At 34.9% G+C, this 121,432-nt stretch overlaps 2 protein-coding genes across 7 annotated transcripts; both read left to right on the top strand.

The window, feature by feature from the left end:
- Positions 1-1,103: 1,103 nt before the first annotated feature.
- Positions 1,104-30,960, top strand: pcmtd1 (protein-L-isoaspartate (D-aspartate) O-methyltransferase domain containing 1). 6 transcript variants are annotated; one of them, XM_015353684.2, is made up of 8 exons: positions 1,104-1,308; positions 1,826-1,893; positions 13,832-13,975; positions 19,323-19,786; positions 24,258-24,360; positions 25,280-25,451; positions 26,398-26,521; positions 28,102-30,960. In XM_015353684.2, exons 4-8 carry the CDS (start codon positions 19,480-19,482, stop codon positions 28,470-28,472), a joined length of 1,077 nt encoding a protein of 358 aa, XP_015209170.1. In that variant the 5' UTR covers positions 1,104-1,308; positions 1,826-1,893; positions 13,832-13,975; positions 19,323-19,479; the 3' UTR covers positions 28,473-30,960. The 6 variants fall into 6 exon arrangements, with proteins under 6 accessions (XP_015209170.1, XP_015209167.1, XP_015209169.1 ...); XM_015353681.2 differs by having other exon boundaries at positions 13,832-14,047; XM_015353683.2 differs by lacking the exon at positions 1,826-1,893 and having other exon boundaries at positions 13,832-14,047.
- Positions 30,961-39,822: 8,862 nt separating this feature from the next.
- Positions 39,823-104,484, top strand: LOC102697626 (peroxidasin homolog). The gene is made up of 23 exons (XM_015353391.2): positions 39,823-40,033; positions 61,161-61,232; positions 66,105-66,176; positions 66,632-66,703; positions 68,365-68,436; positions 69,741-69,812; positions 70,169-70,338; positions 74,061-74,178; positions 80,194-80,363; positions 81,597-81,869; positions 83,512-83,628; positions 87,215-87,373; positions 88,479-88,591; positions 90,033-90,189; positions 91,348-91,456; positions 91,915-92,072; positions 92,404-93,907; positions 95,642-95,776; positions 97,734-97,942; positions 100,979-101,102; positions 101,213-101,345; positions 103,547-103,660; positions 103,782-104,484. Exons 1-23 carry the CDS (start codon positions 39,867-39,869, stop codon positions 103,914-103,916), a joined length of 4,425 nt encoding a protein of 1,474 aa, XP_015208877.2. The 5' UTR covers positions 39,823-39,866; the 3' UTR covers positions 103,917-104,484.
- The last annotated feature ends 16,948 nt before the right edge of the window (positions 104,485-121,432 follow it).

Raw genomic sequence — 121,432 nt, 5'->3', positions numbered from 1 at the left:
TAAAAAAGAACTGTTTTGGGAGCAGTTTATACCTGCATGTACTTCTCATAATATATTAGAGATGCTCTGGGTGTTTGGTAAATCAAAATCTTTGCTGTTTTGGAATCAAAATGATTTTTTATTATAACTCAGCAAATATGTCAAAGTCAGAACTAAACTAGTAAAACTGGAACACTGGACACCTCCTCCCTGCCTTGACTTTCCAAGCTGAATCTCTAATTTCGTAAAGTGCAACTTCTCAGACATTACTGAGTCCATCCTTCAGTGTTCCAAAAATAGGAAGAGGTCCCATGATCTGGACTGTAGAGAGGATGTACTGTAGCAGAGGCTAAAGTTTAATTAAACTGTCAGTGGACTGCCTGGGACTATTTCTTGACCATGTCTTGGATAATTGAGTCTCAATTACAAATGTGGCCTAATACAACATGATAGATGTCTAACACAAACCAAGCATTTGAAAACAAAACGACGTGGAGGTCTGCCACAAGGTGTTGCGTGGCAGGATGACAATGCATTCAATGCTCTGATAGCACGCTGTAATGTTGTTTATTTCATATTATGAAGGCCTGTATGTTGTGTACAATATCATGCCTTAATCCCCAAATACAGGTTTCTTCTAATTCTTTGATCATTTTTATTGAGGCATTACCATGAAGAAGTATTGAAATAAATCAGGTTGTCAGGAACATACAATTTTAACTCAAAAAACATGAATGTAAGGCAATAAAAACGAAGTTATCAAAAACTATGTTTCAAAATTGTATTTTTGTTATAGAAAATATATCTTATTAGCTAAGTTCCACTCCATACGAACCACACATTTGTTTTTCATTTGGTATTTCGTTTTTTGAGAAACTTGAATAAATGAACTGCGCTAATTAGCTGGGAAATTCTGTGAAGTGCGTACTTCAGGAGTCAAGTCATCTTTTATGGCACCTAATAATCTCTGCCTACACCCTTTTTCCGTGGTCTGAAAGACGGGAAGGCGAGCAGAAAACCTTTTATCCCTTCAGGATATCACAAGTTTGTATGAAGTTTCACACACTTGTTTTGTTTAAAGGACCCTGCATGTTTAAAGCCCCAGTTTGCTCTGCAGCTCCATTTGCTGGTGACCACGTGACTTTATGTTTACATCCTCACAGCTGTTTCTTCGGCGTCTGGAAGGCAGAACTAAACCGAACTCTTTTTTAATATATACGTGCAATTCACAAAATTATTAATTTTAGTACGTTGACAAAATCTTTTTCCGATTTTGTCATCAGCTTTTAACACTCTTGCTTGTCGACTAACTGCAACGAAAGAGAATAGGTGAGTGATTTGTTTGAAATTACTGATGTCGACATTTTGTTGTTTTTGAAACAAAGTACTCTACCTCGTTATCCGGCATGCAGGATATCCACAATACGAGACGTGTCGTTCGAGTTTAATAAATAGATTGCTTCTTCGATTACATTGAGATTTGACTTGGTGGTGCATGAATTGTAGGAACCTCTGCTGCTTTTATCACTGTGGCGTTAGTAATATCTGCAGTTTGAGTAACAAGCAGCAGTTTAAATGCATACTGCCCCTGTCGTTTGCATCGCCATTAAGTTCCTTTATTTGGAAATCTTTTCACATGCATCTCTCAGAGCAAAAACAAATTTAAAAGTTTAAAATATAGACATGTCATGAATTTGTTGCTTTAATGCCACGATGGTATTTGTAAAGATACTTTAAAAATACAGTAGAGTTTATGTTTAAAACAATGCACGTACAGGCCTTACTCTGTAAAGATAATTATAGCTATCATAATTAACCCTGTATATTTTATCATATTTTTTAACAGGCATCCAGGCCTTTAAAGTGTTTGCGTGGCCTTTCCAGACACACTAACGTTTGAGTGCGTAATACAAGGTAATACGTATGTCTAATGCACAGTTTTTGTAATGACCAGTCCTGCAAATTAGTTGTTTCTGGTGGTTTGTATCACTTTGTCGCAGTAATCTAACAACGCACTAAAGTGTAGCTTATAAAAGGCAAATGCATGAGAGCACCTAAGTAGATTACTAAAGATCGATATAAAAATACGGAAACTTAATGCAGCTGTAGCAAGTTGCCATTTTAAAGTTTTTATTTTATTTTGTTTTCACGTTAGACGGTGAAGTGCAGTCGTATTGTAAGGCAGTTGCACCGCACATTGTCTTTTATTTTATTTGTGCATTCCATGTATTATTTCAGTAACTCGGTGTTGTGGGCGCCGCTGTGAAAATAACAGTAAAAATCAGATGCCTGGCGGAGATCCTTTGTTGCTACCGTGATGGCGTCAGTGGAAAGTTTTCGCACAGTGTTGCTGTAAGGGATCATTTGTCAATTAGAACCGAAGAACGAAAGCTTTGAAATCGAGAGAATGGTATGGTTTTAAAGATAAAATTGTCTTCGTCAATTAATTTAAAAATAGGAATGTAGAATATTTAAATTGGGCGTTTAAGAAAAAAAGGCGTGTGGTTCTAGCTTCTTTTCTAAAGGTTGAACTTTATAGCCGGTCCCTTGCTTGGAAAGACGTTGGTATTATCGCTGCACTTGGAGGTTAAAACGGAACAAAAACTAGGCCAAATCTGGCAAATATCCCAGTGTGTGTTGAAAAAAATAAAACTCTGGTAGAAACCGTGGTTTTAACGAAAGCAAACATTTACCATCAAAATAATTCACTTGATAAAATCAAATAAGAGGGTTGTGTCACGGGAGAAAGGCAATCTTATTACATTCAGTAATGCAGTAATTTAATTTCTCTGTGCAGCTTCTAAAAATGTGTCTTAATGAGCTCTGCAGTTGAAAATGTGGTCATGGTTCACTGTTACTGCTAACAATAATAACGTTTTTCCCTCTCGTTTATTATCACACTTTTATCAAAGTTTAAATATTCTATATTGATTATCTAAAAAGGCCATTTAGTATGGAACATTTCTTTGTAATATCTTGTTTTCAAATCTTTATATGTACTATATATCAGCATAATGCATGTTATTGTAATTGTGTATCTTAAATGTTAGTGGCATTTACCATACTGATGTCCTTTATAAACAACGTTAATATTTTGTACTCTAACGACAGCACATTTGATATTTTAGGATTGTGGTTTTGCTTTCAAACACTGTAAGGGCTGGTAATGGGGAGTTGCTCAGTAGATTCTCTTAATAATTTTTTAAAATAAAAAATGTCCTTTGTCCTTGCTGGAACTGCTGTACTATCTTTTCAGTGATGTCTGTTGGAGTTATAATTTTTTTGCTGTTACATTAAGACATGAATTGAAAGTGTTAGTGCTAATTGTATCCACATCAACTTCTGTGATGCTAAGAAATGTATAGACCTAATTAAAAGTTCTGTGATGGCTATAAAGTTGCCATTATTATCACAGACATGGAGACAAAGTAAAACTTAATTGTTGAAGCTCACAGCATATATTTTAACTCTTTACACAAAGCCCCAAGTAGTGTTCATACTATTAAACCAACATTGCTTGCCATTTATATCAAAAAGAAACCAAAATTGTCATTTAAAAATCTTCCTATTGATCATTAAAAACCTGATTTTAACAACCAAATGTGAACTTTGTAAAAGTTGTAGTGGCGATGTTCTTCTCATAACTTAAATTTTCATAACATCTATAAAAGGCTATTTTTTGTACTGAAATATATAGATCTATAAGGAATGATTATATTAAACTGGCTAAATGTTGAGCCAAAGTTCAGTAGAAGGTCATAGTTTTTTGTGATATTTCTGGATAAAGAAGGAACTAGACTGGAAAGAGTGCTACAACATAAGCCTAAAACCTTTGAGCAGCAAATTTGCAGCAACCTGTTGGTAAACTTGAAAACAACAACAGTAATATGTAAATAGAAACCCAAATAAGAACAACTAAATTTAGTATTTTTGTTAAATATTTAGCCTACTTTCACTGTAATTTTTTCCAGATTATGTTTCTTTAAGCCAGGTGCAGAAAACTACTATCGGAGAGATAAGATAAAACACTTTAGTGGCCATATACAATACAATATACAATGTATTAGGAATTGGTCTTTTTTCACATACCCCAGCTTGCTCTCATGAGACTCACAGAGAAGCTTGGGGTCAGAGCGCAGGGTCAGGCATTTCTATGGGGCCCCTGGAGCAGTTGGGGTTAAAGGATATTTTAAATAATTACCTTATTGTATGTCCAGTGTGTAGTTTTTGTCCCTTTATTATTTAATCGCTCGTCATGAAATATATAGTTGGAACTGGGCAGGTATGGTATTGCCTTTTCATGCAACAAGAAACAACGGCTAAAACTCCTATGCTTGCAGTGTTGACTGAGACTTGTGGCTGAGAGATTTTTTTTTTTGTCTTCTGGTTTGATATCTGAAGGTTAGATTGGCTAGTCTACATTGTCCGGTTCAGGGGGGCTTTAAAGGAAATAGAGACTATAGAACTATAGGGAATTGTTCTAAATTTGTCCAGTTGTCTCCTGTCATCCTTGATATTTTTAATGTTTGGATTATCCGATGTTCTTCTAAATTCACTATGGGATATCGTGTGTCTGAGACTGACATTCTGGTTTTCATTGAAGGATTGTTTTCCTCACCTGCTGGAAATGACTAGTGTCTAGCAGTAACCTAGAATTTGTGTGATGTGGAAAGAAATGTCTCAGCTTTGGAATTGTAAATTGTAATTTGAATCACAGACTTAACAATATAAACCTTACTGAGCTAACAAAACTGCTATATACTGTATGTTAAACTCAACTTCTTTAAGAAGCTTTTGCTTTCAATTACAGAACAGCAACTTTTTTACAGCCCACTTTTCTAACATGCGTGAAAAATCAGTAAGGTGTGTATTACTGCTTTTGTTGATTTTAATTTTAATCTTGTATTTATTCATTTGTTTTCATAAGCTTTTGTTAATATGTTATGTCTATAAACTAATGGTCATCGTGGTGATAAAAGCTTGAAAATTGTATGACTGCATTCTGTACAGTGTAAACTTTGCATTTCTATATTTGTTTAAACAAGAGTGTTGGAATACATTTACAAAATGTGAGTAGAGTTAATTTTGAATATACTGTGTATAGAAAGTAATACCTGTAAGCAACTGATGCAAGGCAGGATACACCCTGAACGGAATGCCACTCCATCGTAAGTCACATACAGATGCAGACACACACGTTAACACAAGGGCCAGCTTAACCTACCAGCATGATTTTGGACTGTGGGAGGAAGTCGGAGGAAACCCACATGAACACGGGAAGAACATACAAGCTCAATGCAGATAGCTACCCAGGACCCCAGTGCTGAGAGACCGCAATGCTAACCACTAAAAACAAGTGCTGAAAAAAACAAACAAATGGTATATATTTTAAACTTGAATAAAATGCAATAAAAACCTACTTATACTACCTGTAAATGCTCTGATCATTTCAATAGTGATTTGTAGATGTATAGTAATGTATTGGTTATGCACAAAAAAATCACACTAGTTACTTAGCTATATGTCTTTTACAACTGAGCAATTTGGGCACCATCATTATTGATCTAACCTGTAGGGAGGTACTCTTCAAAAGTGCTGACTATTAAATTAGCAACAGATGAAAACTCTGCAAGTGTATGACTTCTCCATGTTGCGGTCTCATAGAGAGAAGGCTGTGTATTTAAAATGGGAATTATGGAATATTAAAGTTTGAATTAAAATATAAGAACTCCCCACATAAGACCAGTATAGCAATGGTTCATGTACATTATATTCAGAAGTATATTGAATGCATGTAGGAAGTCCATTCAATACCAAACTTTACATCAAAAACAGAACTGCTGTGCACATATTTCCACCTTTATTCCACTGACACACGTTCCTTTTCACTTTCTTGTAGATAGGAGGTGTGCTGAGATAGTAATCTTGTAATGAATAATATTATCTTTATGGGTAGGTAGTACCACAAAATTGTAATATCTTAAAACGTAAGATCTAACCACTGAGGTATTTTAATCCTAATCACTTGCTTTGTTTTTTATGCACAAAATGTACATCTATTAGTGATGTTTTGCTTTCTTTAAGCATAAAAAGTAACAAATATTAGCAGCATGATCGCATTGTAATGTGCTCGATTTCTGAAACTAAATCTGGACATGGGATGGCACTGGGGTGGAAAACCTGGTTGTGGCTGTAAGTAGTATTTGTAGACCTCTAGACTGGGTCTTTCTTCTGGACCTAAATGTCCAAAAAAATCTCTGTCTCTTTATAGTGACTGAAGATACTGAGTTGTTGTAGGTGCCATCCCTTGGGTGAGATGTTAACCAGAGGTCCTGACTACTTAGTCCGAAAGATTCCATCGTGCAGAAATGTAGAGTAGGTGTTTTAATTCTTGTGTCCTGACTGAATTACATTCTGTGCTTGTACAATCTATCCTTCTTAAAGCTTTGTCTTAATTAACCTGGTGCTGCATTTTCTCACTTCTCCAACTGATGTGCTGTGTAGTGGGATTGCCTGGCACATAATGACTGCTGTGAATAGCCCATGTGTGCACTACATTTTAGCAGTGAATGAAGTGTCCTCTCTTATATATAAAGCCTTTTGAAACAATTATGGATGAACAGCTCTGTACAAATGCAAATAATTATTTTGAAGACTTTTTTTTCCAAGCTCCACCCTTCAGCACATTTCTTGTGGTATGAAGAGGTGTCTACTAAGTGTCTGACCACTATTCATTAGATGAGTACTATGTAGTAATGCTTATGGTCTTTATTTAGTCTTAAATAGAATATCTATTATTATTTCAATAAAATGAGAGTGGTTGTCAGAATTTATAGCTGGGAAATAGTTCACTGCAGTTTAAATAACACCCTTCTTCACTGTTAAATATAGGAAAAAGGAAATGCAGTGAAAGGTAGTTGTTAAATGCCCTGACTCAACTGTTCACTTAAAGCTGACAGCAGTGGTTCAGAACATTAACTCCACCATGTCTGTTTTAAATGTTTGTAAAATTATTAACGTCAAATAACATTTTTAAATGTTAGTAGTTCAGGTGGGTAGCTGCGTCAGCATGCGTAGGCTGCAAAGGAACAAGTAATAGGTTTATTCCATGCTGAAAAAAAGAAGAAAGAGAACACAACGTTTCGGCCGTGGAGCCACACCTGAAGAAGGCTCCACGGCCGAAACGTTGTGTTCTCTTTCTTCTTTTTTTCAGCATGGAGTAAACCTATTACTTGTTCCTTTTTAAATGTTAATCGAAAATGATTATGTATGATCATTATATCTGCTCTGTAATGTTCCTTTTTCACATATTTAATATTTAGTAAAATAAAATCAACTTGTTAGCAGTATTGTGGTCTTTTCACAAGAACTGCTGGAGGCAGTTCTTTAAAACTAGGTCAACACTGCTTACTAGTCTGTGGATTAATGACGTACTGTAGCCTGTATTTACAGATGTGTATTCCTGAACAACAGAAAGGTTACAAAAGAAAGAAGTCCTTTTGCTTGTGTATTAATACCTGTCCTTATTTTAAAATTCATTTGAAATGTGTCCTGGTTCTTATTTTTGTTTATCTTAACAACCTAAATTATTAAGATGCCTACTATTATTTGATGAAGTTTTGATAGTTGATACATTTGTTTGATGTTCAAATTTCACATGTGGAATTGTTTTACATCTTTTTCAGTCATAGTGTGAAAGTGTAAGGATTAAAAAAAAACAAGCTGTGTAATATTTTGCAACTCCACTTTCTTGAAGATAATGCTTGCCGTTGAGCTGAAAACTCACTTTCAGTCAAGAAAAAAAAAAGATGATTGTTTAGTTTAGGTGATCTTAAATAGTCATTTTTTTGTTTTAGTGGATACCTTTTTTTTTTTACAAAGGTTCTAGTCCATCTGTAGGTTTGCCTGATTTAGAAATCATGCAAAGCTGCAGTTGGACTAGAACCTTTGTAAAGAAAATAAGGAAAATAGAAAGCAGCAGTATTTCATGAGCTTCTACTATTTTGGGCTTCAGTGCCCTTTGTGTTATTATTTTAGAATTGTGTAGCACCTCCTTGTTATATAGTGTTGTTAATAATGTAAGACCCTTAGAGGTTTTACACTGGTTATTTTAATAACAAGAAACATGATTTAGCGCCAATATTTCCACTGTGCAAAAATCAATATTTAGATTCCTTTTGTAGGATTGAAATAATAATTTCTGTCAGTAGGTTTTCATTGGCAGATGCTGTGCAGAACATTTGACATGCAATAAAATGTAAGTTCTTTGAATGGCGTTTGTACCTTTAAAGCTGACATTACAAAAAATGTCTCCCTTCAAGAAATTTGATTTTATGTTATAATATAGAACCAACCTGTGTTTCTTATCATGAGTCTGTGAGCCCCAGAACAGCTTTTTTTCACCCCAAACTTGTTTGACTCTGAAGTACCAATGAAATTCTCCACACAATGATGTTTTTTAGCTGTCATGCACCACTCAGTGTACAATGACAGAAATATGCAGACTGTAATAGAGGATGTTAATGATACTGCTGTGACCAATGTAAAAATAGTAACAGTAATTCAAGTTCCATTATACTGACCGTGAACACTTCATTTTGGTGTCCTAAAATAGGAACCAGAGACAACTCATCAGTTTGTTTGCTGAAGCACTGTGACAGCATGGAAAAGTGGAAGAAGTCCATTCTAGCCATTTTGCTGTAGTTCTGTATTTCTGATTACCCGGAGAATTAGGAAAATTGCTGAAAAACAAACAATACAAAATATAATACAACAAAGGACATAAAATACAAAATTGACATTGCCATGACAATGAAGTGGAAAGCAATTTTTCCTCTTAGTGGAAAAATATATACTGTAATCGGTCAAATTGCAAATGTAAATTTCTTCAAACACCTGATAAAATAAGGAGAAAGGACCTCATATCATGGAAAACAATTATGGATCGGATATTGTCTTGCCTATACATTTAAAATAGCATTTATTAGATGAATAGTTAAACCAAAGGGTCTGACTTGAGAACTGGCTCCTAGAGTCTGAATTACTGTGTTGAATTGGATTGAATTCTGTAGCTTGCAATGGCCAACAGTTTAGAACATTTATTTTAAGTAAACGGTTTGTATGTATGCTTTGGATTGTTGTCATGCTGGAATGCCCATTTTCAGCCAAGCTTAAATTTATTGGCAGAAGGAACCAGGACTCTGGCCTAAATGTCCTGGTATGTGATGGAGTTCTTGGTGATTCACCCTATCTTAATAATAAACCCTTAGATGCAAAACAACCCCCAAAAATGACACCCTCTTCCATATTTCACAGTGACTGTGCATCTTGTTTTGATATATGCTTTTCCTTTTATATGCTCAACATAATGTTGATGAGCATTTTCAAAAACCTATCATTTATCACTTGATCTGAGGGTAAGATATAATTCAACTGTCTTTCAGTTTACAATTGATTTGGCAAATGTAAGTTGCTTCTATTTGTTTCTTCTTTACTGTCTGGCTATGAATGCCATATTCATGCAGGTTATGTTGAACCTTTATAGTAGTTATAGTAGTTTTCAACACTTTATATCTTGAATATGAGATATGGCATATCACAATCTCTGGGATCATGGGACCAGTTTAAATTATTATTAGTAGGTGTGTGGTCACAGTAATAAGAAATTATGTCAGTATATTAATTGGCATTCTTAATTAATTAATAAGTGAAATTGTATAATTACTATATTAATTAGGTTTAGTTTAATAAGTGCATTACAATTAAACTAGTCTAATTTTATTGGATTGATACGAGATGATTGCTTTAGCCTAGTTTGTTAATTTATTTTTCTGCATTTTTAGTAAGACCTATCCGATTTATTTAGTTTTTAAATAGTTTTATAGGTTGTTGTTTATAAAGTCACCTACTGCAGTTTAAATATTCAGACACTCTTAACCTTATGCATGGATCAGAGACCTGTTCCTGTTTTTTAAAACTGCTCTGTCATAAAAACAGGTGTTACAGATGACCTCATATGGTTTTCATTGTCCAAGATGCCGCAATTTACAGTGTAATCGAGGGCGAAGGCTTCAGACAAGTTAATCCAAATTTTGGAACTCTCATACCTAATTTCTGTATTAGAAAGCATCTTAAATTATATTTCACACAAAGGCAGAGTGGTGAAGATCAGAATGTTAGAACTGGCCAGTTTAACAAAGGATATGTGAAAATCAAGTGGAAGAATATATGACAGAAATGTGCCAGAGGTCAAGAGACTTGAAACATAAGAAACTGCCTGAAAAGCACATAGCATCTAATATTGGTGAGAAGTTGAGATGTAGTCAATCCCTGTAGGCTCCCTGGCAAAAAAAAAAAACAACAAATGGTGGTTATTGACAGTGTAGCAACCATGGTGTTTACATTGAACTCTTAAAAAATTAAGTCATGGGTAAATATATGGTTTCAGGTGTGCTGGACATACAATGCAACTTAGTGTTAATTTGTAAATACTCAAGGATCTCTTGTAATGTTGCTGCTACTTTTAAAAAGTATAAAATGAATAGTGCTCTTAAAGTGAAACAAAACCAGCAGAATGTAATTGCATTAGTTCAACATTCAGTTGATGCATCTTTATTTCTTGGTCCATTCTTCAAGATACGTGGATTTAGGGTGAATTTTTGTAATCACTTTGAAGCTTTGTTTTGTTCCATTGACCAAACATCTGCTGTGAGTGTTTTGATGATGTGAGTTATAGATTTTGAATTTCAAGAGTCTGCTTTAAAGGTGGCCCATGGGCCAAGGCTGACATCATCACCTCAATTGAGTTGATACTAAAATTTTCCCTGCTGCTGTCTTGTCCTGAAATACTGTAGCTTCTGTGAACAGTGTTGTGCAACAGAAAGATAGTAATCTAGCTATGGCAGAAGGTCAGTATCACTTAATAATTCTGTGGACTCCCACAGGATAGTGCCCTGGCACCAGTATTGTTCAAAGTATTTGCAAGCAAAGTGCCCACCACAAATACTGCACCTAAACCCAGTCTATTGTTTCTGCATTTCATCTGCAAATCACAATGTACTCGGCTTCTGAGCAGCAACCTTTTGTGGAGAAAAAGTGCAAAATGACCTTGTAGCTAAAGTGTTGAAATGATGTTGGATGGCTCCCTATCTTATCAGTAGCACCTCAGAAAGGCTGCTTAAAACACACTAAAAATAATCTGTGAGTTTATGTGCTTGGATTATGGTGTTTTACCTGCTGTTGTTTACACTTCTGCCACTATTTTGGTCATCTCAGCAGCTGAATAACCATCTCTGGGCCTCAAATTGGGACACCATAATCATTTATCCCCAACTTTGGTCAGCAATGATAAAAGTTTTTCAGACTATCTACAAGTGGTACTTCAAAACTTCTTCTGGTTGCAATCGTAATGGCATTTTACCTAAATACACATTTGATGGTGGCATCCAATAGTTACACTTTTCCAGAAGGGCATTGGATTGATTAGGGAATTTAACACTATAATTATGATACATTTCTGGTTTGAAAATCATATAAAATAAGAAGAATGAATCAAAATGACACCAAAACACTTAATCAATGTCTATAATTAGTATGATTTTTCCAGTACCATTTGTGTAATTGTGTGATGTTCTGCATGTAATCAGTAGTGTGTCCAAAGTATATTCATGTTCAATTAAAATATTTTTTTGCCCAAGCATTATTTTTACTACACAAAACTAAGGATAAACTAGCATAGATGAACAAAAATGGGTGCTGCAGAATTAGTAATACTGGGAATTGGATTATCGATTCTTGGTTTTTGTGAAATGCACAGAATTAAAAGGCTGAACTTCATTGTTATCCATTAACAATTAACCAAATTGAGGGATATCTTCACTGTATAAAGTGCCACTGCCTGAGACAGATGTGGAGGTGCAGATAAAGGTAGTGAGTGGCCTCCAGATGAAGGTTTTTTTGCTTGCTTGGCTTTGGCTCATGTCATTTAATTCTAAGGTCTGTAGCTATAATTTCTGCTAAAATATTTGGATGAGTTGTTAATCCTAGTATTGCAGGCCCCTCCTCCAAAGTGTGAATTTACTACTATTTATATATTTTTTTCATTTTGTAAGTGGACCTTATTCTATTTAGAGTCTGTATTGAACGTGCTACAAATTAAGTTCTTTAAATATACCAGAAATTAGTTGTACAGAAATATATATCCTATGTGATTTGATTAATCTCAGAAATAGTATGCTAGTGCTATTTCTAACATGCTAAGAAGATTTTTTTATGTGTCCTGAGCATTGTATTTACCAGAATAGTTTAATTTAATTTACCGAGTGATATGAAACATAGAAATGTATTATTCTTTAACACCTATTGAAAATATTGTAGTGATTTCATCTGCATTGACATATCTGCAGTAAAAAAATCTAGTTTTGGTAGATATTTGTCAATCATATTTCAGCCTAATATTATTTCATTTAATTAAACATCCTTTAAGTTTTTGTACAATACTCCTGAAACATTAACACTTATCAAGACATTGTGGCAGTGCTTATGAAGTAAAATCTCAGTGTTAGCACAAATAATATTTGAGAAAAATTAAGATTTGTTAAACCAAGTAATGCCGAAGCAATGCATCAAATTTCATTAAACTTTGTACCATTTTTAACAAGTTTACATGAAAACCAGAAGATGTATGGTGATCCAGGGCCATGTTTGTGAAAAGGTGGCTGAAAGATCTTCCATCGTTATCCGGATTAGGCTCAGCCTTGCTTGGTGTCTAAGATCTGACATAATCAGGTTGTATATCTTTAACATCCTTGAATAGGAAAACATTAAAGACCAATGGACTTTATTGGAATCGCATGAATAATGTGGGTATAATCATATCTTTTACACCACACCAGTCCATTTCTAAATAAGACTGAGACAACGTAAAAGTTTATAAACAAGAGATGGACATTTGGTAGATCATTTAGTAGCTAATTAATCTAGGCACCTCTTCCAGCCATCTGTGAAAGAAGCCAGGGTAACAGCTTCAATAACAGGGTTAGGAAGCTTATTCCAGGGTCTTACAAAACTAAATTAACCAGAGTGAAATGAGCATTGTAGTTGGGTTAACAGTGAGCTGAAAGCAAAAGGCACATTTTTAGAGCTTGCTCATCTTAAGGAGATTGAAGTAATCAGTTATAGTGTATGTTTCAGGGAAAACAGAAATCAACAAATGAAAACAAGATGATTGAAATGTAAAGAAATGTCCAATTGGGATGGGTCAACTTTCAGGAGATTTATGTAAAATCCTGGACGTTTGCCTGAAATTTGCAAAAATCCAGAAATGGGGAAATAGGAATTGATCCACATTGCACAAAAGAAATTCTGAAATGCATCTAAAAAAATTGGAAATTTCATACTTTCTGTTCTGCTCCTCTCCTTAGCCAAGGTTTTTGAGTAATCAGGTGCTCATTGACACCATTTCTTCTTTGAAACAAGGTTTATTCGTAAAAAACTCTACTGAATTATCTATCACCTATATAAATTTGCTCTGAAGATCTTTACATCATGCTTGGCTTCAGTCTTCAATCATTGCATTCCCAACAGTGTGCATTTTCACAAACCTGCCTCAGCATGTTACATACAGCACAGATGTGAAGAAGGACTTCATTTTGTCAATATGAATAGATTGTATAAGCTGCAACGTCTTTTTTTCTGCTAACTGACAATTTAGTAAGTAAATATGTGTAAATTGAAACTTTTCTGTCATTTCTGTATTTCCGTTACTGTATATGGTTGTTTTTCACCACAAAATATTTGCCTTTTTAATAGAAAACACATTTGTGAAAGTTATTATCCTATTTTCTTATTATAGATTTCATCTTTGACAGAACATCTGGAAATAGCTGCCTCCTGTAAAGAGATGTGGTCCACACAGCAAATACTACTCCTTGGATTTCCATGATGAGGAACATGCTTGTGAAAGAATAGACTCGGATTAAGCTGAGTGTTCAGTGAGGTGATACTTAAGTCTTACTCATTTCAGATTTACTAGAGAACAGGGAAATTTGACAACAAAGGACTTTATCAGGTATGATGTGTAATTAACTGTTATTGTATTTTATACAGTTAAAAAATAAGTTCAGGTGGCACTTGAAGAAGGCTCCTCAGCTGAAACGTGTTTTCTTTCTTCTCTTTTCAGCATGGAATAAACCTATTACTTATTCTAATTTAAAAAATAATACTTGCAAATTAATTTTTACACATGTAAAAAGTGCAGGTGAGACATGTTTATGGGTTGAGCAAGTCATAATTTAATGCTTGTTTCAAGGAGTATTATTTTCTTGATGTTACTGACAACCTTTGGCAATAGCTTTTCTTCTGGGAAGGATTACTTTCTATTAATGTTTTTTTTTCCCTGTATCACAGCATACCATGGGTATATAAATAACAAAAACATTGCACCTTGTGACAAACCTTTTAAACAATTTCCCTTAAACCTTAATGTCATACTTTTAGCCTTATTTGAACATTTGAAAGCTATAGTTACTTGTGTCTTTCAGAAATTGTATATTCAAATACTCTGGTTGTTGAGGATTGTATATATAGAGGTATAGTGAGGTATACCTAGCTAGAGGTATAGTGATTGCCACCCTTAATTACAATTTAAAGCAACAGTATCCATTTTCACAAAATGAATTATTTTAGTGCTTTGTGCTGTATAGTATTTTCATGTTGGAAGCAAACATTTAGCTCATTACTGGTTTTGATTATTAACATTGGTGATCTGAGTTAATGAATGGATATAGAATTGAAATAAGACATGTATTTACATAGGAGCTTAATCAGTATCCTTATTCTTACATACAAAGAAGGTGTGCAAAGAAAATAATACAATTTGTTCAATTGGTACAGCAAAATATCTTTTCAGGATATAACAGTTTGCATCCCTCTTGGGATGTTAATGCTTTTGCGTAATGTCGTGCAGAGTCATTTCTCATTATCAGTTTTGTTTTCTTTTCACATGGTTACTAAAGTGCAGTGAAGGTCAAAGGAAACTTTTTCTATACTGTTTTTCCCATTATGGTGATTCCCAATGATTGTTTTAATCAGGCAAATGTCACATTTTGAAATGGTTTGAAAATATCGAATGTACATTTTTCGTACTTTAGATAATGCAGACAATTTGCAGGAACAAAATACTAAACAAACACCTTTTTTTTCATTTTTGTGATTTTTACCTTACTTTTAGTAGCAGAATCTATTCGTTTTCTAATGAAAATGTTTGAAAATGCAAATTGAACAACAGAAAAGCATGCACCTGGCAAGGGAATATTGACAGCTGCAAAACCTACCGACGAGCTGGTAGCTCTTTTTTCTTAGTGCACAGTAGTGGTACAGTAGATCCTATTTGTGACATACTGTTACAACATTCTCTATGATGTTATTAAAACCAAGAGGTCTTAAGCAGTATTGCCTGTGTACTTTCGTTGTCTGAATTTCTTGTTCTTTCTGGTCATCTCTTAATGTGCACAAATTCACAAAGTCATTCACATTCAGAACTGACATGCTGGCTGAAAGCAGGCATACAGGAATAATCTAGGTGAGACTGGAAATCGGTATTTCTACATCAGTTTTTGTCCAGACATTTTCAGGTGAGCTACGGTATTTAGCTTTTTGCCAGAATATGAAGCACCTTTAGTAGGTATGACACAACTTGGTTTGGTTATGCTAATTAATATTCCTTTAGTTAGATGTGTTGTAAATTGCATCCACATGTATTTAAGATATCTGAATAACCTTTTACACTATTTCCTTCACGGTCTCGACTTACAAATGATTAAACATTTACCTGAATTGCATGCTTTTTATAAAGGACATTTTCACTGTCCCTTGTCTAAGGTGGACTTGTAGCCGTAACGGCTATGGACATATAACACTGTAAAATGAATTAGGGTAAATTTGTTGGTTTTGATATGATTATAAATGTAATCAATCAATGTAAGCTGTAACATTTTTTAAAATACATTTTTATTTAAAAATGTGTAGAAAATATATATAAATATACACACAGTAAGCTCAGAATTCCAAAATACGTTTGTTGTCCAGTGTTGTTGAATTCAAATGATTTCAGATGTTTTTGTGTGCTGTTTCCTTTGGCCTTATCTGTGCTCAGTAAATAGCAGGGATATTATAGAAATAAATACATAGATCTCCATTTCACAATTATTGATGCTTCCAGATCCACTATTTAATTACTTATCTGCATATTTAATTTGCTACGGTTAAATAAATGGAGTAATTATTTTTCATTAGAAAGCTGTTACTCTGTTCTAGTAGTCTCCAAAGTATCATCCTTTTTATAGCCGTGCGTAATGACTGGTGGGAAAATTGATTTCCTTTTAATCCAAGTAAATGGGTTTTCTGCATACGGGATCCCAAAGCTGGGGTTACATTTGGGAAGTGAATGTCGTTCCACAACCAACAATGCTGTCGAGTTATATGAGATAAAGAGAAAAGGAGAAATACTATAGCATTGAAAGAAATCAAAAATAGATCAAGTAATATACAGTATTCCTCTTCATATTTTTTAATCAGTCCCCATATGCAGATTATTTTCTAAGAATTAGACTTGCATCCAAGCTAAGCACCCAGCTGTGAAAATGATGAACTCAACTAAAAGACACTTGAACCTTTTTCACATGGGCAAACTATAGTTCAGAGGTGTCTCTGAAGTGGTGTGGTATCCTGTGTGAATTTCCTGTATCAGTATAGAACTGATATTTTGTCAGAGCTCTGAAGGACCTTACAAGGTGTATCCGCGAGTGCCCAAACCTATTACAACTGTATGAATTGCTGTGCTGGTTCTGAAATGCTACAATAATTTTGATTTAAACTGAAGTATACTGTATGCTTGTGCACAAGAAGGAAAAAAGTACCCGTGCTGTATGTTTTGACCTTACTATCAGTGTTCCTTCCAAATGTGAAAAAAAATCCAATAAGAAAAATGGCAGAAAAAGACAACAACTGATATGACCAAGAAGTTCTGAATTATTCATTTTCAAGTTAGATTAGCAGTGATACTGCTTCTGAAATGATTGAAACTTGATTTCTGGTGGAAAGATTTTCTGTGATATGTTTGTGTAGAAAGGTTGTAAAACTGCCATAGCAGCATAAATATACTGAGTGATTTTTCTAAATGTTTGAGGTCTCTCAAATAACAAAAAAAAATAATCTTAAAATAAGTTACAGGACTCACCTCCAGTTTGCATTATATTTGTTGCACTGTTTAGACATTTTAGACAGGTGGATGCTGCACACTGGTGGTGGTGGAGGGGAGTCCCCATTACCTGTAAAGTGCTTTGAGTGGAGTGTCCAGAAAAGCGCTATATAAGCGTAAGCAATTATTATTATTTTCATATTTGGCTATCAGATTGCTCTGTTTGCTGTTAAATGTAGCACCTTATTCTAGTTCTGATATTATCTAGGTCTGTCCTTTGTATCTTCTCGTTCTCCACGGCACCGTTTGAGTGCAGCCAGTTGTTTTGGGAACTGTAATTAGATTGGATGAAATGGAAGTAAAATCTACACATGAACTTTCAAAGACCTTCTACTGCCCTGTGAAATATTGTTTACACACTTTTGCACACATTGTATATATGATCGCATTGTAAATCATATAATTTTATTAGTGTAAGAAAAAGATGTGTAAATATTATGGAGCAATATCACAAGAGAATAGAAAAATTGAGTGGTGCATTACTGAAGATACGAGCTAATTTGTTCTTTATAGGAACTATTGCATTTTTCAAGACTGTAATTTGCAGACCAAATGAGATGGTGCTGCATTATCTGCACTTTACAGGTATATTTTTGGCATTGGGTTATGAATGCTACAGAAATTTCTTAAATGAAGCTGTGATGCATTTAATATCAGCTTTGTAAAGTAGATGAATTTAGGTTTGATTCTAGCATTGCCAAAAAACACTTTGAGATAAATAAGAAACCTTGGTAACCAATGTTGTCATTTAACATGGTTTAGGAATGTCCCAAGCTCACCTTTCTTTCATCTGCCTCAGTATAGACTCTGGCTGTCTTATGATGAAATATTTCTGATTGCAAATTATTCAAGATTACCCAACTGTAACTCCTTTCTTTGTGCCTTCGGGTGGAATCTCCCAAACAAGTATTTCCATGCCAGGTATATTAATGTCCTAGAGTTTTGCAGCACAACAAATTATTATATACTGGGAAGATGTCCATGAAGTTCATGGTACACACTTTTGAAATATTATCTTTTCTGATTCTGTGGCACACCGTGGACCTTTCCACGGCACACCGGTATGTTGTGGCACACAAGGTGCTAAATAAGATTCAAGTATGCTCATAGAACTTTATCATGTTAGCTAAAAGGTCTTCACTTCAACACAGGATTCCCCTGAAATTTAGAATGAACTTTAAGGTTTTACTTCACACATATTAGGGCACAGAATGATTTAGTTCCAGAATATTTTAAGGATTTAGTGCATAAGTTTACTCCAACTCTTGAATTTAACTAAGTCATTTGCCTGAACCTTTTTTCATCTTTACTTCTGTTATGTATTGTGTGTGTACTCTTGTAAAGCTCTTTTAGTTTCTTGAAAAGTCATGAAAAATAAACAAAATAAAAAAACATTTTAACCTCTGCTGTAAGTAAGCATCACAATGGATACATTGTACTATAAACAATGAACTGTTGTGTTGGTGAACAGGTTTAACAGGAAATTCCTTAAGGCTCTGCAACCAGTTTCCTGTTCTTAAAGGAAGTTTCATAAACTATCATGCTGATAAGAAAGTGTTAAAACTGTTACATATATTTTTTTATATGACCACTTATAAAGTCTGTTTACCCATAGTTCCATAGTTCAAACTGTGGCTTTAAGAGTATATGCCTTTATCTATTTTTTTGGTTTAATAAAAACTAGAATATTAACATTTTTCTGTGAGTAAGAGCCTTTTAGGTCTTATCCTTGTGACCCTGAACTTGGCATAGGCCCACGTAGGTCACAGCACAATAATCCTGAATCCTTGAAATGCTCCTTGAGGGCTTTACTGTTTATTTTACAATGTCTGTAACTTCTAGTTCAAAATTTAAGATATCATTCTCCCAAATATAGTCATAAATAAATATAAATAAATGACTGTCATAAGAGTCAATGGATATTCTTGTGGAAAGCCTTATCCAGACATTAACAGTATCAGCAATGTTTATGCCCTCCACACACATTTAGTGTTGCAGAGGCTTTGTAATGATCTGCTGCCTTAGCATTTTGCAGCTTAACATGAAATGTATTACTTCTTGCTTTTTTTCTCTCCCTATATTTCAGATCTACACTTGCTGTGATGATCTGATAAACTGCTTAAAGAGTACCAACACATCACTTAAGTGGCCTCTCCATGTGGCAGCGTTGCTTGTTGTAGTGAAAGAGAAGATCAAAAGTTGCTGAAAGTTTGAAGGCCAGAGAGCTCTCTCCTTCACCAGCCATGGGAGGAGCTGTGAGTGCTGGAGAGGATAATGATGACTTGATTGACAATCTTAAAGAGGCTCAGTATATACGCACTGAGAAGGTGGAACAAGCCTTTCGAGCCATCGACAGAGGTGATTACTACCTAGAGGGTTACAGAGAGAACGCCTACAAGGACCTGGCCTGGAAGCATGGAAATATTCACTTGTCAGCACCATGCATTTACTCTGAGGTGATGGAAGCACTGAAACTTCAACAGGGATTGTCTTTCCTTAACCTAGGAAGTGGAACAGGATACTTGAGTACTATGGTGGGCTTAATTATAGGTAATGTCAAATCTCTTCTTTATTGCTAAATATGATCAGATTGTCTTTTGCAACCCATGTGCCTACTCAGCCTAGTTTCTTCTTGACACTTTTCTAATTAATAAAAGAATAATTCATTGCATTTGTGTAGTGCATTTCATCCCACTACATCCCCAAACATCTCACATATAGAAGTGGACCCTCTTCACCCACCACTGAAGTTTTCTGTTGGTACATAGCAGCCAGTATACACTAACAGACCTGCTATAAAGCATATAGGTTGAGAAGAAATTACTTGTTCAGTTGATTTAAGGGAGAAATTATGAGTAGGTCAGATTGTGTATTCCTACATTGGATTTCGGCACATTGCACAGTGGGGCTAATACCCCTATACTTACAGTATGAACAGTGCTATGGGATCTTTAATGACAAGGTAATCAGAACATTGGTTTAATGTCTTAATTGAAGGATGGTATCTTTTACAGCATTGAATCCTCTGTAGTCATATTTGGTGACAGTACTGGGCTATTGGTTTGGTAAGACCAACAGCCTGATTTTCTGTAAAGGTTTCCCATCCCGGAAAAGACAAGGCACAGTCACAGAAGCTTAGTTTCTGAGATTTAGTGAGATCAGACTACTGTGTGTTAAGAGGTAGTTCAAGAAGGTGGCTGCATCAGCATGCGTAGAATGCAAAGGAACAAGTAACTTTAAGGTTACAGTTGTACTATAAAATTAAGCCATAAAATCTGATGGTTAGTTTAGGATTAGATATTATGATGAATCTAAGGTTTGGTACAATTTCAAAACATTGTGATTTAGCCAAATGTTCAGAAGATGGTCTGATGGACTTTGAGTCATTAACCACGATAATTGTAATGAAACAGATGCTTGTGTTTAAAATAAATTGAATATAGGCCTTATGGGCTTGTAAAAAGGACTATAACTCATAAAAGTAAACATTCTTAAATCAATAAAGGCGTATTCCATAAATGTACTCAGTGTTTTAGCAGCCCTCAATAACCAAGGAGTAATGTTGTAATGCATATTAAAAACAGTCGCAGTTGAAAGCATTAAAGCAGTTAAAAGAACAGGAAAGCTGTGAGTTCTATATTTTCTTAATTGTTCTTTTGAAGATTTATAAGTTAGCTTTATAATAAAACTACCTGTACAATGCCCCATTAATGCGTACTATTAAAATATGAAGGCTTATTTCATATTCTGATCATTTAAAAATATATTTAGCAATTCTCCGATGTTAATAGGTTTTGTACGAAATATATCTTTCTGTTTACAGACAGTTACCACCATCTGACAGTAACTGTAGAATGAAATGTTCTAAAAATAAATTGGAAATGTTGTTTCGAAATAAGTACTTAAATGGCAAATAAAAATGCACTGAAGAACTAAAGAACACATAAAGAATGCAATGTTTATCTCATAATGGTGGAGAAATGAATAAGTGAAGGATAAAATCAAAAGAAATGTTGGTTTACCAAAAAGTGGTACTTGAGCAATTATTAACCAAATAATGTGCGATTGTTTTTTCAGCTCTTTACTCAAAATGTGATCTGTTTTGAAAAAAAAATTGAAAGATTTTAATTTGTAATGTTTATTCGCCTTTTGTTCTGTGCTTGAAATTAATATGTGTACATGATATTATTTTGTTTAACGGGAAAGGAAACTTGACATGCTAAAAAATGTTATTCACCACATTTGTCTTGTTTAATAAGTCCTTTAGGAGCCAAGCTTTAATTTCAGTATGTGAATTGTTGATGCACAGTGCCTCTCTGTGGCAATAAATCAACTTTGTACACACAGTTATGTATAGGATACAGGTTGTTTTGTCAATTAATATAAGATAAGGAAATTATTATTTTATAATAAATTAATAATATATATTATACAAGTTACTGGCTATATCAGTCTGATCGGTATATAGCTAATATCATCATACCTGCAACCATCTTTAGTCTATGGTGACTTGCAGATTCAACTAAATAGTTTTCTTAGGGCTTAAGGGGAGGCAACTGTGTGTGAATCTTACCATTGTCCCATAAAATGTACATGGTTTCATAAGCATTTTCTTAAATCTCATGTGAAAATGTGAATTTTCCATGGAAATATGGAGGTTGTTTTTTGGGCCATTTGCACAATCCTTTGGTCCATGTTGACAGTTTCCTTAAGAAAAATATTTCACTTGTTATTACACACCTGTAAGTCAAGGTATACTGTATAGCACATTGAGCACAGAAACATGATTGCTGTAGTCCAATGGAGAGAAAATATTAATTATTGTTGATATGAAATCTGTCAGTGTTGTAACTAACATTAATTAAAATTTCAGAAATATGATTCTTAAATAACTGCAATAACCTTTCTTTATTATCAATATTAAATGAATGAGAAAATACAAAAATGTATACTAATCACTTAATGACAGGAATTGGATTCTCTCTAAGCACTGAAGTAAGGCTAAGTGTTGTGGTAGACAAGAATATCTATATTCATCTATACTAGCAGATGTGGCCAAATGCCAAATAAGTGTCTGTATTCCATTTGTCATCATGAAATGTAGCATCAGAGAATTCGAATGCTTCATACCATGTATTCACTCTATTAGGGAAAAAAAGATTTATGCAAGACTTTTAGCCATATAAAATATAAATTGACTAAATACTCATGTGCTTTGGGTGCCATCTGCCTTGTATCCTACTAATCTTTATTTTTGTTTTATACACTTAATTTTTTAACAATTTAAACCTGTTCCTTTGTACATGTTGTCTGAGACCAGAACTGTTATATTCTTGGGTATTGCTTGTTTCCTTGTCTAGAGTTTATCAGTAAATCATTGTTTTACAGTATTGTCACTCATCAAATTTGAGCAATAGAATATTAAAACTGCTGGAAATGTCCTACAGCTGCCTGTACTAACAAGCAAGTGTATGCACTAGTTATTACTTGTACAAGATTAGCAAAGTTCTAAAATATGCAATAACATTCACGTTCTTCAAAAAATCCAGAACAAAGCAACTTAGTCCTTCAACAAAATCACAGATATAAATTTTGCTTATATTGTTTATCAGTTCAACTGGGGTCAGAGGTGATTAGTTCATTTTGTTTTTTTTCCATTTTGGTCATTTTATCAGTGGCAGTTATGAAAGTGCCTCGGACTGTTAAAAAATTAATAAAAGCCAATGTTGTTCTATGGCTTAAAGAACGTAAAAAGCAAAGACTATTTTTGAATTTGATTCCCAGATGGGTTGGTATTAATTGAAACTCAAGCAAACAATTCTACTCATGTAGTACCGCACTAGCTTGGAACAGACTTAAATATCAAAGAACGAGCGTGAGTATATTTAACAGCTGCTTTCACACTATGCAGATGATAGATTTATAAGGCACCAGTAAAGATTGTATGTAGTGCAGAATTAAAGTCCCATACTTTCTGAAGTATCTTTATGGGAACCCAATCCAACATGGAACCTCATCAGTTTGACATGTTTTTACCTACCGTAACTGCTTTTCACAAATTTTATTTCCCAAAGCTTATTTTAAAAACAAGAGACACAGCTTGTTTGAAAAGAAAAGGCATTTTCTGGGTGAAGCTAAATTATATGGAGTAAATAAGATGTCTCTGGCTTGAACACACATTTTATTTTGCTGTTCTTGTAATGTTCACAGTACATGCTGTAAGTGTGATTCAGCATGTATATGCATTCAGGAGTCTTGGCTGCTTTATGTGATTTATGTAATATAAGTGTTATACATGTTTTGTTTGTCACAGGTTTTTCTGAATACCAGACGTAACAGCTGTTTACTTTTTAGAAATCAAAGAAATTGCTTTTCAGTAATTCTGTTGAAAACTTTTATTTGGAAACAAATGTGAAACCCATTAAAATGAATTTAGAGGTAGCAGTAGCTTTTGGGCTGGTGATTGAACAAAAATTAATCTTAACATAGGTAACAAAGTTAAGTTATTTGTCAACATGATATAAACCCAGTAGGTACAGTCAGTTTCATGCCACTGTGACAAATTTTACTTGTTTTGTTCTTGCACAAAAAAATTAAAAATGCTTTATTTTGCAAGAGGTTCCAAACTTTCAATATTTCAATTAAGTTTCAAACTTTCAATTAAGTTTCAATATTTAAATTCATGAACCTGTTTTGCAGGTTTTCAAAATGATAAAATAACTGTATTAACTAAAGTCAGAATGAACTTACTGTGAATTGTTGTGCTTTAAAATGTATTAAGCCTGTGTATAGGCTTAAAAGTATTTTAAGTGTAAAGATACTTTAGATTTGTAAAATGATCATTTTATTTCTGATCCACTAACCTGTACATTATCAAAGCTGTGGGGAGCAAATGTCTTTGCATTTAACAAGATGATCATGCATATCCGTTTACATTACTAAATGTAATGGGATATCAGATAGAAAACTGTTTTTGTGTGATAGGTTTTACAGTCCAGCTTTAATTTCCTTCTTATTTCAGGTCCATTTGGTGTTAATCATGGTGTTGAGCTGCATACTGATGTTGTGGAATATGCCAAGGAAAAACTGGATGACTTTATTAAGAATAGCGATAGCTTTGATAAGTAAGTACAGTATAAAGCTATGCTGTTCTGTGCTGTTTGTCCATTGGTCTTATTGGTCTGTAAACTTATTCTGCACAGGTTTTGGAAAAAACTGGCCTGCACCCATAAGCTTTACAACTGATTTTTTATTTCTGATTTGTGGACAAAGTTTGAGATGGCTGGTGGCACTAACATCTTGCAAAGACCCTTCTTTATGTAAAGTGTTGTAGGAGTATGGAATAAACTATCGAAAATGTTTTTAAAGCCAGTGGATCAATGAGCTGTAAATTACCTAAAAGGCTCAATGGGCTAAGTCTCATTTGTAACATTTCTTATTTTTTTATGATAAGTACTAATATCACTTCAATTACTTTCATGAATTAGATTAAAAGAAAAAATATTATTTGTTTAGATTATATGACACAAATGTATTTACCAAACAGGGTTAAAAAGTGAGCACAAAGAATCTTTCTAATATTTTGACAGTGATGGTGTATATCAGTCCTAGTCATTATTCTGCAGACACATAAACATACTGAAGAAATCACATTAGCTTGATGAGCTTTATTTTTTTTTTCAAAAGTAAATAAAGCCAATATCCCCCCATTCCAGTATATACAACCTCAATTTTGTATTTTCTTGGCATTCTGTCAAACTAAGTAGCATATCTGTATCTATTTTTGCCCATTTAGTCATGTGAATCATATGTTTTGCTGGCTGCAATGTTTTTTAATACTAATACAAAGCTGTTTATGGCAAAATGAAGACTTGCAGTTATTTCAAGTCAACTATTCACTATGTTACTTATAATGCTGCTAACAGGTCTCATGTGATTCCAAAGTCTTTACTTTTTATCATTTTTTATTTTAGGAACAAAATATTTTTATGTTGCACCAATTATCTCATAAATAGTTTTTTAAAATCTTTTTGTTTATTGCAGATTTGAGTTTTGCGAACCCAGCTTTGTAGTTGGGAATTGCTTAGAAATTTCTTCAGACAGTCATCAGTACGACCGTATCTACTGTGGAGCAGGAGTACAGAAGGATCATGAGAACTACATGAAAATCTTACTTAAAGTTGGTGGCATTCTTGTCATGCCAATAGAGGATCAGGTGAATTTATTTGGCTGTCAGATACTATATCATCATGTTTAAACTTGTTTTTAGTCCACTTTCTTTTCTTTTAGTTTAGTGGATTAACACCAAATTCAGATTTGTGGAATAATCTGCATTTTTGCTTTTAAAGTTACACAGCTATTTCAAACACTATATATCTTGATAATTTCACAGTATCCCAAAGATTGTATAAGATTGTATAAAACAATTATCTTAATATTGGAAAAACACAAGCCTGTAATATTTCGTATGGAAAATATCATCAAACTGCTAATGAAGCCATTTGTCATTGAGAAATTATTTCAAAATAGATGTAGAATAAATACATTTTATGTTTTTATTTTAAGAATTAGCTATTCTTTTTTATTATCCTTTCTCCTTATTTGGCATTACTAGTACTTAATCATTGAGTTTTGATGTAACTATGCTTGTACATGAACAACTAAAAAAGATGATTGTATACGGATCCTTTGAGTTGTGCACCTGTCCAACTATCAACCTCTTAGAGATAGCGGGTAGACAGGTGTATCTATCATTAATAATACAGCAAACATGTAGGATCAAGGCCAGAATACAGGGGTTTCTGTTGAATGGAAATTAAGGATAACTTTGGCTACCTAGGCATGGAAATGTTTAATCTCGAATCTGTACTCTTCTACACATTTCTTGCCACCCAACTTCAGGGACTTCTGACATTCTTTATATAAATTGGCTGCCTCATGGAGGAGTGATTATCTTTCACAGTTTGCATTTGTAATATCAAAAATAAATCAGGCATATGACAATAAAATGCCATTTTTGTTTTTCTCTTATCTCGATTTTGAGTTATTAATCAAATCAACAGATTTCCATGGACATTTATATAAAAGAATACTTCTATTGGTTGTAGAAGCTATTGGAAAAGGAAATGTATGTCACAGCCATTTTTCCCTCTTTTTAACAGCTGACTCAGATAACAAGGACAGGTCAGAGCACATGGGAAAGCAAAAATATCCTTGCTGTATCATTTGCACCTCTTGTTCAGCCAAACAGAACAGATGGAAACAAGCCAGAGACTGTAAAGCTACGTAAGTTTCTAGTGCATTTTATCCCTGGAGTAAAACTGCTTTTTATTCCATTTGCAGATCGAGGTGAAACAAGCTTGATGTGCTTTATGTTCCTCAGACCAAACCCATACACTAATTTCCATTTTTAGTAAGATACATGTTTGTCATTGCATCTCTCCTAGGCACTCTTTTAGTTATTACTAATTGGTTCTTGTAATAGTTATTTTATTTATTGTTTTGTTTTGATTTTTCAACTTGCTTTCATTGTGAGCAAAGGGTTTGAAAAGGGGGGTATTCTTTAGCCTATTTTTACCAGCTGTTTGAAACTGATTAGGTTATAACTCTTAAGATGTTGTTGATCAGGTCTCACCAATTGGATTTAGTTTTCTCATACAGTACGTGACCAAATACAGTAATTTTATATTTATGGATAAATATACAGAACATGTATATAATATGTTTGAAGCAAAAATAATCTTATTAATGATCAACACTATTCATTTAAAGCAATACTATTCACTGTGTAGTACTTCTGTTAATTATGTATTGCAGAAGTACAGAGTGTAGCCAACATAATGTAAACAACAAGCAATACTAAATATGTATTAACTAATCAGAGATTGTGTGACCTTCTCCCTTCAGAACCTTCATTACTTATTGGAATACTGTTACGCAAGTTTATGAACTGTTTCTAGTTGGGCATTTTTCAACAAGGAGGCCTCCAGTTCTTTGGGAGATAAAGGTGGTGGAAATCTACTCTGCACTCTGTGTTTCAGACCTTCGTATAAAGGTTCACTAAAGTTTATATCTCATGATAGGGGAGGCCATGAAAGGTGTTTGACTTCATCCTGGCGTTCATGAAATCATTCTTGAATCTTTTTAGCAGTGTGTATGGGGGCATTATTATCTTGGAATATGGGAAACAACATCTTCATTATAGAGTGCGCAAGGTCCCCAAAGATGACTTTGTATTCCTTGGCTGTAAGCTCCTTAAAATTGAAATGAATTAAATTAATACGTGAAAACATTGTTTGAAATAAAGGGTGCTAGTATATTTTCATGTACCTGTACACAAGTAACCAACTTGAGAAGAATAAGGAGCTGGACATAGGAAAATACAAAGTTTTCAAATATCTGATTAAAAGATAACAACATGCAAATGATTTACAAACTCTTTGCAGGCGCACAAAGAGAGCCATCTTGTGTCCATTTCATGCATTTTTGGTGACTATGAAAAGACCCCTGTACATTGTCTCCATTGTTTACTGTGGGACTTTTACTTTGTACAAAGTGTAGTTTTTAGTGATTGTATTTGTATTTAGGGCCTTCTTCATAGAGGTTTGTAAACTTAATGCTCTGAAAATGTAAAGGCAAATTAAATTCCCTGGTTAAGTGACAAAGCAAAGATGATTTATTGAGATATGCAGCCATTACTAGACTTGTTAAACAGTCAGTATTGTGACACACAATTGAAGCTTTTTTTATGTCTGACCACTCAAAAACATTACTAATAGCGTTTGTCTTGGAAATCGGATTGCCAGACTGAAATAAAATATTTGTGTGCATCATTAAACACTAAAAGTTCCCTTTGTGTCTTTCAGCCCCAGTCTCTGTAAGAAACCTGCAGGATTTGTCTCGCATTTACATTCGCCGCACGCTTAGAAACTTGATTAATGAGGAGATGCAGGCCAAAGGCACACCCCAGAAAATGCCCCAGAAACGCAAAAGAAGACGGTGCCGCAGGCATCGGATCAATACATATGTTTTTGTGGGAAACCAGCTCATCCCTCAACCTGTAGAGAGTGAAGAAGATGAAAGAATGGAGGAAGATAATAAAGAAGAGGAAGAAAAAGATAGCAATGAGGGCTTGAAGCAAGAAGAACCTCCCCAGAATATTCTCAGAGAAAAAATCATGACTTTGCCTTTACCTGAATCACTAAAAGCATATTTGACATATTATAGAGAAAAATAACTCACTGCACTGACATTCATTCTGAAAAGCTGTAACACCTGCTGAGACTCTTTACTTTTTTTTCCTTGAAAATGTAGCATTGTTTTGATTTACCATGTAGGAGAAGCTGTTAAGATGGAAAGGTGCCACAAATTAAGTCACTGTCAATAATGTGCTGAGTATTAAGACTGGATTGATTTGGAAGAGTATTGAAAATCCTGTGTTTACTAGTGAACATGAGAAAAAAAAAACTGTTTCAGTACCGTTTCATCAAAATAGAGTCCTCCAGGTCCTGTGGACATAGAATTTTCAATGTTTCACATATGTATTAGAAATAAGGATAAAAATGCATTTTGCCGATTTCAGACGGCTAAAACAAATTATTGTTGTTATAAACAAGCTTCAAATAATAGTATGTACCCACAAGGGTTTAGCACAAACATTTAGATGCTTTAAATAAAGTTTTTCTCAAGATTTCCAAAGCTTGTATGGAAAACCTTAAAAATGATTAAATATACTTTTGCAGACATTTTGCTATCATTTAAGTAATCAATCTTGAATACATAAGGTGTTACAATTATTTGAGTTTTTGCCTTTGATAAAATATGTAGATTTGTCTTGGCATATTGTGGAAATGCACTTTACTTCAGTTTTTGTTGGTTATGAGAACAGAACTATATCTACTTTTAAAGTAAATTTCAGAACAATGTTTTGGAGTAACAACCACAGTTAAATTGATCTTTTCCCTTCGATTTATAAAATTGGTTACTGTGGAACTCTGGGACCTTCATAGAAACAAGTTGGACTTTCCTAAATTTTGTAAAAACATTTTACTCTGTCTTTTTACTTGATGGAGTTTATATGTCAGTTGCACTTTCCTGAGTTTATTAGACTTTGCTGACTGGCGAAGTTTTGGGAAAGACAATGACAGGGGAGGGGTATTATGATAAAGATTATGTTAATATTTAGTATTATGTGTGGAGTAAATGAAAAACGATTTGCTTAGGTGATCATTTGATGTGCAGGGATGCTTTTACATTCCTTAAGTGCTTAAAAAGACAGATTAGGTGTAGTGAATGACCATGTTTTATTTGTATACAAAAGATTTTAGTCTACTTCTAGATACATGGCAATGCAGTGCTCCTTGATCACAACCAGCATTTTCTTGTGTTTTCATGTGTAGTTCACTTGTTGTTTTTTCCTGATGTAGCTGAATATATACATGTAGGTTCTCTTTTTTTTTTACTTCATGTAAAAAAAACATGAAAAAAAGAGATCTGTAAGGGAGGTGAGTAAAATAAAAGGCATGTTGTTAGACTGTGGGAGTTTCAACCTTGATAATATCCATTTGGCTCCAGCTACTGTAATGCCAGCAATGATCTTAAAAATGTTCTCCATTGCAGTGGATTATGGAAGCTGTAGATTTGTTTATTGTATTATGTTGAGAGTCATTACCTCCCGTTATCACTGTATGCTGAAGAGGCCTTTCATTTTTAGTAGCAATAGCATACATAAAAAGCATTGGGATGTAGTTTCTTGGACACTAAATGTAATTAATATTGCTTTGTAAATCCTGTATACTTGGAGGAAACTGATTTCCAGCAATTGACTGATGGCCATCTACAGGTATACACTGAAGTGATATAGTAAATACTCCAGATTGATAAGCAAACATAGAAGCCAAATATATAACTTTTGAACGTACATATACGTCCCCTTAAATGTCAAATATTTTGGCACTGGATTCACATTAGAAATTTAACATGTACACACTATTTAAAGAGTTTAATACTTTTGACAGTTAAAATTAATGTCTTTTTTGTACAGAAAGCTTTTAAACAATGGTTTCAGCACTCTTGATCTTTGGGCCATTGATATGAAAGGTACAAGAAGCAATAGATGTATTTTCATAGGTACATGTGTAACTTTTTTGATCATTGAAATATTACAGTATGGTGTTCATTTGTGTGAAGAATATGGATTCCTTAACATTGTTACAAATTATAAATTAATTCTTATGTGGATTCCTTGGTTTAAAGAACATTGATCAGCTTAATCCTTCAGCAGATGATAAATGGGGAACATTTTTAAATAAAAGTTATAGACATTCATGTGTCCCTGTGTCATTTTATCATAGCATCTACTGTTTCAGTAACGGTGGTACTTTATTAGTGTATTCACTTTAGGCAACAATAATAATTTAGTTCTTAGGTGGGCTTTAAATGTGATATATCTTTAGTTTATGGTCTTTTAAAATGTCCTTTTGATTATATTTACTAAATTCACAACTGATAGTACTACATGGTATCACCTGTTAGTGCCATTTAATTCCAAAAATAAAATCCCTCAAAATAATGTACTTTTTTTAAAGATACTCATACTGTTCATACAAGCAGCGATCTTTGCAAATGATTTGTTCAAGGTTGAAACCAAAAGTTATTGCAAGAAGAAGATATAGCAGGAATTTTATATATTATAATGCACATTAATAATAAAATTATTAAAAGTGTTTTATGAGAGTTTTTTCTTGGTCATTTAGAATAAGGATTCTTCCACAAAACTTATTTCTCTGTAAAATGAGGTTGGAAACCACTTAGTAAGGCTGGATATTTTGTCAACTTACAAGTTTTTCAACATTCCTAGGTGAAATGGCAACAGCAGAGTGCACATCGTACTCATTAATTCTTCAAAACTGGTTATCCTAGTTCTAAGGATAACAACTGAAAGATTCTAACGAGGCAGTAGTTGTCCTTTGTTATTCCTTAGTATACCAACGAGGATAAAGATTAGAAAGAGGAGCCAAGCAATTGCCTGTGAAATGTTTACTATATATTGTGGTTTAGGGAGATGTATATTTGCTTGGAGGAAATATTATTTACAATTGCGAAAACGTGCAAAACTAATGAACAAACAACTTGAAACAATCTTTTCCAAACCTACTCCACTACAAATCAGAGACAAGTCAATGTAAGACAACTATAATTTGATAATGTGTGAATATAATGTGTTTCTTTTTTAGTTATGCTTCTCCTTTAGAGCATAGTGTTAGAGAAACGGTCATTAGATCTGCTCCTTTTCATACCACACATTACCACAAGGGGGAAGTAGAGTTAAACTCAAATTTCTGTTCATTAAGTGCAAAGAAATAACAAGAAAGAGGTTCCCAACCCCCTGTCGTCCTTGATAGGCCACATTCCTACAGCTTTTTTAAGGTCTGTATGAACAGAAGCTACTGTAGGGATATAAAATCTACTTAACTACTCAAATTAAATCAATGATTAGTTGGATTAAGAATTGTGCTGAAATGCAAACCTGCAAGTCTCCCAGACGGGATTCGGAAACTCCTGTGATCATGATTCTAATGACTGCTGCTGTTCACTTCACTTCGATTTATTGGAATTAATGGTTTGCTTAATTAGACACTAGGGGCAGCATGGCATAGTGGGTATGTCTTTGGGCTCATAAGTGACAGGTTCTGTGCTCAAAACCCCATTGTACTACCTGCTGTTGTACCCTTGAGAAAGGTACTTTATTGCAGAAATGTTTTTCTTTTACTGCCCTCATTCAGGGAGGAGTCACATGCTCTGATCACCTAAACTCTACCTCCGTGATAAACTGTCCTGATTGTGTGGCTCTGATATGGATTTTACCACTTTTTAATTATCTATCATTTGCTTCGCTAAAAGATACAGTTGTAAGTTATTTATAGGATAGAACCAAACTCATTATTATCTTTTTCCTATTACTATTATTTTTACTCTTACAAAACCGCACTTATTCAGGGGCTAGTAGCTTATCAGATATCCAAGATCACTCAATTCATGAAATATCTGAGAGAGTCTGCATCAAACAAGTTTGTCCAAAATTCCATTACCCGCTGTAAAAAGAAAAGCATCTTATTTTCAATTCAAATAGCACCTGCAACTAGGTTTCATGTGTCTCTGGGTCCTTATTTCATTCTTGGATGTTGAAATAATCCGAGGTCTGACAGCCTCAATGACTTCAATTCTCAATATGTAGGCACTAGGCCTTCAGTACAAGGTGTAGATTAGGAACTGGTTAAGGGATAGAAATCAGAGGGTAAAGGTAAAGTGGCTGTTTTGATTGTGGTGATAATAATTAGTGGAATACGAGAAGGATCTTGTGATGGAGCAAGCTGGGACTTTGTTGAAGCCTCTTCCTTCTCTGCAGTAAATTGGATACACCTGCCTTGATTGGCTGATTGAATGGAATTCATCTGAGTGGCCCTGTGTGTAATTGAGACATGCTTCAGGTGTAGCAGCAGTTATTACAACAGCAGTCAGGTGCAGAGGATGAGAGCTGTGTCTAAGCTCCTGCAGTTCAGGGAGGGAGAGTGTGGTACTGGATTCCTGAATTTTAGAGCTTTTATATGGTACAGGACTTGAATAAACATTCCTGTCCTTTAACATCAGCAGCCAGATGGCAGTCCTTACCAGTATTAGGTTTGAAGAGTTAGAGAGAGAAAATGAAGACTTGCAAGGATTTTTGTTGTACGGATTGGTTTTAGAAAAGAAAGATGGTTCCACAGAGAGTTTAGTAGTTTATTGTAGTGTGTAATGTATTCCTGGATTTAGTTTGATTTCTCTGTAGTCTTTTTAGTGCAGTGGATTAGTAGTGTTTATATTTGGAAACTGGGTGCCAGGGGGTAAGATGTGCCTTGGAAGAAGCAGGGAAAGTGTATCTCTGAGTGTGTGGAAGACTGACCATGGAAGGGTGACCCTGACTGAGAGTGTCTGAGGTCTTAGAGTAGGGATGAGACAGGATTCTTCCAGGTAAAGGGAAGACTGGGCATGGATGGGAGAGCCTGGTTGAGTGTGCCAGGGTTTCCAGGGAATGAAAGCTTATTTTGGTGAGGAAGAGAAGAGAATTCAGGAGTTTTTCAAGATTCAGTCTTTTCCAGTTCTCTGTGGAATAGAGGACTGAAGAGTGGGCTTCTCTGAAAGGGGGCCTACTGGTACACCCTAGGAGCCTGGAGAGGTTCCTCAAGCCAACAATGACAGATCACTGAAACATGCACTCCTAAAGTGAATGATTGGTACTGTATTTGGACCCATAAACTTCCTAAATTATATGAGTTATCTAGATTCCTGTATAGTTTGTAAACTAGTCAAGATCACAGCTAAAACCAAAACAGGAGGATTGCCAGATTACAAAAACAATATGGCTGCCCTGGAAAACAAGGTACATTCTGACGTGTTTAAAATAATGTATTGAACAGAGGTCTCTGAGGAAACCTGATTATGCAAGTATACAAATTTCTCAAAGGTATTGACAAAGTTCATCCAATGTCATTTTTTTTTTAGGAGCAGTGAAACACAGACTAAAGGACCCAAGTGGAAGCTATATACAGTAGAAGTGCATTTAAAACTGAGAGCAGGAGGCAATCTTTTTCATAAATATTTGTAAGAGTATGGAAATAACTAATCAGTATTTATCCAAGGATAAGATCCTTAGATCAAATAAACTGGCAACCATAATAATAATATTAATTGCTTACACTTATATAGCGCTTTTCTGGACACTCCACTCAAAGCACTTAATAATAATTGCTTACACTTGAGGTTAGATGGATCAAGAGGTCTACTGCTGTATTTTGGACATATTCTAATATTAAATTTTACCCATACTGTACAAGTAGCTCATTCTTTAAATTCTGTGAATGTCCATTGTTTCTGAATTTGTGTAAACAATCCTTTTATCTGACTACCTCGTGTAAGGCAGTCACAATGGCCAAAATCAAGGTGGTAAAACTTTGTACAAATCTTTAATTCAAGCAAACAAAGACAAGAGCAATTCTAAGTCTAATCATTGTCAGTCCTCTTACAACATCAATATTCAACATCAATATCGACCAGGTCATTCGTAGTAATCATTACCCAAGCCTTCTTAAGCCTGGCACTTAAGAAATGGGCCCCAGGGTAGGATAAATAAAACAGTACTGTACATCAAAGGGGTGGAGGAGAATTTCAGTGGCAAGAGGAAGAGAACATAAACGCTCAAAACCTGTGCCAGTAAATTGAACACTAAAGGTCAATTGCAACAAACTTCCAGAGTAAATACACAGATGTGTACTACTGTACGTTGCGGATTAGTTACTACGGTACTTTCTGGAGATCATCTCCAGCTCTGAGTTGGCTGAGTTCAGCTGAGTTTGTGCTCAATCCGGTTTCCAGGGCTCATCGTTGTCGTTGTATTAATTAGCATGAACTTCAGGGGACTGTGCATCAGAACATTTCAATTCATCTGATTAGTAGGTTAATACGTAGGCCACTTTAATATACAATTATTATTTTGTCTGTTTCTTGTTGTCCTTTTAAGCATCCTCCACTGTCTCCACAACATTCTTGATAAGCTCAATGAAATAAAGTTTCTGAGCCAATGTGTAGTTCTGAACACGAAGAGCCATGGTTGCACTTCTTTCTTACAAGCAAAATTGATTTATAGGCTATATACTAACGATATGTTCTAGTCAGCTGTGATCTTACACTTAATATTGTTTGCAAAGCTTTATCACTATAAGATATTTGAAGTATGAATTATAAAAAAATAGTTGGTCATCATGAATGAGTTTTGCAAGCTGCTTGTGCAGCAAATAATTTCTGATCAATGCAATATTTTAAAACTATTATTAAAGTGCTTCTAAATGACAGATATAATAAATAACTAGCTTTATTACTCTGGTCTTGGTAACAGTCCTGACCATTTGCCCTCCACAGTCTGCTCAGCCAGCAGCCAAAGGTAATGAGTGGGCAATTGGAACAAATTACAATGTTCCACAACAAGTGTTCTCGTTGCTTTCTTTTATAAAGTTATTACACCACATTGACAGAGTTACTCAAAATCTGCAAAGATGCTGGGCTACTACGATAGAGTTTTATGTGCTCGAAGAGCGCAGTCTGCCCAAATTATATCCAGATGATATCGCAATTTGTATCCATTCATTGCATTTAGCGAACGGGAGTTTAAAATGCGGTACAGGATTTCAAAGAACGGTGTCAGAAGACGAATTAACACACTGAAGCTTCAACTGCGATCTCAGGGAAGAACATCCTTTGGACCCCACACACCAAGTTTTATTAACTCTGCCTTTGTTTTTCCACTGGATCTTTTTTTTGTTGTGGTGGGGATATTAAAAAAGTACACCAGAGCACCGTTTGCTGCACAGTTCACAGAGTCACTGCAGCCATTGCATCCCTACATTGCTATGCCAACGGGGTATCTGCACTTCTCTTTTCACTAAAACTGGAATCCCAGGAGTTGTTGGTGCACATACTGTATTCCCATTCGCTTTCACAGGCAAAGGAAAGATCCCATTTACATCAACAGACGTGGGTATACTTCGATTGTCAGATGGTATGTGACCATAACCTGAGCTTTCTCAACCTCATAGAAGGATGGGCTGGCAGTTCACGTGATGCTCGGATTTTTGACAGCAGTCGTCTGAAATCAGATTTTGAGGAAGGATTGTATTGTGGACTTCTCGTGAGTGACCGTGGTTATCCTTTATGACAGTATTTTCTAACACCTGTGCACAATCCTACAGCATTACAAGAGCTGCGCAGTAACAGGAGTCATAAAAATGCAAGAAGCCACATTGAACGAGCTTTGGGAATTTTAAAACGACGCTTTGCTTGTCTGTCATTTGGTTTGCGTACCAGTCCATCAAGAGCCAGCACCATCATGGTAGCATGTGCAGCCCTACACAACCTTGCGATTGACTGGGAAGAGCCGCCTCTTCCATCTCCAAGGCATCCAGCACACTCTGGCTGTTTCAACACAGTCATTACTGGACCATAGCCACAGAGAAGAGACAGTGTTCCGAAGATCTATCATAAATAATCACTTTTAAGATGCCGAGTTTTTTTCTTTAACGTATGCTTGCATTTGCCTACAGATATTATTCTCTGTACCACCCATTTCCTCATTATCCCTGCTTTCCTCTGACAACCACAAATATGGAGACCCATCACAATACAATATTGAACAAATCTATTCAGTTGACTCCCAGATTTTATAGAACACATTAAAGGCTCACGCTCCATTTATAACTATTTGCTTAAGTGCTGTTCTCTTCCCTCCCTAGGATATCATAGTGATGATATTATTTCCACTATATTTGGGTGCCTTCTAATACGATCCAGCGTTATTCCAAGTACGGTACTAAGTTGCTTAAATCATTTGAAGAGGTTTGAGGTTTAAGTTAGTCAGCTACTTTAGTCACCTCTAGAGGGAAGCAGCTGTTACTTTGTGTTTGTTGCAATTGAGAAAAGGTTTAGTACGGTGGTACGGACTAAGCAAAGTGGCAAAGTTCTCTGCAATTGGTCTTAAGGTGGAGCATAAGTTTAGACCGCAGCTGCGTACTAAGCACGGGTTGAACTCCTGTTAGTATGCTACTTTCAGTTTCGTTGCAATTGACCCTAAGGCTCTAGAGCTTAAGAAAGGGACTTGTCTAATAATTGGGGATATGCTAACTTATGGAATCCACAGGATAGAGACATATCTCATTATTTAGTGGTGCCACAGTTTGGAATACGGAAAAAAGTCTCCATTCATTTATTCTGATCATTAGATTTTGTAAGATATTACCTTTTTTCCCCCTGTAAAATGTATCTGTTCTGGGTGTTGTTCTGTTTTTCTTGTAATCCTGAAGTGTAATGTTGTGTATCAGTACAATCTATTTTGAATAAATGTTCTACCTGTTTAAGTTTGCTGCATGGTTATGACTTCATTTCCAATCGGGCCAAAAAAAAAACAAGAAAGTAACTCTGGTTTTTTACCTTTCTTATGTTCTAATGTTCATATTTGTAGGTTTTTTAACATTTAATTATAATATTTCCTTACACTAATGTTGCGCTTTTCTGGACAGTCCACTCAAAGTGCTTTACAGGTAATGGGGACTCCTCTCCAACACCACCAGTGTGCAGCCCCACCTGGATGATGCGACGGCAGCCATATGGCGCCAGAACACTCACCACACATCAGCTATCAGTGGGGAGGAGAACAGAGTGATGAAGGCACTTCATAGATGGGATTATAAGAAGGGCATGATTAGTAACAGCCAATGGGAAATTTGGCTAGGATGCCACAATTCCCCTACTCTTTTCAAGAAACTCTCTGGGATTTTTATTGACCACAGAGAGTCAGGACCTCAGTTTTACATCTCATCTGAAGGATGGCACCTAGTGTCCCCATCACTATACTGGGGCATTAGGACCCATACAGACTGCAGGGTGAGTTCCCCCTACTGGACCCACTAGCACCTCTTCCAGCAGCAACCTTAGTACTGACCAGGCTGACTAAAGCTAAGTGGGTTGCCATTTGTGAGTTGCAGGGTGATACTGCTTTTCTGGTCAATATTGAATATGTGTTTGTGACAGACCTTTAATACCAGGTCAGCTCTTTCCAGGATATCAATATTTTCTTTTAAATACTGTATATTGAAAAAAACATATTCTATATTTTCACAATATATCAAAATATGTTGTACACCTTTTCATTATCTTTTACTAATTTTCTAGAAGAAGACAATGAAGAGCAAAAATGTTTAAATATTTGCATCATTTTCCTAGGTAGTTTTTCAAATTCTTTATAAGCAATTTGATATTTACTGTACAATGTACAATGCATTTTCTGCAACCTGCACATAGCACTTGACTGTATTACATTTTATTTACCAGTCCTGAATTGTGCCAAATATGTCGTTACAGATTATGCTATCATCCTGCTATTATATCACTTAGAAATGAAACAATTGTATCAGCAGAAATAGTGTCTAGATTATTGATATTAATGTCAGAGTGAAGAGCGATCCCTCTCATGCTCCAGTACAGTAATTATTTCACTCAGTGTGAGGTTTCCCCTCTTATCAATCACTACTCCCTTTTTCTGACCATAACTCAATTCTTAAGCCACACGCCTACATTTTGGGTTGCCATACTGCTCATTTTAGTACATATTTGTATGCGCAAACTGAATATGACTACCCTAAAATTGTAAGTATTAAACAAACGCTCCCCTTTCGACTTCGGCGACCATACTGTAGGTTGGAGACGAGACGACTTTCAGGGTCACTGACAGTTCTACAGTACATGCCCTTTTCATTCATTCATGCTAGTCACAGACCAGGTAACGCTAGGAAGATAGAGAGCTACTGTAGCATTCTCTGGCTCTCTGGTGGGGATTGAGGAAGAGCGGAGGTCGCTTTCCGGTTTTATATCGGGAAAACGGCAGGAAAGGGTAAGCGTGGGGTAAAAGGAGAGAGAGAGGTCGTGGGGAAAGTCCAACGAAGAAGGGAGTGGATAGTTATAATATCTTTCTCATACAGTATATAATATCACTGTTATTCAGTGGAACAAGTAATAGGTTTATTCCATGCTGAAAAAAAGAGAAGAAAGAGAACACAACGTTTCGGCCGTGGAGCCTTCTTCAGATGTGAGCATGATTTAGAATTATAATGTGATGCTTTTGCTCCTGTTAATGTGTCGAAAAACATTAAATAAATAAAAACACAGTCTTATTATGTTCCTCAATGTTTCTCTGATGCTTGTAAATATCACCCTTGTCATTCCAGACTGTGGATACTTTTTTATATTTTTATATTCTGTTTTTGTTGTTGTTTATAATTGTCACTTGCTGTGGGTATATAGTAAATTAATTAAAACAATCATTTCCATTTGCCTTCTTCGGTGATATTACTAACACTAACGAAGAGAAATCCAAAACATAATTTCTGCATAATACTATAAGTATCACTGTAGTCTTTTGAAATCAGGAAACTACGTATACTTTTTCTAAGTATGGTGCTGTAAGTGGACATCAACTTACAAATTCTTGTTCCCCTATTTGTCTTATTCACTGTATCTTACCAGACTTTCTGAGCTTTTGTTCTCCTACGCTACTACAGTGTAGGAAGCCTTTGCTGTGTCTGTGATGTTGTCTTAAAGTGGATTTTGCTTTATTTTTACATAGCTACAGGTGTAATTCTGTTTCAATATTACAATCATGCCAATCCGTGTAAAAATGTAAAACTAAAAAAAAAATCTGGCTGGAGTTTCTTTTAAATAGAATAGTGCAATACTAGCCTGTGTGTATTTTAATTTTATTTCAGAAAGAAATCACCTGCCAGTCTGAGCCTAGTTCTAGTGTGAGTCTCCCATTGCTAATCTCCACTTTGTCCTATACAATTTTAACAGTTCCATGCACCACCTTAAAGTAATAGCGGAGACCTATCAGGGGCATTGCGCGTCGCTGGGGTTTCGGGAGACTGTTATGTAATGTGATCCTCCTGTCTGTATTGGGTGGTACTTATTTTCTTGGCTCAAGCTTTCAGAAAAGTTACACTTATGTTCAGTGGAGCTCCAGGACGCTGCCAGGGCGCATAACACAACGAAGAAGATGGAACGAAAACGACTTCGGTTTTCGTGTATTTTTCTGTCTCTCGCGTTCTCTTTCCCCCTGTCCTCGACCTGTCCTAGTCGGTGTCTTTGTGTCAGAACCACAGTGCGTTGCATGCACTTGATGCTGGACCACATCCCCAAAGTATCACCACAGACTACTATCCTGTAAGTGCTAAACTTTTTTTGTGCGACTTACTTTACATACATTGTAAAGTAGTGGATAGAGCAGATTTTAATTGACCGTATATATAAATATTACCTTTAAGGTGATGAATACGACCAGCTGTTATTTAATTCGCATACAGGTATGTAATAACATCATTGTGAGGGACGAACGTTGCTGACAGAAAAGCTTCTTTTGAGTGAGGCGTGATACTTGTATCTCGGTCTTATTTCAAGACGTTTTTATAATGGATCAGAAAGGACCTTGATTTTTAAGACGTTTAAAAAAACAATAGAAACACTCGAAATGTTTATGGAGCTGGAAGATCTTATTGTCAGATTTCTAAAGTTAATTAATGCGGGTCTTTGTGTAGGTCGAATGAAATAACCGCCTTCTAAATTTATAATGATCAGAGGTATTATAATAACACTTGCACTGAGCAGACTTGCTGTAGATAAAATAACGCAACAGATTTTATAGGTTGTGCAGTGAATAAAGGTAGATGACATTTTGTATTAGCAAACAAAAATGGTAATCTATTTGCAACACGAATTGCCGAAAAATTCTTACATTTCCTTGTTCTGAAACGTTTTTACAAAGCCTTTAATTTTGCGTTCCCTTAGTACACAGACATATGTAAGACTTTAATGCCTATATAACAAAGTACACCGACCTATCTTGGTAAATGGGTAAACAGATACCGGTCATGTACAGTAATTAGCATATCGGTATAGAAGAGCTGCAGGCCAGAGAAAACATCTGTCTGTAGACAGCTATGCTCCAGTCAAAAACTTTACAAGAACTGATGTGTTTTAAATAAGGAAGCACAGCTGTCTAACGTAGTGTTCTCATAATTCTGCAATGCAACTTATTGGAGTTTATTATTTATTGCACTTTTAATATTTAGTTTGTTTTAAGCAACACAAATAACAAATATTCTTTTGATTGCTGAACATCCACAACTGATGCCCCTCTCAAAGCTACAGAGAAGGACAAGTGTACAGTAGATTTGTTTCCTGATTGAGTGACATGAGTTGTTTCTGGGCAGGGGTGCCGCTGATTGTTGTGTTTGCAGTTTCTTTGTGTGTTGTGGTTTAATTGCTGGGTTTGCTGGTTTCTTTGCACTATTCAGAGGCACAATAGGATGATCGGTTAAATTGTACATTGCAATACATTCTTGAGTTACAGTGCTACAGTACTGACCCTGCTACAGCATAAGGTTAAGGTGAAGAAGACGTCCATTTCCCGAACACACTGAACAGAATAATATATAGTAGAGAAGAGGAAACCCAAGCTCTGTGTCCACAAGAACATCTCTTAACAATGTGGGAGGCAAAGGAAAAATAACAAGATATACACTACTGCTCGTAGTGTGCATTGTTTTCCATTGCTTTTGGATTTTTTTCTCAGTTTTGCATTTACTGTATTGTTTCTCATCTTTATGTTAGTACTGTATATGCAAAAGGTATCAGCAAAGAGTTTTGATGCACAGAGACAGTTTCCCCATTACAAATTCTGTTTAAAAGTGGCACCTGCTGATTTCATTAGAATTTGTTTCCCACTCTAAATGTATAATGGTTGGTGTCAGTGGGGGAATAGTTCTTGATTTTCCAGACGTACCAAAAGATGTTACATCTTGGGTGAAACATCTTCACTAAACATCCTTTTCAGACCCTGTTTAATATCTAATTTCAGTCAAGTCTTGTATTTGTGATTCTTTCAGCTTTGGGATCAAGTATTACATGTAATGAATTAGTCTTTGATTTCTAGATGACTTAAGTAGGTTCCATGAATCTTAAATAATCTGTCACCATAATCCAATCGTTCCAATGGTTCCTCCAGGGTGAAAGTGTAAAGGAAGCTTTAGGGTTATTTTAACAATACAAACATAACCACACATTCAAAACAGATTTGAAAATAACTTTTATTATTTCACAGTAAAAAAAGACATGTTCGACCTGCAAAGTCTTCTTCAGATCCTCTTCTTCAAAAGTACTTTTCTAGTTCTTGCACTTGAAACATATTAATGGAGTAAAGCAACAAGAAGAGGTTAATTCCTCCCTGAAAAATAATAAAAAAAAATTCAGCTCTGCAAGGTGAAGGGGTGAATAAGGAAGACAAAGAAAATGTGAAAATGAGCAATGGGAGATGAAAAAGTGGTCAAAGACATGGAAATCTCAGTGACGAACTCCAGAGAAAAGGTGGAATGTACAAATCAGCAAATGATTGGATGGATTTAGAAAGAAATTAGTCAGTCAATCGTACACACTGTAGCTGGCAGAAGGTACAAAGATAGTTTTGTCTTCTGGTGCATCTTTGAATCTCTTTGAACAAACACAGAAAGATCAGTGTAATCATGGGCAGGAATATTGGTATGTCCTGCACAAAATAAAAGTTACTAAAGGGCTAGTTTGAATGCACACCTGTCCTTTATTTTGTTGTGATTCATTAAAGTCTGCCCTCTCCTGAGTACAGTACCTTTTGAAAGTTGTAAGTCAGACTGTTTCAGCTTGGGATATTGTATCACCTTGCTCTCTATTCTGATTTTCTTACTGCCTTTATTTTGCCATCCTGTTCTTGTTTACCTTTTATAAATGGTGCTTTAATACCTATACTTAATAGAATATAATGCAGTATTTTATAGTGTTTTATTTTCTTATCAGATAATGATTAATATAGAAACTAGAAACTTGTATTGATTAGCTCAAGAGCTGTGCTCACATGGGCATGACAGGTTAGTGGTGGTAATTTAAAATACTGAGGAATCTGATTATCCTTCCACTAAAATTTTGAGTATTTGAATATTTGACCTCTGATGGGAAGAACAGCTCTTCAACATATTAACTACAATCAGCCTTCTTATAGTATAGTCATTTTATTTTTGAAGGTTTAAAATTTAATTCAATATTATTAAGATAGGCCTAATAAATCTAGAAATTAATAAGGACGTCTTCTGGTTGAGTTAAAATTTGCATAACTTTTATAGTATCTGTGAGATACCAGTTCTGCAGACTAATATAACATTTATTAGTAAAGCATTTTGACTGTATTTTATTTTTTTTCTGAGCAATAGGGTTTTTCAGTAAGATTAAACAAGACAGACTTTTACCTCAGATTTGCTTTTGGTGATTTCTTGCTGTGGCCTTATACATATACATATACATATCAGCTATGGTCTTGCATGAAGATTTCAGCATGATTGACAGTGACTGCTCAATTAGGAGAAGCTAAATCTGGAACTAAGAGTAACTGCAAATTCAGTGGTGGTATTCATGTTTCACCAAATTGACTGGTATTACAGGCTTCTGTTACTTAAGTAGTGTCACATCCATTAGTCTAACAAAAGTACTATGCAGTACTATATGTAGTAATTATCTAGCAATTTTCCCACTTATTGTTACATTATAAAACCAGAGCTGCATTCAAGCATCAGAACATTCTACAAAAATGAAAAATAACATGCCATGATAAAGGAAAATAGCATTATGTAATGTGTGTTTCTGGAAGACTGACATTTCTGTACAGGTTTTTAACTAAACATAGGTGTCTTTTTGAAGTCATTGATCTTGTAGCTAAAGATAATAACATATACAGTATGAACACATCTATCATGTTATCTTTATTACAATCTTTAATTTATTTAATGGTTTTTCCATTTATAAATGAAAAATAACCATTTTGTAACAATCATTTTGTAAATAGTCTGTATTCACTGTGATTGAAATTCAGATTCTTTTTCCATTTTCAGTCTGTTTGAGCTGAACGAAACCTTTAGATGTACTGTATGTATTCATCATGCAAAGAATAAGCATTTACCTGTTCCTTTGCATTCTATGTGTGGTGATGCAGTTTCTGTACTTCTTAACTTCTTAAAATTATGTATATGTTTTCTAAAATATGTACTGTATACAGCAGGGTAATTTTGAACTTTTTAGAAACAAACATCTGTCATATTGGAGGCTGTCGGAAGTTGTTCTTCCATAAAGCACCAAATGTGTAACATACCCCTGACCTCTAGAAACAAATGAGACCACTTGAATTCTACAGCTGTTTAGAAAAACACAAATTCTTAATAAAGACAACAAGTAAGAACACATCAAGGTCATATTCTTTGATGCATTTGGTTCTTCCTGGAAGAGCTACTGTTTTGTATCCAAAATAACAGACATATGTTAACATTTTACTTTTAAACTACAGTACATTACAATTTGTCCTCTGGATTTCAGATTTTTGGAGAAAACAATCAAATGGTACTAAATCATTAGGAAATCCCAGTAAATAAAGTTATTTAAGATTAAATTGAGAGGTGTACCTGATCTTTTTTAAAGACTTCACATCTATTTTTCTGTGCATATTTTAATGGACAAGAAGTAGCTTGAACATAAGGAAATGGGTATGAGAATATTTGTTGCTGGTTGAAAGCTATGCACTAGTAACATCAACTCCAAGACTTGTTAATTACCTAAAAGGACAGTTATCAGAACTTTTATTGAGTTATAGTGGAATATAATAAATGTAAAAAGACAAATCCTTTCAATTAGTCTGAAAGAACTGATAGTGTTCTATTCATGCCCTCTATTTTGTCAGATCACCAGTGGTTAATTGACTTGGTTCACTGCCATTACCCTTGGACCAGCACGGGAGGGATGAGGGCTGTGCAGTCACTATTAGAATCATCACTATGTGAGAAGAGTAATCTGCTTCTTGAACACACTGTGAGCCCCACACAGCGCATTTAGACTTAGCATTTTAGGAGGGCTTTAGTGCTTTCTGGCACCACCACAGGTTCATAGACATCTGGCAAAATGAGGATACCCAGCGTGAGTCATCCCCACCCAAGCCCTTGGCACTCATGCCCAGACTCAAAATGGCAATATCTAAAGAGCTCAGTATACACTCAGAATGATTACCTTTATTGCTTGAACCTCTCTGGTACCCTCTGATCCTGATTCTTTACCATGCACAACGGAATATACTAAACATAGTGTTGGTGTGATTGCATATACTTGTGAGGCAGTGAGGAGGAGAACACTTCTTTTTCTATCACTGCACCAAAGATATGTTAAAAAGCCACCTGATTCTGTTAGAGACTTTTTGAGAGCAGACAAAACAGGATAGCTTATAAACACCAACTTGTATGAGTCAGATGGAAATGAGACTTGACAGGTCAGAAATGACCTATGATCCAGAGCACGCCTTACAGGAACTTCAGGAACTCCAAACATCTTTCAGAAGCATGTCAATGTTTTCCTTTGGGCTATAACATTCAGGAGGCTGCACTGGCAGTAGAAACAAGCTTCAGTCAAGGCTGCATGTTGTTCTGTATAAATGACAATACAGCTTCAAGTACTCAAAAGTTTAGAAGGAGGTCAATTACATACAGTAGTACACTCAGAATATTTATTAATGCATTTTACTTTGAGTGATTTTTAATATGAGTTTAAAAAGCTTTGCTCGTTAACAAAAACCTAAAATGAATAGTTGTGTTTTAAACATTCATATAGAGTCTTGGATATCTTAGAATAATTAGGGAAAGCATATGTTCAAAATCATTATAAAATGTTGTTGTGTGTCTTGTATTGTCTTGGAATGAGATCTAGCAGTGAAGACAGAAAAGAAAACAAAGACCCAACAGCTTTCAGGCAATCTACCGCTCTCAGATTTTTAAATTGATTTTAGTGACTATTTTTAAGTGCAAATCTGCTGTCTCTTAAGAACAGTTTATTTGTATCCCCTTTATATAGAGGAGCAGCTTGTTTTGGGTATTTATGAACTGTTGTATCATTTAGTTTGGTCTGTGACATTAACTCTGCAGAAAAGACCCAGATTTTGTCATTTTTAAATCACTGAGGATTCATACATTATAATTATGAACTAAATATTAAGCTATGTACAAAACACTATAGTAAGGCCTTGGAAATTACTATTTGAAAGATGACATAACCTGTAAATATAAATGCTACATAGGCAACATTGAAATTAAAAAACACACAAACTTGCTGTTCATCCTGTATTGTATACTAATTGTCTGGTTCACAACACTTGAAAAACCTTGTCAAAACACCAACACTAAGCTGCAAAAAACATTTACAGGTGAAACCAAAGCACCACTCATCCAAAATTTGTAATCACAATACAAACATAGGAGGAACATGATAGGAGTAAATTTATGGGGCAGCCTAACTCTTATCCTAGCTGTACTTTAAACATACTATTCGTTTAATGCTGAAATATTTTTAGGAGGGAATATTTATGTGATGCGTGTACATGAGTGAATGGGATTAATATGCTCTATAAAATCTCTGTGGAATAACTAGGGATAACATGGTTCTCTTGGCTGTGTTAGTGATCGTGGAGTAACAACAGGAACCTCTCCTAATATTAAGCAACATTTTCTAGATAGTGAATTGAACATTAGAAGAGGTTTAATGTTTCTTTTACACATTTTCTTCAATTGTATAACGGCTGAAACTTTGTGTTTTCTTTCTTTTTTTTTCAGCATGGAAGAAACCTATTACTTGTTTCTTTGTAGTATATATTATGTTATTATGTTATATTATATAGTATATATTAACATATTATGTTATGTTATTATGTTATATTATGTTATGTATTTCACACTCCTTTAATATTGCTTTTAAAAGTTCTAGCCTTACAAGGTATTATACAGCCTGTTTGTATCTTTTGATACCATTTGTATCATGGTTATGCAGAGTTAAAATGACAAAGTTACCATGTTTGTGTTTGTTCGCACACAACCTGGATACTTTTAAGTAATTTGTCGTAAATAAAAATTTTTAAAGATGAAGATTTTTTTTCAAATGCATCTCACTTACTCATTAAATGTTCACTTGGTAGGCTTGTGAATGTTACCTGTTTGAGCAGCCTATGTAATCGGTTAAGTTTCCAAAGTAGATTTATTGTACATAGTTAATTGTTGATATTAATTATTAATAACTTATTATGTTTAAGTGTGGAATTAATGAGTGAAAGGGTACAATATGCATGAATTCCATTCACTCTTATATAAGGAGAAAGTTTTTTTTCACTTAATGGGTTTCTAATTGAAGGGTTTTTTAAACAAGGAGTCGAGTGTTGGTGGTTTTATGTGAATTTAAACAACACAAAATCACAGCCTGTATACCAAAGAAAGAAAGAAAGCTTATTGCCAGAATTTCATTACATCATGCAGGAAAAGTTTAATCCTTACTGTATGTGGTCTGTTTTTTTTAATGGAGTTTTAAATTTTAGTCCTGCTCCAGTAGACAGAGCCTCTCCTTGAGCTTATTTGTGTGGACAATAAATAAATTACTTAATAAAAAACCAATATGTAAATGTCACATACCTGCATTAGTCATGATAAAAACATTAGTCAAGCCCATATATTACTGAATTCTTATTGACCTTTTAACAGGTAAATATTAATTATGCAGCATTCATGAAAATCCCAGTCCCTGTCCAATTTGAACAGCCATAATTCGTAGAACTTTCATGCCAAAATTCATATTGCAGTATATCTGCAGTCACCGTTAGAGTGATTCACAAGATTCACCCAACATTGTCGAAACAGTGTGAAAACTAGAGGGCATGTGAAGAACAGCAAAGAAAAAAAACATCTGAAAACTCTCCTCAATTCTGTGCTGAATGTCCGTTACAACATTGTTCAGTTTTAAGGAGGTTTAATGAAAAAGAAAACACACGTATATGTCACATGTATAAAAAAAACAACAAAATACAGGCAAGGTAGTCCTAAAATTCCAGTAGAGGGTCATTGGGGATGCTGAAGATTAACCTGACAAGTAACAGGTTCAAGGTGTGATAAATGCCAGTCCATCGCAGGGCACACACAGACAAACACACACAAGCTTACTAGGGCCATTTTTTCCCAGAAGCAAACTAACCTACCAGTATGTCTTTGGACTGTGGGAGGAAACTAGCGTACCTGGAGGAAACCTATGCAAACATGGGGAGAACATACAAACTACATATAACCCAGCAATTGGGCCCAGGATCCCAGCCATACAAGACAGCAATGCACACCATTGTGCCACTATACCACCAGAATTGAGTCATTTTGATAAATATCTTCAGAGCATCTATAAGTTATTTTTATAAAGGCAAACACAAACTTCTTTTCATCTGCCTGTTATCTCGGGACTTCACTCAGATCTGATGTTCAAAGTTTTACAGATCTTTTATACATTCCTCAGCTGCTACCTGTACTGCAGTAACATGTTGTTACGGGTTAGTAGTGAGGACCCTATGCAGAAAACCAGGGCGATTTCCAGAAGTGTAGTTGATAGAACAATCCGAGGTCCGAAAGCCGAGGGTAGACAAGCCAGTGCAAAAGTACAAAACCATAAGCGATGCCGTAAGCCATAAGGAATCCGAGAGCCGAAACCAGAGCGAGAATCAAAGTACCAAAACCAAAACACCAGGAGACGTAGTCGAAAAACAAACCAGGATCAGGAAGCCAAAAACCAAGTAGAAAGTAATCGCAAGAATTAGAGTAGCTCTAGCCAGGAAGAACACTAATACTGAGCACAGGGGAGACTGTGAAGCAGCATTAAATAGGCTGGGGAAAATGAGCTAACTGGGGACTGTGGTGGAATGCAAGGAGGAATGCCGAGTCCTCTGGGGGCGTGGCGTAACACGTCTGCAAACTTCATCAAAGCTCAAATGTGATCACTACACATACAGCAGCTGTAATGTTTTCTTGCTTTCACTATGGATCATATTATAGTATATATAGTGAATTAAAGGTGTTTAAATTTACCTGTGGTAAATATAATTTGACCACCTCTTACCTAACCACTACTTTTAGCCATAATTCAAGTATGGCATTCTGATAGCCTGACGTACTCTGACGTCCTTGTACAGTACATCACTTGTATGAAACATTGTCTCCTGACAATTAAACATTAAATATATTTAAAAGATTTCATCTTGCTAAAACAAATGTTTCAACTCAATTGTACTGTACCTCTTAGGCTGTCTTGTCAAAGCAGGGACAAATTATAGTACAGAAAGACAAAATGAACAATCATAACTCTTGGCTGTCATGGTCCTTGAGGGAGGTCTTTTTAATACTAAAAGCCTTTTAACAAAGAAATTCTGTATTTTTAGCAGAAGTGTACTGAAGATGAAATTTCATTTGTCAATATAATTACAAACACAAAAATGTACAGCTTTGGTAATAACATTTGCAGTTATAGCTGTGTTTCAAAAGAATTTTAGTTGTTTCTTATTTTAGTTTTTTGGTCATACAGTAAGTGCGTTTGACACATACTGTATTAAATTATTTAACAATTCAAAAAATAAGGTAGCAAGACCTTCATAGTTACCCATGTATTCATACATAGTTACATTTATAAACAATAATAAAGCAAAAAAGCTTATACATTTCCACAATGTCTGAACTTGTTAAGCTATGTGTCCAACTGTGAAAGCAGAATAATGAATCCTGCATAAGAGGAATCCATGTCAAGCTGGAGTGAACATTTACTGTAGCTGCCTATTATACTTCAACAAATGTTGGAGATGATCTGCTGGACAGACATTCTGTAAAGGTCTGAAGAGGCAGAAATCAGTGGGTACCAGATCAAGGCTCTCATGTGTTACACTGAAAGTGCTCAGACACTGCACTTCTGCTGGCGGTGTGTCTTGGTATTATCATGCAGCAAGACAATGCCCTTCATATATTTTAGCAACCCAGAAATGTTTTTGACCAATGGTCTCCTGCAGTTAGTCCCATGGGTGACTAGCATTCAGTGTTTGACCATGTTTAGTTAAGGACCGAGGCCACCCATCTTTAAATTGACCTGTGGTGTTACCATGAACAGGTCTCATGCCACTGTGAGCTCATAATCAAAAAAATGATGGTGTTTCATCACTCTACCTGTTCAATTCTGCCAGAAAAACACTTACTTTTCTTATTTATTGAAATACCCTTATACCCATTTAGCTTTATTTATTATTTTATTTATTTTGCAAAACACGGATTAAAATAAACCTGAACAGGAAATAGCAGAGAAAGAATTGATTGTAAAAAGGAAAGGAGTTGCTAAGTAAATGCAGGATAATGGAAGGCATTTGCAGATATCGTACTTAAAATGAGATTACAAATGAATTAAGTATGGCCAGGAATGCTCCATGTAATATGCTGTTTCTTTTTTGGAGAGGATTCCAAGAACATTTAGCTTGTTCTCATGACACTCATAAAGCTCATTGTTCATAATACACCATGAAACATTGTTATTATGTTTTCTCATTATACAGTATAACATTGAAAAATATACAGTCTGTTCAGAATGTAGTACTAGTAAAATTTGATTGTGTTTTTCTTTAGACAGTAACATGGTGAAATTGGTGAAATTCAAAAAGAATTGGTTCTTTTTTTAGCTAACTTTACCTTTTTAACATAAATAAAAATGCAAGAAGTACAGTATTGCTCTAACTGTACCTTTGGCTTTTACTGTATACAGTATACTTAAAATGGCAAAATGACACATCTAGCCTGTATGAAGATGAGAGGTGTTTCATTTCATTCTATAATAGAAAAAAAATGTATATTAATTTTGATTTTTTTATACTCACTAGTGTTATTTGCCTACAATACGGTATGTCTGACTGAATGAAAGGAAAATGTCTAGAGAATTGGTTATTATCTCCTGGCACTCTCTGTGCAATTGGAATACATTAGTGTTCAGTACATAATGTTCCTGGCATAACTGCTAGCCCAGCTGTGGGAAATCTAGTTTTCAAGTTTTATTCATCAGCTTAGTATATATTTGCAGTTCATTGTACAATTTGCATGTTGCATATGTTATAACTTAACTGTTGTGAGGATAAAGAATAAAGAACTACAATGTTCAAACTGAAAAAAAAAACCCACTAAAACTCAGTTACATTAGGTACAATTCTACATTTTAATGTAAATTATTGTATGTTAGTAAATATTTAAAGCAAAAGTAAATCACTATATCTAAAATATTACAGTTTTGAGGGGAAGTTTATCTTATTTCTGTTTTGATGGATTACCTCAGCGATATTACAGTACATAAACTCCCAACAAATATACGTTTTTGGAGATAATGTGCTCAAATAAATGCAGAAACCAGGATCATACCACGCATGAAAATGTTGCAGAATTCAATATGATAGTTGAAATGTCTGTCCAACCGGACTGTGGAGGAGTTTACTTGGTTCCTTAAATAAAAGAATGATGAGTTTCTGGGAAAATCTTATCTCAAGGGTTTCTCGTCCCTTTCCATGAACTACAGTATTTAAAATATAGAATATTATTCAGAGTTGTAAAGGTAAAAATTATGTTTTTGTATTACATTTGAAATATTACTGCGATAAAAATAAAATTAAGTATGAACAGGAGGTTAAACACCCTCTATGAAAGTTGATAAATGAGATGAAAGGAGTGTTTGAATTCTTCCCATAGGGAATGTTGATTGTCGGCCTGCTACCATAACTCGTTATTAAGGGTGTGAATATTTCAGTGGCAATGTGTCTTAATATAACCTTAAATGAATTATCTTCTGTTATAAATCTGGCATTGTCTGTTAATGTCTTTTCTTTATTTTTAAATTCCAAGCACTGTGGCTTGAAACACCTTGTTGAGTAGTACTCTTTCTAATGTGAACACTGAATTGGTGATTTTAAGCCTCAAAGGATTTAGAATTTAAATTAAATGCATATTCCTCTGCTTAGAAGCTGTGTTTATAGGAAATGATGAAGCATATGACAAAATAACAAAGAATTACCGATTCATTTAAAATCATAATAAAAGCTCTAAAACATCCCCATGGATAATATAACAGTGAAAGATATGGGTGAATAACTGCCATTGTGGTTTCATATTGCTCCCTGAGTGCGCCTCGTGTATAAGTCAAATACCTTATTCTTAAAATACCTTATACATTTTAAAATTCAATTTAGTAATATAAATATCAATCATTGTTTGCATTGGGGATTGAAAAAATTGGTCTATTCAAAGAAACCCAACATCAGTGAAGTAATGAAAAACTTGGAAAAACAAATTAGAATGTCAATTCAGACAGAAAATAAGGAGAAATGCCACTATTTCTTCTCTTTGAAAAACACAGCTGTTATCAATTAAGGCACAAAACCAAAAGTGGTGGCCAACCACAATGCCACATTCCCACCTTTGTCACTTGATTTAATTTAGGTTTGAACTGTGAAGCCATTTTCATCACTTCAAAATCTTAAATCTCCCACTCAAAGTCATTAATAACCAGGTTTATTTACTTAATATTTCTGCAAAAAAGAAAACCTTAAATTGGCACTGTTTACAAAGTCCATTTACAAGGGAACTAGGCCATTCCCAATATAAGATTTATGAATAACAGTGTGGCCCCTAACAATAGTTTCACAATAACTGAATGAAAATCTATTCTGTCACTTAACAGTTGGTAGCAAATCTAAAAATGTACTTAAGCTAATCGTAATATGGTTGTGCAGTTTAAACGAAGACAGTTATAATTCACAAAAGATAGTGATTAGTCACTGAAGAAAAAGGCTCCATTGTAGACAGACACTTCACTGCTAGTTGGGCCAAAAGGCCTCGTCTCATTTCTTTTTAACCTTTCTATGGGTACTTTTCCTGTGGGAATGTAGGGATTATGTACAGAAGAATTTAATGGGTGAGATACTGTACAACAGAGAGCAATCCATAGATAAGCAGGTTAGGGAAAGCCAAGAGAAGGCTTAAAATTAGATATAGGATAAGGAATATCTTCTGAATCTCCCCAGACTAAATGATTGCTTGTTTCTAAACCATTTAGGCTTCACTCCAACAAGCAAACCTTGTCATTACACAGGTTGTAAAAGTTTTAGTTAACTGCTGCTTCTAGAGCAAACAATTTAATGTAATTTTATCTTGTGTAGATGGGTACAAAATATATAATGGACAAACTTTAAGTGTAAAGTTATACATTTGACTTTTAATGACTTGCATTTAGTGGTAAAGCAAAAGCTCGGTCTAATCTCCTTTTAGTAATGGGTTTCTTGTTATAATTAATTATAATTACTTTCACAGGAAAATACAGCAACATAGCAGTAGAGCTATAAAAATAACATATCTGGCTTTTGAAAGCTATAATACCCTGTGAACAAAGATGTGGAAAACAAGATTATTGGCTTTATTACACAATTTATCATTGTCAGAATGGTAATTTAATCATGGACACAAATCACTAATTATCCAATTAATCATTATATAATGACAAACTATGAACGTGTATTTCCAGGTCCAAGTATTATTTACTTTACTTTCACGACGGGCAAAAATTCTCATTTGAGGGTTTGATAAAATTTTAAAAATAATGATAAATGACATTGAGGATGATCTACAGTATGAGAAATAACAATATGAATATTAATATTAATATTAGTAAGGAAAAAGAAAAGCAATAACTGAACTCACAGGGCATAAAACAGACACATGTCAACTGCACGTATGTTAATTATATACTGTATACTGTATATAAATTCACATATATAATAAAATCTGGTGGGTAGGTGCGTCAGCATGCATAGGCTGCAAAGGAACAAGTAATAGGTTTATTCCATGCTGAAAAAAAGAAGAGAGAAAAAACACAACGTTTTGGCCTTGGAGCCTTCTTCAGGTGTGAGAGAGACAAGGCAGTAGGCAGTAGGCACAAGGCAGCAAATATATATATTTATTATATACAACATTTTATATAATAAAATGTATATAGACAAGCCTAAAAGTGTTCTTTGGTAACCTTCTATTGTCTTTTATGGTTAGAATCTCATCTTTTCCAAGTATTTACTGAAATCAAATCCTTACATGGCAGATGGAAAGTAAAAGGTAGCAAATTTCTAAATGAACAAAATCCAAACGTTCAGAGTAGCAAATATAACTGAAATGCTCCAAATATGTGCTCATTATTTTACTTACTGTATGTGCTTTGTAAAACTGAATAAGAATTGTACTTTTTGTAACATAACCCACAATTATTATAAATTCCTAATTTATTTTGTGGAAAATCTAATCTTTCCCTTCCAGTGTAATCAATAGATATTGTCCTAGTTTGCACAGATGACTGAAAAGACCTTTGGATTTAATTAATCATTCTGAATTTCTTTACTTAACCTATTTCTTAGGAAATCTAAACACAGTATGATTTTAAAATAATAAAATGATTTTAAGTGTTCATAAGTTTCTATTCTTCTTCCATTTTTCTACTCATCACATTTGCTTTTAGCCTACTGTACATTAGTCACTGTATGAGAGTTTTTATTACAAGATTCAAAACAAAAATAATAACAAATGGACTCCTGCTTTAGATAGTAGTTCAAGTAGGGAGCTGCGTCAGCATGCATAGACTGCAAAGGAACAAGTAAAGGTTTATTCCATGCTGAAAAGAGAAGAAAAGAAACACAACATTTCAGCTGTGGAGCCTTCTTCGGTTGTGTCACACATCTGAAGAAGGCTCCACAGTCGAAACATTGTGTTTCTTCTCTTCTCTTTTCAGCATGGAATAAACTTTTACTTGTTCCTTTCCTGCTTTAGATTGTGCATTGCTCTGAATATAAATATCCAGTTTTGATTATGCTGTGAATCATGAAACCCACCAAATGATAGAATAAATATCACAGATCACGTCTTTATGCAAAGCCACTGTTGTAATTGTAAAGAGCAACATAAAGAGCATGCATTAAGTATTGTAGTTTCATTAAAATACCTGTAATATTGTATTGGGAAGATTAATTGTGTTCTACAAATGCAAATGAAAAAAACCCTGTTGTTAATAACTGTTCCTGTACATAAAACTGAGGCAAACCTATTATTTTTTGTACTGTTAGTCTTGGTTCTATTTTGCATAATTCTAACTTATTTTACTATTTTATGTATAGTGATGAAACATGGTAATATAAATAATGTTGTACATTGCAATGTATCTAATTTTTACTTTGGTTTATCAAAGCTTCATTTAAACACATTGGAATACATTATTAATATAAATATATGTCAACACATATGTCAATTCTCTACTTGCAAAAGAATGATTTTTGCTCCAGAACAATTAATTCATATTCAGTTGTAGAAAACACAGTTTTTAGAAAACACAAGCTTTCAAGCTTTGAAAGTTGTCTTGTTAATGCTTCTTTTACTCATAAGTGGATGATTTTGAACAAAAAAGGATATTAAATTTTATGAGGTTAGATTTCTGGAACACAAAATCAGCAGCTGGATGGAATTATGCTCACACCTGGTTTTAGTTAATAATAATTCCTTTACTACCATATGATGCCTGACGTATCCTTAGGTATAATTTTAGACTGCTAGAACTTTTTAGTAATAGGGTTATATGGTATGGGACATTTTCTTCACATTTTCTCTTTAACAGTTTTTGCTGCCCCTGAAATGACTTTTTCAAATGTTCTAATTTTTCCCTCTGTCCATCTCTTCTGTATTCCGAAAACTTAGCCTGATGTGTTGTCTTGTAACGCCTTTTTATGTTGTATTCTTCAATCACGGTGATTGTTTCCCGACAGATAACTGTAACGATCGTTACTCCTCCTCTTAAGGGTGCTCCAGCCCTTCCTCGTTCTGTCCCATTCCTCGCACCTGTTTCTTATTCCAGCCCCTCTTTAGTTCCACCTTTAAAGCCAGACGCTGGCGATTGCTCGGGGCTTCTCATTGAATCCCGTTTCGTGAGAGCCCGGGGTCCTGCTGCGTCTGGCTCCGTTATGGTTTTAGTTTCCTGTTCCTGATTCCCTGTCCCGCCGGTCCCGACCCGGTTCTGGTTTTTAGTTTCTTTGGATGGATACCCTGGTCTTGGACTTCGCCTCCCCTTTTGGATTTCCCTTGTGGATTTATGCTTGGATTGTTTGCCCCGGACTCACTTCCCCTGGACACCTGCTCACTTCGTACACGCCCCCCTGTCCCCTGACCGACTCCTGCGTGATATTTTTCCCTATTGTTTCTTCACCTTCCGGATCGTGTCGTCCGCATAGGGACAGGAAAGAACTGGTTCCTGACAATAAGACAGATTACCTGTTCTTTCCAAGGGACACAAAAACACTCTTCCAACTATTTGTCGTTGAATTTTTGACCCACTGCATTTATTTTCCTTTTTTTCGACATACAGGAATAACTTACTGTTAGCCGTTTGTCAGTTATAACTTTTAGAACCGTTTGAAATCATTACCTGCTTTTAAACAAGATAACATACACTAGAATCACAGTAGACAACAAACATCCAAATGAATTTATGGTAAAAATCAGTTGTAGCAAAGGCATAGTAACCTAGGCTAAAGCTTATGTCTGATAGGCTAAAAGTAAAATGCATCATCCTGCCTTACCACAGATGTGAGGCAGTCACCATACCATTCAGAGGTGAAGCTGGGGATGCTCCACAGGTTTGGCTGTGCTGGTGATCGTGATCGACAGCAGGGGACCCAGAAACAGGATATAAATGAACAATGCATCATTACAGCTGGCCATCTGTATACAGCCTTTTCCTGAATAAGTCTTGGACAGTCATCTTTGCCCATGCCTGAACCATCACAGGGATACTTCCGCCACCTGAGTGATGAGTAAAGATCCCTTGTTGGGAGTGCTTCAAAAAGCCCCAGTCAGCAGATAATGCATGAAAAGGAAGGTTTGCTGGATGGATTACATAATTGGACCTAGGAGAGGACTCTCAGACACTAGGTACATGTACTCTGCAGGGAGCAGCAGAGTAAGTACTGTACATATTCCTAACCACTGTCACAATGATTATGAGTTCACATCAGTGTGAACTTCTGTATGACTTTGTAAGAGGTTTGAGATGTGATTTAAGGTATCCTCTGCTTTCAGCTATCCTGTGCGTCTTCTAAGCAAATACAGAGGATTATTAAACCCGGCCAAAGACAGATGCAGCTATAAAGTCATTACTTCCTACTTGTGGTGAAATTTCATTTAATATTCCCTGCACTGCACCATGGAACGCACTTAGAACTTCGATGTAACTTCCTATCCTGTGCACCAGAATTAACTGAAAATCTGTATGATACCTGACAACTCTAAACATATAATAACATTGGTCATAAATTTATACACATTATAGAAAAACTAAGGGGTACCTCAGTTCTTCACCCTCACCTTACTTTGCTTATTATCAACATTATCCTCTTTTTTTCAACACCATTCTTTTCACACACAGTGTCTTGTTCCATATCCCCACCCTGTACATGATTATTTACATTCTCCACTTCTACATGGGGGCTGGCAACACCATCGAGTACATTTTCCACAAAATTCCCTGTTTCTACCTGTGGATAGACATTCAAACCTAGGCTGGCACATGGTATCTTTTTCGTTTTAACAACATTTTTCGGCAAGGTTAATATTTTTTTCTTAGAACCTTGCCCCAGTGCATAGTTACATGCCTGTGTTTATTTTGCTGGAAGAGTTTCTCAGGTTGTGTTCAGTTGCATCACCATGAACTATAGCTTTGGTTACACATCGCTTAGGAAGGCTAAAAGTGATACTGGGCTGTTTAACTCTAGAGCTGGACCATTCTGCAAGCTCTATAAAACACAATCAAAGCAGACCACTTTTTCAAAGCTGTCAGTCACTGTGCTAAAAGCAAAATGTGGAAATGATTGTGAAATGTACTATTATCTGATTTGAGCATGGAATCATACCATGCACTGTGATCAAATTGGCTGAAGACATCTGTGGCTCTGTAATACATTTAGAAAATGTTTTGTTTACCATTCACTAATTACATGGATCTGATGGACTCAAAACCAAATGAAATACAGTGTATTATTACAGTGACAGGATTTGGTGCACCTCTATTTTGAGATCGCTTATCCTGCTCTTCTTTTCTGCACTTCCTTTTCTCAGTGCCCAATAGGTACACCCTTTTGTAGGACAGTGTATATTTGCCAGCTGCAACTACATGATTTTAATTCTAAACCATTACAGCAAAGTTTGCACTGCAAGTAAGAGATCACTTGTAATGTTTCATTATTGTCTCTGCAACAGATGTTACAAATGAAACAGAATTATTACATCTGTTGTCCTGAGAGCATCCTTCACAGCTGCCCCCCAGAGGACACTTGTTAGTCTCATGTGTGCTTCAGTGAAAGCACCTCATGCATTTTTAAGCAGTTTGTGAAACTCCTTTCTGGTGCATGAGATGCTGGAGGTAAGATACAAACCTGCATGTAATCCTGCCTTTATTTTTCCTCTACCACTAGGTCTCCCTGTGCTGCTTTGTACAATGGGCCCTCAGCAGGCCCTGCACTCTTCATAGCTCCCTGATGTCTTTGGAGTATAATAGACCTTTTTTAACTCACGCTTGGTCATGTCTGGGCCAATTTTCTGCCCAGTCAACCTTCAAAAATGGATTTGAGTTTTAAAAGTACAGCATGATGCAATAACGAAGGGGAGTGGAGATGGTCCTGGGAAAATTACGCTAGAAAAAGGGGTGTGGTCACCTGTCAAAATGTTTGGTGATCTGTGTATTTACTCACTATTTGTGATTTCTGCTGCTGGGTTCATATGCTTGCATCTATTTATTTTTAAAACAATACACATATAGCTAAACAATCATTAACATTGGTACAGTATGATCGTCTGGTTATACAGTTAATATTTGATTGTGAACAGTTGTACTTTCTAGATAATTTACAATAATTAGTGGAAAGACTGGAATAGACAGTGAGTCTTGTGATAAAGATCACTGCAGCTCTAGGTGGATATTAATTTTACAGTTAAAAAGTGTTTCATGAAGAGAACATTAGAAGACATGAATGAACAGGCTAATCTTGTGATGCACCCCCAATGGAGAACATCAACATCTAACAAAATCTGAAAGAAAAGTTGATGAAATAGCTACCAGCAGAAAAAAAACAGACAAACATGAATGAAAAAGCACCAGGTACAATTAAAAATTCAGCAACAAATTCACTGATAATAAATTGTGTTAATTTACATTTTCAATGTATGTATTCATATCAGCTTATTTAAGGCCTTGTTTTTTAACAAATAATTTTACAGAAAATTAAACGTAAAAAATCTAATGTCACACGATGAAGTAGCAAAACTGGGTTCTAATGTTTGTGCTTATAATTTTATCTTTGAAGGTATCAAGGTTTAATCAGGCATTATATCAAATAATCTTACACTTACTAGCTAAAATATGAAGTCGACTGAATGCTTCAAATGAATGAAAAATGTGTGGTTGGTTTGAGAACATAAGACAAATTCTCCCCGGAGAAAACAATTCATCCCATATTGTCAGTCACACTGGAAACGTGAAATCGCAATTCACAAACACTCAACACATTAGTGCTCTATAGTTAGGTCACTTAAACTACTGTTCTTCTTTACCTTCATTTTTGTGACTGTGTGTAAAAAGTGTACATGTCAATAGTTATATTTATCCTTATATGATAAAAAGACAGAAGGGAAATGTCTGCTCATGGAAAATTCTAACCATCTGGTCTCGGGATAGTGAGCAAATCCTGGAAGAGACAGAGCAGAGCTGCACCTAGCCGTTGTAAAGAAATGCATGTATTGGATTTAGAATCCAATTTCGCTGGTCTGTCACTTCCCCCCTAACATATGAGGTGTGAGTCAGGGAGAAAATGCTGCAATGGCGATGCTGGGGTGGAGGGAGGAATCTTAGAAAAGAGCACTCTGGGCCATGTTGTACCGTATGCAGTTGAGTGGAAGTGCGTTTAACCTCCACCTGATAATATAAACTTAGTTTCGAATATCACTAGAAACTTTGTTTCATTTTCTCTAGAAACCTACAAGAGATAAAGATTTTTGTTAGAGATACACATTTTCATAAATCTTAGCTTTTTTTACCTTTATCTGAAAAAGTTGAAAATATTATTTGTATAATATTTCAGTGCATTCATTTGAAAATGCCAAAACATTTAAACAGATGTTACTTTTGGAGTAGCAGTAGTAGTTGCATGTCATTGTGATGAAGGTAGATTAGTTGTTGGCAGACAATCACTCCACAGTGAATTCTTCATAATCTATAATTATAAAGATTACAATCTTGAGTGATGCACGTAGATACAAGTTCTTTAAAAAATATTTCAGTGCCTTATATGATACCATTCAAATAATCATAAATTAAATGTTATACTAACCACACATTTTTGGAGCTTTATTGAATCTACAAAAGAAATAGCTGAGTGACACATTTGTTAATTTCAAAAGCAGCATTCACATTTATGTTTAAACAGTATTTAAGTTGATATTGAAGATGGCTCATTGCTTCTAGACGTTGCATTATTAAGAAATTAGGTATATTTATATATTCTGTAACACCTTCTAAGATTTCCAACAAAGGGCACAAGATATCCTAACTTGTAAACTTCACTGATTGCATGTACCAGGTATTCATAACTCTGTATCGTGTTATGTACAGCAATGTTGTATTTTCAGCATTAAATGAATCTTTACTTGCTTTTCACTTTTGCTCAGGTTCTTGTTTTACTATGTAGTCTAATTCTCTATTTTCAAGATTATAAATATGAATGCCTTTAACCTGTCTCCATAAGACATACTGGACCTTTCAGACCAAGAGTAATTGTGGTTGCTCTTCCTTGAAATGTCATTACAAACTTTTCGTTGAACTTCTTATCATAACTTTACATGAGCCCTAAGATTGATTGCTTTACAGTATACAGTTATCTGTTTTACTTACTGCTTTATAATGGATTAGGCAGAATTTGCCATATTCAATCATATGATAATTCCCGCTGTCCTACTGTAAGTGCCCATCAAATTTTGTTATGAACTATTGGAAAAATACATCGAATCATCTGATTCTTGTAATATTAATGCCTCTTTTATAACAAGATAGTTTTTAACAGTGCAGAGTCCTTTCTGAAATAAGAAATGATTAATTATACTTTTTTCAACCTCTACCCTTTATACACTTTATTTCTTCTGTTAATGCTAAAAATTATATTAAAGTTTGGTTTAGCTCTTTTCCTTGCCTGATACTGATACTACTACTACTACTACTACTACTACTACTAATAATAATAATAAAGCAATACTTTAGACTTCTAAAAATGTTTCACCATTTTGTTTGGATTTTGCAGAGATCTTCGATTCAACAGAATAAGAGAAATTACACCTGGAGCATTTAAGAAGATGAAGAATTTAAACACTTTGTAAGTAATAGTAGAAAGAAGAATAATATAATCTTATCTCCTTCACATAATGTCTGTTTCTGTAGAAGATCCTGTTGCCTGGTGTATTTGAGAAATAGAAAAGGTAAGTTTACAGGAAGTCTGAAATATGATGTTTCAATTTGCTTCAGTTCTGAGTACTTATATAATGTAAGAATAGAGTATCTCCATTTCCTTAATCTATGGTTTGCAGAATGTCATGGAAGCATTGGCATACACTAGGGTCTTGACTTTTGCGAGGCTTTGGTGCAGAAAAATGTTGTGAATAGCCAAATTCACATATAACGAAGTCCACCCCTACAGTATATCACTGCATAAATGACTATGGTACTGTATATAGTATGTACAGTATAGCTAAAAAGCATAAGTAAACCTTCCTTATATAACAATTGTGGTACTAATGCTTTGGCTTTAAGTTAATTAAAATAACTTTGATATACTAAAGCAAACAACAGTAATTACAAATTTACGGTAATTAGGTGGAATAAGCAACATGAATCCCTCCTCCGCATCCAGCGGATGCCTGCACTTCCCCTCTCTGCCTTCCCTGTTCTGTGATTAGCACGCTATTTGTGCTGTATCTTACTCAAAAACAGCAGAGAGTCAACACTGCACTCCTGTGACAAGGAATGCATCTGCATAATATAATTGTGTGTCTATGACAACATCCAGGGAAACTATGAAGCCTGCATTTCAATTTGTGAAATGTCATGTTGTTCTCTATGTTTTTGTATTTGTATGGAAAAGTGGATGCACTTGTGGTTATTGTTAACTCATCAAAGGTTTTTCCCCCTTGAAGATTTGCATTTAAATTTCTCATTTCACCCTCATTTTATTAATGCCTCTTGATATTCTCAGGTGTAGAAAGAAATAGCTATACCTTTTAATTATGACATCTGGTAACATCTAAAGGCAATGGCATTTTCATCACCATTTTTCTGAGAGGATATTGACTGTATTGTAGATTTAAAAAACACTTTCCTTTTTTATGCTAATACTGAAACAAAAGCATAACATGTTGCAAAATTCAGGTTTTTCAAAGGTGTTTAGAGATGTAAAGGAGACATTTTACACATAAAAACAATAGACGCGAATAACAGACAGCATACAGTAGCAAGGCCTTTTAATTGTATTGCTGGTTTAATAGAATTTTAATATTGTATTGGTTTGGGACCATGATAAACAGTTGTTAAACTAAGGATATTTGTTCAGCTAAAACATTACTTTCGTACACCATAAAACAGTTCAACAGATAAAATGGAACTGTGCCCTTTTTGTTAATTTATTCATCAATTAGAGCCAAATATGGAGGTTAATTGAAGCAGTCAGTTCACACATAGACATTGGAACCACCTCTGCAACAAAATTTGAAACTCAAAAGAGGGGTCAAAAAGGAGGATAAATTATAAACATCTGAGACTTCTTTTTGGAGACTTAATTTGAGACAGAATGAATGGTGGTCTAATGTAGTATCAACTTCAAATATACTGTAGGACGTATTATGAAGCTTATCAATAATTTATTAAAAGAGAAAATGCTATTCAGTAAATTGATTATAAATGGACAGACTGCAATAGTGCTAAAAGCAACAGAAATGTAAGATTTCTACATGAACATTGACAAAAGGTTTATCCCATTATGTAATCCCCGTGCTGTTTTGTAATAATCTAAATAACAAGGGAACATTGACAGATACGATACTACATATTTATGCAAGGTTTTGTTGTGTTTTTCTGTCATGTTCACAGACAGTTCTAGTTGTAGTCCTGTCTCATAAAATAGCTCCCAAGTTCCAAAAGTATCCAAATATTGTTTGGTAACACCATCATGCAAATATAACCAATTACTAATAAGTATATGCAATTTCAAAACATAAGGTAATTCTATTGGTTTAGATCAATAAAACATTTTTAATTCTTTCACTTTTTTTTCTGAGATTGTTTCTTGATGTTTGACATTTACTGTAGCTTTCATTTTCAATTGAATTGCTGCAATAAAAATATTTTGAATGTCCTCTTATTTGAAGAGACGAATGAGACCTGTTCTGTTCCTTTATGTTTAATTCCTGTTAAATTCATGCAATGCACTGTTTTACTTCTCTACTGTCAGAACGTAGCCAGCAAAAGCTGCTAAAAGGATAAACTGGATTTGTTGTCTTATTGAGAAGGAACTGCAGTGAGGAGATAAGTTTTTTTAAACCTTTCAAAAAATTTAATTTTGCATTCATTAATAAAATCCTATGCTTAGTGTTGTAAAAACACTGGAATTAAAAGAGAGCTTCTGAAAATCCAAATAACAGACATAATATGATTTCAAATGTTCTGTGCTATTTTACAATAAATAGCTATTTTGTTGATCTGTTTTTAAAATTTAAACACTTAAAATCGTGGGTCACTGTGGTGGTCTGATCTTACATTTTAGATACATTTTCGGATTTTATTAATATTTAACTGAAATCTGTCAAAGCTCATATCACCCACTTTGCAAAAATCAGACAATAAATTCAGTAATATTACATCATGGTTTCTGACTTGGAATGAAATGCTGTCCTGAAACTCTATTGGATTATATATTAGGTTTATACTGTGTGTATGCACAATATACACAATATATTATTTAATGTGTTTGCAAAGTTAAACAATTGTAAGATATTCCAGTTTAAGGGAAGTGGACATTCACTGAGAACTGGTGAGCATTAGAAATATTTTATCTGGAAAATAATGTATTTTTGTCAAACTTCAAGGTTATACCAAAAGACATTTATGATTTACTCCAGCATAATTTATCTGAGGATCTCGACCAGCCATTTCTTAAACGTTGCCAGGATATTAGCTTTGTTTAAAAATGCTTTAAAATCCCACAATCCTTTCTGCAAAACAGCACCTCCCATCCTCAGTTTTAAATCCCCTTATGTCATTTATGTCATCGGAGTCTTGCTGTTGACTCTCAATAAATCCAGTGTGTTATTATCCATTAATTATTATATTCCTTTTCATGAGCTAAATGCTATTCTTTTTAATACGTTTATAAAGTGTTCTATGTCTTTTTATATAAAAATAATTGTAATAATAATATTTACTATATTACATATTTTCTATAATACATAACGTCACCTTTATTTGTCCAAATCTAATTTCCCTTTAAATTTACTATATGTATCAACACAACAATTTTATATGTTTTTGTCTCACTTAAATTGACTTTATTACATGTTAGAAATTAAACACAGCTGTCTCTCCAACTGAATAAACTGACATCATCCAGAGAAGTGAGTCTCTGTTGACCTTAGTGATTGTATTACATCATGTAATTTCTTGAACTTTACATATACGGTAAAGAATGCCAATTAAAAGCAAACAGTACTCAACACCTAATCATGGTTGTAGAGTTAACCATTAACAGTGTAGTTGTGTGTTTAAACTATTTTCAGATTTAATTAGGAATTTTCAAATGTCCTATCTTTGTATTAAATTTTTAAGTTAACATTAAAGCTTTTGTTTTATCTTCAATTAAAGCTTTTCAACTGAGTCCACATCCATAATAATTGTCACAAATATACAGGATTACAGGCTTTTGGAGGTTACAGTATAGAAATATTATTAACAAATTGCAACATAGTACTAATTGCAACACTGTAAAGCTTTGACATTGTCTTCAAAGTGAAACACAATGTTCCTTATTTCATCATGTGGCTATGATTAAACAACATGTTCTGCATGAAATGAATACAAAGCACTAACATAATGAACAAAGAGAGAAAATGTGTACAAGCCATTCAGTTACAAGGATAGTCAGTAAAATGTTTAAGCCAAGTCTAAAAATTTGGCACACAGGTGAAAAATATCAAGGCAACTAAATGAAGTTACATTTCTCAAGGTGAAAATTAAATATGCAGTTTTATCAGCTTCACTGCCCTTCTCTGTATTGGAACCACTACCAAATACAGCTTCTTATGGTTGAAGGTAATCTATAAACGTTATATGCCATGTGATTTAAAAAAATATTTATTTTTGCGGGATTATAAAATGTTAAATGACTATACTGTATATTTATAATGAATCTTTGAAAATGTTCCACCACATGCTTCACTGCACCCTGTGAAAAAATAGTAGTGGAATGATTAACTTGCACACTGAACAACTCATCCACTATGAAATTGCATGGCTTAAATGTCCTTTTGACATGCCAAAATCTCTAAATGAATCTATTATATTGTGCAGGCAGAGTAATGGTGGATACAAAGGACAAAGCGCATCTGATTGTAAAGTTTTTCTTTGATTTGGCTTTGAATGTATTTTACATGAGAATAGTTTTTGTATTTTATACATTAATGATCAAAACAGATAGCAATATTGGTGATAGTATTGCATAAGCAGGTATATTAAATTAACTTTTATTTACCATTAATCCTTTATACAAAAAGATAATCCTCTGAGTATGTTAGTATTTTTAAAGACTTACCTATAAACATTTAGTCATTCATTACAAGGCATTACAATAAAAAATAATGGACTGTAATCTAATGGCTGATTTGTATGGTTCTATGTTTACGGCCTCTTGTTATTTACAGTATGTCACAATAGTTATATTTATTGCAGATTAATTACAGTATTTTTAAAAACCTATGTGTTATGTGTACATAAAAGCAGAAAAACAATGTCAGTTTGGATTATACCAAGGAAATGTTTTATTTTTAAAATTGGTTTTATGGTTACTGTTTACCTTATATTACTTTGTTTTAAATGATTATTGGTAGCTGATAACCAAACAGGATCATATAAAGACCCCAGTTTTTCTTGTAAGTATAAACACAGTCATTGGTTTTTAATTCTAATATAATGACCTTTCTTTCAGGTTACTCAACAACAATCAAATTGAGTGGATTCCTGAAAAAGCCTTTGATGATCTGGAAAACCTAAAATACCTGTGTGTTAAGAACTTTTACTTTCTTTTATATAACAAGGCTTAGGTTATTTTCACCAAAATTAATTTTAGTGAAAATGAAAAGTGTAACTGAAGGCAATTCTTTCACAGATTCCATAAAAATAAACAATTAGCAAATAAATAATACTTTAGCCTTTTTTCAGGTAGCTAAACATAAAATTGCAAAACTAACAATGCTCTGACAGCATTTAATTGCAAATTTAAGAATGAAATAAACTTTAGAATATAGGAATATGATTGCTAAACATTAAAGGGATTTTAGAAATAGGTTTTCAGGTGACTTCTGTAATTCAGAAATCTGTTCCGACGTTTGTGTTTTTTTGTCAAAATTATAGGCAATATTTTTATTCTATTGGATTAATTGTATTGTCTGAATCCCAAAGCAGTTCTCGTTAGTAGTTAATTTCACATTAAGATAAGACTTTTTTATCTTGCAGCTACCTGTATAAAAATGAAATTCAATCACTGGACAAGCAAGCATTTAAAGGTTTACATTCTTTAGAGCAGCTGTAAGTATGAAATCAATTTATTTTTTGTTTCACATTCTCTTTTCTTGTTATACACAATAGATTACCACATCTTGAGTATGCTCTTATTTCTTTCCACTGCACTCAGAAAAACATAACAACAATCTTGCATATAGCTAAAATCATTATATAAAAATGTGTCTGTATCATTACTGCTTTGTAGTTAAATCTCATCAAAGGTAAACTTACTGTAAAACGAGCAAACCAGGGCCAGAAAAATTGGTAGAACCTTTATTGTAGGTTGCACTCATACCTAGTATGGTGACAGGCAACACTGAGCTGTAGATGTTGCCTTAGATTGGATGAATCATTAAAGGGAGGTAATGACTACATGGTTATTAAAATCCCATGTCATTGTTGAAATGTGCAGGGGTTTAATTACCGGTGAGCTAGGTAAATTCTATTTTAGGTGTGTATAATTTGGCCAATCTAAAGTTTCCCCTTAATTGAACTGGTGAAAAAAAATACCACTTCTCCACTTAATCTGACATATAGTGAGGTTGCTGGCACATAATGGCTACCTCAGGGGATCCGGATGGGGAGAGCACTTCAGTAGAGGATGTAATGGGTCCCCTCCTGTCTGTAAAGTGCTTTGGGATTCTTTGAAATGGAAAATGTTCCACAAATTAACAACAAATAAAATGAATTAAAATTAAACTGAATAACAACAAATTAAAGTAGTTCAGGTGGGTAGCTGCGTCAGCATGCGTGGTCTGCAAAGGAACAAGTAATAGGTTTATTCCATGCTGAAAAGAGAAGAGAGAAAACACAATGTTTCGGCTGGGAAGCCTTCTTCGGGTGTGAGAAAGACAGGGCAGAGCGAGGGGCAGGGAGAGGGCACTCAGGAAGTGCAAAGTGGAGAGGGGTGAAGAGAGGTGTGAAGTCAAAAAGAATAGAGAAGAATAAATGTATAACAAAGAAAAGGTATATGAAATACTATTTTCTCATTGAACAAAATTTATGTATACTTTTTTTTCAGTCTATTTTCTGTCATATTTAAAATACTTGTACTGTTGAAACCATTATATATTTCCTTCATTTTAAGGTACATCTTCTGTAGCCTGCACTGAAGTGTTGCATTTCTTTTAAATATTGTTGTATCATTACAATTACATTAATTCCATTTCAATAATGTATGAAACTAACATTTTTCAGTGTATTTTTTATTGTAATGAATTATTTTCTCTTTTTACTAGGTTTTAACAAGTTGTACTTTACCAAAGTAAATTGTTGTAGACCTGCAAACTATTACTAACGAAACATTCTACTATTTTTAGCTTTCATTCAATGCCTTATCTACATTATAATCCATTTGGAAATCTTGAAGTGCAAACACATGAATAACATTGTAACCTCTGATTTTAACCAAATGCTTTTCTTTTTTAAATAAAAATATTAAAATTGTTTGGTTCTTGAACAGAAAGTGTACATTGCATATATTTCTAATTTACATACGTACATATCATATAGGTAAAACGGAAAATGTCAAAATGTATAACATTTTTTACAGATTTGTTCTGTTTTCTCATATCACAAATTAAACAGACTTTCAACAGTTTTTAATTGAATTCCTGTTTTACTTTGTAGTAACAGCTTGAATGAGATCTGATTACTAATGTTAACTTTTGATGTACATTTCACAGATACATTCACTTCAACCACATAGGAACACTAGAGCCAGATACATTCAGTGGCCTTCCCAAACTGGAGAGATTGTAAGTTAAACTTGTACCGACATTGTGTGCACTGTGATTTTTTCTTTAACTCAAATATATTAATTTTTCTATTTGCATATATACTTGATATAAGTAAATATAAGAACTTAACAATTAACAATTTCTGTCATAGCAGACAATACGAGACACTATTTTGTTACCATTAGTGGTGGTCACCACAGTAACGTCAGTGGTCACCAAAGTAACTTCTTTTATTAACAATCAAGTAAATCTATAGATCTACACATGAAATAATGTGCTGTTTAAACAAAATTAAAAGAGTTGAAGTCTCAGTTGAAAGCAGTCAGTTTCTTCACATTGAAAATCGATCTACTGCACCTATTCAACAACACCAGGTTTCTTACACTTTTTAACAGCTGAATCCATCTTCAGTCCTGTGTCTATTCAGTTAGCACCTTTTTTTCAAGCCAGGCAACCCAATCTAACTTCCACATGTCTTGGAATTAATTTGTTCACTGGAGTCACCATGCTGTCTTCCTTCTTCCTCAGCTTGTCCTGATGATGATGATGGTGATCATCACAGCGTGCTCAGGGCTGCCCTCCATCCTGTTCTCTATACCTAGCCTTTTTCTCTGCCCCTGTGGTGTCTGCATTACCTTGTTCTCCATATTCTGTCTTTTCTTTTTACCTTCACTTTCATCATCAGGTGTCCTACCCCCCCCCCCCCAAGGCCCCAGGAATGTCCCATCTCTTTCTCTTCCCATACCCCCTTCCCTACCCTCACCATTGGTGTAAAGATGATGTGGCATCTCCCAGCACCTCTCCTTGCATCTCTGTTTTCCATTCTTGTTTTAATTTCCTTTAAAATCTGGTAGATTTTTGTATGGGTGATGGACAGTGATCTCTGATCCATTGTCTTGGGCAGAAAAGGAATAGGAGACTAAGAGGAGCCAGGCTGCACGATATACCTTTAGATAGTTTCAGAATAAATAGTTTTATGATGTCCTTGTCTGTTTCAGACTAGGAAGATGTTTCTTATCAGTTGGGCGCCTTTTAGCTTCATTCCTGTGCTTTACACAGAAGCAAAGATGCTTTGTCAAGGCAGAAGAAATATCATTAGAAATCTTTATTAACACTTAATTCCAAGTGTAATACCTTGCTACTACAGATGCATAATAAAGGGCCCTTTATAGTCTTAAAATTATGTGTTTATAAAAGCATTAAGGTAATGGAATATGGAAGATATAAGCCTCTAGAACATGCAGTTGCCTTCTTATTTACTAAAGCAAAACATAATCAAAATTTTGTGTTTGATGGCACTTTTACTACATTTGGTTTTGTAGGTTTCTTCACAATAACAAACTAACTCGAATCCCAGATGGAACCTTTCATCATCTGGACTCATTGAAAAGACTGTAAGTAGTAATACTGTTTGATTCATTTTAATTAAAAAAAATCTGTTGTTACTTCAAATTGGATTTCAGTACAGTCAGTAAGTAAGGACTACTAAATTTAGCAGTATACACCCTAAAATATAATGTTTCACCTTTTCCTAAACTCTGGAGTCCCCCATATTTAAATCTCTTTTTAAATGCTCATTTAAGGGTGTTTCCTTAATTTATGTTTATTATGGAGAGGTTTATTTATATATAAATGGTCCTATGTTATCATCCTTTTTTTTATTAAACTTACCTAAAAACTACAATGATAAAATAGTTATGCAAATGAATAACCATGGATTAAATGTCATTTTGTTTTCAAATGGGTGCAGGCGTTTAGACTCCAATGGCCTAGTCTGTGATTGTGAATTAATTTGGCTGGTTGAACTGATGAAGGAGTATGCAAAGAATGGGAATACTCAGGCCGCAGCAACCTGTGAGCATCCTAAGAGGCTGCAAGGCAGGGCTGTTGCTACAGTAACAACAGAGGAGTTCAACTGTGGTGAGTATAAATGGCTGTGGGTTCTGTCTGTCACTCTCCCTTGGTTATTTGCTACTTTATTCATGGATGCATACAAACTTTCTTGAGGTTAAGCACCTCTTACGGAGGGGATGAGGATAATCCGACTCTATTCTGTATAATCTGTTCTATAATCAAAGTTTCGGACATAACCTTTGCCAGTCACAAACTAATGTACCATTCAGTTAGTGCTGTGGTGGTAAGAAACACATGATACATAAAAGCACATAAAGTCTTTTGAGCTTGGTGTTTTTATTGAAGTGCCTTATACAGTACTACTTGTTTTTTTTTAACACACAAGTTATTATACTATATTTTACAACATTGTTTCTATGTAAAAGAAGATTGTTTCACTCAGTTTTTAGTTCATGAGGAATAACCACACCCAACAAGAACATGTGTTTAGGAATGTTCATTGGCAAGTAAGACATTAGACATTTTATCTATATCCAGATTATTGTGGTCCAACCACCTGGCCATAGGACAAGAAAGTTAGGATCCCTCTGTGAGGAAGAGTTTATCAAAGATGGAAAACGTCATTTGCTGCATCTTCACTGCCATTTTATGCCTCTTGTATACAGAGATAAACAGTTTTCTTCTTTGTCTCTAATGAAAAATGAACAAAATGTTTAGATATTGATGTTAGAATGGTGAAATTACTACCTATAATGTATTGTTTTTATTCTGAAGTGGTGCAGATAGAAAATGAAAAATGCAAGTTCCATAAAAAAAAACACCAACAACATAGGGCTACATTTTCACATTCAATAAAAAAAAACATGTAATGTCATTTGTTATTGGATGAAATCAATGCATTTCAATTATGGTTTACTGCAGTATAACACAGACTGCTGTAACTTCTGTAACATCTGTCAGATGGATGGTAAGCTTTTTGTTTTTGAAGCCAAAGACTTTAATGCAGAATGAAACGTATGCACATGATAACTGTAATTCTTTTGATTACCTACTCTTCAGCCAGTAAAAAAAGACATCCTCAGTATGACTGGATGCCTTATCCATTAAAGAATGTATATCCTGCTGTGTTAAGCATTTTCCATTTTGTCAAATGGAAAGACATTTGTAAAGCATGGTATAATCTGTGTTATGTGTTATGTAGTATTATCAGTGTTATGGAAATTGTAGAAAAACATGTTTTGAATTCATGTAGTATAATTACAATATACGATTCTTATACTGTTCTTACATTTAAGTTATGTTTTTCATATTTTCAGAAACATAAATTAATTTGGGAGTGATGTAACCTCTACACATGCTTATGACTGAGAATCAAATCAAACGTGATGGAAAAAATATTTTCATTTCCTTTTGATATTAAAAAGTATTAATATCTGATGTTTAAATACTGTATATGATGGTTCCTAAACCCTAAGGCATTTCATTCAGACATTTTATTCTATATTGCAAATTAAATGTAGTCCTAAAAAATGACTAGGCTTAACAAAACGCGGTATTGTTGTGCATTTGATAAATAAACTTTGATTGTTGATTGTTGTTTTAATAAATCAGTAATGTCACTTTTCACATTATCACTGAAATTGCTGCAAGAAGGGTTACAAGAGGGTAAAGCAGTCAGGGGGTTAAGTTCACTATATATTACAGACTAATGAACTGTGTGAGAAAGAGCAAAGCAGTACAGTCGAGTCGCAGTTTACGGGCTATGCGGTCGCAGCTTTATGAGGTCGGCTGCGGAAAATAAAAAAAAATTGAATAAATGCTTTATTCTCTGAAAAAATCGTCAAGCACGCCTACGAGAGCTAGTTAGTTAGCCTATACAGTCGTCTTATTTACTGTTTTATACTTATATTTAATACCTTGAACTACCGTAAGAAGTTAGTAGTTTTTTTTTAATAAGGGTTATTAGGGTAAAATTTGACTATACGCGAATTTGGCTTTAGACTCCACTCAAAATCCCAACCCCCGCTTAAGTTATGAGTCGACTGCACTGTAAGATGCCGGATATCAGGCACAGGTATCAACATTTTAGTGAGAGAATCAGGTCAGAGAAGCTATAAATTTACTGAATATGTGCCTCTTCTTTTCTGTCCTGAGAAACAATCACATAAACTGAGTGACATTACTTGTGCAGTACAGCATATACTGCTGAAAACATGCATTGTGTAGCTGCAGTATCTCCTGCGGTGGCTCCGATGCATAACATTTTTAGGTTTAAAGAAAAAATCTAACAGGTAGTAATCTCTCCAACTGGAGCCTGGAGGTGAAAGCCAGTTGAAGCAAAACCTGTCATTGAAACAGCTACAGTACATAAATCTGAACATATTCCATATTCCTGTTGTCCTGAGAGTCATCCCTTTACGACTACCCTGAAAAACAAATAAGTGGAGACTGAAAATTAAGTAATTTACATGAATAATCTGTTGGTACAATTAACATTTTTTACAGGCGTCACTAGTGATAATTGGTGTTAGGTGGTTAGAAATGCATTCAGAGTTAGAATATTCAAAGGAATATGCAGAAATCCCTTAAAAGTAGCGTTTACCTTGCTCGCAAAATGCAAACACAAAATATGGAATTAAAGTAATAATTAGATGAATAACAACAACACTTCATACATTTTATTCTGAAATCCTTAAGGTTTCAGTGTCAGTGCACAGCTAAAATTATTTCCTTTGGTGAAAAGAAGCCATTAGTATGTTTATATAATTACACTATATTGCATTGCAGTACAGTATACTTTCACCTCATCAGACTAATGGGAGGAAAGGGGTGTTTGGTGTTGCCGGCTATACTTTGAAATATTTCAAGCTCAGAAAGAACATTTGTATATACTATAGGAAAACAAATCACCAAAAGTAAACCAAGTTTTTGTGCAATGGTAATAGACCACTGGAAGCTCACTCATTATACCTGTATATTTGAGGACCCTCGGTCTCCCAGGCATGCCAACTAATACAGGTGTCCGTCTACGTAAGCTGTCATCTTTTGCACACAGTAAGGCTGAGATCCTTTCCTTGCCGATTTTATATTCTTATGTAGATGTCTCTTGATTGTATGCCTGGGTATTTTACGGGAGCAAATGCCAAAAGAGACCAGTTTCGTCAGCCTTGTACAGTTGGAATAATATGAAACCTTCAACTTAGATTAATTTATTCATACTGTATCCTTATGGAATGGTTCTGTCATTTTAGTAGGTGCACTCAAGGCTTTTTTATTTTACTATATTGTGATATTTACAAAATTACCAAAAGCCTTTGTCTCTGCATTTGAAATTCAGTTTCATGTGTTTGGGGAGTCTATTAGCTGCAGATTATAGTTCATCACTATGGACATCCTTTTTTCTGTCAAAACCCTGTTTACTAGAATTTGTCCATTAAATCCAAAGTCTGTAAAGTGAACTCCATTAAAGTAGAGGGTTTACTGTAGTCATCTGGAACTGAGAAAATAAGACAGAAATAAAGCGTTACAGAAATGACACATGGCCATTGTAAGGTAAGCAGTTTTAAGACAAGGAATTACTTCACCAGAACAATATGCATTTAAAATCTTTATCTTAATTAGTGTATTGTGCATTAATTATGCTACACGATATAGATGCAGATAATTCAGGAATGTGTTCTAGAACATATTAAAACACAAAACAGCAAATAAGAAATGGGGAAATTGAGGTGCCAGTGATTATATGTTTAAGCAGAGTAGCCATAAAATTTAAGTTTTCCTCTTCACAGAGAGACCTCGAATCATCTCAGAACCCAAGGATATTGATGCCTCTATGGGAAATACTGTCTACTTTTCCTGCAGAGCTGAAGGCAGTCCCAAACCTGAAATTATCTGGATCCATAACAAGTAAGCACTGAGAAATTGGATAATTCATTGAAAAGCACGTCATTTCCTCCATTAAAAATTCGGAGACTATTGATTTACTGTATGGTATAGTGATAAATATCTTGTCACAAATAAACATTTCTTAATATCTATATTATATATGATTATTTATGATAAAATTTATAGATTGCTATTTAAAAAATATGTACTATACAATAAATTTGTCGATCTTGAATAAGAATAGCTACAGTGTAATACAAATAAGAGAAGCAAGCAACGTTTCCCCCAGAAATTCAGCTCATAAGTTAATTAGTAATCCAGTCCCTCTCCACATCCCAGAGGTCCTCATCTCTTTTACATTTCCTTATTTTTTTGTCTCCTGTGGAATCAGTGACTTTGAACTATTTTTTTCCATGATACTCTGTTTAACTGATTCTGTGGAAGACAAGTGATTTGTGGAAAAATTATTGCACAGGATTCCAAGCGGCTGATAGGCAGGCTAACTACTTTTTGTGTACATTGTTAGGCAATCCATACACAAAGGCTCTCGGAGGCTGGCCTAAGCCATGCACACTTCACTTTTCAACAACACATATTATATATTGCAAAATGTAATGAAAAAGTAAGTACAGCCCCTAAAGATGTCATGGTCTAATGTATTTAGACATATTTCAGCTTACCCTTGTCTTCACCAAGTCCTTTTAGATAACTAAAAGTGAATAAATAGTTCCACTTTGTCGTTTTTTACTTAAACATGTTAACCAGGACTCAATATCTATGAAAAAGTACTATAAGTGCACCCTTAGTTCTACTATCTCAATTAATAGGGTATGTACAGTACAGTAGAATCATGTTGTTTTAATAAATCAGTAATGTCACTTTTCACATTATCACTGAAATTGCTGCAAGAAGGGTTACAAGAGGGTAAAGCAGTCAGGGGGTTAAGTTCACTATATATTACAGACTAATGAACTGTGTGAGAAAGAGCAAAGCAGTACAGTCGAGTCGCAGTTTACGGGCTATGCGGTCGCAGCTTTATGAGGTCGGCTGCGGAAAATAAAAAAAATTGAATAAATGCTTTATTCTCTGAAAAAATCGTCAAGCACGCCTACGAGAGCTAGTTAGTGAGCCTATACAGTCGTCTTATTTACTGTTTTATACTTATATTTAATACCCTGAACTACCGTAAGAAGTTAGTAGGTGCCATAACATCTGCTTTACTCACAAGGGTTATTAACACACTGATGTGTACCAATGATAAGCTGATAATCAAAAAGTGATTTCCACCTATTTATAGATATAAGACAATCTTTAAATAAAGAAAATTCAACACAGTTGCCAATCTACCCAAGAGTGTCTATCTTCAAGATCTGACTGTATGATGCTCCTAGAGGTCTAAAAAAAAACCCTATGATTGTATCTACAGGCCTCTCTCACTATTATAAATGTCAGAGTTCGTGAGTCCACCATCAGAAAGTGAATAAAATGGCTTTCATGGGGAAGGATAGCTTGGAAGAATTCTTGCTCCTTAAGAAAAACATTTGCAACATGGCTTACGTTTCTAAGTTTAAAACAGCATTTGAAACAAAAACACAATTTCTGAAACAATGTGAACAAAGTTGAGTTGCTTGGCCATAATGCAAAACATCATGTCTTGTGAAAACCAACCACCACCTTTGACCAGAAGAACCTCATACAGTACCTCCCTTCAAACAGAGTGGTGATGTGATGGTTTAGGCCTACTCTGCTGCATCAGGACCAGGACAACTTGCTATCATTGGGTCTACCATGTATTCCAGACTATAGCGATTATTCCAGAGGAAAATGAAAGACCATCTGTCCACCAGCTAAAGCTGAACTAAAAAGTGAATCATACAACAGGACAATGATCCAAAACACACAAACAAACCTTAGGCAGAATGGCTTAAAAAAGAAAAACTGGAATTTGAAATGGCTAAGTTAAAGTCTTGGCCTAAACCCCATAGAGATGCTGTGAGCTGTCCAGACAAGAAGGGCCACAAACGTCACAGAGCTGAAGCACTTCTGTAAGGAACAGTGAGCCTGAATTCCTCCTAGGTGATGTGAGAGACTAATCAAAAATTACAGCAAAGGTGGTAGAGTTTTATCTAAAAAGACTTGCAATTGTAGTTGTTGCCAAAGGTGCTTTCACCAAGTGGTATCTTAGGGGATGAATACCTAGTTATTGATTTGTCTTTGCAGTTTTTTTCTGACTTCTTTCACCATAAACATACAGTGTGTGTTTAGTTTGAGCATTCAGGTTTTGCTTAAACATATCCACTTAAATATTAATATTTAAAAATAGACACAATTTGTAATTCAACAAAATGGGCCATCATTGAAAGCTACATGAATGCCTTTGCAAGGCACAGTAACTACGTTTTTGCAGACTTGCTTAGTAAAGTTTTAGTTTAGGTTATGACTGTTCTTTCAGTGACAGATTGATTGAAGTTTTCATGTTACAAATTATCTGTGGCTACATCAGGTCAAGCTGTTGTATGTTTTGTTTATGCTTTTTATTATATTATTTATTCTGACAATTTTTCATGTCATGTTACATTAAAGTGGCTGCTCAGTTTATAGTGACAAGACTGTGCTCACATGTTCACAGAGAAAATGTGTACAAGCTACAAAATATACTATAGCTGATCAATTCAGTATTATTGTAGTCACTCACTTTTGTTGAAGAACAGTGAACAAGGCTAGAATTTTACTTTTGTATATTTGTTTCTGAACACTTTAATTGGAGAATGGAAACAGCTGGGGAGAAGGGTAATATTTGTTTGGGTGTTGTTGTACTTTTGTTTTTTATTGTTCTCTTTTTTGTGTTCTTGTTAAACTAAAATGAATTATTACAAATATAAAATATTCAATTTAACCTCTAACCAATTAGATATTCCTGCATCATATTTTAATTTTTGTAATCTAGTGTAAATTTCTTATTTTACCTCAAATTATCAGTTATAACACTTCGGAATTCATTCCTTGTTTTTTACTGTAGTTGTCAAAGTGATTATTTTAAGTTGAGCTAATTATAAGTTCTAGAAGCTTGAAAAGCCATTGTAGCTTGCTGTTATAAGACTATCAGTTGAGTACACGTTGCAGTATTATTTACTGGCATCAGATTAAAGGAATTACTTCAGCAAATTCATAAAGTTACAAGAGAAATGGCTAAATCTTTTGTAGCAGGTGTTTTAACATTTTTTAACTCAATGGAAACAGGGAAATTCATTATGCTGATGGCCAATTGTTATAAAAATCGGGTTCCATGCTAGTGTGTGGTCACTATTGGAACCAAAACAAGGTGTACATTTTTCTCTCATTAGTATAAGAGCCTGGATGAGTATATACATGTTCACTGGTCTCAGAGGTTTAGATTCCATTTGTCATCTTAGCTTATTCCACAGAAAATTAAAAGAAGCTCAAGTCTTGTATGTAGGGTAAAACCTTAAATTTTTATCTAGCAAGAAAGCTGTTATTACATGAGCAGCATGATGACATGCATCATCCTGCTGGAATGCTGTCATGTCATGATGAGTCCATGGAGACATTTCATGGCAGACTCGAGTGATAGAGTGTGTTGGACAACCATGCAGTAGGAGTAGATCCACTCTCAGTCCATGTCAAAAGTACACAAAAAAATCCTCAGTCCAAAGGAATTTCTTGTGTGATGTACAGTAGTATGTAGCCAGTGTTTTCTACATTTTGTTTCTGTAGTTAAAGATTTTACTAGAATATAATCTCTGATTGAGGAGGATTTAGCATGAGCATTGCATCACTTCCAGCTTCACTGTTTATAGAGTCCTCCCATCCCAAAAGAGGCAATAATGCCAATTAGTTATCAAAAGGATGAAATGGAGATATTCCATAAAGCCAAAGGACTATGAGCTATTTTTTCTACGAACAGGTACCTCTTGCATTTGCCAGATAATCCAGGGCTGTGGGTGAAAAAGAGTAGGCAAGAAAGTCAGGGGTCAACTCTGGACTATGTAGCACCCAAACAAGGAAGGGAGTTTCATATCTCCGACTATAACGGCGGATGGGGGAAGGGAATGATGAATCACAGAAGGCATTGCTCAAGCTGGTGTGGAGGTTAAAAAGAGAAAAAAGAAGAAAGAAAAAAGCAGACCAGACTGGGGCTGTGGAAGAGGTGAAAGAGAAAGTGATAGTGGGAGAGAAAAGACTAAAGAGAGTGGGAGAGGACTAAATGGTGTCGGCCCAGATGGCACGATTGTGCTATAGTTCCATGGATGGGTGACGTCATCAGGATGGTGTCGGCCCAGATGGCACGATTGTGCTATAGTTCCATGGATGGGTGACGTCATCAGGATGCGGCAAGAGACAGGAAAAGACAGCATGATAAGTTTGGGGAAGGGTAGTTTTCATAACATGTGGGCCGGTGTGACTGGGAAAGAGACAAGATTGGAGAAGAGATGCAAGAATTAAGATGGATTTAGCAGCTGGAAGAGTTGGAAGTTGGATATGACTGTTGTGGCTGAGATTGGGTTAGGGAGGTCAACATGCTGACAATGACTGCTGAAAAACATTTAAGAAGGTCAGTGAGCTCAGAGAAGTGGAAGAAGGAAGCTGAGAGGTGGTATTGGCTCCTGAAGGGTCCAGATGGAAGATGGAGTATTCAGAAACAGAGAAGTGGATGTGAAGAGTGTAAAGCCACTACATGACAAAAAATAATTACGGTGCCATAACATCTGCTTTACTCACAAGCTACTTCTTAAACGTCTCTTAGACTAATAAGCCATTGAAAGGGAAATTTCATGTTACTTTGCTTTTCTGTCATATTAATTTAATTTAAATTCCACAAGCTGACACCACAGCTCAATTTGCTGTTAATATTCTGACACTTTTATAAATGGCAGTATGATATGACCCTTTTAATAAATCAAGCAAAAACAAATTTTGTTTTATTTGTGTTTGTGAGCCCCCACTACCCTCTGTTGCAAATAACTTCAAATCTTTATTTTTTAAGGTGGTAATACTGTATACCATAAAGCCTTTGTCACTTTATACCCCTTTCTGATGTTATGGAGACCATATTGACAAGCAATGTGTGTGTACACTGTTTTAGGAACACAATTTTATTCCATTGTAGATCTTATACCACAGCAATAGTCACTTTATTGTTCCATACAGTATGAGATGGTAAACTCATTTTTGGTATTAATGACTGCTGCAGTTCTACTTCTGTCATGTGCAGACACCTTTGTGACAGCTGAAGGAAGGTATAGAGTGATATTCATTACCACAGCTGCCCAGTGAGAAAATTCAATGGCATTAATTTCATAAGAGGGGATGATATCTCTTCCAGAATCTTTGTCTTCCCATGATTCCTTCCTAAGCTTCTGCACCTTGCAGGTCTTGCACTTGTAAATTTATTTATTCTAGGTTTAAAACATTTTTTTAAATTGAAATATGACTAATGATCCATTCATTAATAGAAAATAACTAATTTCCTGGCAAGGGACATGCCAACCCAGAGCCTATCCCAGGAGCACAGAGTGCAAGAAGGTACTTCATCATTGATTTAAAAAAATGTTTAGAGTCATGATGTTCCCACTAGTTAGGCAGTGAGTTCCATATACTGATACTGTATGTGGTGCTTTAACACCCATTGTGTAGATCTTGGTCTTTCTCAGATCAAGAAAGATTCAAACAGTATATGTCAACTTAAAAGTTCATTCATACAATAAGTTTCTTAAGCCTGGTAATAGACTATTCAAGCACTTACAGTGCCTATCAAAAGCATTCACCCCCCCTTGGACTTAACATTTTGTTGCTTTTCAATATGAAATCATAATGTATGTAACTGCACTTTTTTTAATAAGTACTGTAAGTGCAGGAACACAGTATTTCCTTCTTACTATTTCCTAATTATTTATTAAATTTCCAATCTAAGAGTTCATAATTCCACAGATCATCTTTCTGTTATTCTGCAGAATTTTCTGAAGTGAAAGTGTAAGATGTTTTTTCTAAAGAATTGTTGAATACCTTTGTTGATAGCACTGAAATCGATATGAGGGTTGACATCCGATTAAATCTGCTGGAAGATGGCACATTGATGATACAGAACACCAGAGATTCTGACCAGGGGACTTACCAATGCATGGCCAAAAATGTTGCTGGAGAGACAAAGACTCAGGGAGTGGTTTTAAGGTATTTTGGTACCCCAAGTGAGTGAACTTTTAAATATGTTCAATGTTTAGTCACCTTTTGTGCTTTCCAACTTATCACAATTATATCCCAATTTCTTGCAATTCATGAAATACTAGATAGAGCCTACTGGTGCAGATGTTATATAAATACATAGTATACAATTTTATTTGCATAATATACAGTATTATATTATCCTTACATCCTGTTTATTTTGTTTATTATTTTTTATCCTGTTTATTTTGCAAGCAAATTTTCAAAGTTATTAAAACACATATCTCCTGTTTGTTAGGGAATACTGAGCAATAAACACGTATGTCTTTTCTTCGTTCCCCTGTACAGTGAGGTACGATGGACTAAGAAATTAGGAATCGACTTAAAAGGCATACCAATATTTACAATTATTAACAACTACAAAGTCATATGTTTACTCCTATTATTTAGAGTAAAGAAATTGTGAGTACCAGGGCCCTGCTTTTTGAAACAGGAAAACAGTATTCAACCCTGCAACTGAGCCCCAGATACCACAGAGGAAAAAGGGAAACCTGTTTTTTATAAAGTAAATTTCCCTACACAGGACTAAAATGCTCTCTTAATGAAAACTAAAAAATTGGGACTTTCCCTATTCCAAATAGAACATTACAAAGCAAGTGAGAGGTTACTTTAGCCTGATGGATACCATGATTCCACAACTATAAGCAAACATTCCTATTGCTTAATCCTGTTGGTTTCTTCAGTACTCACATTAAATGGACTTGTTCCATTGTCTAGTCTGCCAAAAGAAAGAACCCTCTCATAGTGCTGTTTCTTTTCTTTCTGCTGTCAATGACTGATTTAATTTATTTTTATTTCATGTCAGTATGTCTTATCTATCCTGCATTGAGGCCCAGTTATGCACTGTACAATCCCCAAGAAGGATGGCTTAATACCCTCACTAAAAATAGTCCAGCCACTGGTAAATAGTAGTATGATTTGGGCTCTGGGCATTGTTAACAAAAAAGACAAGAAACAGCTGTGGAGTTCTTGTCCTGACAGACATTTCTAAAGCAAGCCTTACCCTAAAGAGGTGCTATGAGCTGTATTTTTCAATACCCCCTCCTGCATGTAAGATAGTATACCAAATTAGTAATATGCATTGTCATATGTGCTTTTGCCCCTGAATTTTTGTGATAGATCTTTATGTATATCTTAATAATAATAATGTCAACATTTTTATACAGTCTATTTTCTGTCTCCTTCATATTTTATTTTAGATAAACCCAGTTTTGTGATACAGCCCCAAAACACAGAGGTGCTTGTTGGCTCCAGCCTTACACTGGAATGCAGTGCTACAGGAGATCCCCAGCCACATGTCACCTGGACAAGAGGGAATGGAAGTCTGCTCAGCAATTCCACTCAGTACACCATCACATCATCAGGGGGTCTCTTTATTCAGAATGTCACTTTGGCAGATCATGGCGAGTTTATCTGTCATGCCAGTAATAGTCAGGACTCCATTCAGGCATCAGCAAGCATCATTGTTCAAGGTTGGCTCCAAGTGGCTTTTAATTTTTTTCCCCTCACTGTTGAAAGAGCTGAAACATTGATTCGGAGTTGTATTAAAAATGATTACTGTTACGTAAATAATGTGCTTTCTTTGCCATGTGAGTCATATCCTCTCCATTTGTGGAGGGTGGTTACTCAGAAAATACTGCAGCATTTGTTAAAAAATAAAACTGAAAAGTAATGAAAGATTGCTTTTGTTTCTTGTACTTCACATTAAATATCCCAGTGTCATCCCAAATGAGTATGTTATAAAAAAAATAAAAATGTGCAGTAGTTACAGCTTTACAAGAATCAAGTTATATGGAGAATGTAAAAATTGAGTAAATATCCTGTTTAATTCCTTGGCAAAAATGTATTTATCTAAATAGTAGACTCCTTTATCCAACTTGATTTAGAAACTGTGCAATAATACATATGGTAATTACATAATGAAATACTGTAGAAAAATAAGTAAAAAATGCAGGTTTTGACAAGAAAGGAATGAGGTACAATAGGCTCTTGTTAGGCACAGAGAATTAGAGAATTATGAAATCAGTGTCCATTGAGTGGACACTGAAAAAATGAATTTTTGATTATGAGTAGGGAAATTGCTACATCTGAAGGTTTTTCACCAACTCTTGCAAAGATAATTAAAAAAAAAACATTGAGGCAGCTCTAAAACTTTCAACAAGCTGGTGAATGATGATAGGAAAGTGAGTATTGTGCTAGAAATAAAAACAAGAATGTTATCATCCTGCAGTATTTTGTTAATTTTTAAGATTGATAGTGATGGAGGAGTTCTGCATTTCATGTATTGAAATTTCAAGAGCAATATTTTATTCTGAGATTAATATTGTCTGAACTTCAGACAATTAAGGTAGCTCATTTGGCTGCTAGTAGCTAAATGATCCATGGATCATGTCCAACCATGCTGAAAAGAGAAGAAAAGAAACACAGCGTTTTGGCTGTGGAGCCTTCTTCAGGTGTCTTCGTTCTGTTTCTTTTCTTCTCTTTTAAGCATGGAATAAACCTCTACTTGTTACTAAAAATGTAAATGATATGTCAAAATATACTGTACGCCTACAGTACATGTTAGTCATTCAGACTTGGTCTTTCACACCTTATACTTGTATTGTATGTTTTTCACTTACAATCACAGCTGCTATTGTTAAAAGAAATAATTAAGCAAGACCAACCTTTTGCCCATGTCGACTGTCATATTATTTGATTCTGTTATTTTTTTACATTCTATGTTATTTATGTATAAAATAATTGATGAAATCCATTAAATCTGAATGTTGCATTTAAAGTTTTCATTAGTAAACAGTATTTAAAGGAATTTACTCCTACTGTAGTTTCTGATTTTGTAGAGCACAGGAAATTGTAGGAAATGCTTGTGAAATTCCCTGCAAATATTGAGTGTTCGGCAATATAACCACGCTAAAAGTTAAAAGTTAAAAGTATACACAATATATTACAGGTACAGTATGTGCAAATATTGTATGGTTTAACCAGTAAACAGAAACAAATTTTATATGTTCTGTATATGCTTATTTAAAAAGCATCAGGCAAATGTGCACATACTGTATAAGGTATACAGTTCATCTGGTCAGTTTTTCTTTCCTACCCTTGATTTGCTTTCAGCTCCTCCAAGGTTTACTATGGTTCCCAGAGATCAGGCTGTGATAGAAGGTCACTCAGTGGACTTTCCATGTGCAGCTGTTGGAAATCCTTCTCCTGTCATTGCATGGACTAAAGCAGGTAATACATGTGTGCTTTTTAAATGACTGTTTCATGGGAAATAGGATCAGCTTCTTTTCTTAGCCTTTCCCATATTCTTTGACTCATATTGCTCTGTCAAAATGTTATACTTAGCTAGAACAGGATGGTGAGTGTGACTTTATTTATTCAAACTATTTTTTTCTTTTATGATTCGTTTATTGAAGTGGTGAATTGCTTTATGGAAACTCTACAAACTTTAGTATTTCGTATATTTTACATGTAGTTTGTATTTTATCATACAGTGTACAGTGTTTTATGAATGAGAGATCATCTGTAAATGCATTGTCTTTTTATTACTCTAATAGCTTCTTGAAATTTGCCTTAACACTTTAAGAAGATGTATGGCAATAAAAGGTTAAATAAATCCTTAGTAATGAGACATGCAGTACTGTTTTGGCATATATTATGGATTTTATTGTTTTAGAAGAATTACATCACTCTTCCTGAACCTCATAAAACCAGATGGAAAGGTTACACTATTAAGAGTAAACATGCATCATCTTAATGTTTACATGAAATGGCATCAGTGACCATCATTTTATTGTTTTTTAATTAATATAGTTGGAACATCTGTATAGTTTTATACACCGTTTTCATTAACTTGCTAGTGTAAGATTCCATGATTGTGTCATGTTGAGAAAAATTATAAAATAAAATGAAAAACACAAAGTGAGGTATAAAATTGCAAGATACCTACAGTACGTACTACCTGGAATGATACTTTTAGTTGTTTATTTTACCCAAATAACATCTGTATAAAAGAGTGCCTGACTGGTTTCCTTTTGTTTTAGGGTTTATTATATACTGTTTTACTTGCCAAATTTCACAGCAGGCAGAGAAAAGAGGCCATTATTAATGTTTAGATTATTGAATGCACATGTCTCCTGCAAGCTATTAAGAAAAATATTCATAAAAATTAACAATACAATATTTTAGAAAAGTAAATAATGCTTTTGTAGCTTTGTATTTTGAATAAAGAAATTAAGAGCAGTCCTAGCATAGAAAATGGGAATGTAAAATAATACAGTATATGCAAGCCTGGGAGAGTATATTCTGGTGAAGAGAGTTAACCTAAAAACATTTTCATACTGATCTGTATTATTAACTAACTCAGTACAGTTTTGTTAATACTAAGAAACTTTTAACTATTTAATTATTAAGCTGCACATTTTAATTATCCCCATTTTGTATTAGCACAAAATAACAACAGATTTTCCATAATGACACACAAATAATGTTAGTATCAGGGGAGTGCTTTTAACACAGGGGTTTCATGTTCAGTTTAGCCGAGTTTATTGCTTTGGAGGGTGATCCAAATTGCAGCATCACAAATTCACACAGTGAACCCACAGGGACATTTAAGATACATGGCCAAATTTAAATGCTTCCAAAAATATTCAGATCCAATCACAGTTTTCACATTTTCTTTTTAAAAGCAAAATGGAAATGCATGAGTATGTAAATCCATGGCTGTGGCAAACCTAAGTTAATTTAGGTGTACAGAATTACCTTAATGAACCACGCAATTAGTTGTGTGATCTCTGTCTGTGTACAACAATAGTGTTTTACATAATTTCAGAATGAATACATCTTACTCTATAAGGTCCTTCAGCCAGGTAGTGAATTTCAAGCAAAGATTCAACCATGAAAACAACGGTACCTTCAAACCTCAGTGATAATGTTGAAGAAAAAGGGCAGACCAAGAGAAGGGTACAAAACCACATAAAACTCTTTGAATATTATGAAGCTGATCATTACATTTGTGAAGTGTATTGTCCAACCCAAAAGTGGTCTAGATCAGGCTGTCCCTCCAAACTGAGTTGCTGGCCAAGAGGGAAACTGGTTGAGGATGCTACAGTGAGACCAACAAGCCAGTTTGAAAAAGCTACATACTGTAGTTCAATGTCTGAGATGGGAGAAAGTGCTCTTTGGTCAAATCTGGTCCATATGGCACCATGACCAGAAGGAAAACATTACTAAAAAAACATTTCAAATCTTGAATGGGGTTTGCAACAAAGAATTTAAGCATTTAAAACTCTATTGTCCAGGGAGTCCACAGCAGGCTTCACCTCTGTATTTCCAGAGACCAACACATGGACTTCAAGTAGTGTAAATGATCAGATTACCATTTTCAGTTCTTCTCAGGTTTCGAGGTATCTAACTTTCAAACGTGTGATTCCCTTGTGGCTGGGAATATATCGCTAGGTTCTTCTTCTCCTGTGTGGTGACTTCCCCTTTGGTATGGTGGGAAAACTCTAGTTGTAGCTTTCCACCTGATAGGCTAAGTGGTCCGACAACCACAGATAGTGTTTTAACCCACCACTGGGTGGTGCAGGGAAGTCCTCTATAAACTGTTATAGGATGACCCAGTAGTGCATTTCTTTATACGTAGTTTCTTTGGGGGACAGCCAATAGTATCCCACATCTGGCAGGAGCTGGGCAAAGGCATGTACCGTAGATGTCAGGAACAGTTCTTTCCGGGCCCTATGCAGACGACGCGGTCTGATTGGTGAAGACACAATAGGAATAAAAACATGCAGGGGTAGGGATGGAGACAGGGAACGTGTCCAGGAAGTGCAGGTGTCCAGGGGAAGTGAGTCAGGGGCAAACAATCCAAGCATAAATCCAAAAGGGAAATCCAAAACAGGAGGCAGAGTCCAAGACCAGGGGATCCATCCAAACTAATTAAAAACCAGAACCGGGTCGGGACTGGCGGGGCAGGGAATCAGGAACAGGAAACTAAAACCATAACGGAGCCAGACGCAGCAGGACCCCGGGCTCTCACGAAGCAGGATTCAATGAGAAGCCTCGGGGTGACGCCTGCGTCTGCCTTTTAAGGTGGGGCGAGAGCTAAAACAGGTGCAGGTAATGGGGCAGAACAAGGAAGGGCAGGAGCGCCCTTAAGAGGGGGAGTAGCGATCGTGACAGTAGAGCTATCAGTGAACTTCATGTTCCTAAATTTTTGGGGTGGCCCTTGGTATTCAGCCCCACTCAATCCAAGAAGTCTTCCTCCAGTTTCTTATAATCTCTGGGATCCTGTACTCTCATTGCCATGGCCACCACCTGTGCCCCTCCCATTAACAGTGGAGTGAGTTGATATGCCCAAGTTTCCTTGTGCAAGACCATTACAACAAATTCAATCAATTTTTTGAATAAATGTATTAAAATTAATAAAATTATTAGTCATGTACAGTTCAACAGTTCAAGTGGTCAACAAAAGAATGCATTTAATATTATGGCTGGGCTTAAGGATTGAAATATAATTGCTAAATCAAATGAGTCAAATAGCTACATTTTTATGTCTTTAAGGTTTATAAAAATCTACTTTAGCACACAAAAGATTATCGCATAAACACATATTAGATATCATTTGCTGCTAAATAAAAAGTATTTTAAAACTTCCCGGTTGTGCTTTGGATAAAGACAACTTAAGCAGTTCAAATACAGAGCCAGATTTATTATGGAAGCTTTTGATAGTTGTCATGAGCCATAAAGTCATGGTGAAAGCTTTTGATGGACAAGTTGCCAAGAGAGGGCTGACTTTCCCCATTTCCTGACTGTGCAGGGGGCCAGCTGCTCAGTGACAGAAGGCTATCAGTGTTGTCATCAGGGACTCTGCGGATCAGTCGTGTGGCCCCACATGACCAGGGCCAGTACGAGTGCCAGGCTGTCAGCGTAGCTGGAGTGAAAAGACTGCCAGTGCAGCTGACTGTGCTGGCCAAAGGTATACCAACTCTCATGGCTCTGGGCCTTCATGCATCTGTTCAGAATATGAGATAATCATTCCTCTGAATTCACCTCACTTGCTCATGTGGTCATTTGCATCGTGGCTATACCTTTTAGTTTTTAAATTCCCCAATGGAAAGTGTATAGTACGAACGTATTTTAGAAAGTAAAACACTAATATACAGTATTTGTGACATGAGCAAAACGAATAAGCTGCATAATTATAATTTATCTGCTATTTTAAATAATGTTCTCTTGCTTTGTCTCTTCAATAAATTTAACTTCTTTCGATGTGAATGAGTATATATCATAGAATAGCATTCCTTACACTGGAAAATTATTTACAAAATAATACTGTATATGGAATCTCATTTTCTTTAAAGCAGTGAAAGGTTAACATTTTAAGTTAATTTGGGATTTATTCCAAATACTCTTTATAATGTATGTGGTAAAAAATACATAATCTCTCACCTAATTATATTCCTGTTGAAATGTGAAAAAACAATAATAGTGCCAATAGATGGCACCGATTGTTTATAAATCACAGTTAAAATATATCATATAAAAGCTTTTTGGCTCTTGAGTTATCCATTTACAAAACATAACTGCCTTAACTCCATTTTTTAGGTTTCATGTAGTTTACAAACACAAATCCCAGTGAGGGAATATTCCAGGGCTACACAATACGTGGTCCCTCCAATCTAATCCATTGCAGTACTTTCAGAGTTTGAAAATTATTATACAATTTACTTCTGGATCCTTGTTTCTGTAATTATGCTTTAGTTTTCTTCTCAATGTGTGTGTTAGGTGATTTTTTTAGTCTACATTTATTCTAAACTACAGAATGCAAATGTATTTTTTTGCCTAAAGTGCTTCTGATTGAAAATCTTGTCAACTAAACAACTGCACTGATGCCTGTGCTGCTTTGTGCACACTGCTCAGTTAAGAACAGTCCTGGAAATGGGACTTAGAATTAATGCAGAATTAATTGCTTTTGAAAACATTTAAAAGTGGTCACCTTAAATAGTAAGTTAAGTGGTAGGCTTGGGGATACTAGTGTGGAGAATGTCATTTAAAATGTTTTTTTTCTGTTTTTTCTTTAGTTTTGCCTGTTTTTATACATGTACCTCAAGATGCCTCGACTGAAGTGGGGCAAGATGTGCAAATTTCATGCAGTGCTCTGGGAGAACCAACCCCTATGATCACCTGGACAAAGGTATGTTGTGCGTTTTTAGGGGGTTTATGTTCCACTGTGTTTTTCCCACTACTAAAACTTAATTCTCAGTGCCGCGAGTATCATGTATACTAGCAAATCTGTGCACATAATACCTCATTCAAAACTTTGTGAGAACAATGTTTGATGTGTGTTAAATTCAGGTTGCCAGCAAAGCAGCACTGACACTTGGTATTATGAGATGAGTGCAATGTATCTTACCAGGAGACTGAGATCCCTTCTATCATCCCTATTTACATGAGGTGTAAAGGAGAGCAAGGTTTACTACTCCTCTGCAGAAGAGAAGTTAGCTGGTGCAGTGATTAAACAAAAGGTCTCAGTACCAGAATGTTCCTAGTTCAAATTCTCGCTCTTTCACTGACTCTGATTGTTGTTCTGTTCATGTTACTTGCACTGTGTCCTTGAAATAAGGTGCTGGTATGGGGGATTATAAATAATAATAACATCACTTTATTAACCCTTTACAATTTCTTGCATTAGGAATTATCTTTTCACATACCCCAGCTTGCTCTCCATGAGACACACAGACAGGGAGAGAGCGCAGGGTCTGCCATTGTATGGCACCCCTGGAGCAGTTGGGGTTAAGGGCCTTACTCAGGAACCCAATAGAGTAGGATTCCTCTCCCGGCTGGGGATTTGAACCGGCAACCTTCCAGCCACAGCCGCAGAGCCTTAGTCACAGAGCCATCACTATCAGCAGCAGTGTCAAAGTTCATCCTGTTTTCTCTATTTTATTCTGTAGAAGAATCAGCTAAATTATTTCTTATTTATAAGTAAAGCACCAAGGGACCTCAGGAAACCTGATGAAATGAGAAATTTAAAGAATAAAACATAGTACTAGTTTACTAAATGCACGGGCATTCATTATTTCTAAAATAGGTTGGTATGGATTAATAACACTATTAACAAAATCAATAAACTGCTGTATTTAGATCATAAAAGTCATGCCGAAGGCAGTTTGGCTTAATGTTCATTGGTACGAGATGCAAGAAAGAAAAAAATAGTTTTTTTCTTGATTTTAACAGTTTTCAGTCAGAATGTTTTATATCAGAACTGAAATATGAGGTTAGAATTATGCATATGTTTTGTTTACTTTATAATGTCTTACATCGTTTAATATAGACCACTAAACCAAAGGTTTCAACCAAAGGTAGATGACAGAAAGTAAATTAAAAACAAAATCTGATTTGATAAGAAACACAGGGAAACATCCATAACAAAACCGATTGTTTAGGAAATCAATTGCTGTGTAGTAGTTGTATAGCGAAAAATGTAACTGACTTCAAGACCATTATTGAAAAAAAAGCCACATGAAACTGAATACATTTGTAATTGTACAGATATGAATGTTGTAGAAAATACAATTAACATCAAAGCATCTGACTGGTCATTTTTCATCCTGATATCTCCATTTTTTTATAAGGATGGCGTTCAAATCACTGACAGTGGAAAGTTCCATGTTAGCTCTGAAGGCCTACTAACCATCCGAGATGTTGGTCAGGCAGACAGAGGCAGATATGAGTGTGTGGCACGAAACGCCATTGGCCAATCTACCTCTAGTATGGTGCTGAGTGTTGTAGGTAAGGCATTTTTTAAAATGTTTTTACTTTGGGAAGTACAGTTATTCTGTTCTTTTCATTCAATAGTTTTCTATTTTTACAGAAACACAATTTTATTACTATATTCTACTGAAAAGTTATCTTGTTTAAGCTAACAGCTAATCCTGATCCCATCTGTATTTCGTAGTATAAATAGTAGTGTATTGGCATTACGGATATTTTATGGATATACTGTATAGAAAGGAATAATAATCTGTATGTGAATGACTAGAAACACCTTGCAATGAATCATTTACATTTGTTTTGTAAATGTGTTCTATAAATCTCCGTAGCTCTATATACTGGCTTCTCATGAGTACATAGGCTGCTGTGATAATTCATTTTAAGATTCTGATCAGTATGAATGGCTAAACAACAAGATTGGTTTCTTCACAATGAGGTTTCATACTAGTGCATTGTACATGTTCCAACCCTTGATTTGATTTCTAAGCTTTTAACTATGTATCTTTTTATTCTGAAATTTTCTTTCTGTGTTTTGTCTTTTTTTATATATTTGCTTTTGTTAGGTGTCTCTGTCAGTAATGATAGTGATGTTACCCTTGTTTGGTATTGTTCGCCTAATGGTTTGACTTTTATCAGAATTTTATCAGAAGAGTGCAAATTCTTGATTATTCCATGTGTTGCCCTTGCTATTTATCAGTGTTTTAGGCAGTCCTTTATAGATACCATAGTTAAACATATGTATTCAAAATGATTTCTTGTTAAATAACATATTGCTTTATAATGTTTTAGAAATCCTGTTATTTTTTCTTCCCTGTGGTTGCTTGAAGTGTTCTATTTTATTTGAATGTGTTGTCACTGCTAAGACTTAACACTTTCAGCAGTTAGATAGTATTGACTGCTGTGTTAATTTCTGTTGTGTGGAAATTTTTCAACAAGCTGTAATATCACATTGTAATAAGATGGGTCATATTATTTAAAGCATATCTAATGTAAAATTGTTCATTGAATGGTAATATCACACAGAAGTGCAGAAATGCTGTAATTAAAAAAAAGCCTTGCTACTTATACAGTGTGGCATTGCTTTTTGCTGTTATTTTTTTTGCTTTGATCTGTCTGAAGCCAGCCTTATTTTTAGCTTTTTACAGAACTTCATTGTCACCTTGTGTATCCTTGCAGTTCCAGAGGGAAGACGTGCAGGAGACAGTTTTGTTGAACCGTCAATTCATGATGCAACTCAAAGGGTTGACAGTGCAATCAATTCAACACGTAGAGATTTATTTGACAAGTAAGAAATAATGATTGATTCTTCAAGGACTGATGACAATAACTATAATAACTAATGTAGGTATAGTTTATTACAATGTGGAACTGTGGTAGCTCAGATGGCAAGGGTGTCTAGCTCCTGACCAGAAGGTCTCAGGTTCAATCCCACTCAGCCAGCTTTCCAAATGAGTACCAGGGGTTAATCCTTCTAGGGGTAATAGACCAGCTGGAGTGTAATGCTGACCACATCACCTCCACCTCCAGTGTTGGATGGTCAAGAAAAATGGTGGCCCTTGTCCCCCATTCCCCCATGGGCCTTTATGGCCTGAAAAGGGACCTACCTTATTACAAGGTATTGAGTATTTATAACCATGTAGTGATATCAATATTTTTTCATTAACCTTGATTTAATTTTTATATCTCTGTAAAAATCTCTACAGAGCCTATGTTTGTCTTTTTGTCCCTCTGTCTCAAATGCAGGCAACCTCGCACACCAAATGACTTACTGGCTCTGTTCCGCTACCCAAGAGACCCTTTTACCATTGAGACTGCTAGGGCCGGAGAAATATTTGAACAAACACTGCATCTTATTCAAGAACATGTACAGCAGGGGCTAACTGTTGACCTCAATGGCATTGGTAGATTTATGTGCATTATTTTAATTAATTTAATTTCATTTATCTTAAAGACATACTGACTCATTGTACATAAACCAAACTATTGACTTGTTGTGTCTGTGGCAGCTCTAGTTTTCTTAATTTAAGTTACAGGAATTTAATTTAATTTAATTTAACAACTTTTTTATTTGTCTAATTGTGATTTTATTTTAATAATTATATTTCTGTTTGTACTGTTGTGCTTCAGAATCTGTTTTAATATAACAAAGAGTCAAGGCTCATTCACCACTGCATGCTTATTTTCTTTTACATTTGTATCAGTATGAAACCATCTTCTTTGTTGGTATTGTAGAGTTCCGCTACAATGACCTGGTTTCACCACATTACCTGGACCTCATTGCCAACCTGTCTGGCTGCACTGCTCATAGACGCTTCCCAAACTGTTCTGACATCTGCTTCCACCAAAAGTACAGAACTCACGATGGTACCTGTAACAACCTTCAGCATCCCATGTGGGGTGCATCCTTAACTGCTTTTGAGAGAATACTTAAGCCAGTATATGAGAATGGTTTTAGTGTACCCAGAGGGGTTGGGCATGATGCAAAATATAATGACTACCCATTACCGATGCCCAGACAAATCTCCACTGCCATGGTTGGCACTGAGACAGTAACTGCTGATGACCGCTTCACACACATGCTCATGCAGTGGGGACAGTTTTTGGATCATGATCTGGACCAGACTGTAGCAGCCCTCAGTATGTCACGGTTTTCAGATGGTAAACCCTGCAGCTCTGTGTGCACTAATGACCCCCCCTGTTTTCCCATCATGATACCTGAAAATGATCCCCGTGTGAAGAATGCAAGGTGCATGTTTTTTGTGCGTTCAAGTCCAGTCTGTGGTAGTGGAATGACTTCAGTCCTTATGAACTCTGTCTATGCCAGGGAGCAGATTAATCACTTGACCTCCTATATTGATGCATCCAATGTGTATGGGAATAGTGACCATGAATCTGCTGAGCTCCAGGACCTCTCCAGCCAGCACGGACTCCTGCAGAAAGGTAGTGAGTGGGGAAATTCTGGAAAGCACCTTTTGCCCTTTGCCAGAGGACCACCCACTGAATGCATGCGGGATGTGAATGAAAGTCCTATTCCGTGCTTCCTGGCTGGGGACCACCGTGCTAATGAGCAGTTGGGCTTGACTGCCATGCATACCTTGTGGTTCAGAGAACACAACCGCATTGCGGAGGAACTGTTGAAGCTCAATCCTCATTGGGATGGAGATACAGTGTATCATGAAGCCAGAAAGATTGTAGGTGCTGAAATGCAACACATCACATATCGGGAGTGGCTACCCAAAATCCTGGGGGAGGTGGGTATGAAGCTGTTGGGGGATTACAAGGCTTACAATCCAAACATCAATGGAGGCATTCTTAATGCGTTTGCTACTGCTGCTTTCAGATTTGGCCACACCTTGGTTAACCCAATCCTGTACCGCTTGAATGAATCCTTTGGGGAAATCCAAGAAGGTCACATTCCTCTCCACAAGGCCTTCTTTTCTCCCCATCGGATTGTTCAGGAAGGAGGCATAGATCCCATTCTCCGTGGCCTCTTTGGGGTGGCTGGCAAAATGCGGGTTCCTTCTCAGCTTTTAAACATGGAGTTGACTGAGAGACTTTTCTCCATGGCTCACTCAGTGGCTTTGGACTTGGCTGCTATGAACATTCAAAGGGGCCGTGACCATGGCATTCCACCCTACAAGGACTACAGGGTGTTCTGTAATCTGACTTCAGTGAAAGGTTTTGATGATCTAAAGAATGAAATCCGTAACCCTGAAATCAGAGAAAAATTGAAAAGGTAAGTAAAAACAATATTATTCTAAATATTAAGAAATGCTTAGGTTTTGCTGTTTGTCATTTGTACTGTCATAGATGTTGTATTCTCAATACAATCAGTGATACTAGACTACAACTCACGTTATATACTATGAAATAAATATAAAGTACAATTTTAAAGGTTTTTCCTCCAGTGCAAAACTTGTTCATTTCTTCAATCATGTTGCATTAAATGATCATTTTCATTTAATTATCTTCCCTTCTTAGACATAGAACTATTCTTTTTGTATTCTTTTGTATGCTCTACACCTCTGATTTTAACAGTGCCTGCTGTATAAACAAATACATGGTGATTTTAGGTTCAAAACCATGTGTCTGTAACACTACCAGACAAAAATAAAATTTAAGGTTGCATTGACATCATTGATCTAACGTGGATGATAAAAAAGCATTTTTTGAGCTCCCGTGAACCCCCACAGACTGAATCATTTGTGAATTTTTAGCCGTAATTCAAGGATAACCAGAGATAAGTGCCTGTTGCAATTTGTCAGAGTGCTGAAATGAAACACTGATAAAATTCAGCAATAACTTCATGCTGTAATGTCTAGAATGGCTATTGAGCAGCTACTGTTTACAGTGTTCATATAGTCTTAGATCACATTTATACCAACATAACCTACATTTGTCATAATTTAGATAGGGTACTTCCATACTTCCAAGCAAATACCCCAGATAGGGTTCATATTCTTTTCTATAAAAGCCTATACAAATTACTAAAATTTACACTTTATCTTTCAGTTGCCTAGCTCTCTAAATACCCACAAAATGACCATTTCTTATGGCTTTTCCTCTGGTGAAATGTAAGTTCCATTGGAAAGTTTACACATTAGCTCACTGTAATTATGCATGTATTGGCACTTTCTGTTTGAGTTCTACAGTGTATTACCTATAACAGACATGCATTCACCTCAGACTTTTCCATTTTTGCACATGCTTTGATTTAAATCTCAATGATGGAAGAGGCACATATCTAACATTCCTTTGTATCCCTTAAGTGTAATTTCTTTTTCCAATGCCATTTACATGCCCATGATCCCATCTGTGAAAAAGGTTATTCATTTTGATGGTTACAGAGAGGTAGGACATAATTGCAAAACCTTTATCACGATTAACGGGCTGGGGTATTTTACCCAAAATATAATGGAAAAGTAGGGAAAACAATGACATGACAAAAAAAACCATAAGTAAAAACAATTTTGAAATATGGAGATTTAAGAGTAAAAAGGGGGGAATTCAAAGATGAAACCCCCTTTTTACTGTATTTACAATCACTTATAACCAAATGCCAGCATGGAGAAAACACATTCAAAAATGGTCAATATAATTTTAGTCACAGTTGGGGGTGGTACAGAGCACTGAAATAGGACTATAAATTCTGACACCACCGAAATATCCTTTCCCTGAGTAATACCTACAGGCTTGTATTATTATTAGATATTCAATATTTATTTTAATCTTTGTTTTCTCATTCCATTTAATTAACATTTGTAAACTTTTGGGTCCAGTTGTTTTAACAGAAAACCATAGTTTAAAACATTCTTTCTTAATTCCTGTCATACGTGTCACTTGATTTTATTGCTTTTTCCAGCCGTCATCTGTAATAAAGTGAAACTGTGGTATAGTATAAATAATTTTTGTTTAAAAAAATCAAGAGGGTCAAACATTGACATATATATATATAACTTGGCTTTTGTAGGTTGTATGGAACACCTCTAAACATTGACCTTTGGCCTGCATTAATTGTGGAAGATTTGATTCCTGGAACTAGAGTGGGTCCAACTCTTCTGTGCCTGTTTGTTACACAGTTTCAGAGACTCAGAGATGGAGACAGGTAACACAGTGTCCTAATTAAATATTATTAAGCATATAAACAATGCAAAATATTCTAAAATAACAATGTTTGCCTTCTTTGCAAATATGAAAACATAAAATTTTAAATTTGGAGAGATATAGTAGTTTAATGAAGTTAAATGAAGACAAATGTTTGCATAATCACTCGATTATTTCTAATTTGACTAAATCCCATGCACCCAGCAGCTTTCTTTTGATATGGAGATAACAGTGGCCATTGCTGGTAGAACGTGACCCTATAACACAATCTAGACACATTGGTTACAACACATTAAATACATATATAAAGTTGTCATTTGGAACATCAATTTTTTTGGAAATGCAGAGTCACAAAAACAACAGGGTCACAGGATTCAAGAGGAAATCAAGAGATTTCAGCACAATGATATCTCAATCTATTCAGTACTTCCCAACAGTTTTTTTTGTAGTGAAACCACTGTACATAGTCATTGGGCAGAAGTATTACACTATTATACTATCCAAAATTCTGAGGATATAAAAAAAAACATGATGGCATTGGACTATACAGGAGGACTATACACTATACTATTTTAGAGTCTGCTGATATTTACAACAAAGTATTTCAAAACAGCCTTCTCAAACTGCTAACATTCAGTGACTGCTTACTATCACTCTGAAAGCCCTTTCTGTATCCGAATATTCCATCCATCACACCCAAGTGAAAATGTGACCAGTCAACACATCATTACCACTAATGTAATTAAAACATTAATGACTACCATTCATCTATTTACAAATAAACCTAGGCTTTTTTGCTGCTCTAGTGGCAAGGCCCTTAACTCCTACTGCTCCAGGGGTGCTGTACAATGGCTGACCCTGCGCTCTGACCTCAAGCTTCTCTCCCTGTCTGTGAGTCTCATGGAGAGCAAGTTGGGGTATGCAAAAAGACAAATTATATATGGCTAATAAAGTGATCTTATCTTATCTTAAAAGTCCTCTCAAAGACCAGTCTGTCACAACTACAGTACATATAATCATATTTTGGTGTATTAGAGTTTTTTAACACTCTAAAGCATGGTAGCTGTGCAGCTTGATCTGGGAGTCAGCTTAATAGAAGGTGGCTTACGGACATTCCTGACAGAGGAAAAATAAGTGTTTTAGCACAAGGCTATAAGAGGAATCGAATGCAGCTGGTTTTCAGAAGGTTCTTCTATAAATGTGTTAAGTTCACAGGAGTCATTATCTTATCTTTTAGTGAGATCAGGCAGATATATTCTCATTGCAAAACAGTTTCTGGTTAGGTTGGTTTTGAGAGAGCACACAAAACCAACTGATAATGTTCAGTGCCCACCCTTTGACTCTGGTTCAGAAACAAGGTTACAGAAAAGGTTTAGTTACCGCCACATGCTTCACTCTCCAGGGTACCAGTGTCTGAAGACAGAAGTAAGAGCTCTCTGGTGGATTGAGTCATATCAGCCAGTAGTTCAGGCCGAAGGAGCCATGTAAAGTTAAGAGAAACAGGGAAAATGGGAAGGCCAGTAATGTACAGAGTCTGCAGAGGCTGCATACAGTAGGTCATTAGATAAGGTTAGATCCAGATCCAGGTTAGATTTGGTTATATGTTTCGCCACAGTTAAGGGGATTAATGTGCGTTGGTCCTCTGACGCCAAGCTACTGGTTGGGAAGAATCTGGCACAAGCACATTTACAGTATGTGCTTTAATTGGTTTGACTATAAAATATTGTTATGCCCATTGAAACATGGCTTTACTATATTGCACAGCTTTTTATTCATTTTTATTTGAAGGATTAATGCTAATTATTTGCTGAATTATAACATTTCCTTTAAAAAGTAAAGTATTGTCGTTCCATGAGCTAAACAACAAAAATTTGTATCCATGTACATGGTAAAACATACATTTGTTTAAAGTATACAGTCTCGTGTTTCACCATAATACTGTTCTGACACTTTTCTAGGTTCTGGTATGAAAACCCAGGAGTGTTTAGCCCATCTCAAGTCACACAGCTGCAGCAGGTGTCTTTGGCTCGTGTCCTATGTGACAATGGAGATAATATTAAAGAGGTTCAGTCTGATGTCTTTTTGAAAGCAGATTATCCCCAAGAATATAAAAGCTGTGAAGAGATACCTAAAATCGATCTGAGAATGTGGCAAGATTGTTGTGAAGGTAAGTGATAGCAGTATGTAGCAAAGCCAATTTCGTTCAATGTACTGCAGAGTCACATTTTGGATAGAATAAACGTCTATTGAGCTTCTTTGTGCTTTTGTTACAGTACTTTTTTCTATTCCAGAAGCTAGCTGTAGATACAATATTGTACTGTATGTATCAGGCAATAGATTGGGAAGACAATTGGAAAAATAATGTCTGAAAGGTTAATAACTCGTTAATTAAAGGTTAGTTAATTACTCCACTTATGAATTTGTCTATAACAAAATATAAATATGAAATTTGTTGGGCTTTGCAAAGAAACTGACAGAAGGAACGGACTTTTAGTCGTTTTTATATTGAGCAATAATAAAATAATAATTTTATAGAGCGCCTTTAGAAACAACTTCTTTACAGAAAAGTAAATAAAAATTATTTGTTACAGTGAATAGCTGTTAAATAGGTAGGATTGCTTTAAGACTGTAAATGGAAGACTAAATAAAAGTTTCTGTTTATTAAAATTGTGTTTTCTGCATCTGCTTTTGGGCCCCAGAGTGGCTCAACCCAGACACAAAACTGTACAGTACTTAAACATTATACTAGTATTTAATTTTGAGAAAACCAAATATGCTTAGGCATATTATGAATAAGGTTTTATACACTATTATTAAGAAATGATAGTTACTATATTTATATCCACTAGTGCAAAAAACAAACCACAACAGTTTAATCACAATTATTTACAAAAGCTATGTTATGTTATTTTTTGCTATTATTTAAAAAATAAGTGAGTAATTATGTAAGTTTGCTCAGTCTATCACGGATGTAGTACGTTATTTAATGCTATGGTAATTACAACTGACTATATTTAAATAAGGAACAAGTAATAGGTTTATTCCATGCTGAAAAAAAGAAGAAAGAGAACACAACGTTTCGGCCGTGGAGCCTTCTTCAGGTGTGAGAGAGACAGGGCAGTAGGCAAAGGTAAAGTAGCGGGAGAACAAAGGTTGGGAGGGAGGAGGAGTGAGAGGCGGGAGCAGGGGACAGAAAGAGAGGCCAATCAAGAGGTGTGAAGTCAGAATGGCTGCAGAGAGGTGTGAAATGAAACTTCCAATGAATGGAGAAAATTTAAAAGAACGGTAGTCTGTCGTTAAGAGAAGGGAGAATGTGTGATCCTAGCTGCGGAATAATTTTAGTTTCGGTGGTCTTTCTGATGTATGAGTTCGGAAAACCGTCTTTGAGAATACAGGCGGAGAGATTGGAGTGGTCGTGGCCGTCAGAGGTGAAATGAGAAACAATGGGCTTGGAGAGATCTTTAATCTTCACAGCCCTGACGTGTTCTCTGAAGCGGTCTCCGAGTCTCCTTCCTGTTTCTCCAATGTAGATGGCTGGGCATTTACTGCAAGAGATACAGTAAATAAGGTTGCTGGAGGTACAAGATGCTGTCTGGGTGATCCGGAATTGTCCTGAGGGGCCTTGAATGAGAGTGGTGGTGGCTGTGTACTTGCAGGTGATACAGCGAGCTCTGTTGCAAAGGAAAGTGCCTGGTGTGGATGGTTGTTGAGGGCGGTCAAGGGAGCTGTGAACAATGTATTTAAATTATATTATTTAAATTTTATATTTAAATAATAAAACATTGTGAGCCAGTGAACACTGAACCATTTGGCCATTGTATTAAATATGGTCCCATAAATAAACAAGAAAAGAAAGCAAAAAACAAAATTATTTCAATATTTTTTTTTATTTATTAAAAAAAAGCCAGCAGCCAAGTCACTAAGCAAAGCAAGCAAGTGTGAGCCTGGTCAGTACCTGGATTGGAGACCTCCTGGGAAAAACTAAGGTTTCTGCTGGAAGAGGTGTAAGTGGCCAGCAGGAGGTGCTCACCCTGCAGTCTGTGTGGGTCCTAATGCCCCAGTATAGTGACGGGGACACTATATTGTAAAAAGGTCCCGTTCTTCGGATGAGATGTAAAACCGAGGTTCTGACACTCTGTGGTCATTAAAAATCCCTGGGCATTTCTCAAAAAGAGTAGGGATACTGTATAACCCTGGCATCCTGGCCAAATTTCCCATTGGCCTTTACCAATCAATTGAGTGGAGTGTCCAGAAAAGCGTGATACTGTATATGTGTAAGGAATTATTATTATTTAATAATTTCAACTATTAGTTCAATTAAAAATCTTAGCTTCATAAAAACTCTTAACAGCATGTTAAAGAACTATATAGATGTCTAAAAACAGAAACAGTTTCACAAGCAGATAATCAAACAATTTCTATTTCACAGCCAATTAAATGTACTGTAGCTAAGCAACAGTTGCCTTTGGTCATGTTTACTATTGCTGAGAATTTGATTTCAAATTCTCCTTTTACATACTGTATTAGAAAGCTATAAAGTATCACCGAACCTGTGAAATAGCTCCTTTTGAACAGCCTATCAGTCACAGGTAGGCATTTTTTAATTAATGAATTTACATTGAATACAAAAACACACATACAGTAGGCCTTTTCAGGATCCTCCACAACAGCAAAAGAAATCACTCAAAAATACCACCTCACCATTAGCACTGTGCTCACCCTATAAATACCAAATAGCCAACTTGTACCCATGTGAGAATGTGAATTTTTAAATCCTTTACCAGTTATACCATGATTAAGTAAATGACCCCTAGTGTGATTATTTAAATGTAACTAGAGGCCATAGAATGGCTTCGAGTAGCAGGTCAGCTGTTGAAGCCCCTTCTTAAGTCGGTTTGCCACAGATTTTAATTGATGCTGTCACCCGTCACAGTCAACAACTTTAAAAAGTGAAACATGGAGATGATGCTTATTTGCACAACATTATGTAACAAGGTTAAAAAAATGACAATTTTATGGGGAAATAAACCTTTACAGTGACATAATTATCATCAAAAGGCAAAAGAATTCAGTAGATCAGACCAATAGCTTTTGGCTACTGGTTGAGTATGAGCACAACAGGCCCATATACAAGTATGTCACTACCTACTCTATTATAGATACACATACTGCATATATTATGTATAATTGTTTCTTTTTTCAGGTTGTAGAACACAAAGGCAATTCAGTGCTTTATCTAAACACTTTCACAGCAGACGCTCTGCAGACGTAAGCTATCCTGAAGAAAGACAATCCAATTATGTTTGGGAAATAAAAAATAAAAAAAGGTATGAGTTTGAATGATTTCATTAAAAAAGTATATACTTTGTTGTGTAAGTATTTTTTATTCGTTTTAATTCCAGTTTACATAAGGCATTAAAAAATATGTTATTTTCAGATTAAAAGATAACAGAGAAGAAGAAAGAAATAATTCCATCGAATACATAGAGGACAAAAAAGGATTTTCAGACCAAGATTTCAACAGCTTTTTGACAGAAGTGCAACAAACAATTTCATCATTAAGGGATCAGGTAATGTAAAGACCGTTAAAGAATATCAAATGTAAGGACCTTTATTTCATTTTTACATCTACTTTGATTGCTCAGGGTAATTAAGCTGCACTTCAAGACATGCGTATGATTTAAATGTTTATGATTATGATCTCATGTCTTTTAGATTTTAGAATGCTTCACATTGGCCTCTATTTAATTTGAGTAGCTTGATTTTGTTTTAACTTAACCAGTAAAGGATTTTACTTAGAGTGCACTTTAGGACTTTTGTCCAGAGATACCTTCAGATTGACATGTGGTTAAAAAATACTGGCCATGTGCCTTCAGTAGTTTCCCCTTAACTCAGCACCAAAAAGCTATTATTCCTTTTTCCAACATTCCACCAGCTTTCAGTGTGAAAAACAGTACAATCAGAGAAAATGTGTTAAGTGTATGTTCATTTTTACAAGTTTCAGAATATAATGTATTTTGCAACTTTCATACTTGAACATAAAAGTTAAAACTCGAGAAGTATTGCTGACTGAATAAGAGCTGGGCGTATTATTTATACAAATTTGTAATATACTTAAAAGCATGCTTAACATGATGTAAATAGCAATTACTATGTTAATGAGTACATTACAATAAAAAGAAAAATATGTAATGATAATAGTGTATTTATTTTTTATTTTAACATTTAAACTGTTATTGTAATTCTGTTATAAGAAGTATTTTTTTAACACAAGCAATATATTGGAAAGAAATGCATTTTGTTGCACTTTATGTTGCCCCCAATATAGACTTTTAACTTCATGGATATGATTTTAGATTTGTGGAGGCAGCATTATTTAGTTTAACATTTTATGCATGTATCTGATGGCATTTACCATTCATGACAGGGTTTAATGTAGTTTTCAAGGGTCAGAAAATCATAAATAACCAAAGAACATTTATTGCTGACCAACGCTTGTTTATGGCTAGGAAACTGAGAAGCATTGCTCATTTAACAGTGTGAATTGGTTTGACTTTTTAAAGCTAAGAAATTTAGCTTTAAAAGCTAAGAGACCACAGAAGGCCTCAAAACCAAGAAAATAGAATTGTGTGCAAGATCAATACAATACTAATTTAAACTATTTTTATTTAGTATTGCTCTGCTACGTAATAGAGATTTGCAAAAAAGTGTTAGGACTACACTTGAAATGCAATCTGAAAATCATGAGAGGGATCTTATACAGTAGGTGTGATTTACAATAATGTGCCTAATATTTTAACAGACAATATTCTTCCTTTTCCATTCATTGATTCATTTCCATGTCTTCCTTCAACTTTTAGTTTATTATAAAGCAACATACAGTATAGACCTCAATCTTCACTTGAGTTAAAACAACACATTCATATATATTTACACAGGAGGAAAATATCCCAGTATAAATTGAATTGTAAATAATCTTTAGTAAAAATACATAAATGGAAAATTTATTGACATATAACAGTTAGCTGGTAAAAGTGTAAAAAATGTAAACAGGAAACTTCACATACAGTATCTAGTTAATTGTTTTTTATTTTAAAGAAAAGTCTGGATGAGATTCCCTGATCAATTAGCTTGTAGCAGCTAAACAGGAAAGGTGAGCCAAAAGCTCATCTCTCACTTTTAACCTTTTATCTTTTATGTCTTACAGTATATCCCTAAATGTAACTTAGAACATTTTTGTTGCTTATATTTTATTATAATATTACTGTATTTCATTACAATATTTCATTTTGAGCTTTCTGAAATGTGTTTAAAAGGTTTAGTACAGTGTTTGGAGTTCATAAAAGCAGAATACACTGTACTACTATCTTCAATACACATTCATTTTCACAAAATTTTAAAAAAGGCTGTTTGCTCACTTACTTTCCCGTGAGTGAACTTTCCTTAGAATCGGGACGCTTTTTTTTTGAAGATATGAAGAAAAAAAGTTAGTTCAAGTGCAAGTAAAACACCAGAAGCGAGAAAATGATCTAGGCTTGTGAACAAGACCTCATTTCTTCAAAGGCTACATGTTGCAAAATGACTTGCAAGCCTATTTGTGTGTTTTTTTTTATCATGTATTTTATAGACTCACTTATATTCTGTAGAAATTTATGGACAAGTTTGTTTAAAACTAGAGAACCTGAAATGCCAACCTCCTTTTAAATAAAATTATAAAATACCACATTAATTGATCGATGTCTAATCCAGCAACCTTTATTCTGATAAACAGATAAATAATCTGGAGACTCTCCTGAGGAAGAAAAGTTGCATGGATGAAAATGGTAACCACAGGATAGAAGGAGAACGCTGGGACAAAGATCCGTGCACAAGCTGTCAGTGCCAGGTAACTTGCCCTGAAAATTCTTTCATACTGTAAATCTCTTTCGCCTTTTTTGAGAGCAATTGACTGATTTTCAGTTGATTGACTGAGCAATTGATTTTTCCTTTTCTATTTTCCCTTTCAGAAAGAACAAATTACTTGCTTTGTAGAATCCTGTCCTGCAGCAGACTGCAAGAAACTCATCAAAGTGAAAGGAAGATGCTGCCCTGTTTGTTCAGTGGTTAAAAATAGCAAAGGAGCTTCTACAAGCAGTTCATAAACCCAAGTCAAAAGCAAGAGGTTTCAGAGCATTTCGTATAATCTACTGACACAAAAACATGTTAAGTGCTAGTATGAGCTAGGTCAACCTCACATGGTAATAAACTAGAGAGAGAGAAACCTTTCCAGCACTATATAGTTTATTTTTACCATTACTAATAAATTGCATAAAATCTGTTCAAACAAAGAATTAACCTTTGCGTTCGGAATTTGCCACTCTTTTTAATTTGACAAGTTAACTATATGCCTTGTACATCATCTTCAGTTCTAAAAAACATGAATATTGCTGGCCAATATGGATATCACACTTTGAACCAAGACACATTTTTAATTTTTCAGTTTTAAATAACTGAACGTTACTTAAAAAAAGTGCTGTAGCAGTCATAGCCCATCCTAAATATAATTTGCATAAATAGATCTTAAAAGTCACTGACTCAGTGCAGATTAAAACAATGAATACATACTGTGCTGTACAGATACTGACACTGGCTATCAAATTTAAACACCAAATATATAATTTATTTGGTATATTATGACATACTAAATATATAATAGGTATATTTCTGGCATCTTTACTGCAAACATTAAATATGTCATTAAATATGTTCAATTTTTAGAGAAACTATATATACTATATATATATAACTGTATATTTACTCTAGGTTGTCTGTCCCACAATATATTTCAGTTAACTTAAAATATTTTAAAGGTGTTAAAGTTTACACTTCATTTTGCAAACTATTAACTCATTACTCTTTTGTAGTGCAATAGTTAGTACTAAATAACTGTATTATGTTCTCTTCCTTGGATTGATGGTAGAGTATTCAGCTTTATTTATACTATTTACTGTCTTTCAAAAGAACTGGGCAACTCAGTTGCTGGCTTGGTCCAATGGTCTCAGTTTATAATAAGAGTGAAGATAGAATTCTGAGGATAAGATCTGAGGAAAAGCATCATTGCAATCGTCCTACAGTATATACAGTGGCTAATGTAATAGACATTATCAATGACTATTGATGGATGTGATTAACAAAGATGAAAGTTAATAATTATAACACAAACACAAAAGAACAGTATTGTTTAATTCAGAGATGCTTGTATGTTCTGAAGTGTTAAATAAGTCAAGATGTTTTGGAAACCATGATGTTTGCCTTTAAAACATGGCAGTCATTCATACTGTAATGACATCTGGTGAAATTGATCATCTGTGCTATTACCCTCTGCAGCTGTGCTGTTTGTTTTCTTGAATGTCAGAGAGAAAAAATAGATGGTTAGAATTATAGCAGAAATACAAAGCTATGTTTAAAAAGTTAAAATCATTTAATTTTCATCCATTATTTCTCAGCACAATACTATTTAGATGTAAGACCGTTATTATGCGAGAAAAAGTATCACAATATTTTAGTTAGCTCTGTATGAAAACATTCATCTTACATGTAATTGTATTTATTATAGAAAGTTGATTATTTACAGTCCTTGTAAGACATATATACAGTATATACATATCAAGTATATGAATGCCCAAACTTGCCATTTTCCTTGATAAAATGTTAAATGAATATTTAAAATATGCTCATTATACAAAACAGAAATCTAAATGGATTTTCAGAAAACATGATTTGTTGGGATTTCTTAACACCTAATTCTAATTTTACTTTAAAAATTCATTATATTTAAATATACAAATTATAAGTAATATCTCTAAGTAGAATATTTTAAACGAAGTGCCTAGCTACATACAGTACAGTATGAGCAATACTTTTTGGTCCGACTTCATGTTGTTAAAATGTGATTTTATTTGGGAATGGTGACATTTTCAACAGATTTTCAACATAGAAATAAGCAACATTATATAAATCTCTTTCTGTCTCAAAGTGTGACATTTGATATATTGCACACTCACTTTAAGCACACTGTTTTTGACAGTGCCTTGAATTCAACAGTGGTTAAACAGTATGAATAAATCAACATTCTGATATTACTGTATGTCACTGCTTTGATTCAAAAATTTAAAATTCTTTAACATGAAAATAGAGATCTTGGGGGATGGTATTTATAATGATTTCTGGTCTTTTTTGGTAGACAAAACAGTAAGGAACATACTATAGTTAAGTAGCTTTCTGTTATTAGCTACCATACCTCATAAATCCACAAAGACAGGGAAAAGCTGTGGGAATGGTGCTATGTTTTACACCTTGAGAGAAATCAATATTAAGCCTAATTCATTTAATTTATATACATGAATATATACAATTATATAAAATTAAGATTAATGTACAGTCTCTGTGTTGGTTTTTTAACTCATTCTTATTTTCCTCTGTATTGGTTTATTTTTGTCATTTTCATTTAATATTTTTATACTGCAGGGTTTTTCCAAAAGTATTTTCTACTGGAATCTTTATAAATTAAATTTGTAGAATGCAACTTGAAATAACAGAGTAGAGTGAAGTTTTTTGGAACTGTATGCAGATAAACATCTTTACATTTTCATGTTTTAGAGCACAGAACTAAGTGCAAAAGCAATACTGAAACTGCACTGCACCACATTGGAAACATTTATATAGTATAAAGTTGTGTTTGGGTTGTGCTATGTACAGTATAAGCATTTACAGTATGTAATGTATAATGTAGATATGGTAATGATAAAAGTTTTCTTTAAGAAGTTGTGTGCTTTTTTAATTTAACACTACTTAAAGCCTGTCTCTAAGAAGCTGAAGCTTATCTTTCAAGATATGAATGTGCAATACCACACTTGCTGCTGATCTTCATACTGAGCAACTGGCAAATACCACTTAGGATGACCACAAGGTGAGTTAATTGCCTCTGCTTTATTAGTCCAGCAATAAACAAAGCCCTACCCCATACTCTCTCTCACACAGTTGCTCACCACCAGACCAGACAAGAGACCACTGGAGTTACAAGGCTGTACCAGGTAAGAACTAGGATGTGAAACCTCCAGGCAGAATTAGGTTGGTGTTCAATTGGGATTGTTGGACTAGTAGTTGGAATTCTTCTCTCTGGCTGAGAATTTTCAATGCCCCATAATGGGGACAGAAGATACCATGCTGTAGGAGGTCCACTGGATAGGACATTAGAAAGACAGATAGGCTAAACACACCTAAAAATATTAAGGAATAGCGGATTTAGTATTTAGTATTTAGTATTTACTTTGGAATTAACTTGATGGGCAGAGGAAATGATGGTCAGCTGAAGGTCAAAGATGTCAGAAGCCCGAGAAACAGACCAGGGTGCTTTTGGGCTACAGCTGCGAATGTTAAAAGCAATACAAGGAGAGTTGCTGACAGCCAGTGAGGATTTATACATACGAGAGCACAAGTACGAGATTAGAATTCAACCTTCTCCCAAACCTCTGTAAAATACCATTTTCTTTGTAAAAGGAATTTCTTACTTCTTCACCCATTCTGCTGTGTAGAGGATCTGCTGGTGTACTATGGCTGCTGTTGCCACCCAGCTGGTGTAGCACTGCTGGAGGAAAAGGGTCACCCCCTGCATGTAAAGTGCTGAAGTGCTTTGCAATACTTTGAAAAGAAAAATGTTGTATGAATGCAATTATTTTTATATCAGTATATTAATTAGATTATATTAGATTAGAATACATTTTCTGGTGTTCCATAACATTAAAAAAATGCCTAATCATGTAAACAGCACATACAGTAGTACACTTCTTGTACTACAGTATGTGTTGTTACTTTAATTACCTAATTTTAAAAGGTTATTTTGGGGAATGTTGGCATCTATAAGGCAAAATAGCTTTATATTGTGTCTTAAATTATACTTAAGTCAGCAGAGAAAATATGCTGCCTTCGTTTTGGCAATTTGTTCTCTTGAAAGCTATATGCTATTATTTGTTATTAGAAACAAACATAATGGTACCATAGCAAAGTGTCCCTGCAATTTGAATTGAGGACAATAATCCAGCGAGCAGGAGTAACATTGTAACATTGTAAATATTTACATTGTACATTATTTGAGTGCAATATGAGCTGTACATGGGGTCGTATTTATGGGGAAATTAGGCACCCATCTGACCCCATGTATTTAATATCACTTTTTGTCTCATGATGCTAGTAGACCAGGGTAAGTTCAGCCTGAGCTCAGTGAAGGTGAGTTTAACACAACACAATAAAGCCATGTTCACCATGAACCTTGTATTAATCTATTTGTCATGTGGTTGAATGAATGAAGGTCCCCTTCAGTCACAGATCTTCTGTAGATCAGTGTTTCTTATGTCATGACACCCATTAGAAACCTGCAATGCAGGTACTGTATCAAGATGGATCATAGTCCTGATGCCAACTTTCTCCACAAAAAGTTGGAGAAACCAGCAGTCACTTTCTACAGTATATAGTGCGGATTGTTTGTTTCTAGGGAATTGCCACAGCTACTGTAAATTACCTAGAAGCTCCATTTGACTTTTAATTATTATGTAAAATGTGAAACAAAATCTAGTAACTGTTGTACAGTAAGGTCTATAATGGCAAATTTGTACTTCTTTGAATGGGCCTATTGGCTTATTTGATGACAAAAAAAATGTAGCAGTATAATTCAATTTACTGATTTTAATACCATGTGTATTAAGCCATGGTATTGCTATTTATTGTGAAGTACTGTTAAATATGACCGGGACTCTACTTTAAGAAAGATTTTAACCAAAATTACCTAAATTTTAAAAACATTTTTAGTTTTAATAGTAATAATCTTTAAAGTATCTCTGTGTAACAAGTTTATTAATATCTAACATGTAACATCTTTTTTCTCTCTCACATTGAAAAATCACCATCAGAAGGACAGCAGTCTTGTGGTGTAATATCAAAATCGTTATCATATGTATGTTTTTTTTAAAAGTAATGTTCACTTTATGCTAGACATTCAAGACCTACAGTTTCACATGCTATACTTTAATTTGGTAGAAAATATGCTCAAAATATGCATGCAGTATATCTTGGCCAGCATATCTCTTTTTAGACACCAGATGATGCTGTTGTGTAAATATTTCCTTCATAAGTTCTGAGATGTCATTTCTACAGTATATCAGCCTTACAATGGACTTGATTAACTATTAAGGCAAATATTCCAAAAGAAAATTAAATTGGAAATCTTATCAGAAAGAAAAAGAAATTGTGAAGACAGCACCCTTAGGCTAAACATTGTTCTATCATCTCAACAGGTTTCCTTTATGATATAGGTTTAATTATGTGACAGCTTGCATTATCAGGTTATGCTGGAGTATGGCAAACTCTAGACCCCCCGCAGTCCCCTTCCTTTAAGCCTTTATTGGTTATAGTTCTTTAAGTTTAATTAACTTTTTGTCCTACACACATAATATTTTGCCTTTATATTTATTAATTTATTCATGATGCGACAACACAGTCTTCCATAGATAGGAGTGCTTCAATAACCTTTCCACATCTAAACGCATTAAAAGAACAATATAAGATACTGTACATTAGAAGAGAAAATTTTGACTTAATATGAAACATCAAGGGAGTTGCTGTCACGTTGGTATGGTAGTTAGTGCTGCTGATTCAAAGCTTTTTAGTCCTGGGTTCAGTTCTAGCCCGGAGTTCGTACTGTATATTCTCCTCATGCTGACAAGGGGTTTCTTGAAGTGCTTTGGTTTCCCTCTCTTGCCCAAAGACAGCAATCCAGGTTAGCTGGTGTCTATGAACTCCCACGGTGGGTATGCTCTGTGATGGCCTGTTACCCTCTCAGTGTTTAGGATTAAGTGGTTACTTAAAATTTTTGGAGAGATTTTTTAAAATAAACCAAAAGAACAGAGTTTTGGTTCAACTGCTTTTTGAAATCCCCCCAAAATTATACAGTCTGATTGTTTGTAAAGGCAGTTTGGAGTTTTATATATACCTGTGAACATTTTTTGGGTGAAATCAAATGACAAATTTACATCTGTTTCATCTGCAGATAAACACTACCAGTTTATGAATAATGATATTATGAATGTTAAAAGAAAGAGTTTTTAGAATCAAATTAAACAGACATGCAAACATTTCACCTTTCAATATCAAATCAGATTCACAATTACCGCCGTTGTGAATTTTAGGATTAAATCTATTCCATGTATAATGGAATCCATTATTTGTCTAATTGGATTCTGATATTTGCTTTCTCTGTCTTCAAGAAAATATTGTAAGCAGACTTTTGTTTGTTTTCTTCCATGTATGTTATATACTGTATCATTCATGACTATAATGAATAATTTTACATTACCTGTGAGCATAATTATTTGTCATGTAATATTAAATATATGGTCTCCCAGAAAGGTCATTAAAATGATAGAACTAATTGTTTTTTCAGCATTTTGTACCTTTTTATACTAAATATACATTATAACACACAGTATATATCACATGATGATAAATCAACATTTCAAACTATTTTAGTGTAGTCACAAAAAGTAATGAAAAGATGAACATTTTTCTGAGCTATTTTTATCAAACAAAATACAAAGGGATTAGCAAATTCCCACACAAAACCACCTTACCTATCCCCTCTAAGTCCCTAAAAATTGCTCGAATGGAACACCCATGCAACAAGACCACAGCCATGTTAGTAGCAGCAGTCCCAGCACCTACCTTCCCTCACCAGCAACCTGGATCCCAGCAGTCAAAAGCTCTATAAAGAATACTCAAGGTCAGGATTCAGTGATGTCAAAAGAGGCACTAGAAGCCCCCTCCCCTGCAGACAGACCTGCCAATACTGGTCACACTGCCCTGAGAAGCCCAAACCACTGCCACCATCCAAGTAGAAGCACAAAGAGCAAACAGGGAACATCCTATCCAGATAAATGGACAAAAAAGATAAGACCAGAACCCAGCAACAGCAACAGTTTCCCCTTGGACAGGGAACACAGGGGAAACTAAGAACCAGTCTCATTTAACGCCATCCATAAAGGACCAGACACACAAATTCATAGGGGATGAAAACTGCAAATGACCTTAAATGTACAAGGTCTGAATAGATTAGATAGTTTTAAGTTTTGACAAGATTTTTTTTCTCCTGTTTCTCTTCAGTTAAAATAAAACAGGATCTCTTCACCACAGTCTAAGTTGACTTTTTTTAAAACATTGTCCTTAGCTATGACCTTCACGCACCTATAGTAGATTCTGACAAGTTGGATTTCAAGTATCTAGACACCTAGAGGTTTTTAGAGCATTCAACTAATAATGTAACATAAATGTAAAGACAGACACAAAAATATTTTTCTATCTGCATAAGTCAGATATTACACCTCCCTTCTTAAGCTGTTGCTGGAAATGTTGGCACAGTGTTGCATACATTTTATAAATAAAAACTCAAGGTCTTTCTCAGAATTATCATCCTATAATTGATCATTTTCTATGCATCTATTTCCCTGTCCCTGTCTTGAAGGATGGAACTGAATATAAATCTTGATTTTGAGAGTCATAATTTGTGTTTGCAACACAAATATAACTGTGTATTTTGTTGATTTTTTATGTTATTAAAATTGTTATTGTCTCAATTAAACAAATAAGACTACCATGTACAGGAAAAATTAATTGAGATTTTGAGTGTAGTTTTTGTGATGGTGACACTGTTTGTAGGAAGGACATTGAACAAAAGTTGCAGAAAGAAAAATATTTTCTGGACCTGAGTAACTTTTTAATAAAACTTTCAATATTAATATAAAAAATGTATTTCATATTAATAAAACAAACTTTTTTTATTTATTGATTCCTCTTTCTCTCACTTTAGGATATTGGGATATTATTACTGCAAACTAGATTTTTTAAAATCATATAGAAAGGAGTAAAAAACCTGTAGAGACACAACTCTGCCAATATTTAATTTGCCGTTCTGTTCTCCTTGGATGCTGCAAATTGCATTTTGGACCTAATTCCATATACAGTATATTTACAATCTTGTGTTACAAGATAGATATCACAGAATACATTTTGTTAACACAGTTTGATTTAATCTTGACACTCATGAATCTTGACATTCACTTGAAGAAAGTCTGATCATTCAATTCACTTCTCAAACCCTGCATTATGGGTTTTTATTCTATTATGTACTTAATATCAACATTGTGTTTAGAAGAAAGATTCAAGAAACAACAGAAGAAAACAACAATTTGACTATCATAAACTCTCCACAGGTATTTTCTTATCTGTTTTCCACTTTGGATAAATAAATGAAATTAGATTCTAAAAGTTGTGACATTTTTTTTTATGAGAATCACTTTTGAAATGTCATTTCGAAACTACCAGGCTCTTCTCTCTTTTTAATTAAACATTGGTCACATAAAACAATCAAAATGTATACAAAAACTATTCAGCTAATGCAATTTACATTAGTATGATTGAAAATTTAAAGACATTAAAAATATTTAGAGATGTGGGTAGGATCCAGTCTCAATATTTATAAATAAAAGCCATCAGAGATGAAAAAAGTAGATACCATATCTTCATATTCCTGTATATTGTGTATTTCAATTTCAGATGAAAAAGAAAACAGACTTGACATTTTGCTTTTGACATTCACTAACTGGAGGGTTTTTCTTCTTTCACCCTTCTCTGAGTTGGTTAAAGTAAAACAATTTCTCACATGTTTTTCTTCCACTTCTGCAAGTGGATTGAAGCCACATACCGTATAGCTTTACCAGTGAATTTTAAACACGTTTCTGGCTAACCCATTAAATCTCCATTCTACTCTTCCTCATGAGTTTCTGTATCACACTTTTATCTCTTCCATTATCAATTATGTTTTTCTTGTTTTGTTTTAAAAGCTCCTTTTCAGTGTCATGCTTATTTGAAGCCATTTCCTTATTATATTCCATAAAACAAATTGTCCCTTCCATTTTAAAAAGGTTGCATTCTTCCTAGGCTAGATCACTTGGTGGTAGAGAGAGAGAAAGGTACAAGAATTTAAAAAACAGTGCATCTTGGATTACTGTGATGCTCGCAATGAAATTTGCCTTTACGATAATCGATTAATAGACATTAAAATGTATTTTTTTCTAGAATTACTCTATAATTATTCTATAAAGAGTAGACCAGGGTCTGCTGAGGACTACAGAACTGTTAGACCTACCCGGTGGTGCTGAAAAACTGCTTGGGTTGGCTGACTGAAAACTAAGGACCTGCCAAGAATCCCTTCTGTTGCAATCCTCTCTGCATGGTTCCAGAGCTGCTCCCTCTGGATAGTTTGTTGCTTTTTGACTGCAAGACAAGAGGCCTGTGCTTTTCATACAGTAAATCGTAATCTGATGTGTCTCTCTCATTAAATTTTAGGTTATGATCCACTTTGGATGAGCAGTGGGACGTTTCAGGGATCCATTAGAAGCAGGGTCTCTGTTAGGGCTTGGTGTCTCTGGTCATATGGGACCAGTTGGGGAGAATGGCACAGTGTGACAGGGTTGTAGTAAGCAGGGACTCAAATAGAGGCTACAGCTGTGAGAGTGTCCAATTGAGAGAGTACCATGCTGATTGGCCCAAGCAGAAAGGAAAAGAGGAAATCTCTGTACACAACCAGGCCACTATGCTAAGTAAACTGAGATAGCAGATGAGAAAAGACATCTCTAGGTTTTAGGAGCATGGATGGGCTTCCCTCTGGGTGGAACATACAGTAAGAGTATAAGAGAGGTTACAAATGAGAGGAGGCCATTTAGTCCATCCAACCCATATGATATTTATTTAATTGATCCATGGATGTCACCTGATGTCAAAGTCCTACAGTATGTCGAGGAGGTTGGCTCATAGTCAAGTGGGTTGAGTCAAACCTGGCTATGATTAAGCACTCAAATATTTTCAAGATATTTAATTATTTTAATTCTTGAATGTTATTTCTTGTGAAGTAAAAGATGTGCCAACACAAACAATTAACCTGCTCAGTCAATTCCTTTGGTATTCCACTAATAACATCACCTCAATTAGAACATTCTCTTATCTGTTCTCTCCAGTTTTATAACTATTAATCTTTTCTCAATCCAAATAACTCATTTGAGAACTAAGATTTTTATCAAAAACCTGCTGAAAATCTAAACATAGAATTTCCTATGCCCTCTTGAATGTGTCATTTGCAGTTGTAGCTTGTTTATAGGCCCCTAACAAGTAAGTTTAGCAAGAACTACTTTTTCCAGAACCAAGCTGACTATCCATTAAGATCCTATTCCCAAGCAGACGATCCAGTTTATTTGTAATTTTCATTTCCGTAACCTTACACTTAATAGATGTCAGATTTAGTGATTGCTTGGATTAGTTTTGTCACCCTTTTTAAGGATTGGAACTATTTTCAGTTGATGGTTATTACCAATGTTTAGTTCAATTATAGAATATCACCAGGTGCCAGAGAGTTGTGTTGTACTTCAACTAAAACACTTACTGTATGTCTCTGCTCTGATAATACTGTTTTATATTGAATAATATATTGTTTAATTAGGTAGCTATGTCAGCATGCGTAGGCTCTGAAGGAACAGTTAAAGGCTTATTCCATGCTGAAAAGAAAAGAGACAACGTTTTGGCTGTGAAGTCTTCTTCTGGTGTGATGGAGAGAGGGAAACCAGCAGCCGATAAATCATGTGAGAACAAAAGACAGGAGGCAGGAAGCAGGGGAGAAGGAGTATCGACACTCAGGGAGAACTGGAAGAGAGATGTGAAGTCAAACCCTGCAAATGAATAGAGAGAAATAGAAGAAGACGAGTCTGTCTTTAAGAGAAGTGAGAAGGTGTGATCTTAGTTTCAGGATAATTTTGGTTTTGGATGTCTTGCTGCAATTGGAGTTCTGAAACCCCTCTGAGAGGACACAGATGGAGAGACACAGTATAATCATGGCTGTTGGAGACCATTAACTAGTCATGCATTTTGTTTCCAAGAGAATCCTCTTTGCTATCTAACACATAAAGCAGATCCCTAGAAATACAGTATAACAGGGAAAAATGGAGCCAGAGTCAGAGAATGACAGCAAACCATCTGTTGAAGTCTGGACTTAAAAAAGGTCATTTTTATTTTGTTATCGATAAGCAGTTTAGGTTTCTTTACCTACAGTATATCTTGAGGCACTGTCTATTGCTTTGAGAGTGTAAACTTCTTCTAGAGTGAAGCCCAGTCATTATTTATGGAAACATCATGTTTATTACATGCAAGGCCATAATTAAAAATACTTTTGTATTTTGTACTTTTTTTAATGAAACTACAAAGTTTTTTTTTCTTTGCTTTTATTCTATATTAATAATTATTTTAACTTATAATTTCAACTTGTGGAATTCTAATTTAAAGGATGGCAAAATGTTCTTCCATAAACCCAGAACGATACTTAATGGCAATTTAATTATAATCCTAAATATAATACATTTTTGAAGTAACTGATGGGTTTTTATTATTTTTTTGTAAGGCCATACTTTAAAGGAATGGAAATGTTTTCTTCCTGAAATATGTCTATGAATATAAATATTTTCAAAGGTGCTGCTAGACTTTTAAAATGACTGTACTTTGGTAACAAACCTTCATTTTGTGATTTTAAAATTCACTTCAGGACCATGTAATCAAAGCTCTAATCAGTTACATCAACCACTAACAGAAAAAAAAATGTTTCAGATTTTAACCTGGTTTGACTGTTGTCATGGTGTTAGCAACAGGGGAGCCAACAGTGAAGTGTATTAATATACTGATTTAATGTGTGACTCACTGGCAGAGAGGATTAATGTTAACTCAGTAATGCACTGGTTCTTCATTTGTCATTTTTATTTTTTGGACCCAGACCAAACCGAAAGTCTCATCTAATTTTTCATTTTAGCTGGAAGGCTCTCTCTCTGTGTGTGCCTGTCTGTGTTTTTGATACATATCAGCAAATCACATTATTGTGATGTATTTGCTCTATCTTTCTGCCATGTTTCAGTATTATTATAATCTAGAGGGGCTAGTTTTAACTGCTCAGAAAATTCCAGTCTACCCTTTCAATCTGAGAAACTCCTTGACCTATGAAAACTGCAAACACAGCAGTGATCCTGAAGGTGATTGCAAAAGAAACCCATCTCTTATGGTTCTGGTGTGAGCAAATCAAAAACTGAAAAGCAAATAAAAATTATTGGTTTTTGAGGCTGCTCACATTAATGCCACATTAACTTATTGACCTTAATTTAGTCAGAGCAGCAAAAGAAAAATATGTATATGTGGAAACAACAATAAAAAAACAAAAATGTTTGAAGAATTACCATGTTGGGGTACAATTTTCTCATAGTTGAAAGATCTTTTTATACACATGTTTTTCAATAGTAATGTATTTTATAAGCGTTATTTAAAATGCAAGATGCACACTTCTTTTAATGTACAATGATCTATGATTCCAATCTCTTTATCCTAGTGGAGCTCATATAAGAAAAAATATAAAGGAAATATTTTGTTGACATTTTTATTATTCAAGTGTCTACATATTTTTATCAGTTACACAGTTACATATACTGTATGGTACACAGTAATTATGATGATATTTAAAAATAATCAATAAGCCTTAATCTAATAATGATCATGTCCAAGAACTAAGTTTTGACACATTATCTATTATCTTTTTCAATACAACCACTTAAAATTATAAAAATCTGCATTTTTTATATTTTGTAAATGCCTAAGAACTTTTTTCTGTACTGTATCTGCACATTACAAGCAAATTTTATTTTTCCAATGTCTCAGTAGAACACCACTGACACATGCTGAAGTTGCAGTTTCAAAAGGCATTAAGTCCAAATGTAACAGGCAAAATGTTCTATTTAAATACAAGGGAGGCAGGGTGTAAGTGGTAAATTAGCAGATTCAGCATACCCTAAGCTCTTTCAACTTACATTGGAAGGCATTTGGTTGGCACCATGGTGCACTGGTTAGCATGGCTGCCTCATCACTGGGGCCCCGGGTTTAGTTCCTGGGGTGTTATTTGTGTGGAATGTGTATATTTTCCCTGTGTTCACATGGGTTCTCTTTAGGATTTCCTGCAACGTTAAATTGGATTTAAACATTTAGCTTACCTGAAAGTAAAAATGTGGGGTATCTGGCATGTACTGTAAATGAACACAGAAGAAGCATTCTACTTTATGGTGATGGCAAAAATTTTCTAATTGCTTCTTCAAGCAGGATGCTTGGAAGCAGTATGGTGCACACATACATCCCTATTGCCAGTCATTCACATTAGGTAAGGGGTCATAAAAATTTCATCTTTAATCTAAAAATGTGTCATCTATCATTGAACTAATTATTGTGATATGCATTTTATGCCTCAACAACACTTTACTTTCAAGTTGTGTTTTGATGAAGTATTTATCAATTTTGTTTTTACTGGGCATTTGATCAACAATTTATAAATACAAAAAGAAGAATTAAAAGGAATATTTTAAGGTATCTATAGGGGATCTTTAGTTAAAAATGAAAAAAAAGTATTTGTTAGGATTCCTGTAAATTAATAACATACACAAAAATAATCTATTTAACAGATGTCTTGAATATGGAGATCTGTAACTGTGACATTAAAAATTAATCAGTCATTCATATTTAATGACAGTCCCCAAAATATATTACAAAAATGGAACTTTTTTCCAAGTGAAAATAAAACTCTATATATTTACTGTCTTATTCATACATTTTCAGAATCAGAATTAACTTTCAGCATCATTAAATATCATCATTGATTAACCACTCTTTCAGTTATTCAATTCCGGGCCATGGTGGCCAGGGGCATATCCCTGGATGCATTAGTTGCAAGGCGGGAGACTCCCTAGATGGGATATCACTCCATTGCGGGGATCACACAGACAGAAACACACACATTTACAATAGGTCCAATTTCAACTAAGCCAATTAACCTTCCAGCCAGTGCTTGAATTGTGGAAGAAAACCTGAGCAACCCAGGGAAACGCACATGAACAGAGGGAGAAAGCAAACTCCATACAGGTACTGTAGCACACCAGGAATCAAACTCAGCACCTGAGCACTGCAAGGTAGCATGCTAACCACTGCCCAGTTACCAGCATGATATGCAGTTTATTTTCTATTACTTCAAAAATTGCAAAGCATATATTTGGGGATATAGTCACTTCATCTGTATTTCATCATGGAAGTATATATATATAATATAAAACTTAAAAAATTAAAACTGTTTTTAGAAATAAAAAAGAATGTATCTATCTAGTATTTATTACTGTTTAAAGAAAATGATTTTGTTTTTCAGCAAAATTAATGTTCATTTGACAATTGTAAAATAGAACTTGTTTCTTGTGTCAGAAGAAGTTGCAATGAATGCTTTTCACAGGAAGTATAACCACTCAACTAATAAAAGAGTGTATATAAGAAATGAGTAAAAATATCAAAATAATCATTTTTTATAAAAAAATGATGGTGTTATTTAACATATGTTTGGAACTTGGTTAAATTCTAGTGGCACTTTTGATCTTCTCATCTCCTGCACCTGTCTCCTGTTCCAGCCCCCCGTACTATAAAAGCCAGACGTTCCTGCCGATCTGGGCTCAGCTTTGGAAGATGGACGCCAGGAAGCCTGCCTACCCGTGAGCCCAAGAGTGACTCGATGGCGTAGGCTTCACAATGGCGTCCTGACCATCTGGGTCCAGGACTGGAGCGTCTGGTCCCATTACCCCCCTTTTATACCCCCGACCCTTTGCCGGATCCCGCTCCAGCTTTAACTTTGAAATGGATTACCCAGTCTTGGATATTTGCATGCCTTTTTTCCCCGTGTTTTTGGCACCCCCCCCCACGCCCCGGATTGTGTTGTCTGCATAGGGTTCTGAAAGAATGCTTCGTGACATATACTCCTTGGCAGCTGATAACAAGCAGCACTTCTACTGAACCTCAGAATCTTCATGGAAAAGAACGTACTCTGCCATGCTGCCTGCTCTTTTCTTAGAAGTCCCTATTATGTAGTCAACCTCTGAACATCTGTGCTGGCTTTGTCTCCTTTCATCTCCTTCTTTCTTTTAATCTCACTTGCTCTGCTCTCACCCCCTCCATCTCTTCCCTTTTGTGGTCAAGTGTCCAGCCCTTCATGCCTACAGCTATATTTGTTGTTTCATCTCTTCCCTTTTTTTCTCTCCCCTTTTTTCTGAGCCCCCAGTCACTGATAACTCACTCTGCCCCATGGCTCTGGGTGCACAGTGTCAATCTGAAATGGGCTTCAGCCTCCTCATTCACAGCCCTTGCTGTCCCTTACTGCTAAAGAGATGGGTTCCCCTGCTTTTGCCCCCCTCCCCCAATTTCCTAGAATCTTATGATTTGAAAAGGTGATTAATAAATAAAAGTAATTATTATGGTAGCGTGGGCAATACCATAATTTTCAAGAGTACAGTATGCGGCTCCAAAGATGTGAACTGCCTTTCAACGTGTCTGTAGGGAATAAAAACGGAAAAGTACACTAAAAAATAAGACACACATTTAGGATTACCACAAAACATTAAGGAAGAACATGTATAAATTACAACTAATTAAAAATCACGTATATAATATAAATTTAGATTTTATAATTTACACACATTGTGCTTCTGAAAAGTAAAATGTGTTTAAATATCCTCTGCTTTACAAGTGAGACACCAGCCTCTGTCTAGAAATGGACATAATTTAAAATTAATGTATAAAATAAAATAAAGGGAAAATAACAAACCTAAATCCTCTATTTAATTATTTTTGTTATGGCTGTTCAGAAATAACTCCAATGATATACTGTATATTAATGAGTGCAGTTTTGTATACACTAACTGCCAGTTTTTTAAATTATCAGAAGTCTTAATAAAAAAACAAGAATTATATTTAGGGTACAGGCTTCATATTCGGAGCAGTGTTGTGGAAGTAATGCATGCCATGATGCATTATTATGAAAGGAAATGAATCATGTCACAGGTTCTTTGATCAACTATGCAAAATGCTGCTAGTAAATTACATGCCTGATTTACTGGAAAAAAATTGGTACAGACGGTTATGACATCTGCATATATTTCTATTCTCTTTAATGCTCCAAAAGTGTCGCTTACTTCCTTCATTTATTGTCCCTAACTTCCCATGACAATAAATTGAATACTTATGCAGAACTTCCAGTGCTAGGGTTGTAACAGACTTGTTTGTGGAATACTTTTAGTGTTTTAGTGTTTTAGTGTTTTAGTGTAGCTATATACAGTATAAGTTGCATTATAGATCTGGTTACCAGTTCCAAGTAGCAGATTGGGCCATGTGTTAGCATCTAACACATTCATAGAAAACATATGTAATTTTGCTGAATAGAGGAAGGAAACTGGCTTGGGCAGACTCCTCATAGTGCCATTTACACTAGTGTAGACCTCAAAAATGAAATGGATGGGGTTGGATTTTTTTTCTTTAATGCCATCTTATAGACATAAGTTTATATATACAGTTAGCAGTGCTTATGAAGCAGTAGATATAATATAAAATATACCCATTCATCTTCAGTTAAGATGTAAGTTGCAAGATGAATGGAGACCACATTAAATACTCCATATATAAAACTGGACAGGTAGAACATTAAAACATTCTACTAGTAACATGGACTTCAAAAAAAAAACAACCAGATGTTGCTGCCATCTAACAACACTTTCTTCCACCTGTCAACTATTTCCAATTACCACCAGAACCTCAACACGGCCTTATTATGCTTGCAAAACAGACAGCTAGGCGGTTCTTCAGTTTTTGTTAGGGACTGAGTCAAATACAGTACGCAGATGGTGTTTCTTGTTTGTCATCCAAAATCAAATCTGTATAAAAATACATAAATATTTATAATGTGTTTTCACATAAACTTGCCAGCTAACAGCTAGCTTAGTTTGGCCTTATGTAATACATGGTGAACCAAGTGACTTGTCATACATGCACACATCTTACATCACAAAAGACACATTTAATGACATTTAAAGAAGAAGCAAGTGATCTAAGTAATTTAATGTGTTATTTTTCTGCATCTTTGTCACTTATAATCATTCCTTTTAAAGAGTAGCCTTAAGAGAACAGTGATGAGTGCGAGGACTCACATCTGCTATATGCAATGAGGCCACTAAAATAATGCTGACAGACAGTTACCCATGGGGATTGAAATGTGAATAATGTGTGATAAAATATTCCATTCAAATACAGCACACTATATATAATATACAGATGTAGCCATCCAGAATGTGCTCAATAGCTTTTTCACCACAGTATGCTTTATGTTACATTTTTTACACATTGGTTGAAGCGTTCTAAAGACTCTTGAAAACCTAACATACTGTATGTATGTATATCACCCTGCAGCTCTCATCTGGCTACCCACTGAAGCTAAGCGGGGTTGAGCCTGGTCAGTACCTGGATGGAAGACCTCCTGAGAAGTAATGGTTGCTGGGGCCCTCTTTAGGATGAAACATTGAACCAAGGTCTTGACTCTCAGTGGTCATTTAAGATAAGAGTAGGGAGTTATCCCGGTGTCCTGGCCAAATTCCCCCCCTCGGCCTTTACCGTGGCCTCCAAGTTGTCCCCATGTATGATTGGC

The sequence above is a fragment of the Lepisosteus oculatus genome, chromosome 6 (genome assembly GCF_040954835.1).
Source record: "Lepisosteus oculatus isolate fLepOcu1 chromosome 6, fLepOcu1.hap2, whole genome shotgun sequence".
Taxonomy (NCBI): Eukaryota; Metazoa; Chordata; class Actinopteri; order Semionotiformes; family Lepisosteidae; genus Lepisosteus; species Lepisosteus oculatus.
This window is presented reverse-complemented; position numbering and strand designations above follow the sequence as displayed.

What these genes read in the sequence shown, in the direction of transcription:
- pcmtd1 (XM_006633932.3), top strand. Translation starts at nt 19,480, where the DNA reads ATGGGAGGAGCTGTGAGTGCTGGAGAGGATAATGATGACTTGATTGAC. An exon ending in TCATGCCAATAGAGGATCAG is followed by an intron (nt 25,452 to 26,397) that starts GTGAATTTATTT and finishes TCTTTTTAACAG; the next exon opens with CTGACTCAGATAACAAGGAC. An exon ending in GCCAGAGACTGTAAAGCTAC is followed by an intron (nt 26,522 to 28,101) that starts GTAAGTTTCTAG and finishes TGTGTCTTTCAG; the next exon opens with CCCCAGTCTCTGTAAGAAAC.
- LOC102697626 (XM_015353391.2), top strand. Translation starts at nt 39,867, where the DNA reads ATGGAACGAAAACGACTTCGGTTTTCGTGTATTTTTCTGTCTCTCGCG. An exon ending in AAGGTATTTTGGTACCCCAA is followed by an intron (nt 80,364 to 81,596) that starts GTGAGTGAACTT and finishes ATTTTATTTTAG; the next exon opens with ATAAACCCAGTTTTGTGATA. An exon ending in CTATGATCACCTGGACAAAG is followed by an intron (nt 88,592 to 90,032) that starts GTATGTTGTGCG and finishes TTTTTTTATAAG; the next exon opens with GATGGCGTTCAAATCACTGA.